The following is a 144,179-nucleotide window of genomic DNA, read 5'->3' on the forward strand; positions in this document are numbered from 1 at the left end:
TCGGACACACCACGGTAGCTGGACGACTTTAAAATTTAACTAACAAATGATTCTGGAATAAAAGAGAAGCTAACCATGAAACTACCATAGAAATAAATCTGCCGTCCTTACCCGATCTGATCTACATGCAACTCCAGGCCGACAGCAATGTGATTGACTGCAAACCACCCTCTTCAAGGGCCTAGCATTCGGTTATCTCAAAATCTCTGGCATTAACCGTGGACCTACACTAGGTGGACTGCAGCGGTTCAAGGTAGTGGCAGCTCATTGCTACCTTCTCTGGGGCAATTTGGGATGGGGAACAAATACTGGCCTTGCCAGTGGCACTCGTATACCCAAGAAAGGAGCCTTATAAAATAAATGTCACAATAATTACACTGACATTGCAACCTAGTTATCTTTACTTGGTATGTAATTCCATCAGTTGTTAGTACTTATAATTGTATATCATTTCAATAAATAATGCCATTGTGAATAAACAAGACATTAGTACTAATGAGTTTCAAAGCACATTAGCATACTACATTGCCTAACTATATGTTCGAAATTTGCCATTAGAATTATTATTTGGGTCGAAATATGAAGATTGAGAAATTACTGTCATTTCCCCACAACCGGTTTCTGGGCTGGTGGCTCTTTGTGATTAGAATTTCTGTTAGGTGCAATGGATGAAGTGTGAACAGGATTGGTGCGAGATAAAGCAACAGGGTTTTTGGCACCAACGTGGGGCTTAAGCAGGAGAGGACAGATTGTAAACCACCCTTCCTGGAATATGAATGGGGCAAATCCAAATGTACGGATTCACTTATTGAAACATGTCTGCATTAAAAATGCTGCGTGAGTGAGCATAATGATTATGGTGCTGGAAAGAACCAGGCTGGCTAAAATTTCTGTGTCTCCAGAATCGATTCCATTACCACACTTGCATAAAAATACTGGGCTTTCAGCAAGTGCTATTACACTGCAGCAGGCGACAAAGTGCCAGGTAAAAGATTGGCCATTTTGTTAATGGGAGTGTTTGTGTTTGCTATTCATTTTTTAAAAGCTTCTGAGGTCAAAGAACATTGGCAGATAGGACTCCCGGTGCTACAGGACTGACACTTCATTTCGAAAGCAATTTCTGCAAAAAGAAATGCCTCCAAATCAATTTCTTGATCATGTCTTCCTAAATACTGAGTAACTGGGCATGGGTGTACAGCAGTGCAAGGGCATTGTTGAGCTACTTTGAAAAACAGGCTTTTCAGCTAAACAAAACAATCATTGTCTAATTGTGATCAATGCCACAGCACATTGAAAAATAAAGCACTACAGTGAAAGCTTTGATGGTAATTCAAGGCAGAATGGAGGCACCGGCATGGTATTTATGAATAAAGCATTGCAATTTGCTGCTTACGGTGGAAATCTATTCACCAAATGCAGTTCAATATTCATGAGCACAGACTGCCGCCATCGCCATGGCCTTCATAATATACCAGAACTCTGGACTTTACAGCTAAACAAAATTACGAAGCGCTTTGAAATGCAGTGAAGCTGTTTCCTCTTGTGGAGGAGAGCAAATCTAACGATCACCAACATAATAGAGCCACAAATAAGGAATACAGGAGAAACCTTTACGCAGAGAACACTCAGAATGTGGAACTCATTGAGGCAAATAGCATAGATACATTGAAGAGGAAGGTGGTGGGAGTGTGTATGTATGTGCAGGTGGATAATAAAGAATAGAAGACAGGAGGAGGTTTCTGATGCACCTCAACACTGGCATTGATGGGAGGGCTTGAACAGCCTATTTGCGTCCGATACTTTCTATGTAATACAACCAAAGTTACACCCTGGTATCGTTACATAAAGGAATCAGTTCCTTTGTTACCAGTGAACCCTGTGCAAAGTTGAAATAACATTGTATTTTCAATTGCTTTTTAAAACAGAAGTTTCTATTTGTCACTTGCTCCCCTCTCATGTAAAATTCACTGCTCCACGCTCCTTACATGCGAGAGGATTTGATAAGAAACTAATTCCTGCCAGCACTGCTCTGTTGGAACTGACAAAGATGTTCAACAGCTTCGCTTCTTCACAGCCTCTGGTACATCCCAGAGGAAAGATTATACCTCCATACAGCTCCAGATGATTTGGGGAGCTTTAACATATGAAGAATCTGTAGCAATGCACCTTGTTCAACCCAGCCTCTGAAGCAACATGACAGTGTTGGACTGTTATTCTCATCAGCTGACCCGGCTGGGTCTCGACTCTTTTGCTTTTCAACTTGAGTTAATCACAAGTGCTAAGGCATCATTAATTACAAAATTGGTTAACCAGGAACTCAATTACTAATGTCACTAGCTTTCGGAGCGCTGCTCCTTCCTCAGGTGAATGAAGAGGTCTGTGGTTCTCAAGGTTCATTCACCTGAGGAAGGAGCGGCGCTCCGAAAGCTAGTGACATCGAAACAAACCTGTTGGACTTTAACCTGGTGTTGTAAGACTTCGTACTGTGCTCACCCCAGTCCAACGCCAGCATCTCCACATCAATTACTAATGACATGGCTATTTTGATAGTGTTAGTCAAACATAAATAGCCGACATTGGCTGATGCCTGATGACTGACTAAAACTTTAATTACAGACAGTCAATGACTTTGTTCAAAGATATTCTATATTTTGCAGAATAGAATGTCTGGGTGACTTCAGCAGCAGGATCCACAGTGAAAGGGTTTACCAGTAAACTGACGTTTCTCGGTGCTAATGCATCTTACAAATGGTTCAAGCATCTTACAAATGGAAATGCACGCAAAGTCCTCCTTACTCACAAATGCATTTCCCAGGATGTGAATCACAATTGTAATGGTTTGTTTTTTGTTAAACGTCTCCCATCCCACATCCCTTCTTTATCCCTCTTGTCCCAGTGTCTAATTTCACAATGTGATTTCATCATCACTTCCTGGAAGTTTACACCCTGGAACCAGTTAATCATGTTTATGCTGGCTCCTCAGCTGAGTTTCCCTCTGCACCAGCACACGGTAGAAATACACAGAAACATCTGCATTATTGCAGACGGTCCACTTTTACAAAATGATCGGAATCCAGCGATTCGAAGAGTTTTTGCATTTTCGGATCAACTAAAGTTCGGACACAATCATTAGAACAATCCTTACAGAGCCGGGGTTTTTATTTGGGGGGGGGGGGGTGGGAGGGGCAGTCCCAAGATACATAAAAAGGATACATTGACTCCATTACTATAGGCCTGTAGGGAACACACCATCAGATACATTTATACTTCAACTTCGGCAGCATAGGGGGCACATGTCCCTACTTCCCCGCTGGTTTTAACCTGTTTGGAGCACCGGCAAACACTGAGTAACACTACACAATGTGATAGACCACAGGAATCTCTCTCAAAACAGTCTGTAAAAGACAAAATCAGGTCACGCTTTTATCAAAGACGTCCTCCGGTGATCCTCTGTATAGAAATTCCTCGGTATAGAAAAAGGGGTTATAAATCATTTGCCATGCTGTTCTTAATGCAATACTGCATTAGATACTGAGTTAGTGAAGGGGGGAAAGGTCTGATAACCTCAGTTTACCCCCTCTCCCTCTGATGCGAAAATAATTTAGAACGGAAAGGTTGTTCCCTGGAATTTAAGGTTGTGTGTGTGAGAGAGACACACTGGCAACTATCGCAAGTCACTGCAACATGCCTCAATTTCCCAAAACGTTAGACGAATGCGTTAACCGCCTGCTGTGACTATTTTGGTCTGGACGCGGGTACATGTACATGTAAGGGGTTTGCTGCTGCAGATATGATCTAAGGAGAAAGCCTTTTGATGAAGACTTCATTGTGCTGTAAACGATGATTTAGAAAGTTCCATTCGCCCCTGTGTCATCCCCCCCCCCGGACCCACCGTCCCACGCATGGCCCTGGGCAGCAGAAGGGGGGGGGGGGGGCTGCAGAGAGAGCAAGTCTCTGGCACAGAATGACTGGAAGCAGAGTTTGTAGCCTGGACCCTGCTTGAAAGGCGAACTTTGCTGGAAGTCTGCCAAACTGCCGGATCTGCTGGCTGCTTTGAGCCATCTCCACGGCTGCCTTTGGGAATCACTCGCCAGCGAGCAAGCAGCAGTCAAAGTAATCCGCGCCTGGGCAAAAGGAGAGGGGAGCAAATCAAAGCATTTTCCTCCTTGTTTTACAACGATTTCTTTCCAGGAGAAGGGTTTGAATTTGGTGCTTTCACTTTGAAAGGAAATACTTGCTTTACAGAACCGGACTCTTTTGTGCTTGGGAAGGGGATGGGGACAATTTTTAAAAAAAAGTTATCTTATTAAACATTCTTAAATAATTGAGTGGGGAGAAGAGGGGGTTGTGATTTGATCCGATTCTAGGAGAACTGATCCTTTTGCACCATCACGTCATGTCACACATGAAATCGACTCCCTTGTTTAAATTGCAAATCCCTATTTACACAAACCTCTCATTTAAAAATAAATTAATCACATGCTTACACAATTATTCGTTTGCCTTCTTGTCCAAAATTTGCAACATGGGTCAGTTAAACGGCCACCCCATCCCGGCGCTCACACAATAGGGAAACAGTAAATGTTAACAATCTCACCTTTGACTTGTGTTTCATACTCGGTTATGATCTCTTTATCTTTTTTATACCTAGCAGAGGTTGACATCTTTTTTTTTTTGCTTTCTCCTCCAAGTCTTTCTTTTTTTCCCCCGTTTAAATGCCTGCTCACGCCGTCTTTACAATAATGTCCAAAGATTACGTGCCCAGGAGTAGCCCGAGTGTCGCTGGCATCCACTTGGATGGTGTGGGACGAGTGAGTGCCGAATACAATCGGAATCTGAGCCGTCACCCGGCCCCGACTGATCCCAGGGGTGGTGGTGGGTTGGAGAGAGAGGAAGGGATGTGTACAGGGATCGGCACCATTCGCTATTCAGCCTCGATACACTGATGTGCAAGTTGGCAAAGCAGTTTCCATTTGGTGGAAGCGGAGGCGAGACTTGTTTAGTTAAGGGTGGAAACTCTGCAATTTCAGAGCTGGTAACAAATGTATCAGCTCAGGCAGCACTGGATTCTCCCACTCTGCAGATCTGACACTCTTCAACCTCAGCAACCAGAGTTCATCTCACATGATCTACAACTTGTCTGCCTTTCACTGTTTCATTGGTGGGAGGAGGGGGGGGGGGGGGATGGAATCTGCATTGGAGAAACAAAAACACACTGAATGCACTTCTCAAATAGTCTGCACCACCTTGTACTGAGCACAAAAGTTTCCCTCTTGCAGCACCCCCCTCTGCTCCCGCTCCACACTTCAGGAGACTGACTCAGCTCGAACATAGCGGAAGTCGGCGGCGTCTCTTCTGCCCCCAACCCATCCACTCACGTCCGTGATTGACGTCCGAGCCGACCAATCCCCGTGCCCCCCACCCGGGCAACGTTCCAAATGGAACGCCTGCCACCCATGGCAGCGCGGAGAGGGCGGGGCTTGCGCCCTCTCCAAGTTTCAGGCAGCTTCGCGGCGATATGAGGACGGGGAGACATGGAACAAAAGGATTTCCCCCCCCCCCCCCCCCCCCCCCCCCCATTCCTGCTTTTTACAGGCGGAAATGCAACAGGGTGAATGTGAATTTGCTAACTTCTTTGTTGGGGACGCTGTTGCAGTTTGTGTCGAGATAATCAAAATGTATATTCAGCCAATGACTTTAAATGCAAGTTTAATATATACACAGAGAGAGAAACTGTCTAAATTATAAAACACGTTTGACTACTTAACTCTCCTGCACAAAGCTATCTTCTTAACCCGTATTTCAAACAGTGAATTATTCTCATCCAGAGATTTCTCTTAATTTACTGCATGATATCCTATTTCCTTTATTCTCTAATTTCATTGCCTGTCCAGGCAATCGGTTAAAGGCACCTATTTTTTTTTCGGGGGGGGGGGGGGGGGGGTGCAGAACACATTTAAATGTTCTCATTTCTGACTGCTCGTATTTACCAATTCTGTGGTTATTAAGCATTTGGCCTTCAGTTGAGTTCTGTGTTGCTCCGCCCTGTCACTGTTTTGTTTTCCTCGGTCCCAAATGAAATGAATTGTTTCCAAGGGTAGTTGTAGTAGGCGTTGGGAACATTGCCTCGTCCAAGAGGCGCTTTGTTTGCGGAAATGCCATAGAAACAAGCCTGACTCTTCTGTAATCCGTTCCGAGAAAATAAAAGCCACGTTATTGCAAAAAACACTTGCAGCTATTAAATAGGGGGGAATGTTTTCACTGAACAAGGCGGCCGATTTTAACCCCTCATTAATTTTTTGCTCAGGGATTATAGGCGCCTTTCTCTCCCTCTCTCCCCATTTTGTTGCAATGGTGAAATTTTGCAAAGCCTTTTTTTCAGTTGCCAGCAAGTGTTGCTGCGGCGCCAGGTACACTGTGCTGCCAGGATGTACTTAGCAGGATTTTGAAGAAAGTTGTTAAATCTGCAAAGGAAAGCGATAGTGGAGCAGGAGATAAAGGATGCGATTGGGAGGATGCAGTCGGGGAAGGTGGCAGGGCCGGATGGGTTTCCGGTGGAATATTATAAAAAATTCAAGGATAAGCTGGCACCCCTGATGGTGGGGGTGTTTGAAGAGGCGATAGGGAAGGGGTGTTACCACAAACTTCTGGGGCGGGCATCGATTTCCCTGTTAAAAAAAGATAAGGATCTGAGGGAGTGTGGGTCGTATAGGCCCATATCACTTCTGAAAGTGGACGCAAAAGTATTGGCGAAGGTACTGGCGGGTAGGCTGGAGGAGTGCCTCCCGAAGGCAATAGGTGAAGATCAGATGGGGTTTGTGAGAGGGAGGCAGCTCTTTTCAAACATTAGAATGGTATTGAACGTCGTTATGGCACCGGCAGAGGGGAAGGAAACAGACGTGGTGGTGGCATTGGACGCCGAGAAGGCGTTTGACCGGGTAGAATGGGGGTACTTGATGGCAGTTATGGAGCGGTTTGGGATTGGACCAAGATTTGTGAACTGGGTAAAGCTACTATATAAGTAGCCGAGGGCGAGTGTCCGCACAAACAACATCAACTCGAGATACTTTTCTCTCCACCGTGGGACTAGGCAGGGATGTCCTATGTCCCAACTGCTGTTTGCACTCGCGATTGAGCCGTTGGCCATCGCATTAAGAAGTTCGGGGGTATGGAAAGGAATAGTGCGGGGGGGGGGGGGATAGAGCATAGGGTGTCCTTATATGCCGATGATTTGCTGTTACACGTGTCGGAACCAAGTGTGTCAATAGGGGGAATATTGGAGCTGCTTCGAGTGTTTGGGTCTTTCTTGGGGTACAAACAAAATCTAGACAAGAGTGAGTATTTTGTGGTGTCTTGGCCGGGGGTGGGGGGGCTGCCATTCCGTAGGGCAGGGACTCACTTTAGGTACCTGGGGGTGCAGGTTGCCCGGAGTGGGGGGGGGGGGGGGGGGGTCCGCAGGTACAACATTTTTACTTTGGTGGGGAAAGTGAAAGCCTATCTGGCAAGGTGGGATGGTCTCCCTCTGTCGCTGGCGGGTCGAGTACAGGCGGTTAAAATGAACGTGCTGCCGTGATTTCTGTTTATTTTTCAATGCCTGCCGATTTTCCTGCCAAAGGCTTTTTTCAGAGAGATTGAGGGAAGGATTACTTTGTTCACATGGGGAGGGAAGGTGGTCAGAGTTAGAAAGGTGCTGCTACAGAGGGGAAGGCAGGGGGTTTGGGTCTTCCGAACCTGATGTATTACGACTGGGCGGCGAATGTGGAGACGGTGCGGAGCTGGGTCAGAGGGGTTGATTCCAGGGGGTCAGAATGGAGGAGAGTTTGTGCAGGGGGTCGGGATTGAAAGCACTATCAACAGCGCCACTCCCGATAGCCCCGGGGAAGTACTCAGGGAATCCGGTAATAATAGCTTCATTGAGAATTTGGAGGCAGTTTTGCCAACACTTTGGGTTGGGGGCAGGGTCAAGGGAAATGCCGATTCGGGGGAACCACAGATTTGAGCCAGGAAGGTGGGATGGAAATTTTCGGAAATGGGAGGAGAAGGGGATTAAGACACTGAAGGATTTGTTTCTTGGGGGTCGGTTTGCAGGATTGAAGGAGCTGGAAGCGAAGTATGGGCTGGAGCAGGGGGAAATGTTTAGATACATGAAGGTTCGAGATTTTGCCAGAAAGGAGATACAGAGCTTCCCGGTGGAGCCGGCCTCCACATTGCTGGAGAAGGTGCTGACAACAGGGGGTCTGGAGAAGGGGGTAGTGTCAGCGGTTTACGGAGCTATTTTGGAAGAGGAGAAGGCACCACTGGAAGGGATCAAAGCAAAGTGGCTGGAAGAGTTGTGAGAGGATATGGAGGAGGGGTTCTGGTGTGAGGTGCTCCGGAGAGTGAATCCCTCCACCTCATGCGTGAGGTTGGGGCTGATACAGCTGAAGGTGGTATACAGAGCACACCTCACGAGGACGAGGATGAGCCGATTCTTTGAAGGAGTAGAGGATGTTTGTGAACGTTGGGGGGGGGGGGGGGGGGGGGGGCGCTAATCACGTTCATATGTTTTGGTCCTGTCCAAAGCTAGAGGATTACTGAAGGAGGTTTTTAGGGTAATTTCTAAAGTGGTGCACGTGAAACTGGACCCGGGTGACCATATTTGGGGAGTCGGACCAGCCAGCGTTGGAAACGGGTGCGGAGGCAGATGTTGTAGCCGTCGCCTCGTTGATCGCCCAAAGGCGGATCCTGATGGGATGGAGGGCAGCCTCTCCACTCTGTGCCCTGGCGTGGCGGGGGGACTTGTTGGAATTCTTGACTCTTGAGAAGGTTAAGTTTGAACTGAGGGGAAGGATGGAGGAGTTCTACAATTCGTGGGCATTATTCATCATGCACTTTCAAGAACTGGATAACATCGAACATTAGTTGGGGGCGGGTAGGTGGGAGGGTTGGGGGGAGTGGGGCGGTGTGTGTTGATGGTGACTATGGGTGATTCCTGATTCCTTTTTGTAATTTGTTTATATGAACATGCGGGCTAATGTTTGGTGGGAGGATGGGATCGTTGTTATTGATATGGGGATTGACATATTTGTTACTGATTATTGTTTGTTGTTGGTGGGTTTAAATTTGGGAGAAAATGTGAAAAAGGAGGAGAATAAAAAATATTTTTTTACAAACTGCAAAGGAATATTCACTGCACTTGCTCCAGTAACTGGTTCTTATTCCGCAGTGTCCATTACAGACTGCAGCCGGAGTTCAGCGAGTAGAGTACCACTGGGAGTAAACTGCACATCGCCAATACTTGGGTTAGGTTCCAATTGCTGCTCGGTGTACATTAATTACTGCTTTTGGCTTCAGACCTCGTTTTTCATGTCAATTATAAGTTTTTCTTTATTAACCCATTTTCCCCCCTGGCCAAATTAATAGCTCAGAATCTCAACGATGACATTTCTGGTTTGAATATTTATCTTCTGGGGGCGAAATAACTGCAGAAATGGTTTCACAACTCCTTCCACCGGCTGCAGACCCTGTTCAACTCCTTTACCTATGGAATAAAATTCCACCAATATTGTTTCTAGCATAGGATATTCAGAGTTATTGTTTTAAGTCCAACTTCTCTTGTTCAGGACAGGGGCTGGTTTAGCACAGTGGGCTAAATAGCTGGCTTGCAATGCAGAACAATGCCAGCAGCGCGGGTTCAATTCCCGTACCAGCCTCCCCGAATAGGCGCCGGAATGTGGGGCTTTTCACAGTAACTTCATTGAAGCCTACTTGTGACAATAAGCGATTTTTAAAAAGGGGAGGGGAGAAGGGGAGACAAGTATTATTGTTGAGATCGGGGCGTTGGCCCATTCCTATGGAGAACCGAATTTATGGACCAGTGACACCACCGTGTAGAATGTTTAAAATCCAAGTCAAGTATTTCACTATTTGATGACATTTCTCATACAGTGTTGCTCAGATATTTCAGTTCCAGACTCAGCAGATTAGAAACCTGTATATAAAACAGAGGAGCGGAAGTTGGCCATTCAGCCCATTGAGTCTGCTTCACCATTTAATGAGGTCGTGACTGATCTGATGTGCTAATCCTCAACATCACTTTTCCGCCTTATCCCCATAACCCTGGATTCCCTTTCTGATTAGAAATCTGTGAATCTCAGCTTTGAACACACTTAACGACCCTGCCTCTGCAGTATAGAATTCCATAAATTCACTACCCTCTGAGAGAAGAAATTCCTCCTCATCTCTGTCTTAAATGGGCAGCCCCTTACTCTGAGATTATGCCCTCTGGTCTTGGACTCGCATGAGGGGAAACAATCTCTCATCATTCACCCTGTCAAGACCCCTGAGAATTCTATATGTCTCAATAAGGTCACCTCTCATTCTTCCAAACTCCAATGAGTACAGGCCCAACCTACTCAACCACTCCTCATAAGAATATCCGTCCATACCTGGGATCAACCTAATGAACTTTCCCTGGAGTACCTCCAATGCCAGTATATCTTTTCTTATACAAGGGGAGCAAAACTGCTCACAGTATTCTAGGTGTGGTCTAACTGGTGCATTGCATAGTTTTATCAAGACTTCCCTAATTTTAGCTAGCTTTTTGTGATTTATGCACAAGGATCCCCTCTATGCTGCAGTCTTTGTCTATTTAAATAATATTCAGCTCTATTATTCTTCCTGCAAAAGTGCATAACTTCACATTTTCCTACATTATACTTCATTTGCCAAGTTTTTGCACACTCACTTTACCTGTCTACATCCCTCTGTAGACTGTTTGTGACCATAGAATCTCTGCAGTGCTGAAAGAGGCCATTTTCCCCATTGAGTCTGCACCAACCTTCCAAAAGAGCACTCCACCTAGACCCACTCCCCTGCCCTATCCATGTAACCCCGTGTCCTACCTGCACACCTTTGAAGACAAAGAGGAAATTTAGTATTGCAAATCCACCTCAGCTGCTCATCACTGGACTGTGGGAAGAAACCGAAGTACCTAGAGGAAATCCACACAGACATGGGGAGAATGTGCAAACCACACAGTTACCCAAGGCTGGAACCATGCCATAAGTGTCGCCCTCACCACTTGCTTTTCCACCTATTTTGTGTCATCTGCAAACTTGGCAATAGTACATTCACTCATCCAAGTGATTAATATATATTGTAAATAATTGTAGCTCCAGCACTGATCGCTGTGGCACACCACCAGTTACAGGTTGCCATCCTGAAAATGCCCCTCTTATCCCAACTCTCTGTCTTCTATCAGTTAACCAATCCTCAATCCATGCTAATGTACTACCGAGAGCAACATGGACTCTTATCTTATTATGTAGCCTTTTGTACGGTAACTTTTGAGCACTTTTTTGGAAATCCAAGTATATTACATCTACTGATTCCCCTTTATCTACCCTGCTCGTTACTATCTCAAAGAATTCTAATAAATTTGTCAGGCATGATTTCCCCTTCCTGAATCCATGCTGACTGCTTAATTAGACTATGTATTTCTAAATGCTCCGCTATTTTTTTTATGCGGCAATTTAGTGTGGCCAATCCACCTAGCCTGCACATCTTTGGGTTGTGGGGGCGAAACCCACGCAAACACGGGGAGAAGGTGCAAACTCCACACGGACAGTGACCCAGAGCTGCGATCGAACCTGTGACCTCGGTGCCGTGAGGCAGTGGGCTAACCCACTGCGCCACCGTGCTGCCTTACTACATCCTTTATCATAGAATATACAATGCAGAAACGGCCATTTGGCCCATCGAGTCTGCACCAGCCCTTGGAAAGAGCACCCCAGTTAATCCTAAACCTCCACCCCATCCCCGTAACCCCACCTACCTAACCTTTTTTGGACACTAAGGGCAATTTAGCATAGCCAATCCACCTAACCTGCACATCTTTGGACTGTGGGAGGAAACCGGAGCACCTGGAGGAAACCCACGCAGACACAGGGAGAACGTGTAGACTCCGCACAGACAGTGACCCAAGCCGGGAATTGAACCTGGGACCCTGGAGCTGTGAAGCAACTGTGCTACCCACTGTGCTACTGTGCTGCCCTTATAATGGACTCAAACATTTTTCCATTGATAGATGTTACGCTAACTGGCCGACAGTTACCTGTTTGTTGTATCCCTCCCTTTTTGAATAAGGGTATTATTACATTGGCAGTTTTCCAATATTCTGGGATTTTTCCAGAGTTTAAGGATTCTTGTAAGATTACTACCACTGCATCCACTATTTCTCTAGCTACCTCCTTTAATATCCTAAGATTCAACCCATCTGGTCTGGGGACTTAATATAAATGCAAGATTTTTGTCTTCCTTGGATTACTCTAGCAAAGAGTCAGGATGCACAATGCACAAATAGACTCCTGTGCTATAAACCTATATAGCTTTACATACATAGTTAAATAATCATTTGATAAATTACCTTTCCTTTTTATGAAATATAAGTGTGATTAACTTGACATTTGTCACAGAGCTTTATCTAGTATAGGTCAAACTCATATTTAGACAACAACAGTAGTTTGCATTTGTATAGCCCCTTTAAAGTAGTAAAACATCCCCAAGGCACTTAGAAATGATATCACACAAAATAATTGACAGTAAAACAAACAAGTGATTAAATGCTTGGTCAAAGAGTTAGGTTTTATTGAGTGTCTTGCAGAAAAAGAGAAGTGGAGAAGTTTACAGGCGGGATTCCACAGCTTATACCTACACAGCTGGAAACATGGCCACAAATGCTGGAGTGAATAAAATGAGGAATGGTCAAGAGCGTAGAATTGGGGGTTCTGAAGTCCCCAGGGGAATAGAGAGTGGAGAGGAAAGGATGAGCCTATCAATGCATTTGACCATGAGGATGTGATTTATTGGAGTTGTTATTGGCCAGGGTTTAGAGAACCCCAAAGTGTATCATGGAGTTCACCTGACCCACAACTTTTAATAGATTGTGGTATGGGGAGCTCACGGCCCACTCTACAGGTGTGGTACAGCAGAAATGGAAAAGTATTTTTTAAACCAAAACAATGTTTATTCTATGAACTCAAGTTAACCTTTTTAAAACATACATTGAACATCCTAGCAACCATCAATTCAAATCCAACCCCCAAAGACTACAACACTAAGTAATCCTTTAAGCTTTCCTTTTAACATCCATACGACTTAAAAACAAAACCTTTAACAGAAGCACATCAGGTTAAAGTCACTACTGAAAACATTTATAATTCTGAATTCACCAAATGATCAAGAGATAGTCTTTTGCTGGAAGAGAGAACAGCAGTACACCTGCTTAGCCTGGCTTCAGCTCCAACACTCAAAACAAATCTAAAACACACCCTCCAGCAAACAGCCTAAAACGTAATGGCATAACTTTGAATTGGTATATACCATCTGGAATCACAAAAGCTGAAATCTCCTTCGCCCTTTCGGATAAATGTACCTGCCAGTAACCTTTTAAGTAAATCTAGTTTGGAAATAAAAGCTGATTGTCCCACTTTCTCAATACAATCCCCCAAACGTGGGATAGGATAAGAGTCCGTTCTTGTAACTGCATTAACCTTTCTATAGTCCACACATAACCATTGGGTACCGTCTGGTTTTGGTACCATCACTATGGGTGAGCTCCATTGGCTGCAACCCACTTCAATTATGCCATTTTTAAGCATACTCTCAAACTCTTTGTTAACCTGTGCCAATTTTAAAGGGTTAAGTCTGTATGGATGTTGTTTGATTGGAACAGCCTTTTCCACATCTACATCATGTATAGCCATTTTAGTACTTCCCAATTTATCTCCACAAACTTGCCCATGTGATATCAATAACTCTTTCAGGTCAGTTTGTTTTTCTTCTGGAAGGTAACTTAACAATTTATCCCAATTTTTAAGAACATCCTCGTTTTCAAATTTAATTTGAGGTATGTCAAATTCACAGTCATCTGGATTTGGTTCGTCACTTTGAGTTAGAATCATTAAAGCCTCCTTTTTCTCTCCTTCCCTTTCAAGGTACCTTTGAGGCATATTCACATGACACACTCGGTGAGTTTTCCTTCTATCTGGCGTTCTTACCACATAATTCACCTCACGTAATTTCCTTTCAATCTGATAAGGTCCACAAAACCTTGCTTTTAAAGGTTCACCAACCACTGGTAACAACTAAAACTTTATCTCCTCTGGCAAAACTACGAACTTTGGATTTCTTGTCCGCTACCCGTTTCATCACATTTTGTGCAACTTTTAAATGTTGTCTAGCCAATTCACCTGCTGGATTTAATCGTTCCCTAAAATTTGACAATAGTGTAACTTCCGATTTCTCACCCACCAATTTTTCCTTAATCAATTTAAGTGGTCCTCTTACCTCATGACCAAAAATTAGTTCAAAAGGACTAAATTTGGTTGACTCATTAGGTGCATCCCTAATTGCAAACAATACGAATGGAATTCCTTTATCCCAATCCTCTGGATAATCGTGACACTAAGCCCTCAACATAGTCTTTTCTTAAATTTAAAAAAAATATGTTTATTCAAATTTTCCAACAAAATTTTTAACAAACCCCCCTCCCAATTACAAAAAGAAACACAAACACAACAGTCGAGAATTATACAAAACTTTTACATTGGGTCTCCCCATGTACAGTAACCCCCCCATATGGCATTCCAAGCTACCCGCAGGGAAGCCCCCCCCCCCTTGGGTTGCTGCTGCTGCTGACCTCCTCCTAACGCTCCGCAAGATAGTCTAGGAATGGTTGCCACCGCCTGAAGAACCCCTGCACAGACCCTCGTAAGGCAAACTTTATCCTCTCCAGCTTAATGAACCCTGCCATGTCATTTATCCAGGCTTCCACACTGGGGGGGGCTTCACGTCCTTCCATAATAGCAAAATCCTCCGCCGGGCTACCAGGGACGCAAAGGCCAGGATACCGGCCTCTTTCGCCTCCTGCACTCCCGGCTCGTCCGTTACCCCAAACAGTGCCAACCCCCAACTCGGCTTGACCTGGACTTTCACCACCTTGGACATAGTCCTCTCGAAACCCGTCCAAAACCCATCCAGTGCCGGGCACGACCAGAACATGTGGACGTGATTCACCGGGCTTCCCGAGCACCTCCCACATCTGCCCTCCACCCCAAAGAACCAACTCAACCTCGCCCCTGTCATATGCGCTCTGTGAATAACCTTGAATTGTATTAGGCTGAGCCTGGCACAAGAGGAGGAAGAATTAACCCTACTCAGGGAATCAGCCCACAGACCCTCATCTATCTCCTCCCCAAGCTCCTCCTCCCACTTGCCCTTTAACTCCTCTACCGAGGCCTCCTCCTCCTCTTTCAGCTCCTGGTAGATCCCGAAACCCTGCCTTCTCCAACCCATACTCCCGAAATCACCCTGTCCTGAGTCCCCTGTGCGGGAGCAGCGGGATTTCCCTCACCTGCCGCCTCGCAAACGCCCTCACTTGCATGTACCTGAAAACATTTCCCGGGGGTAACCCAAACTTCTCCTCCAGCGCCCCCAGGTTCGCAAACGTCCCATCTATCAACAGGTCCCCCATTCTTCTAATCCCTGCCCGATGCCAGCTCTGAAATCCCCCATCCATCCTTCCCGGGACAAACCGATGGTTCTCCCGAATCGGGGACCAAACCGAGGCTCCCACCTCGCCCCTGTGTCGTCTCCACTGCCCCCAGATCTTCATCGTCACCGCCACCACCGGGCTCGTGGTGTACCTTGTTGGTGAGAGCGGCAGTGGTGCCGTCGCCAGCGCCCTCAGGCTCGTGCCCACACAGGACGCCATCTCCAACCTCTTCCACGCCGCCCCCTCTCCCTCCATTACCCACTTACGAACCATCGCCACATTGGCAGCCCAATAATAGTTGCACAAATTTGGCAGAGCCAGCCCTCCATGTCCCTACTTCGCTCCAGAAACACCCTCTTTACCCTCGGGGTCTTATTTGCCCACACAAATCCCATGATACTCCTACCTACCCGTTTAAAAAAGGCCTTGGGAATCATAATGGGAAGCGACTGGAACCCAAAGAGAAACCTCGGGAGGACCATCATTTTAACCGACTGCACCCTGCCCGCTAGCGAGAGTGGCAGCACATCCCATCTTTTGAAATCCTCCTCCATCTGCTCCACCAACCGCGTCAAATTGAGTTTGTGCAGGGCCCCCCAACTCCCAGCCACCTTGATCCCTAAGTACCGAAAGCTCCTTTCCGCCCTCTTCAACGGCAGGTCGTCTATCTCCCTTCCCTGGTCCCCTGGATACACCACAAAGAGATCACTTTTCCCTACATTATGCTTATACACCGAGAAGTCCCCAAACTCCCTTAAGATCCGCATGACCTCCGCCATCCCCTCCACTGGATCTGTCACATACAGCAACAGGTCATCCGCATACAGAGACACCTGGTGTTCCTCTCCGACTCGGACCAGTCCCCTCCATTTCCTGGACTCCCTTAATGTCATGGCCAGAGGCTCAATTGCCAATGCAAACAGCAAGGGGGACAGAGGGCACCCCTACCTCGTCCCTCGGTACAGCCGAAAGTACTCCGACCTCCGCCAATTCGTAGCCAAACTCGCCACCGGGGATCTATATAGCAATCTGACCCAGCTGATGAACCCCTCCCCGAACCCAAACCTCCGCAGCTCTTCCCAAAGATACTCCCACTCCACCCGGTCGAAGGCCTTCTCCGCGTCCACAGTTGCCACTACCTCCGCTTCTCCCTCCACCCAGGGCATCATAATCACATTGAGGAGCCTCCGCACATTAGTGTTTAGCTGCCTGCCCTTTACAAATCCCATCTGGTCCTCATGAATGACCCCCGGGACACAGTCCTCAATTCTCGGGGCCAGTAGTTTTGACAGCAACTTAGCATCCACATTGAGGAGCGAGATCGGTCTATACGACCCAAACTGCAGTGGGTCCTTGTCCCGCTTCAGGATCAGAGAGATCAGCGCCCTGGACATTGTCGGGGCAAGGTCCCCCCCTCCCTTGCCTTATTGAAAGTCCTCACTAGCAACGGGCCTAACAGCTCCACGTATTTCCTGTAAAACTCGACCGGGAACCCATCTGGCCCCGGGGCCTTCCCCGCCTGCATGCTCCCCAATCCTTTAACCAGCTCCTCCAGCCCAATTGGCGCCCCTAAACCAGCCACCTCCTGCTCCTCCACCCTCGGGAATCTCAGCTGATCAGATCTGTACAGATCCCCATAGAACTCACCGCACTCCGCACCATATTCCCCCCACTATCCTTAACTCCACCCATCTCCCTCGCTGCCTCCCTCTTACGAAGCTGGTGTGCCAGCATCCGACTCGCTTTCTCCCCATACTCATACGGCTCCCCCTGCGCTTTCCTCCACTGTGCCTCTGCTTTCCCTGTGGTCAACAGGTCGAACTCAGTCTGGAGGTTCCGCCGCTCCCTGAGTAGTCCCTCCTCGGTGGCCTCTACATATCTCCTGTCCACCCTTAAGATCTCCCCCACCAACCTCTCCCTCTCCCTGTTCTCTCTCTTCTCCCTGTGGGCCCTGATGGAGATTAACTCTCCCCTGACCACCGCCTTCAGCGCCTCCCAGACTACCCCCACCTGCACCTCTCCGTTGTCATTGGCCTCCAAATATCTTTCAATACACCCTGCACCCTCCCGCACACCTCCTCATCCGCCAGTAATCCCACATCCAGACGCCACAGCGGGCGCTGGTCCCTCTCCTCTCCTAGCTCCAGCTCCACCAAGTGTGGGGCGTGGTCTGAGATGGCTATGGCCGAATACTCCATTCCCTCCACTTTCGGGATTAGCGCCCTACTCAAAATTTAAAAATCTATCCGGGAGTAGGCTCTATGGACGTGGGAAAAGAATGAAAATTCCCTGGCCTGGGGCCTGACAAACCTCCATGGATCCACTCCCCCCATCTGGTCCATAAACCCCCTAAGCACCTTGGCCGCAGCCGGCCTCTTACCAGTCCTGGACCTAGAGCGATCCAGTGCTGGGTCCAGCACCGTGCTGAAATCCCCCCCCATTATCAAGCTTCCTACCACCAGGTCCGGAATCCGACCCAGCATGCGTTTCATAAATCCGGCATCATCCCAGTTTGGGGCATATACGTTTACCAGTACCACTTTGGCCAATGCAGCAGCAACCCTATACCCCCCCTCTTTCCCGCTCCCCCCTCCCCCCGCTAGATCCACATCTAGCCCTTTTGCTCCCCCCATAACACTCCCGTAAGTCAGCTGGCTTCTGCTGGCCCGGCCTCTCCCGCCATTCCATCGACCCCCTCCAGTGTGAGAATCCCCCCTCCCCCTCCCTGTCAGTCAGTGTGCGCTCCTCTCCAGCACCGCCCATCCCCCCCGGCCCCCACCCCCGTCCTTCCCTAGCGCGGGAAAAAGCCCGTGTTTTCCTGAGCCGGCCCCGCCCCCTCTGGCGCAGCTCCTTTTGCGGCCTTACTCCAATTCCCCATCCCCGGGCCTCCACTACCCCTCTTCCTTCATGGGGGTCTGCCCCTCCAACACCGACGCCCACACTCTCCCACAGTCTCCCCGTCCAATCCCTTCACCCATCCCCATCCAGCACCCAAACCAGAGGAACATTCCCTAAACGTAATAAACACCATATACGCAGTGAACATCCCCCCACAACAGACCCTCAGTTTGAGTCCAATTTTTCAGTTTGTATAAAGTTCCATGCCTCATCAGGCGTTTCGAAATAGTGGTGCCGATCCTGGAACGTGACCCACAATCGCGCTGGCTGCAGCATACCGAACTTCACCCCCTTTCGATGGAGCACCGCCTTAGCCCGATTGAAACCAGCTCTCTTCTTAACCACCTCTGCACTCCAGTCCTGGTAGATTCGGATCTCCGTGTTCTCCCACCTGCTGCTCCGCTCTTTCTTGGCCCATGTCAGGACACACTCTCTGTCCAAAAAGCGGTGAAACCTCACCACTACCGCCCTTGGCGGCTCGTTGGCCTTTGGTCTCCTTGCTAGGACCCGGTGAGCCCCATCTAGCTCCAGAGGTCTCGGGAAGGCTCCCGCGCCCATCAGCAAATTGAGCATCGTGCTCACATATGCCCCAGCATCAGGCCCCTCCACTCCTTCGGGGAGACCCAGAATCCGAAGATTCTTCCTCCTCGACCTATTCTCCAGGTCCTCAAATCTTTCCGCCCACCTCTTGTGCAGCGCCTCGTGCGTCTCCACCTTCACCGCCAGGCCCAAGATCTCGTCCTCGTTCTCCGAGGCTTTTTGCCGCACCTCCCGGATCGCCGCCCCTTGGGCCTTCTGGGACTCTACAAGCTTCTCAATCGCCACCTTCATTGGCGCCAGCATTTCGGTTTTCAGCTCCTCAAAGCAGCGTCTAAGAAACCCCTGCTGCTCCTGCGACCACTGCGCCCATGCTGCTTGGTCTCCACCCGCCGCCATTTTGTTCTTTCTCCCTCTCACATTTCGCTGCTCCAAGATCACTTTTTTCACCGCTCCACTCCTGGTCCAATCCATATAATGTCGGGGGGATCTTGCTGTCACCTTTCCACACTGGGAGCCGTTGAACAATTGCCGCTGGGGCCCCTCTAGAGAGCCCAAAAGTCCATTCCCGGCGGGAGCTGCCGAACGTGCAACCTACCTAGGCATAGCCGCAACCGGAAGTCCCTCAACATTGTCTTTAACGTCTGATGCCACCGTTCTAAAGCTCCCTGCGATTCTGGATGGTACGCAGTTAATTTAAATTGTTTTATTCCTAAGCTATCCATAACTTCTTTGTCACCTTGAGGTAAAATTTGATCCTTGATCCGATTGTATTTCTGTATGTAGTCCATATCCAGTAAAGAATTTAAGTAACTCCTCCACTATCTTTTCAGCTGCAATATTACGTACTGGAATGGCCTCTGGAAACCTAGTAGACACATCCATTATAGTCAAAAGATATTGATTCCCACTTTTCGTTTTAGGAAGTGGCCCGGAGCAATCATTATGACCCTTGTAAAAGGTTCCTCAAATGCTGGAATGGGTATTAAGGGCGCTGGTTTTATCACTGCTTGAGGTTTCCCTATCATTTGACATGCGTGACGTGATTGACAAAATTTAACTACATCTTTATGAAGTCCAGGCCAATAAAAATGTTTTTGTATTTTAGCTTGAGTTTTACTTATTCCCAAATGACCTCCCACTGGTACCTCATGTGCAACTTGCAACACCTCCTTTCTATACCCTACCGGCAATACTACTTGATGAACATCTGCCCACTTTTCATACGCCTGCATATGTAAAGGTCTCCATTTTCTCATCAAGACATCAATTTTACGGTAATAACACTCTGGTATACTGTTATCGGCGAGGCGTTTTCAGAACCCCAAAATGTATCATGGAGTTCAACCAACCTCCCCTTTAATGTATTTGTTGCTTTTCCTAGCACACGGCTTGTTCCCTAGGTGTGGGATTACAATTATGGACACGTGGGTTTTTAAACACAAAACAATGTTTATTCCATGAACTCAACTTAACATCTTAAATAAACATTGGATCTCTTAACACCCCTTACTTCAAAGATAACTCCGAAAATATTACAACAGTAAATAATTCCTCAAAATGTTGCTTCAAACTTCCAAGAGACTTAACACCTTTAAACAGAATCACATCAGGTTAAAGGCTTTACTATTATGAGTTTAAATCACCCAAATGATCCAGAGATAGTCTTTCATGGCAGAGATCACAGCAAATCCAGCTCACTGCAAAACACAGACACTCCCCAAGCTCTTTTCCTCAAAACTGCAGCTCTCTGGAAACACACAGAAACACACAAGCTGCTTTTTCAAACTGCAGCTCTCTGGAAACACACAGACACATACAAGCTGCTTTTTCAAACTGCAGCTCTCTGGAAACACACAGACACACACAAGCTCTTTTTCAAACTGAAACTTCAAAATGGCTGAACTACTCAGCTCCACCCACTCTCTGACATCACTGTTTTCTTAAAGGTACATTGCTTAAACATCCATGTCTTAAAGGTACTCTCACATGACAATAGACGCAGATTCCTCTTCCGTGTATGCTTTCTGATACATCTGGTTTATTTCTACATCTTTCTGTTGTAACTCCGCCAATTTTCCTGAACTGAAAATATCCGCCTCATACATCCCAGATACTTCCTCCGGTAGTGATGCAAACACTTCACTAGCCCTACCTATCAATTTTGTTTGAATCAGGATTACACAAATGTCCTGTGGCCATTTCATTTGTTTAGCTACATTCTCAAATGAAATGAAAAAGGCTTCCACCTCCTTCTCATAAAACCTTGGCAATGCTTGGACATATTTAAATAGATCCCCACCAAGCCTTCGACTAATATGCTCTTTCTCACAATCCTCATCACTATTCTCCAATTTTAAATTTCCCTTTACGTCTGCCAATTTTAACTGACTGTTATGTTTCATGGCCATTTTCTGAAGTTCAAACTCTTTCTCTTTATCTTTTTCCCTGATCTGTATCTCCCTTTCTCTTTCTTTTTGTTCTGCTAGGGCTATTCTTTCTTTACTCCTTTCTTCTCTCTCCTTTTATTTTTCTTCCCTCTCTCTTTCTTTTTCCTCTCTTTCGTATTCAAGCTGCTTGAATTCTTTCTCATGTTCCATTTGTATAATTTGTAACTGAATTCTTGCCAAATCCAATGAGTGAAACGGTATCTCAGGCAACTTTAAATGCTTAGCCACCGCCATAATTACCTCGTCTTTTCGCATTTTGTCAGGTAATGTTAACTGCAATGTTTTTGCCAAATCTAACTGTCTGCTTTTAGTCTCTGTCTGTAAGGTACTGCGTGTGACCGTCTCCACTCCCAAAAACTTCAGAGCCTCTGAAAGAGCCATTGGCCACAACACACACCCCACTTAAACTAGAATACCACACCTGATAAGCAACCACAATATGCTCACCCCTCACTGTCTTTAAGTTCACTAAGCCAGTCCAATAGATACGCTTTTATCGCGGACGAGCCCCCAATTTGTTATGGGCCAGGGTTTAGAGAACCCCAAAGTGTATCATGGAGTTCACCTGACCCACAATTTTTAATAGATTGTGGTATGGGGAGCACACAGCCCACTCTACAGGTGTGGTACAGCAGAAATGGAAAAGTATTTTTTTAAAGCAAAACAATGTTTATTCTATGAACTCAAGTTAACCTTTTTAAAACATACAGTGAACATCTTAGCAACCATCAATTCAAATACATCCCCAAATACATTACCTTACTAAGTAATCCGTTAAGCTTTCCTTTTAACATCGATGCAACTTAAAAACAAAATCTTTATCAGAAGCACATCAGGTTAAAGTCACTACTGAAAACATTTATAATTCTGAATTCACCAAATGATCAAGAGATAGTCTTTTGTTGGAAGAGAGAACAGCAGTACACCTGCTTGATCTGGCTTCAGCTCCAACACTGAAAACAAAACTAAAACACATCCTGCAGCAAACAGCCTAAAACAAAAGTAAAAAGCTGGCAGACAGACCAGCTCCACCCACACTCTGACATCACTGCAGTAATATGAGTAGCCAAACATTTCTTAAAGCGACATTCTCATGATAGAGTGAAGGCTAAAGTAAGTCAGTGAACGCAAGGGAGATGAATGAACAGGACTTGCCATGCGTTAGCATGTGGGTAACAGGGACCATTAGAAATCGCAAATATAGTGCAGCATGTGGTGCAGTGGATAGCACTGGGACTGCAGCGCTGAGGACCCACGTTCGAATCCCGGCCCTGGGTCACTGTCCGTGTGGAGTTTGCACATTCTCCCCATGTCAGTGTGGGTTTCACCCCCACAACCCAAAGATGTGCAGGTTTGGTGGATTGGCCAAGCTAAATTGCCCCCTAATTGGGAAAAAAAAAATTGGGTACGTTAAATTTATTAAAAAAAGAAATCCCAAATACCACAGAAATATTTTTATAATCTTTTCACCAGTATCTATATCCAGCTGCCAGATGATAACTACAAAGTGAATTTTGATTCTATTTTGACAATTTCAAATTCTGTCTTCATTAAAGTTGCATTCTGATATTTTAAAAATGATCTGTTTTGTGGTTTCTCCCGAACTTTGCGTGCCCGAGACAAAGCAATGTGGCCTGTGCCCATTAGAAAGTTCAAACTACACACCACGGTTATTTTTCTTCTCTCTGCGGCATTTGTGGTTTCAGAGAAATGTGCATTGTACCAAATATTAATCTTGCTGAGCAGTAAATAACAATTACTGGGGAGGTGCAGTCTGATGTTCCACTGCTTAAGTTGTCTGAACTCTGGAGCAAAACTACATCAGGAGGTTGGAATTAATTAAGAACAGAAAATTGAAATCAGTACAAAAACAAATATTTAAATCCTGAAACTAAAAGTAACATTTCGCTGCAGCTGCTCTTTAACTGAAAGGCTCAAAACACCACGTTGAAGAAGGAATGCTTTTCATACAGAGATTGTTTAGGGCAGCATGGTAGCACAGTGGATAGCACTGTGGCTTCACAGCGCCAGGGTCCCAGGTTCAATTCACGGCTTGGATCACTGTCTGTGCGGAGTCTGCACGTTCTCCCTGTGTGTGCGTGGGTTTCCTCCCACAGCCCAAAGACATGCAGGTTAGGTGGTTTGGCCATCCTAATTGCCGTAGTGTCCAAAAAAAAGGTTAGCTGTGGTTATTGGGTGACGGGGATAGGGTGGAAGTGAGGGCTTAAGTGGGTCGGTGCAGATTCGATGGGCTGAATGGCCTCCTTCTGCACTGTATGTTCTTTTTTCTTTAAATGTTTTTATTAATGCTTTTCCAACCAACGTTTTTACATTACAAAAATAAACAAGAATTATTAAACAAAACAAGGTGGGTGTTGTCTTCATACAAAACACAACTTACATTATATCAACAATTCCCCCCCCACCCCACCCCCCAGGATGCTGCTGCTGACACTTACTGCTCCCCTAGAAAGTCAAGGAAAGGTTGCCACCGCCGGGAGAACCCCATCAAGGACCCTCTCAAGGCAAATTTTATTCGCTCCAGACTGAGAAACCCAGCCATGTCACTAACCCAGGTCTCCACACTCGGGGGTTTCGAGTCCCTCCACATTAACAAGATCCGTCTCCGGGCTACCAGGCAGGCAAAGGCCAGTACCTCGGCCTCTTTCGCTTCCTGCACTCCCGGATCCTCCGACACCCCAAATATCGCTACTGTTGGACTCGCCTTCACCCGAGAGTCCAAAATCCTAGACATCACCCTCGCAAACCCCTGCCAGAATTCTTTAAGCGCCGGGCATGCCCAAAACATATGGGCATGGTTCGCTGGACTCCCTGCACATCTCGCGCCCCTGTCCTCCACCCCAAAAAACTTACTAATTCTTGCCGCCGTTATATGCGCCGTATGCACCACCTTAAATTGAATTAAGCCGAGCCTGGCTCATGATGAGAAGGAGTTCACCCTGCCCAGGGCGTCGGCCCACAGGCCCTCATCCAGCTCCTTGCCCAGCTCCTCCTCCCACTTGCCCTTCAACTCCTCCACTGAAACTCCCTCCGCCTCCTGCAGCTCCTGATATATGTCCAACACCTTCCCCTCCCCTACCCAGATGCCAGACACCACCCTGTCCTGGATCCTACGCGGGGGCAGCAGCGGAAATGTCCCCACCTGCTTTTTAAGAAAGTCCCAAACCTGGAGGTACCTGAACGCATTCCCCGGGGGCAGGCCGAACTTCTCCTCCAGCGCCTGCATGCTGGGGAAAGTCCCATCTATAAACAGGTCCCCCATTCTCCTAATACCTGCCCTAAACCAGCCTTGGAACCCCCTATCCATCCTACCCGGAGCAAATATGTGGTTATTCCGTATCGGGGTCCACACAGAGGCCCCTTCCTCCTGCCTGTGTCTCCTCCACTGCCCCCAAATCCTCAGTACCGCCGCCACCACCGGATTTGTGGTGTATCGCGCCGGTGAGAACGGCAGCGGAGCCGTGACTAGTGCCCCTAGGCTGGTGCCTTTGCATGACGCCGCCTCCAGCCGCCCCCATGCCGCTCCCTCCTCCGTCTACGCTCCAAAAATGCCCTTTTAACTCGCGGGGTTTTATTCGCCCACACAAATCCCGTAACAATCCTATTCACCCGCTTAAAAAAGGACTTGGGGATGAAAATAGGGAGCCACTGAAAGACGAACAAGAACCTGGGGAGAACCGTCATCTTCAGTCTGCACCCGTCCCGCCAGGGAAAGCGGGAACATATCCCACCTTTTAAAATCTCCCTCCATCTGCTCCACAAGCTGGGTTAAGTTGAGCCTGTGTAGGGCATCCCAGTTCCTGACCACTTGTATCCCCAAGTACCGAAAGCTCCTCTCCACTATCTTGAGCGGGAGCTCCCTCAGTCTCTCCTCCTGGCCCCTAGCGTGGACCACGAACAGCTCATTCTTCACCACGTTCAATTTATACCCGAAAAGCCCCCAAAGTCCCCCAGGGTCCGCATGACCTCCCCCATCCCCTCTAGCGGGTCCGAAATGTACAACAGGTCATCTGCGTAGAGGGAGACCCGGTGTTCCTCCCCCCCACGCACCAGCCCCCTCCAACCCCTTGAGGTCCTGAGCGCTATGGCCAACGGCTCAATTGCCAGGTCAAACAGCAACGGGGATAGGGGACACCCCTGCCTCGTCCCCCGGTGCAGCCTGAAATACTCCAACCTCAGCCGGTTCGTGGACACACTCGCTACAGGGGCCTGATCCAGCAGCTTGACCCACCCTATGAATCTCTCACCAAATCCAAACCTGCTTAATGCCTCCCACAAATACTCCCACTCCACCCTGTCAAAGGCCTTCTCCGCGTCCATTGCAGCCACCACTTTCGCATCTCCCCCCTCCGAGGGCATCATGATAATGTTCAGGGGCCTCCTCACATTCGTGTTCAGCTGCCTGCCCTTAACAAACCCCGTCTGGTCCTCCCCAATCACTCCCGGGACACAGTCCTCTATTCTGGTGGCCAGAATTTTTGCCAGCAGTTTGGCGTCTACATTCAGGAGCGATATCGGCCTGTAGGACCCACACTGAAGCGGATCCTTCTCCCTCTTCAAAATAAGCGAAATCAATGCCTGCGACATCATCTGAGGCCGGGTCCCTCTCTCCTTTGCCTCATTGAAGGTTCTTAGCAGGAGCGGGCTCAGTAGGTCCGAGAACGTCTTATAATATTCTGCCTGGAAGCCGTCCGGACCCGGGGCCTTGCCCCACTGCATGCTTGCCAGCCCCCTAACTACCTCCTCCAACTCAATCGGGGCCCCCAATCCCTTCACCAGCTCCACTTTCACCCTCGGAAACCTCAACCGGTCCATAAACTGCCTCATCCCTTCCCCTCTCCTCGAGGGTTCCGCGACTCGTATAACTTCCCGTAGAACTCCCTGAAGACTTCATTGACCCTCTCTGGGCTCAACACCATGTTGCCTTCCTTATCCCGCACTCCCCCCATCTCCCTAGCTGCCTCCCGCTTGCGCAGTTGGTGCGCCTTCTCCCCATACTCGTAGACTGCCCCTTTCACTTTCCTCAACGGACCTCCGCCTTCCCCGTGGTCAGAAAGTCGAACTCCGCCTGCAGTTTCCGGCGCTCGTTCTGCAGCCTCCTCTCCGGGGCCTCCGCATACCTCCTGTCTATCCTAAGTATCTCTCCCACCAGCCTCTCTCTCTCCGCCCACTCCTTCTCTCTGTGGGACCTAATAGAAATTAACTCTCCCCTAACGACTGCCTTCAAAGCCTCCCAAACCACTGCCACCATTAGCTCCCCTGTGTCATTCGCTCCCACATAGTTCTCAATGCTCCTCCTTATCCTCCCACACACCTCTTCATCCGCCAGCAGCCCCACATCCAGTCTCCAGAGAGGGCGCTGCCCACGCTCCGCCCCCAGTCGCAGGTCCACCCAGTGCGGGGCATGGTCCGCGACCGCAATGGCCGAGTATTCGACCCCCTCCACCCTCGGGATTAGCACCCTACTCAACACAAAGAAGTCTGTCCTTCACCCTCGGCCGTGCAAATTGGTCACGGGTCCACGCCCCCCATCTGGTCCATGAACTCCCACATGGCCCTGGCCGCTGCCGGCCTCTTTCCCGACCTGGACTTGGAACAGTTCAAGACCGGATCCAAAACCGTATTAAAGTCCCCCCCCATAATCAAGTTACTTGACTCCAAGTCCGGTATCCGACCTAGTACGCGCCTCATGAAGTCCGCATCGTCCCAGTTCGGGGCATACCCATTCACTAACACCACTCGGGCCCCCTATAGCTTGCCACTCACCATTATGTACCTGCCCCCCGACTCAAACGCCACTCGTTTGCTAACCAAAATTGCAACCCCTCTGGTCTTTGAGTCTAACCCCGAGTGAAACACCTGGCCCTCCCATCCTCTCCTTAACCTCGTCTGGTCAGCGAGCATTAAGTGCGTCTCTTGTAACATGGCCACGTCCGCCTTCAACCCCTTTAGATGCGAGAACTCGCAGGATCTCTTGACCGGCCCATTCAGGCCCCTCACGTTCCACATGATCAGCCTGGTCGGGGGGTTGACCACCCACCCCCTCCCCGCTGATTAGCCATCTCCCTTTTTTGGCCAGCCACGTGCCCCCGCCTCCCGCTTCCAGCCCCCCCTCCCCCCCTCGGCAGCCCCCCAGCCCTACTCTCAACTGACTCCCCTTCAGTCGGCAAAACAGCAACCCCCCCCACCTCTGCCAAGCATCCGCTTAGCTCTGATTTCCCCCCCAATGCGCTTCCATGAGTCAGCTCACCATTGCTGACCCCGGCCGCTCCCACCTCTATTCCCCGACCCTAATCTTGTTGCCTCCTTCGGGCCACCCAACCCCACCCGCCCCCCGCCCCCCGCAGGGTAGAGGGGCAAGCGCCACCCGGCACTCTCCCGTGCGCCGGACAACACGACCCGGGCGTTTCCCACCCCCTGAAACCTAACACCTGGAGAACAAAACAAAAAACAAAACCAACAAACAAACTGGAGCAGACAAGCAAATCAACTTATGCTTTACCCGCCATCTTACCCCCGGTCCACCCCCCAGTTACCCCTTCCCATCTGCAAGTTTCACCCCCATCCAACTGTCCCTCAGTTCAAGTCCACCTTCTCGTGCCTGATGAATGACCACGCCTCGTCCGGTGTATCAAAGTAATGGTGCCTGTCCTGGTATGTTACCCAGAGTGTCGCCGGATGCAGGAGCCCAAACTTCAACCCTCTGCTGTGGAGGACCACTTTAGCCTGGTTGAACCCCGCACGACTCCTCTCCAGCTCAGCTCCCAAGTCCTGATAAATGCGGATCTTGCCGTTCTCCCACTTACTGCTCCACTCTTTCTTTGCCCACCGCAGGACTCGCTACCAGTCTGCAAAACGATGGAACCTTATCACCTTCGCCCTCGGTGGTTCGTTCACCCTCGGCTTTCTGGCGAGGACCCTGTGCGCCCCATCCAACTCCACGGGCCGCGGGAATGGCGGGAATAGGTCATGCCTCACAAACCTTATCGAGTTCTTTGAGAAGGTGACTGAACAGGTAGACAAGGGTAGAGCAGTTGATGTGGTGTATATGGATTTCAGCAAAGCGTTTGATAAGGTTCCCCACGGTAGGCTATTGCAGAAAATACGGAGGCTGGGGATTGAGGGTGATTTAGAGATGTGGATCAGAAATTGGCGAGCTGAAAGAAGACAGAGGGTGGTGGTTGATGGGAAATGTTCAGAATGGAGCTCAGTCACAAGTGGTGTACCACAAGGATCTGTTCTGGGGCCGTTGCTGTTTGTCATTTTTATCAATGACCTAGAGGAAGGCGCAGAAGGGTGGGTGAGTAAATTTGCAGACGATACTAAAGTCGGTGGTGTTGTCGATAGTGTGGAAGGATGTAGCAGGTTACAGAGGGATATAGATAAGCTGCAGAGCTGGGCTGAGAGGTGGCAAATGGAGTTTAATGTAGAGAAGTGTGAGGTGATTCACTTTGGAAGGAATAACAGGAATGCGGAATATTTGGCTAATGGTAAAGTTCTTGAAAGTGTGGATGAGCAGAGGGATCTAGGTGTCTATGTACATAGATCCCTGAAAGTTGCCACCCAGGTTGATAGGGTTGTGAAGAAGGCCTATGGAGTGTTGGCCTTTATTGGTAGAGGGATTGAGTTCCGGAGTCAGGAAGTCATGTTGCAGGTGTACAGAGCTCTGGTACGGCCGCATTTGGAGTATTGCGTACAGTTCTGGTCACCGCATTATAGGAAGGACGTGGAGGCTTTGGAGCGGGTGCAGAGGAGATTTACCAGGATGTTGCCTGGTATGGAGGGAAAATCTTATGAGGAAAGGCTGATGGACTTGAGGTTGTTTTCGTTGGAGAGAAGAAGGTTAAGAGGAGACTTAATAGAGGCATAGAAATGATCAGGGGGTTGGATAGGGTGGACAGTGAGAGCCTTCTCCCGCGGATGGAAATGGCTGGCACGAGGGGACATAGCTTTAAACTGAGGGGTAATAGATATAGGACAGAGGTCAGAGGTAGGTTCTTTACGCAAAGAGTAGTGAGGCCGTGGAATACCCTACCTGCTACAGTAGTGAATTCGCCAACATTGAGGGCATTTAAAAGTTTATTGGATAAACATATGGATGATAATGGCATAGTTTAGGTTAGATGGCTTTTGTTTCGGTGCAACATCGTGGGCCGAAGGGCCTGTACTGCGCTGTATTGTTCTATGTCCTATGTTCTAAGGCTCCAGCGCCCATCAACATTGTGGTCACATACGTGCTCGCGTCTGCCCCCTCCGCTCCTTCGGGAAAGCCCAGGATCCGCAGATTATGGCTCCGAGACCTGTACTCGAGGTCATCCAGCCTCTCCTGCCATCTCTTATGTAGAGCCTCGTGCACCTCCACCTTCACCGCCAGGCCCAGGATCTCGTCCTCATTCCCCGCCACCTTCCTCCCCACCTCCTTGATCGCCTTCTCCTGCGCCTTCTGGACCTCCACAATCTTCTCCATAGAGGCCTTCATGGGGCCAACATCTCCATTTTTAGTTCTGTAAAAGTTTCTGAGAAATTCCTGTTGCTCTCTGGCCCACACTCCCCGATCCACTCCGGCTGCCATTTTGTTTTCCCGGACCTTCCCAGCCTTCTTTCCCGCGTTGGCACATCTGACGGCCCCGCTCCTGGTTCCCTCCATACAGCACCGGGGGGAACCTCTCCAGCATCCGTTCCCACACCGGTCTCAGCCTCCAAGTGCCGCCGCCGACTCGTTTAGTGGCCCGAAATCCCGATCTCGGCGGGAGATGCCGTGAACGTGACCTAGTTGGTCATGGCCGCCGCCGGAAGTCCCTGCACTGTATGTTCTATGTCTAATGGGCTGTTTTTTATCACATGTAACTCCTGAGGTAGAAAACAGTAGCAGCATTTATGGAGAATTGGATGAGTTTTGAAAAATAAAACTATATAAGACCACAGGAATAGGCAAGCACACAGGATTAAAGCAAGTGACTCCATTTGAGGAGCTGTGAGCATAATTAGCTTATAGGCCTCTGATTCTAATTCTCATTCCAACCTATTGCCTCAATGCACCAAAAACCAAGGAGAAAAACCTGATCCCAAACTGCACCTCAGTTAAATGATGAGTAACTTTTTTTTCCTATAAATTTAGAGTACCCAATTCATTTTTTCCAATTAAGGGGCAATTGAGTATGACCAATCCACCTAGCCTGCACATCTTTGGGTTTTGGGGCGAAACCCACGCAAACACGGGGAGAATGTGCAAACTCCACACGGACAGTGACCCAGAGCTGGGATCGAACATGGGACCTTGGTGCCGTGAGGCAGCAGTGTTAACCACTGTGCCACTGTGCTGCCCTATGATAAGAGTAACTTAATGTCCATGAGGCAACATGGGTTTCTATTTTTCACGACCAGATTACACGGCTTTCATTTGCCTGGCTGAATGCACTCCAATGCTCAAGAAGATCAACACTATCCAGGACAAAGAAGCCCGCTTGATTACTACCCCATCCACCACCATAAACATTCACTCCCTCCACTACTGACACAGTGGCAGCAGTGTACACCATCTACAAGATACACTGCAGCAACGCTTCAAGGTTTCTTTTGACTGCATTTTCCATACCCACGACGGTTACCACTTTGAAGCACAAGGGTGGCAAATGCATGGAAATACCACCACCAGCAAGTTGCCCTCCAAGCCACAAACCTTTCTGACTTGGAACTATATCATCATTCCGTCACTGTGGATAGGGAAAATTCTGGAATTCTCTTCCTAGTAGCACCGTGGGTGTACCTACACCACATGGCCTTCCGCGGTTCCAGAAGGCAGCTTACCACCATCTTTTCAAGGGCAATGACATTCATTGCTGAATCCCCCATTATCAACATTCTTCGGCGTTACCATTGATCAGAAACTGAACTGGACTAGTCATATAAGTACCTAACATAGCAGGTCAAAGGCTAGGAATCCTGCGACAAGTAACTCACCTCCTGACCACGTAAAGCATGTCCATTATCTACAAGGTACAAGTCAAGAGTGTGATGGAATACTCTCCACTTACCTGGATGAATGCAACTCCAATAACACTCAAGAATTGTCCAGGAAAAAGCAAGCTTGATTTCCGCATTCAATCGCTCCACCACCAATGAACAGCGGCAGCCGTGTGCACTGCAGGAATTCACCAAGGTTCCTTAGACAGCATCTTCCAAACCCACGATCACTACCATCTAGAAGGTCAAGAGCAGCAGACACCTCGGAGCACCACACCCGGAAGTTCCCCTCCAAGTCAGCACAGTAGCACTGTGGATAGCACAATTGCTTCACAGCTCCATGGTCCCAGGTTCGATTCCAGCTTGGGTCACTGTGTGGAGTCTGCACATCCTCCCCGTGTGTGCGTGGGTTTCCTCCGGGTGCTCCGGTTTCCTCCAACAGTCCAAAGATGTGCAGGTTAGGTGGATTGGCCATGATAAATTGCCCTTAGTGTCCAAAATTGCCCTTAGTGTTGTGTGGGGTTACTGGGGATAGGGTGGAGGTGTTAACCTTGGGTAGGGTGCTCTTTCCAAGAGCCGGTGCAGACTCGATGGGCTGAATGGCCTCCTTCTGCACTGTAAATTCTATGAAAAATCTATGAAAGTCACTCAACATCCTGACTTGTAAACATATTGCTGTTTCTTCACTGTCGCTGGGTCAATATCCTGGAATTCCCTCCCTAACTGCACTGTAGGTGTACCTACACCTCAGGGAATGTAGCGGTTCAAGAAGGCAACTCACCACCACCTTCTGAAGGGCAACTAGGGATGGGTAATAAGGGCAAAATCCTGGAATTCCATCCCTAACAGCACTGTGGGTGTATCTCCATTTCAGGGACAGCAGCGGTTCAAGGCAGCAGCTCACCACCACCTTCTAAAGGGAAACCAGGAATGGGCAATAAATGCTGCCTAGCCAGAAATTAACTTTAAAAATTAGGTATGTGTAATAAATGCTGCCTAACCAGCAGCACCCACAACCTGTGAAATAATAATTCATAAAGAACATGGCTTCCAGGTGGCATGGAGGGTGCAAATATAGTGATGCATAATCCATCATACTTGTGTTGGAGAGGCTAAATGGACCAATGGATCTTTCTCTGTCCATCATCACAAACCTTCGTAGGAGATAATGTTAACTTACAACGTACAGGAGTTTCCTTGGGAAATGGCTTAATATCCTACAGGGCTTGTGTCCATTTGTCATACATTTGGTAATGCTGGGGATTCCGAATTTGATATTTAGACAGACTTACTGTACTTTGCTGACATGATGGGGAGGGTGAGTATAAGTTAAATTGCAATAAACACACTTAGCAAATCAGTTGACAGTAACTAAAATAAAGCATAATGGATAAATTACAGGTTTATTCCAGCATATTCACAATGCAAATGAAACTACATTATTTATAAACACAGCAGTATTGGTTACAGCAAAATAAAATGGTACATGTAATTTTAATGGCTGAACAGGCATTTTTACAAATGCCAAATGGCACTTCAAATTTAATGCCCACTTAAAAACAAAACCTGTATAAGGCAGTGTGAATAAAACTATCCACTATAATAACTCAATTAAATATTAGTGAGTCCTTCACTATTGCAATACTGGTCAGTAGAAATGCAATATGTACAAATATGCTTACATTTGCAATCAGATTATAGGTTCTGATAGATTTCTGCAGATCATCTATGATGGTTTCTTTGAAATATTTAGTTTCTGGCTAATTAAAATTAAAATGTTCCCAATGGTTCAGAAAATTGGTCACACTGCTTTGGCAACAAGTCAGTGACATTTCAGATTTGTTAATGGTATTTCTAAGTCTTAGAGTCCTCTTGGTTTTGTCATTCACGTTTCCACATTTTGTGTAAGCTGAAACACAGTTGCTCCTCAGTAAGCTTCAAGGATTCAGAGAATGAGAGTGCCATCTGCAGATAGTTAAGAAATATGCCCAATAAACACAAGCAGAAAGAACATAATGCCAGTTCTTGCTTTGCAGCTTTTTTTAACAGTACATTGTTATTTTTTTTATAAAGTCTTCAAAATGTTGCTACAGAGTAAAGGTCATCTGAAAAAGGACATTATACACAAAGGATGCAAGAGTTAAGTATCAAAACAAAAGAGAATCAAGCATTTTTAGGAAGCAACTAGCAGATACTATAATCTTATTCATCTCGAGTGTGCTCTGGAAACGGTGGGAGGCATTTCTTGTTTCCAGTGGCCGAGGAGAGCTTGTTATGGTGAATCTGTGTGAATGTTAAGTGCGTTGCTTGATCAACCTCATCTGTTCACATTACTTTAATGGTCAGGATTGACTTTTTGTTGCTTTATTATGTACAATGCACGCTTCACAACATAATAGTTGAAAGCATCTTTATACTGATCACTGGTGGAATGTGACCATCAGCAATCCATACAACATTCTAATAACTGTAGTCATCTCACCCAAAATGTGGTCAGTAAGAAAATGCACACAATTTTTAATTTTTTTTAAAGGGGCAATTTTAGCGTGGCCAATCCACCTACCCTGCAAATCTTTTGGTTTGTGGTGGTGAGACCCACGCAGACACGGGGTGAATGTGCAAACTCCACATGGACAGTGACCCGGGGCCAGGATCCCCGACGCCATGAGGCATTAGTGCTAACCACAGCACCACCGTGCTGTCCACAATACACACAATTTAAGTTAAGTTTATTTTATCTCCTGGAAAAGTTAATTATTCTCTGTACATTTTCGATTATTCTCACAATAACCCAAAAAATAGAAACCTGCCCTCAAGAACAGAAATATACTTGACGACCCATTCAAAGCAGAACATATTTAAAAAAAATTTTAAGTACCCAATTATTTTTATTTCCAATTAAGGGGCAATTTAGCATGGCCAATCCACCTAACTGCACATCTTTGGGTTGTGGGGGTGAAACCCACGCAGACATGGGGAGAATGTGCAAACTCCACACAGACAGTGACCCAGAGCCGGGATCGAACCCGGGACCTCAACGCCTGTGCCACATGGCGCCCATCAAAGCAGAACATCTTGAGTAGAGTTAAATGAGTAGAGTTGTCAGGTTGTTAAACTTATTCTTGATTATTGTTCTCTCCTTAACAAAAAAAATAAACAATTTACCTGACCACAGACTCTCTGCCCTATACAATTGTCCTCGTCCTCTTCATGGTCTTTGTTAATCTACACTGTGGGAAGCAGAGCTCTCTGTGTTCTAAGTGTAAATGAAACCACATTGTCATTTTAATTGAAGACAAAAGGTTTTTGAATAAGGTGAAGTCAACCAATTGCCTAAGGACTGACAGAACAAATTAGGTCCAAAACCATGTGGCATGACAGGCCAATTTGGCGTTTAAGAACTTTTTTCCCCCTCCTGTAAGTTATCAAACGTATAAGGGTCCAACAAAATAAACATAATTTTTTTGAAATGTGAGATTACTCATTGTTGAATTGGTAATGCAACAATATGAAATAGGAAGAAAGTAATATGCTGCAGAAAGGATGTCACTTGATATATATAATGCAAATCTATTGTAAAAATGTCATAAAGAGGGTGGGGACATTGTTGGGGGACTTAGGATATTCAAATAGACAGAGGATAATTAACAAAGGTAAGTAATAAAAGGCAAATCTGTGATTACACGCACAAAAACCCAGTGTACAAACATAGTGCTATAAATGTGGAATATTTTCTCACATAAACAGTAGATCCTAGTTCAATAAATAATTTTAAATATAAGATTGATACATTTTTGCCAGTCAAAGGATATCAAGGAATATGGAGTCAAGGCAGGTAAACAGAGTTAGGGTACAGATAAGCCACAATCTCATTAAATGGCACAACAAGCTTGACGGGCCGAATGGTCTACTTCTGTTCCCATATGATGTTTTTCTCTCTTCACCTTTGGACAATTTTAGGGAACAGGAAGAAAACACATACAATGTATTAGGATGGTTTCAAACTGTTTTATGAAAATTTAATGATGAAAGAGTGCACAAAAATCGCTCAGTTCAATTATGAAGGAAGCATTTTACTCTGCATGCTCAGGTTAATATAAATATTAGATGCACAAGCCCAATTACCACAGGCAATACCAGCATACTGATCTAGCAAAGCCCATTTCACTCATACAACTAGACAGTTCTAACGACTCAATTGGATCCCGTCTGATATAATTCCCAAGACCACAATGGGCGTGTTTCCAGCATTTGCTCTTCAGAATCACAGAATTGTTAAGACTGAGTTAACTTTCTTACAAACTTCGATGTATAGCCAGGTAAACTGATGTAACACAATTGAAACTTAAACAAATTCTTCACGAGGGATGACAGTGTATCTGGTATTGAGTGCAGCACTCTATGTACCTGCCAGCACTCAAATCAAAGGGCTTTTAAATTACACACCCATTTCAAATAAATGTCTCAACTGCACGTCTGGGTGGGTGGCACGGTAACACAGTGGTTAGCACTGTTGCTTCACAGCACCAGGGAGCCGGGTTTGATTCCCGGTTTGGGTCACTGTCTGTATGGAGTCCACATGTTCTCCCAGTGTCCGCGTGGGTTTCTTTCGGGTGCTCCGGTTTCCTCCCACAAGTCCCGAAAGATGTGCTGTTAGGTGAATTGGACATTCTGAATTCTCCCTTAGTGTACCTGAACAGGCGGCGGAGTGTGGCGACTAGGGGATTTTCAGTCACTTCATTGCAGTGTTACTGTAAGCCTACTTGTGTCACTAATAAAGATTATCATACTTCAATATTTGTGTATTTACAAGGAAAGATGTTATTTGCTGAATTAAATTCTTTTTTTTCTTTTAAAAAAAATTTAGAGTACCCAATTCATTTTTTTCCAATTAAGGGGCAATTTAGCGTGGCCAATCAACCTATTCTGCACATCTTTTGGGTTGTGAGGGTGAAACCCATGCAAACACGGGGAGAATGTGCAAACTCAAGTCAGACAGTGACCCAGAGCCGGGATCGAACCTGGGACCTTGGCGCCGTGAGGCAGCAGGGCTAACCACTGCGCCACCATGCTGCCCTTTGCTGAATTAAATTCTGATCATAAAACCCACAATTTATGTATTTCCACGTGACAACATATTGTTACAGTAAATGCTGTGCTAATGTTGGAACGGTTGTTGAGCCTAAAGTGAAACGGTACTTTGATACCGCAGGATTAATTATATTATCAACCTAGACTTGAGTTATATTGGGCAACATTTCAAGGCTGGTGATGACATAAAATTAGTATTTCTAGGGCTGATTCTTGCTGAGGCATCGGGGGTCCGTAGAGCTGGGAAGAGACCTCCTTTTCCGGAATGCCTGCTGAACCAGATGCCAATCAGATAGTGGCAAGGCCAGAGGTGGGCTTCCACTAGAATTCCCAGCGGCAGAAGTCTCACCTAGCAAGAGTTGCCGGCCAATCAGAGGCTTGCGATTCTTGTGCTCAACATTGTCAAATGACCGAGGATAGGGCGAAGGTCAGTAATGTGGGGGGTTGGTTATGTGGGGCGGAGGTTGCAGGAAGGGAGCGGGGTGGGGGGAACAGGGCGTTAGGGAGCAAGAGTAGGAAGTGGCTCTCAGCAGCCTCATCCATCCTGTTGTAATTGAATCTCTTCAGTGCAGAAGGCCATTCAGCCCATCGAGTCTGCACCGACCCTTGAAAGAGCACTCCACTTTGTCTCACTGCCCCACCCTATCTCCACCTAACCTGCACATCCCTGGACACAAAGGGGCAATTTTAGCATGGTCAATCAACCTAACCTGCAGATCTTTGGTCTGTGGGAGGGGGGGAAACCGTAGCACCTGGAGGAAACCCACGCAGACACACAAAGAATGTGCAAACTCCACACAGTCACCCAAGGCCGGAATTGAATCCGGGTCTCTGGTGCTGAGACAGCAGTGCTAACCACTGTGCCACCCTGTTCAGTCCCTTGATCACAAATTGAGTGGCTTTGAGCGAGGGACCACCTGCCCCCTCTCAGAAGAAACAAGCTGTTCGCAGGGTAGCAGCTGTCATGTACGCTGCATGGCGACGGGCACACTGGCAGCTGAGGTAATCCCAGCAGCGGCAGGACAAAGGCCCCTAAGTAGTCTTTGATTAGTCATTAAGGTCCTCAATTAATGGCAGGGTGGGAGGTCCACCGTGGGTCTTTCTGTACAAAACTTAATTTGGACAGAGGCGAGAAGGGTTTGGGTCCACCACCTTCATGCTTAAGTAGTACCCTTCCCATCTCCAAAAGCTTGCTGCCAGTGGCAGCACAAAATTATACTTGTGGTAAAGAATCCACAAGTATTAAGTTATGGTATGAAGAATGAAGAGATATAATATAAACAAAATTATACAACTTTAAAGAAAGTCTGGAACAGAGTCCTGGGAGTATGTACACAAATCTTTGAAGGTGTCAGGAGAAGCTGAGGCTATTAAAAAAAAAAATCATTATGGGATGTGCGCATCGCTGGTTAGGCCAGTATTTATTGCCCATCCCTAGTTGCCCTTCAGAAGGTGGTGGTGAGCTGCCTTCTTGAGCCACTGCAGCTCTTTAGGTGTATGCACACCCACAGTGCTGTTAGGGAGGTAGTTCCAGGCTTTTTCCCCAGCGACACTGAAGGAACGGCAATATATTTCCATGTCAGGTTGATGACTTGGTGGGGAACCTCCAGGTGGTGGTGTTCCCAGGTACCTGCTGCTCTTTTCCTTCTAGCTGGTAGTGGTTGTGGGTTTGGAAGGTTCTGTCTAAGGAACCTTGGCGAGTTACTGCAGTGTATCATTTTTTCTTAAATTTAGAGTACCCAATTTTTTTTTTCCAATTAAGGGGCAATTTAGCATGCCCAATCCACCTATCCTGCACATAGATGGCAGCACGGTAGCACTGTGGATAGCACAATTGCTTCACAGCTCCAGGGTCCCAGGTTCGATTCCGGCTTGGGTCACTGTCTGTGCGGAGTCTGCACATCCTCCCCGTATCTGCGTGGGTTTCCTCCGGGTGCTCCGGTTTCCTCCCACAGCCCAAATATGTGCAGGTTAGGTGGATTGGCCATGATAAATTGCCCTTAGTGTCCAAAATTGCCCTTGGCGTTGGGTGGGGTTACTGGGTTATGGGGATAGGGTGAAGGTGTTGACCTTGGGTAGGGTGCTCTTTCCAAGAGCCGGTGCAGACCCGATGGGCCGAATGGCCGCCTTCTGCACTGTAAATTCTATGAATCTTTGGGTTGTGGCGGGTGAGACCCACGCAAACACGGGGAGAATGTGCAAACTCTGGACAGTGATCCGGAGCCGGGATCGAACCCGGGTTCTCTTACTGCAGTGCATCTTGTAGATGCTACACAAGGCTGCCATTGTTCATCAGTGGTAAAGGCTTTGAATGTTTGTGGAAGGGGCAGAAATCAAGCAGGCTGCTTTGTCCTGGATGGTGTTGAGCTTCTTGAGTGTTGTTGGAGCTGCACTCATTCAGGCAAATGGAGGGTATTCCATTACATTCCCGACTAGGACCTTGTAGATAGTGGATAGGCTTTGCGTCCAGGAGGTGAGTTACTCGCTGTATGATTCCTGGACTTTGACCTGCCCTGGTAGCCACTATTAATATGGCTAGTCCAATTCAGTTTCTGGTCAATGGTAACCCCCAGGATGCTGATTGTGGGGGATTCAGCAATGGTAATGCCATTGAATGTCAAGGGGCAATGGTTAGATCCCCTCTTGTAGGAGATGGTCTTTGCTTGGCACTTGGCAGCCCAAGTTTGGATATTGTCCAGGTCTTGCTGCATTTGGACATGGACTGCCTCATTATCTGAGGAGTCACAAATGGTGCTCAACATTGTGCAGTTATCTGCAAAAATCACCAGTTCCGACCTTATGATGGAGAAGGGAGGTCATTGATGAAGCATGTGAAGATGGTTGGGCCTAGGACACTACCCTGAGGAACTCTTGAAGTAATATCCTGGAGCTGAGGTGATTGACCTCCAACCACCTTTGTGCCAGGCATGATTCCAACCAGCAGAGTTTCCCCCCACATTCCCATTGACTCCAGTTTAGCTGGGGCTCCTGGATATCATACTCGGTCAAATGCTGCCTTGATGTCAAGGACAGTCACTCTCACCTTACCTCCGGCATTCAGCTCATTGTCCATGTTTGGCTGTAATGAGGTCAGGAGCTGAGTGACCCTGGCGGAACCCAAACTGAGCAGCTTATTGCTGAGTAAGTGCCTCTCGATAGCACTGTTGATGACTCCTTCCATCACTTTGCTGATGATGGATAGTAGACTGATAGGGCAGTGATTGGCTGGGTTGATTAGTCCTGTTTCTCGTGTACAGGACACAATTTTCCATATTGCCCGACAGATGCCAGTCTTGTAGCTCTACTGGAACAACTGGCTAGGGATGTGGCAAGTTCTGGAGCATGTCTTCAGTACTATTGCCAGAGTATTTTCAGGGCACATAGCCTTTGCAGTATTCAGTGCCGTCTGCCTTTTCTTGATATCACATGTAGTGAATAGTATTGGCTGAAGACTGACATCTGGGGACCTCCGAGGAGATCAAGATAGATCATCCTCTCGGCCCTTCTGGCTGAAGATTGTTGCAAATCTCTCAGCCTTTTCTTTTGCACACAAGTGCTGGGCTCCTCCATCATTGAGGATGGGGATATTTGTGGAGCCTCCTCCTCCAGTAAGTTGTTTAATTGTCCACCACCATTCACGGCTGGATGTGGCAGGCCTGAGAGCTTAGATCTGATATCTTTGTTGTGGAATCGCTAAGCTCCGTCTATTACTTGCTGCTTATGCTGTTTGGCACACAAGTAATCCTGTGTTGTAGCTTCACCAGGTTGACACCTCATTTTTCAGTATGCCTGGTGTTACTCCTGACATGTTCTCCTGCACTCTTAAAAAAAAAATTTAGAGTACCCGAATCATTTTTTCCAATTAAGAGGCAATTTAGCGTGGCCAATCCACCTACCCTGCACATCTTTAGGTTGTGGGGGGGCGAAACTCACGCAAACACGGGGAGAATGTGCAAACTCCACACGGACAGTGACCCAGAGCAAGGATCAAACCTGGGACTTTGGTGACACGAGGCAGCAATGTTATCCACTACACCACCGTGCTGCCCAGCTCTCCTGCACTCTTCATTGAACTAGGGTTGTTCCCCTGGCTTGGTAGTAATGGTAGGGTGGGGAATATGCTGGGCCATGAGGTTGCAGATTGTGGTTAAATACAATTCTGCTGCTGTCGATGGCTCACAGCGCCTCATGGATAACCAGTCTTGAGTTTCTAGATCTGTTCGAAGTCTCCTATTTAGCATGGTGGTAGTCCCACACAACACGATGGAGGGTATTCTCAGTGTGAAGACGGGACTTTGTCTCCACAAGGACTGTGAGGTGGTCACTTCTACCGATACTGTTGAAAAAGCATATACTGCACCTTTGGCTTTAAGAGTACAAGTATGGAGTACAATGATTAGGAAGTATTTAAGAAACAATATAGAGTACCCAATTATTTTTTTCCAATTAAGGGGCAATTTAGCGTGGTCAATTCCCCTAACCTGCGCAACGTTGGGTTGTGGGGGTGATACCCACGCAGAGAGGGGGAAGAACGTGCAAACTCTACACGGACAGTGACCCGGTCCTCAGTGCCGTAGGCCGCAGTGCTAACTACTGCGCCATCGTGCTGCCCAATAATTAGGAAGCATTGCTGAAGGTTTATAAACATAGATTCGACTTCAGCTGGAGTACGATGTTCAATTCTGGAAAAGATGTCAAGGTCTTGCAGATGGTGAAGAAGAAATTCATTAGAATGGTACCAAGGATGAGGGACAACATTTGAGGAGAAACTAGAGAAGCTAGGTTGTTTGCCTCAGGGCAGAGAAAGTTAAGAGATTTAGAGGTGATCAAAAGTCTAAACAGTCTTCATAGAGTAAATAAAAAGGAACAGTTTCAAATGGCAGAAATGTCAGAAAAGCAATGGACAGTGGTTAGCACTGCTACCTACACCGCTGAGGATCCGTGCCGATCCCGGCACCGGGTCACAGTCCGTGTGGAGTTTGCACATTCTTCCCGTGTTTGCATGTGTCTCACCCTCATAACCCAAAGATGTGCAGAGGAGGTGGATTGGCCACACTAAAGTGCCCCTTAATTGGGAAAAAAAAAAAATTGGGTCCTCTAAATTTGACAAAAAATGTTTTTTAAAAAAGCAATGGACACAGATTAAAGATGATTGGAAAATGAACCACAGGCAACAGAAATGGAACACTTTATTTGGTGAGATGTTATGATTGAACTATACTGCCTCAAAGGGGGTTTGAAGGTGAGTTGATAAGATACAAAAGAGAATTGGATAAATCATTGATGGAAGTGACTCCTGTGCATTTTCCCCTTGGGTTTTTATATTAACAGTAAGTCAATACAGGCTTATTTCAAAATGTTTAGGTGTCAATATGGTACATGCAAATCTCCTAAAACATGATAGTGTCAGTTGTGAATTGAAGAGCCAAATGAGGCTAACATTTCAGCTGTGGCTTCCTTGGTATTTATCTGATCACCCTTTTGAAACTTACTACATTTCATTTTTAAAATTTATTCATTTAGGTGATGGCAAAGTCAGCAATTACTGCCCACCCTAGTTGCCCTCAAGGTGATGGAGAGCTATCTTATTAAACTGCGGCAACTGGTGAGGTACAGGTGCTCACACAGTGTGGTTAGGTAGAGATTTCATAGAATTTACAGTGCAGAAGGAGGCCATTTGGGCCATCGAGTCTGCACCGGCCCCTGGGAAAGAGCACCCCACTTAAGCCCACGCCTCCACCCTATCCCCGCAACCCCACCCAACCTTTTTGGACACAGAGGGCAATTTATCAAGGCCAATCCACCTAACCTGCACATCTTTGGACTGTGGGAGGAAACCGGAGCACCTGGAGGAAACCCATGCAGACACGGGGAGAACGTGCAGACTCCGCACAGTGACCCAAGCCTGGAATCGAACCTGGGACCCTGGAGCTGTGAAGCAATTGTGCTGCCCACTTTGCAGAATTTTTAACAGCCAATGATGAAAGAATGACGATATGTTTCCAAGTTTGGATGGTGTGTGACTATTACTGTAAACCTGCCCTTGTCCTGGGTGGTTCAGGTGATGAGATTGGGTGGTGCTTTGATGAGTTAGTCCACTGCATCCTCCAGATGGTGGTGGAGGGAGTGAATGTTTAAATGGTAGATGAGGTGCCAATCAAGCAGGCAGTTTTGTACTGGATGACCTTGCAGTAGGTGAAGTGAAGATGAAAATCAGTTGAAAAGTTGGCCAATCACTTGTACGCAAAAAACTCTCGACTGCAAGCGGATACTGTTGCCTTCTCATTCTGGCTCCGTGTTCATTTCATCAGATTTGGACTAGTCTTCCCACACTGGCCCCATGTACTGTTCATATTGCAGAACAAAGTGGTACAGAACACTGCACCCAACTACAATGCCAAAAAAATCCCCCGTGAAATGGATGGCAGAGAGCTCTTGAGACCTGACCAGGCAGCAAAGCTAATGTTAGAGGAGCCCAAATGTGTGCTCTACACTGTCTCCGGTCATACCATGGTGGAAGTATATCTCCATAATACAAGCGATCATAAATTAAGTACAGTAGAGGTGCTATTTGCCATGTATGCCTATGTCTCCTAGCAGGCAGCATCTGAGGGGTGTACTGGTTTAAACAGAGGGTTGAAGAATGGTGAAGGTAGGACTTGTACATTATGAATGTATCAAAATAGTTGCCAGGCACAGACCTGCATGATTCAGTGGCAGTGATCATTCCCCAGCTGTACACTGATGGAGTGGTAACCTTCCCCACTGCCAAATCTGCTAGCTGACTTGGACGGTGCCTTAATGGTTACATATGCATGTAATTGATGACAGGCTGTACTTGTTAGAAAACTGCTATTGCAGCAAAGCCCTGTTCTGCGGAGTGCTGGCATCCATAGGGAATATAATTGAAACAAATCCTTGTCCCTGCTTGATGCTGGTATGAACTCCAGAATAAATAATGTGGCTGCTGTCACAGAATCATAGAATGGCTACAGCACCATAGGTGGTCATTTGGCTCATTGTGTCCTTGCTGGCTGTCTGAAAGAGCAATGCACCTACTCCAACTCACCCTTATTCCCCCACAGCTTTGCAGACTTTTTCTTTCCAGATAATTATCCAAATTCCCTTTAGAATGTTCAATTGAATGTACCCAGGCAGTGCAGTCCAGACCCTAACCACTCACAGGGCACAGATATTGTTCTTCATGTGGCTGTTACTTCTTTTGCCAATCACCTTAAATCGGTATACGCTGGTTCTCAACTCTATAGCCAATTGGAACAGTTACTCTCCATCTAGTCTGTCCCGATCCCTCATGATTTTGAAAACCTCCATCAGATTTATTTTTAATCTTCTCTTCTCCCAAGATAGCAGTTCCAGCTTCACTCACCTTCCATGTAGCTGAAAATCCTCATCGCTGGAACCATTCTCGTAAATCTTTCTGCAACCTGGCTAATGCCTTCACATCCTTCCTAAAGTGTGGTGCCAGAATTGGACACAGTACTCTAGTTGACGCCAAACCAATGTTTTATACAGGTTCAACATAACCTTCTTATTTTTATACTCAATGACTATAGATGTAAAGCCCAGAATCCTGTATGCTATATTAACTGCTTTCCCAACCTGCCCTACCACCTATAAGGATTTGTACATATGTGCCCTAGGTTCCTCTGTTCCTGCACCCCCTTCAGTATTGTACTGCTTATCTTATACTGCCTCGCCATGTTCTTCCGACCAAAATTAATTACTTCACTCTTTAATTGCATCTGCCATTTATCCGCCCATTCCACTAGCCTGTTTGCTTGAAGTTTATCAATATTGTAGAAATATAGAATATAAAACCTTTCGAGCCTGCTCTGCCTTTCAATATCATGATGGCTGATCCTCTCACCACCATACTCCTGTGCTTTCCCCCATGCCTCCCACCACCATACTCCTGCACTTTCCCCATGCCTCCCACCACCATACTCCTGCACTTTCCCCATGCCTCCCACCACCATACGACTGCACTTTCCCCATGCCTCCCACCATCATACTCTTACACTTTCCCCATGCCTCCCACCACCATAGTCTTGCACATGCCTGATGCTTCCCACCACCATACTCCTGCACTTTCCCCATGCCTCCCACCACCATACTCCTGCACTTTCCCCATGCCTCCCACCACCATACTCCTGCACTTTCCCCATGCCTCCCACCACCATAATCCTGCACTTTCCCCATGCCTCCCACCACCATACGACTGCACTTTCCCCATGCCTCCCACCACCATAGTCTTGCACATGCCTGATGCTTCCCACCACCATACTCCTGCACTTTCCCCATGCCTCCCACCACCATACTCCTGCACTTTCCCCATGCCTCCCACCACCATACTCCTGCACTTTCCCCATGCCTCCCACCACCATACTCCTGCACTTTCCCCATGCCTCCCACCATCATACTCTTACACTTTCCCCATGCCTCCCACCACATTCCTGCACTTTCCCCATGCCTCCCACCACCACATTCCTGCACTTTCCCCATGCCTCCCACCACCACATTCCTGCGCTTGCCCCATGCCTCCCACCACCATAGTCTTGCACATGCCCGATGCTTCCCACCACCATACTCCTGCGCTTCCCCCATGCCTCCCACCACCAGACTCTTGCACATTCCCCATGCCTCCCACCACTATACTCCTGCACTTTCCTCATGCCTCCCTCCACCATACTCTTACACTTTCCCCCTGCCTCCCACCACCATACTCTTACACTTTCTCCTTGCCTCCCACCACCATACTGCACATTCCCCATGCCTCCCACCACCATATTCCTGCGCTTTCCCCAAGGCTCGCTCCACCATACTCTTACACTTTCCCCATGCCTCCTACCACCATACTCTTGCACTTTCCCCATGCCTCCCACCACCATACTCTTACACTTTCCCCATGCCTCCCACCACCATAATCTTGCACATTCCCCATGTCTCCCACCACCATACTCCTGCACATTCCCCATGCCTCCCACCACCATACTCTTGCACATTCCCCATGCCGCCCACCACCATACTCTTTACCTCTGCAAAAATCTCAAGGAAGTTTACACGATTTGCCCATAATAAATTTGTGCTAGCTTTCTTTTATTAATCCATATTTGCTCAAGTGACTGTTAATTTTGTGCAGTTATTGTTTCTAACAACGTCCCCACCCTGAGTTCAAAATTATTGGCCTGCAGTTGCTTTTTGAACAAGGGTGTAACATTTGCCATTCCCCAGTCCTCTGGCATCACCCCTATATCCAAGGAGGATTTGAAGATTATGGCCAGTGCTTACACAATTCCCAACATTGCTTCCCACAGTCTCCTCAGATGCATTTTGTCTGGCTCTGGTGACTTACCAACTTCAAGCATAACCAGCTTATATAGTATCTCACCTTCATCAATGTTTAGCTTGTCCAGTGTTATAAGTACTACCTAATTTACTTTGACTTGGACAGCATTTTCTGGATTCGTAAAGATATGCAAAGTACTCATTTAGTACGTCAGCCACTCCTCCACTGCTATGCATGTATTCCTTTTGGTCCATAATTAGATCCACGGCTCTGTTTATCAACCTTTTATAAGGCTTTTGGATTCCATTTTAGGTTATCTGCCAGTCTCTGCTCATACTCTCTCTTGCTTTTCATTTCTTTTTCACTTCCATTTTTGAAGTTTCTATAGTCAGCCTAGTTTTCTCACTTGTATCGACTACCGGACATTTGTAATGTGATCTCTTTATTTGCTTTATCTTACTCTGTCACTTACATCATCTAGGAGCTCTGGATTTGTTTGGCCTACCTTTCCCCCTATTGCACTGTATCTTGTCTCCTCTATGAAGGTGGCCCATTGTTTTGTTACAATTTTGCCCTCCGATCTTTTTTTAAAAATAAAAATATATTTTATTCAAATTTTTTTTCGGCCAAACAAAACAGTACAAACATTTTTCCCTTTTTACAACAATAAAACAATATAAATAATAGTGACCGTTTTTTAACAAATAAATAAATAATATATAAACTAAATGGCAACTGCCATAACAAAATATTAACTCTCCCAAATAGTAAAGTCAAACAAGCCAATATACATATCCAAGTAAAATATCCATACAAAAACACCCGAGGACCCACCCGACCCCCCCCCCCCCCCCCCCCCCCCCTCCTGGGTTGCTGCTGCTACTTTCCCAGTTCCTTTATCGTTCTGCGAGATAGTCAATGAACGGTTGCCACCGCCTGGTGAACTCTTGAGCCGAACCTCTTAGTGCGAACTTTATCCGTTCCAGTTTTATAAACCCTGCCATGTCGTTTATCCAGGCCTCCACGCCCGGGGGTTTAAACTTCCTTCCACATTAACAATATCCTTCGCCGGGCTACTAGGGACGCAAAGGCCAAAACATCAGCCTCTCTTGCCTCCTGCACTCCCGGCTCTTCTGCAACCCCGAATATAGCCAACCCCCAGCTTGGCTCGACCCGGACCCCCACCACCTTCGAAAGCACATTTGCCACCCCCACCCTGAACCCATGCAGTGCCGAGCATGACCAAAACATGTGGGTGTGGTTCGCTGGGCTTCTCGCGCATCTCCCGCACCTATCCTCTACCCCGAAAAATTTACTGAGCCTTGCTCCGGTCATGTGCGCCCTGTGCAAGACCTTGAATTGTATCAGGCTAAGCCTGGCACACGAGGACGAAGAGTTTACCCTGCGTAGGGCATCTGCCCACAGCCCCTCTTCGATCTCTTCCCCCAGCTCTTCTTCCCATTTTCCCTTCAGCTCATCCACCATGATCTCCCCCTCATCTCTCATTTCCCTGTATATATCTGACACCCTACCCTCCCCCACCCACGTCCCCAAAATCACTCTATCCTGAATCTCCTGTGTCGGGAGCTGCGGAAATTCCCTCACCTGTTGCCTCGCAAAAGCCCTCAATTGCATATACCGAAATGCATTCCCCTGGGGCAACCCGTATTTTTCCGTCAGCGCTCCCAGACTCGCAAACGTCCCGTCAGGAACAGATCCCTCAGTTGCACAATCCCTGCTCTCTGCCATGCTCTAAATCCCCCATCTATTCTCCCCGGGACAAACCTATGATTATTCCTTATCGGGGACCGCACCGAGGCACCCGCCATTCCCTTATGCCGTCTCCACTGCCCCCAAATTTTCAGCGTTGCCACCACCACTGGACTTGTGGTGTATTTCTTTGGGGAGAACGCAACGGCGCCAATGCTTGTAGGCTGGTTCCTTTACAGGACGCCATTTCCAGTCTCTTCCACGCCGCTCCCTCCACTTCTCCCATCCACTTACACACCATTGAGATATTGGCGCCCAATAATAATCACTTAAGCTCGGCAGTGCCAGTCCCCCCCTATCCCTGCTACGCTGCAAAAAACCCCTCCTCACTCTCGGGGTCTTCCAAGCCCACACAAAGCTCATAACACTCTTCTCAATTTTTTTGAAAAAAGCCCTCGTAACCATCACCGGGAGGCACTGGAACACAAAAAGAAATCTCGGGAGGACTACCATTTTGACCGCCTGCACCCTACCCACCAGTGACAGGGACACCATGTCCCATCTCTTAAAATCCTTCTCCATCTGTTCCACCAATCGTGCTAAATTGAGCCTATGTATGGTTCCCCAGCTCCTGGCTATCTGGACCCCTAAGTACCGGAAATCTCTTATTACCCTCCTCAGCGGTAACTCATCTATTCCCCTGCTCTGCTCCCCCGGATGCACCACGAACAACTCACTCTTCCCCATATTCAATTTGTACTCCGAAAATTCCCCAAACTCCCTGAGTGTCCGCATTATCTCAGGCATCCCCTCCACTGGGTCCGCAACATACAGCAATAGATCATCTGCATATAATGATACCCGGTGTTCTTCTCCTCCCCTGAGTACTCCCCTCCACTTCCTAGAGCCCCTCAGTGCTATGGCCAGCGGCTCAATTGCCAATGCAAACAGTAACGGGGACAGGGGACACCCCTGTCTTGTCCCTCTATAAAGACGGAAGTAGTCGGACCTCTGCCTGTTCGTGATCACACTTGCCACCGGGGCCCTATATAGCAGCTGTACCCATCCAATAAACCCCTCTCCAAAACCAAATCTCCTCAACACTTCCCATAAGTAGTCCCACTCCACTCTGTCAAATGCTTTCTCAGTGTCCATCGCCACCACTATCTCCGCCTCCCCCTCCGGCGGGGGCATCATCATCACCCCTAGCAGCCTCCGTATATTTGTGTTCAGCTGTCTCCCCTTAACGAACCCAGTTTGATCCTCGTGGACCACCCCCGGGACACAATCCTCTATCCTTGTCGCCATCACCTTGACCAGGAGCTTAGCATCCATGTTCAGGAGGGAAATAGGCCTGTAAGACCCGCACTGCAGCGGGTCTTTTTCCTTCTTTAAGAGTAACGATATCGTCGCCTCCGACATAGTCGGGGGCAACTTCCCCCTTTCCCTGGCCTCATTAAAGGTTCTCGTCAAAAGCGGGGCCAGTAGGTCCATGTATTTCCTATAAAATTCCACCGGGAACCCATCCGGTCCCGGGGCCTTCCCCGTCTGCATGCTCCCAATCCCCTTTACCACCTCCTCCACCTCAATCCGTGCTCCCAGTCCCGCCCTCTCCTGCTCCTCCTTCGGGAATTCCAGCCGATCTAGGAAATGCATCATTCCCTCCTTCCCTTCCGGGGGCTGAACCTTATACAGCCTCTCGTAGAATGCCCTCTCCGCTCCCCGTTCCATCTCACCTTCCTCATCCCTCACCCCACCTATCTCCCTCCCACCTGGACCTCTCCGTTATCATTAAGCTCCAGGTACCTTTTGATACTCCCCCTCATCCTTAGACATACCCCCTCATCCGCCAACAACCCCATATCCAATCTCCAGAGTGGGTGCTGCTCCTTTTCCTCTCCTACCTCCAGATCTACCCAATGTGGAGTGTGGTCCGAAATGGCTATGGCCATGTACTCCGTCCCTGTCACCTTCGGAATCAGTGCCCTTCCCAGGACAAAAAAGTCTATCCGTGAATACACCTTGTGGACATGGGAGAAAAATGAAAACTCCTTACTCCTAGGCCTAATAAATCTCCAGGGGTCTACTCCTCCCATCTGCTCCATGAAGTCCTTAAGCACTTTGGCCGCTGCCGGCCTCCTCCCGGTCTTAGACCTAGACCGGTCCAGCCCTGGATCAAGCACTGTATTGGAGTCTCCCCCCATTACCAGTTTTCCCGCCTCCAGGTCCGGGATACGCCCCAGCATGCGCTTCATGAAGTTTGCATCATCCCAGTTCGGGGCGTATACGTTCACCAGAACCACCGCCTCCCCTTGCAATCTGCCACTCACCATCACATATCTACCCCCACTGTCCGCCACTATGGTCTTTGCCTCAAACTGTACCCATTTCCCCACTAAGATAGCCACCCCCCTATTCTTCGCATCTAAGCCCGAATGGAACACTTGCCCCACCCATCCTTTACGTAGTCTGACCTGATCTGCCAGTTTCAAGTGCGTCTCCTGCAACATGACCACATCTGCCTTTAAGTTCTTTAGGTGTGCAAGTACCCGTGCCCTTTTAATCGGCCCATTCAGCCCGCTCACGTTCCACGTGATCAATCGGGTTGGGGGGCTCATTACCCCCCCCCCCCCCCCCTCCCATGTCGACTAGCCATCCCCTTTTCTAACCCAGCTCCTCACCCGGTTCCCACGTACCCGTATATCCCACCGACGGTGCCCTCCCGTCCCGACCACCCCGCCCCATAACAGCTCCCCCTTCCCCTTAGCAGCAGCAACCCAGTTAACTCCCCCCCCCCCCCCTCCTTCCGCTAGATCCCTTTCTAGCGTAGTTGCACCCCCCATGTTGCTCCCAGAAGTCAGCAAACTCCGGCTGACCTCGGCTTCCCCCGTTTGTTGCCCTCCGATCTTTGATTCAAATTTATCTGGGTCAGACTCCACTGAAGTTTGGTCCCGCCCCCAACTGTATTTACTCTGGATTGCTCCTTTGCCATTACTAACCTAAACTTTTGGATGTGATAATCGTGTTCTTAACACTTGAACCACCTCATTCCTCAGAACCAGCAGTCACCGGTTGCAAGCTGGAATGACCCGGAGGCAAAATGATTAAGTGTTGTTGTCACTTTGACTGCCACAGGCAAAGCACGGCAATCCAGGAGAACGGACTGCCGATCTGGGACAGCCTCTTTGGAGAACTGCAATCTCTTGCTGCACTGCCAATCAAATAACTGCAGGCGTATAGACCCAGTGGACTGAGTAAGAAACACAGACTGACTTGCATTTCTAGATCACCTTTCACAACCTCCAATCATTCCAAAGCACCTTATAGCCAATTTGTACAGAGCAAGCTCTTACAATAGCAATGTGATGATGGCCAGATAATCTTTCTGTAAGGATGCTTTTCAGCAGCACTCCTCAAAGTGTATTGCAGAGTAGACCTTTACTAATTCCCACACCCTACTGGTACTGCTGTTCTCCCAACTCCTTACGAGTGCCCAGGATGACTCCCATTTTGAGCTGGGCTTTTTAAAAAGTGCAGAAGCAGAATCATTGTAAAATTAAGCAAACTCCAATGCAGAGACTCCTGAAGAACTCCAACCAGCTCTCTCTCATAGATACAAAGAACTAAGTGCTTGCAGTTAAGTGCCTCTGTAAATGCCACTTTCAAAAGCCCTTTCAAGCCAATACTGCATTCAAATTCTGCTCTGACAATTTAATGAAGACGCGTAGTACCCCTATTTAAATATATTCACAGGGCTCCTTCCTGCTTCAGGTTCACCTTTGAGAGGTGCCCAGTCTAAATGGTAGTGGGCAAGATCAAAGCGGGGACACAGATCTAAGTCCGGAGTATTTAGGCTCGCTGCTGCCCCATTTCCAAAAGGAATCCAGACAGATCAAGCCTCAGTCCTTGGGCGTCGAGGTTCACGACGGCGCGAAATGGCCCCGATCTCAAACGATTCAGGGCCTGAAAATGGGCTAGGATCGGGGCTGCGAGAAACTCGGGGGGGGGGGGGGGGGGGGGGGGGGGGGGGGGGGGGGGGGGGGGGGGGGGCGTGTCGCTAAAGCAGCGTCGTCAGCGCACGCTGGGCATTGGCGCCGCATAAAAGCGGCGCCGCGTCACCCGCCGCCTAACTGGCGTCACCCGCGCATGCGTGGGTTAGGCGGCGCCAGCCAGCGCCAACCCGCGAATGCATGGTTGGCGTCCTCCCAGAGGCCGCCCCGCAAGAAGATGTCGTATGGATCTTGCGGGGCGGCGGAGGAAATGAGGTCCTCCTTTAAAGAGGCTGGCCCGCCGATCGGTGGGCACCGATCGCGGGCCAGACCCCTTTTGAGTGCAACCCTGGTGAAAGAACGCCCCTCGCCCTCCCACAGGCCGCACCCCCCCCCCAGGTGTGGATGGCGCCGGCGGGAAGCCGTCGTTTTGGGCAGGCCGCTCGGCCCATCCGGGCCGGAGAATAGCGGGTGTAGTGGAGAATCGCCATTTTGGGTGTCCCGGGCGATTCTCCGGCCTGCGCCGCGCAGAACTCGATTTGCATTTTCAGTAACTTATTTGCTTCCCTACATGGCATACAGTCAACATGCCGCTTGGGTGCATCGTGGGAGGGCGTCAGACTGGCGTCGCGTGGAAAAATGGCGCACCAGGTGATTCTCCAAACCGGCGCGGGAGCGGAGAATCGTGCCCCTTATTTCTCAGTTTAAATCAGCATTGATCAAATTATTGTTTTTTTTGGAAGAGAAGGGATGCGTAATGAGTGAGAAGCCCGAACTGTAGAGTGAACATTCAAAAAAAAAATAAAAACCAACCTTGGTACGAATACAGGTTTCAGAATTGGAGTCCAACGTTCCAAATTCTCTCTTTTCAAGTGGAAAATGTCCAACGTTCTTCAGAGAACAGTACCTTTCTCACAATTTAAGGTACAGTTCCTTTACATAATATGTTTATGCCAAAATGCATTGGCATGCTCAACAAAAGCACATGTAGTTTACAATAGTAAACTGATGCTCAGAATTGTCTTGGGAAGGTGATCCAAGTGGTTAAAAAAACCTGCTTTCAAGGATATCAATGAACTTTTGTCTCAGCTGAGTTCTGAACTGCTTAAACCACTCGATGACAACTCTCCGTCTCTGATTCTTTTCTTGCAAGCTCATCACCTTCTCTTTTTCTAAAATAGCAGGCAACTCTTTCCAGTCTTTGACAAAAATAAACGGCGCTCCCATGTGCTTCAGGAGACGCAAAGGGGCGTTTTGGAAAACTGACGAGTTGCCACATTGTCCTGGCGTCATGATATCTTCAACAACTGGAACAGAACCATAAGAACAAGCTTCGTAAATTCTGTAACATTCAGTATTTATTCCCACTGGGCACAGCGTGAGGTCACTTTGCAACAAAGCATCTCGATATGTCTTTAAACTTTCACTTGTTTCCTGAGGTAACCACCTACAAAAGGAATAAAAACACAGATCAACATTCACCCAGAGCTTGTGCTTTCTTTCAGTTCTTTGTATGTTTATGTCAAAGGGTGTCATCAACGACTTGCCAAAATAAAACCAGCAGCACAGGTACCCAAAAACAAGCATTCCTGCATCAAATTACATCCAGCCAAGGCACAACAGTATCCAGTGTTAAAGTAAAAATTCTAACTAGTCAGTAATCATTGTGCTCAGTTTAAGATACTGTCCATATAAGAATAGTACATTTAGTTGAATTTAGTTTCCTTTGCAAGTGAGGGTACAGAGTCAAGGTTACTCTACCCTGATAGAATCGGCAGTGGTGAATATAGAAACAGGAATAGCCCATTCAGCCCCTCCAGCCTACTCTACCATTCTATTAAATCAAGGCTAATCTGTATCTCAATTCTATTTATCTGCCTTTGCTCCACACCCCTTGATATTTTACTCAACAAAACTCCCATCAATCTCTGTCTTAATGATTTCAATTGACACCTCAAAACAGAGAGAAACAAAAGAGAAGCATTTATATCGCATCTTTCACAACTTCAGGGTGTCCCAAAGCACCTTTCCTACTTTTAAGGTGCAGTCACTGTTCTAATTTAGTAAGTGCAGCAGCCAATTTGCACAGGGTGCCTCAAACAGGAATGAGATAAATGGCCTGATCATCTGTTCTGGGTGTTGGTTAAGGGATAAATATTGACCAGGACACACCAAAGAATTCCACTGCTCTAGTTCAATTAGGGTTGTGGGGTGAGGTAGAGCAAAACAAACTCTTCTTCAGAGACTTTCGGTAGGAATTCAACAATAATAATATTTAGAGAAGGCCATCTTCAGGTTTTTATTCTTGCATTATCAGTAACTTATTTGCTTCCCTACATGGCATACAGTCAAGTTTTTGGAACTTTTAAGTAGACCAATATTCTCTTTTGTTCTGGTAAGTGGGAGAAGTAATAGAGATTCACCGGTGCTGGACAAGAAACAAAATAGTAATGCTGTGTTAGGCATCTAGACAGTGCCCTCTTCTACCTGCACCACTAAAAATGACTTTTCTTGCATAATAATAAACACACAAATTCAAATAGTTCACAACCTAATAGGTATACAGAGCGTTCAAACACTCCTTCAATCTGCACCTTCTTCATCAGAGCTGTTCATATGACAACATATGAACACCCCGCGGGGCCACGGTGTCATGTCAGAGTATCTTTAAGAAATGGGTGTTTATAAATGGGTGTGTATATAAATATCTGTAGCGAGAGTACCTTTAAGAAATGGGTGTTTACTACTGCAGTGATGTCGGAGAGTGCTTGGAGCTGGGCTGTCAGCATTTTACTTTTGTTTTAGGCTGTTGCTGCAGGGTGTGTTTTAGTTTCGTTTTCAGTGTTGGAGCTGAAGCCAGACCAAGCAGGGGTACTGCTGTTCTCTCTGCCATTAAAAGACTATCTCTTGATCATTTGGTGAATTCAGAATTCTAAATGTTTTCAGTAGTGACTTTAACCTGATGTGCTTTTGATAAAGGTTTCGTTTTTAAGTCTTATGGATGTTAAAAGGAAAGCTTAAAGGATTACTTAGTGTTGTATTCTTTGGGCGTTGTATTTGAATTAATGGTTGCTAGGATGTTCAATGTATGTTTTAAAAAGGTTAACTTGAGTTCATAGAATAAACATTGTTTTGCTTTAAAAATACTTTCCCATTTCTGCTGTACCACACCTGTAGAGTGGGCCGTGTGCTCTCCATACCACAATCTATTAAAAGTTGTGCGTCAGGTGAACTCCATGATACACTTTGGGGTTCTCTAAACCCTGGCCCATAACAAATTGGAGGCTCGAGGGGGATAAAAGTCTATCTATTGGATTGGTTCAGTGAATTTAAAGGCAGTGAGGGGTGAGCATATTGTGGTTGCTTATCAAGTGTGGTATTCTAGTTTAAGTGGGGAGTGTGTTGTGGAGAATGGCTCTTTCAGAGGCTCAGAAGTTTTTGGGGGTGGAGACGGTCACACGCAATACCTTACGGACAGAGTCTAAAAGCAGACTGTTAGATTTGGCAAAAACATTGCAGTTAACATTACCTGACAAAATGCGAAAAGTTGAGGTAATTATGGCGGTGGCTAAGAATTTAAAGTTACCTGGGATACAGTTTGACTCATTGGAAATAGTAAAAATTCAGTTGCAAATTAAACAAATGGAACATGAGAAAGAATTAAAGCAGCCTGAATAAGAAAGAGGAAAAAGAAAGAGAACGAGGAAAAAGAGAGAGTAAGTGAGAGAGAGGGAAGAGAGAGAGAAGAAAGGAAAACAGAAAGAATAGCCCTATTGGAACAAAAAGAAAGAGAAAGGGAGATACAGATCAGGGATAAAGATAAGGAGAGAGTTTGAACTTCAGAAAATGGCCATGAAACATGACAGTCAGTTAAAATTGGCAGATATAAAGGGAAACATACAGTTGGTGGAGAGTGATGAGGATAGTGAGAAATGCGCAAAGTCGAAGGCTTGGTGGGAATCTATTTAAATATGTCCAAGCATTGCCAAGGTTTGATGAGAAGGAGGTAGAAGCCTTTTTCATTTCATTTGAGAAGGTGGCTAAACAAATGAAATGGCCACAGGACATGTGGGTATTACTGATTCAAACAAAGCTGAAAGGCAGTGCTAGTGAAGTGTTTGCATCACTACCGGAGGAGGTATCTGGAACGTATGAGGAGGTGAAGAAATCCATCTTAAGTGCATATGAGCTCGTGCTTGAAGCTTACAGACAAAGGTTTAGAAATTTAAGGAAAGAATTTGGTCAAACATACATGGAGTTTGAAAGGCTCAGACAGAATAATTTTGATAGGTGGATAAGGGCTTTGAAAATAGACCAAACATATGAAGCTCTCAGAGAAATTATATTTTTGGAGAAGTTTAAAAATTCAATTCCTGATGTAGGAAGAGCATGTGGAAGAGCAGAGGGTTAAAACGGCAAGATTAGCAGAAGAAATCGCAGATGATTATGAATTAGTTCATAAATCAAAGCTTGGTTTCCGACATCAGTTTCAGCCTGTGAGGAATAGAAACTGGGGACATGAGAAATACTCAAATGGTAAAGGTAAAGGTGATCTGATGAAAAATAATGAGAGTGTACCACAGATTTTTTTTTAAATCCAGGAGGGTGGAAAAGAAATGAAAAGTTTCAAATGTTTTCACTGTAATAAACTAGGCCATGGAAAGTCACAGTGTTGGTGGTTGAAGAAAAGCACTGGGAAGGCTGATGTGGTAAAACAGGATAAGACAGTGGGGTTTGTTAGTCGTAAAGGAAAGCCCAAGGGAAGAGAAGGAGGTGTAAACGATTGTACAGCCTGTTCAAGAAGTAATTGTTAAGAAGGTGCCAGATGTATTTAAATAATTTACTTGTGTGGATAAAGTTTACTCACGTGTATAAGGAGGAGCAGGTAAAGAAGTGAATTTTAAGAGATGCAGGGGCTAGTCAATCTTTAATGGTAAGAGATGAGGAATTATGTAGTTTGGGAAGTATGTTGCCAGAAAAGGTGGTGATATGTGGAATTCAGGGTGAGAGGAGTAGCTAAGGTTGGAAAGTCCAGTGAAGAGTGGTGAAGTGGTAGTAGGAGTAATAGATAAACTATCTTGTCCAGGAGTACAGTTTATCTTGGGTAATGATATAACTGGATCGCAGGTGGGAGTGATGCCTACTGTGGTTGATAAGCCAGTGGAAAATCAGTCAACTGAAGTGTTGAAGGACGAATATCCTGGGATTATTCCGGATTGTGTAGTAACAAGGTCGCAAAGTTACAGGTTAAGACAAGAGGAGAAATCAAAGAGTAAAGATGAAGTTGAAGTGAAATTATCAGAAACGATTTTTGATCAGATGGTTGAAAAAGAACAAGAAGAAGTGGAGGATGAGGCGGATATTTTTAGTTCAGGAAAATTGGCGGAGTTATAACAGAAAGATGTAGAAATAAAACGGATAGATCAGATAGCATATACGGAAGAGGAATCTGAGAGTATACCAGAGTGTTATTACCGTAAAAATTATGTCTTGATGAGAAAATGGAGACCTGTACATATGCAGGCGGATGAAAAGTGGGCAGAAGTTCATCAAGTAGTATTGCCGGTAGGGTATAGAAAGGAGGTGTTGCGAGTTGCACATAAGGTACCAGTGGGAGGTCATTTGGGAATAAGGAAAACTCAAGCTAAAATCCAGAAATATTTTTATTGGCCTGGACTACATAAAGATGTAGTTAGATTTTGGCAATCATGTCACACATGTCAAGTGATAGGGAAACCTCAAGCAGTGATAAAACCAGCGCCCTTAATACCCATTCCAGCATTTGAGGAACCTTTTACAAAGGTCCTAATTGATTGCGTAGGACCACTTCCTAAAACGAAAAGTGGGAATCAATATCTTTTGACGATAATGGATGTGTTTACTAGGTTTCCAGAGGTCATTCCAGTACATAATATTACAGCTAAAAAGATTGTGGAGGAGTTACTTAAATACTTTACTAGATATGGACTACCCACAGAAATACAATTGGATCAAGGATCAAATTTTACCTCAAGGTTATTCAAAGAAGTTATGGATAGCTTAGGAATAAAACAATTTAAATCAACTGCGTACCATCCAGAATCGCAGGGAGCGTTAGAAAGGTGGCATCAGACTTTAAAGACAATGTTGAGGGGTTATTGTCACGATTATCCAGAGGATTGGGATAAAGCGATTCCATTTGTACTGTTTGCAATTAGGGTTGCACCTAACTAGTCAACCAAATTCAGTCCTTTTGAACTAATGTTTGGTCATGAGATAAGAGGATGACTTAAATTGATTAAGAAAAATTGGTGAGTGAGAAATCGGAAATTACATTATTGGATTAAGTGTCAAATTGCAGGGATGATTAAATAGAGCAGGCGAACTGACTAGACAACATTTGAAAGTTGCACAAAATGTGATGAAACGGGTAGCGGACAAGAAATCCAAAGTTCGTAGTTTTGCCAGTGGAGATAAAGTTTTAGTACTGTTACCAGTGGTTGGTGAACCTTTAGAAGCAAGGTTTTGTGGACCGTATCAGATTGAAAGGAAATTAAGTGAGGTGAATTATGTGGTAAAAACACCGGATAGAAGGAAAACTCACCGAGTGTGTCATGTGAATATGCTTAAAAGGTACTTTCAAAGGGAAAGAGAGAAAAAGGAGGTTTGAATGATTTTAACTCAAAGTGACGAACCAAATCCAGATGACTGTGAATTTGACATACCTCAAATTAAATTGGAAAACGAGGATGATCTTAAAAATTGGGATAAATTGTTGAGTTACCTTCCAGAGGAAAAACAAACTGACTGAAAGAGTTATTGATATCACATGGGCAAGTTTGTACAGATAAATTGGGAAGTACTAAAATGGCTATACATGATGTAGATGTGGGAAATGCTGTTCCAACAAACAACATCCATACAGACATCCATACCCTTTAAAATTGGCACGGTTAACAAAGAGATTGAGAGTATGCTTAGAAATGGCATCATTGAAGTGGGTTGCAGCCAATGGAGCTCACCCATAGTGATGGTACCAAAACCAGATGGTACCCAACGGTTGTGTGTGGACTATAGAAAGGTTAATGCAGTTACAAGAACGGACGTTTATCCTATCCCACGTTTGGAGGATTGCATTGAGAAAGTGGGACAATCAGCTTTTATTTCCAAACTGGATTTAGTTAAAGATTACTGGCAGGTACCTTTATCCGAAAGGACAAAGGGGATTTCAGCTTTTGTGACTCCAGATGGTATATACCAATTCAGTTATGCCATTTGGCATGAAAAACGACCCAGACACATTTCAATGGTTAACTAACAAATTTGTTTCACGATTACCCAATTGTGCGGTATACATCGACGATCTGATAATTTTCAGCCAGACATGGAAAGAACATTTAAAACATCTGATGGAGTTATTTGATCGATTTCAGGAGGCGGGTTTGGTGATAAACCTAGCCAAAAGTGAATTTGGAAAAGCCCAAGTCACTTTCCTTGGCCATACAATCGGACAGTGTCGAATGGTCACACGGGATGTGAAACCAACAGTTATTGAGGAGTTTCCGATACCCTCAAGACGAAGGGAAATAATGCAACTTCTTGGCATGAGTGGATTTTATCGAACATTTGTGCAAAGGTTTTGTAGCGTGATTGCTCCACTGATGGACTTGCTGAGGAAATTTCTAAAATTTTGGCGGACAGCGTTGTTTCAACAGGCATTTGACTGCCTGAAAGCTGTGATAACCAATGCTCCTGTGTTGGAGAATTACAAGGGACTCTGTGATCAGATTGAATTAAAGTATCTGACTTTAAAGAGAAATGCCGAGGCGTAGAGAAATGGACGGATCTTGCGGAGACCTTCTTGTTCAAGGAGACTGTCAATCGAGAAGGATTTCAGTTGGAGGAAGAAAAACGGGGGAAAAAATGGACTATATTATTATACCAGTTTGCGTGTGGTGTTTTTTGAAATGAAAGTGTCTCTTTACTATGTGCATTTCTTAAAGGATGGTGAAAAGGCGCAAAATTAAACCATCTTGAAGTTGATGGTTAATTTTTTTTCGGGGGGGGGGGGGGGGAAAGAGGGTGGAGGTATCATGTGAGAGTACCTTTAAGAAGTGGGTGTGTATATAAATATCTGTAGTGAGAGTACCTTTAAGAAATGGGTGTTTACGACTGCAGTGATGTCAGAGAGTGGATGGAGCTGGGCTGTCAGCTTTTTACTTTTGTTTTAGGCTGTTTGCTGCAGGGTGTGTTTTAGTTTCGTTTTGAGTGTTGGAGCTGAAGCCAGACCAAGCAGGTGTACTGCTGCTCTCTCTGCCATCAAAAGACTATCTCTTGATCATTTGGTGAATTCAGAATTATAAATGTTTTCAGTCGTGACTTTAACCTGATGTGCTTCTGATAAAGGTTTCGTTTTTAAGTCTTCTGGGTGTTAAAAGGAAAGCTTAAAGGATTACTTAGTGTTGTATTCTTTGGGGGTTGTATTTGAATTAATGGTTGCTAAGATGTTCACTATGTTTTAAAAAGGTTAACTTGAGTTCATAGAATAAACATTGTTTTGCTTTAAAAAACTTTCCCATTTCTGCTGTACCACACCTGTAGAGTGGGCCGTGTGCTCTCCATACCACAATCTATTAAAAGTTGTGCGTCAGGTGAACTCCATGATACACTTTGGGGTTCTCTAAACCCTGGCCCATAACAACGGTAGCACAGTGGTCAGCACAGTTGCTTCACAGCTCCAGGATCCCAGGTTTGATTCCCGTCTTGAGTCACTGTCTGTGCGGAGTTTGCACTTTCTCCCCATGTCGGCGCGGGTTTCCTCCGGGTGCTCCAGTTTCCTCCCACAATCCAAAGATGTGCAGGTTAAGTGGACTGGCCATGCTAATCTGCCCAAAAGATTGGGTTGGGTTGGGTGGGGTTACTGGGTTAGGGTGGGGTGTGGACTTAGGTAGAGTGCTCTTTCTAAGGGCCAGTGCAGACTCGATGGGCCGAATGGCCTCCTTCGGCACTGTAAATTCTATAACAGGCTTACCATCTTTCTGGAAGCAGCTTCAGGCTCTGAATTTAGGAATAAAAAAGCAGTTTTCAACCCATTTAGCCTGTTCTATTAGACCACTGCTGATCTGCATTTCAAGACCATTTAACCTGCCTTTTGTCAATATCACTGGATACCCATGCTGACAACCTCAGTCTTGAAAGCTTCAACTGACCCAGAATCTACAGGCTGTAAGAGGAGACTGAGTTTAGGATTTAAACATGAAAGGTGAACTGAAGCTTAAACTCAATCTTTTCATATGCGCAGGCTATCGGTGTGAAGAAGAACTTGCTGATTTCATTCCTAAATAGCCTGGTTCAAATTTTAAGATTATGTCCTATTGTTCTGGATTCCCACACCAGAGGAAATAGTTTCCCTTTATATACCTACATGGACTACAATGGTTCAAGGCGGCCGCTCACCACCACCTTCTCAAGGGCAATTAGGGATAGGTGGTAAATGCTGGCCAAGAATGAATTAAAAAAAAATCTTTTCAGCATTTTAACCACCTCAATTTGACAGCCTCACATATCAAGCTCATTAGGGGCTAAGACTCGAACTCAGTGCTATTAATAAAAAGTGTTAATCTTCAAATATCTGTTTCCCAAAAGAGAAATCTGCTGGTAAAAAATAAACCATATGTCCTCATCTCACAACAGGAGTGCACACTCTAGCACCCAGCAGCATTATTCACTCTAGTCAGATCTTCGGAATGCAACCATTGTATTGCTTCGCCCGACATCAGTCAAGTGGCATTGGACATAACTGGTTAGAAGGGGAAATGAAAGTAGAGAAAGCGCTGTTGGAAACAGAAGGTATGACTCATCTCCAGTGGTGAGCAGATAACAGGTAAAGAACAAAGAAAAATGGCCTGGAGATATCAGGAAAAGATCAAAGCCATCTATAAAAATGTATTGTTCAAGGAGGTAGCTCTGAGGACAGAAAATGCAGAGGAATTGAGTATGTTTATTGTGGGGGTTTTAATATATTTAATATAATTCCTCTGGTTAAAGCTACATTATTATTGGAGAGGAGGTGGAAGAAGATATCGTTGAGTATTAATTTGTTCCATCTCCACTAAATTAATTTCACGAACCAAGCTGGCCAGGGCTTCTTCTCCTGGTTAACTGACCCCTAGTGCTGTAAAGTATGTGCCCAAATATCAGACAGTTTTTAAAGAGATATGGCTCTTGCTCCTGTCAACACCCAGCTGCACTATGCTCCGAAAGAGTCATATGGACTCAAAACATTAATTCTGTTTCCCTCTCCATAGATGTTGCCAGACCAGCAACATTTTCCGTTGTCATTATTCCGTTGTTTTTGCACTGAGTGCTGAATTTGGTGCATTTGAGTGCTATAGAGTTTGAAGGTGAATTTTCAATCAGCTTTAAACAAAACTTCTACTTGTAGGCACGTGCAGCTGGAGCTGGTTAATTAGTTAATTGGATTAGGCCAGTTTCCAGAGGCTAGATTTACAGTATAAAAGTGATCCCCGACAGTGCAGACTTTGTTTGCACTGAGTGCTGAATTTGGTGCATTTGAGTGCTACAGTGAGAGTTTGGTGACTGAGGGAGTGCTGAATTTGGTGCATTTGAGTGCTATAGTGATAGTTTGGTGACTGAGGGATTGCTGAATTTGGTGCATTTGAGTGCTATAGTGAGAGTTTGGTGACTGAGGGAGTGCTGAATTTGGTGCATTTGAGTGCTATAGTGAGAGTTTGGTGACTGAGGGAGTTAGGTGAGGAGGGAGTAAGGTGCTCCTTTCATTTTGTTTCCTACATTTCCGCAAAGAGTGAGAAGAGAGCCAGGGGTTTACAGAGAGTGCAGCTGACTGGGAGCAGAGTCGGAGGGCAGAGATCCAGTTGGTCCACAGGGCAGCTATATTCTGTAAGGTAATAGGGGATAGAGGCTAGGCCAGTTGCATGCTCCTCCTGTAGGATGTGGGTGGTGAGGGATACCACCGGTGTCCCCGCTGACTATACCTGCGGGAAGTGCACCCAACTCCAGCTCCTCAAAGACCGTGTTAGGGAACTGGAGCTGAAGCTGGATGAACTTTGGATCAGCTGGGAGGCAGAGGGGGTGATAGAGAAGAGTTACAGGGAGGTAACCACACCCAAGGTACAGGACAAGAATAGCTGGGTTACAGTCAGGGGAAAAAAAAAACAGGCAGACAGTGCAGGGATCCCTCGTGGCCGTTCCCCTTCAAAACAAGTATACCGTTTTGGATGCTGTTGGAGGGGGATGACCTACCGGGGGAAGGCCCTAGCGGCCAGGTCTCTGGCACTGAGTCTGGCTCTGGGGCTCAGAAGGGAAGGGGGGAAGAATAGAAAAGCAATAGTTGTAGGAGATTCAATGGTTAGGGGAATAGATAGGAGATTCTGTGGTCGCGAGCGAGACTCCCGGAAGGTATGTTGCCTCCCGGGTGCCAGGGCCAGGGATGTCTCGGATCGTGTCTTCAGGATCCTTAAGGGGGAGGGTGAGCAGCCAGAAGTCATGGTGCACATTGGTACCAACGACATAGGTAGGAAAAGGGGTGTGGAGGTAATAAATGAGTTTAGGGAGTTAGGCTGGAAGTTAAAAGCCAGGACAGCCAGAGTTGTCATCTCTGGTTTGTTGCTGGTGCCACGTGATAGCGAGGCTAGGAATAGGGAGAGAGTGCAGCTGAACACGTGGCTGCAGGAATGGTGTAGGAGGGAGGGCTTCAGGTATTTGGATAATTGGAGCGCATTCTGGGGAAGGTGGGACCTGTACAAGCAGAGCGGGTTGCATCTGAACCAGAGGGGCACCAATATCCTGGGAGGGAGATTTTCTAGTACTCTTTGGGAGGGTTTAAACTAATTTGGCAGGGGAATGGGAACCGGATTTGTAGTCCAGCAACTAAGGTAGCCAATATTCAGGTAGCCAAAGCGTGTAATGAGGCAGTGGGGAAGGGAACACTGACAAAGGAGAGTACTTGCAGGCACGGAGATGGGTTGAAGTGTGTATAGTTCAACGCAAGAAGCATCAGGAATAAGGTGGGAGAACTTAAGGCATGGATCGGTACTTCGGACTACGATGTGGTGGCCATCACGGAAACTTGGATAGAAGAGGGGCAGAAATGGTTGTTGGAGGTCCCTGGTTATAGATGTTTCAATAAGATTAGGGAGGATGGTAAAAGAGGTGGGAGGTGGCATTGTTAATTAGAGATAGTATAAAAGCTGCAGAAAGGCAGTTCAAGGAGTATCAGCCTACTGAGGTAGTATGGGTTGAAGTCAGAAATAGGAAAGGAGCAGTCACCTTGTTAGGAGTTTTCTATAGGCCCCCCAATAGTAGCAGAGATATGGAGCAACAGATTGGGAAACAGATTTTGGAAAGGTGCAGAAGTCACAGGGTAGTAATCATGGGTGACTTTAACTTCCCAAACATTGAATGGAAACTCTTCAGATCAAATAGTTTGGATGGGGTGGTGTTTGTGCAGTGTGTCCAGGAAGCTTTTCTAACACGGTATGTAGATTGTGCGACCAGAGGAGGGGCAATATCGGATTTAGTACTTGGTAATGAACCAGGGCAAGTGATAGATTTGTTAGCGGGGGAGCATTTTGGAGATAGTGACCACAATTCTGTGACTTTCACTTTAGTAATGGAGAGGGATAGGTGCGTGCAACAGGGCAAGGTTTACAATTGGGGGAAGGGTAAATACGATGTTGTCAGACAAGAATTGAAGTGCATAAGTTGGGAACATAGGCTGTCAGGGAAGGACACAAGTGAAATGTGGAACTTGTTCAAGGAACAGGTACTACGTGTCCTTGATATGTATGTCCCTGTCAGGCAGGGAAGAGATGGTCGAGTGAGGGAACCATGGTTGACAAGAGAGGTTGAATGTCTTGTTAAGAGGAAAAAGGAGACTTGTGTAAGGCTGAGGAAACAAGGTTCAGACAGGGCATTGGAGGGATACAAGATAGCCAGGAGGGAACTGAAGAAAGGGATTAGGAGAGCTAAGAGAGGGCATGAACAATCTTTGGCGGGTAGGATCAAGGAAAACCCCAAGGCCTTTTACACATATGTGAGAAATATGACAATGACTAGAGCGAGGGTAGGTCTGATCAAGGACAGTAGCGGGAGATTGTGTATTGAGTCTGAAGAGATAGGAGAGGTCTTGAACGAGTCCTTTTCTTCTGTATTTACAAATGAGAGGGGCCATATTGTTGGAGAGGACAGTGTGAAACAGATTGGTAAGCTCGAGGAAATACTTGTTAGGAAGGAAGATGTGTTGGGCATTTTGAAAAACTTGAGGATAGACAAGTCCCCCGGGCCTGACGGGATATATCCAAGGATTCTATGGGAAGCAAGAGATGAAATTGCAGAGCCGTTGGCAATGATCTTTTCGTCCTCACTGTCAACAGGGGTGGTACCAGGGGATTGGAGAGTGGCGAATGTCGTGCCCCTGTTCAAAAAAGGGAATAGGGATAACCATGGCAATTACAGGCCAGTTAGTCTTACTTCGGTGGTAGGCAAAGTCATGGAAAGGGTACTGAAGGATAGGATTTCTGAGCATCTGGAAAGACACTGCTTGATTAGGGATAGTCAGCACGAATTTGTGAGGGGTAAGACTTGCCTTACAAGTCTTATTGAATTCTTTGAGGAGGTGACCAAGCATGTGGATGAAGGTAAAGCAGTGGATGTAGTGTACATGGATTTTAGTAAGGCATTTGATAAGGTTCCCCATGGTAGGCTTCTGCAGAAAGTAAGGAGGTATGGGATAGTGGGAAATTTGGCCAGTTGGATAACGAACTGGCTAACCGATAGAAGTCAGAGAGTGGTGGTGGATGGCAAATATTCAGCCTGGATCCCAGTTACCAGTGGCGTACCGCAGGGATCAGTTCTGGGTCCTCTGCTGTTTGTGATTTTCATTAATGACTTGGATGAGGGAGTTGAAGGGTGGGTCAGTAATTTTGCAGACGATACGAAGATTGGTGGAGTTGTGGATAGTGAGGAGGGCTGTTGTCGGCTGCAAAGAGACATAGATAGGATGCAGAGCTGGGCTGAGAAGTGGCAGATGGAGTTTAACCCTGAAAAGTGTGAGGTTGTCCATTTTGGAAGGACAAATATGAATGCGCAATACAGGGTTAACGGTAGAGTTCTTGGCAATGTGGAGGAGCAGAGAGATCTTGGGGTCTATGTTCATACATCTTTGAAAGTTGCCACTCAAGTGGATAGAGCTGTGAAGAAGGCCTATGGTGTACTAGCGTTCATTAACAGAGGGATTGAATTTAAGAGCCGTGAAGTGATGATGCAGCTGTACAAAACTTTGGTAAGGCCACATTTGGGGTACGGTGTACAGTTCTGGTCGCCTCATTTTTGGAAGGATGTGGAAGCTTTGGAAAAGGTGCAAAGGAGATTTACCAGGATGTTGCCTGGAATGGAGATTAGGGGCGAAATTCTCCCCCAACGGCGGGATGCCCGCCGACTGGCGCCAAAGCCGGCGCCAATCAGACGGGCATCGCGCCGGCCCAAAGGTGCGGAAGTCTCCGCATCTTTAGCGGCCTAGCCCCAACATTGAGGGGCTAGGCCGACGCCAGAGGGATTTCCGCCCTGCCAGCTGGCGGAAATGGCGTTTGTAGCCCCGCCAGCTGGCGCGGAAATGCGGCGCATGCGCGGGAGCGTCAGCGGCCGCTGTCAGTTTCCCAGCGCATGCGCGGGAGCGTCAGCGGCTGCTGTCAGTTTCCCGCGCATGCGCAGTGGGGAGAGTCTCTTCCGCCTCCGCCATGGTGGAGGCCGTGGCGGAGGCGGAAGGGAAAGAGTGCCCCCACGGCACAGGCCCGCCCGCGGATCGGTGGGCCCCGATCGCGGGCCAGGCCACCGTGGGGGCACCCCCCGGGGTCAGATCGCCCTGCACCCCCCCCCAGGACCCCGGAGCCCGCCCACGCCGCCTGGTCCCGCCGGTAAATACCAGGTTTGATTTACGCCGGCGGGACAGGCAATTCCTGGGCGGGACTTAGGCCCATCCGGGCCGGAGAATCCAGCGGGGGGTCCCGCCAACCGGCGCGGCCGGATTCCCGCCCCCGCCCAATCTCCGGGAGCGGAGACTTCGGCGGGGGCGGGATTCACGGCGGCCAACGGTCATTCTCCGACCCGGCGGGGGGTCGGAGAATGACGCCCATGGTCTTACGAGGAAAGGTTGAGGTGCTAGGCCTTTTCTCATTAGAACGGAGAAGGATGAGGGGCGACTTGATAGAGGTTTATAAGATGATCAGGAGAATAGATAGAGTAGACAGTCAGAGACTTTTTCCCCTGGTGGAACAAACCATTACAAGGGGACATAAATTTAAGGTGAATGGTGGAAGATATAGGGGGGATGTCAGAGGTAGGTTCTTTACCCAGAGAGTAGTGGGGGCATGGAATGCACTGCCTGTGGAAGTAGTTGAGTCGGAAACATTAGGGACCTTCAAGCAGCTATTGGATAGGTACGTGGATTACGGTAAAATGATATAGTGTAGATTTATTTGTTCTTAAGGGCAGCACGGTAGCATTGTGGATAGCACAATTGCTTCACAGCTCCAGGGTCCCAGGTTCGATTCCGGCTTGGGTCACTGTCTGTGCGGAGTCTGCACATCCTCCCCGTGTCTGCGTGGGTTTCCTCTGGGTGCTCCGGTTTCCTCCCACAGTCCAAAGATGTGCAGGTTAGGTGGATTGGCCATGATAAATTGCCCTTAGTGTCCAAAATTGCCCTTAGTGTTGGGTGGAGGTGTTGACTTTGGGTAGGGCGCTCATTCCAAGAGCCGGTGCAGACTCAATGGGCCGAATGGCCTCCTTCTGCACTGTAAATGCAATGATAATCTATGATTAATCTAGGACAAAGGTTCGGCACAACATCGTGGGCCGAAGGGCCTGTTCTGTGCTGTATTTTTCTATGTTCTATGATTGTTATCGCTCTATGTTGGCTACCAGTCCCCTGTTTGCTCAATTCCTGGGTGGCCTCAGGAACCAGCCTACGTGCACCCACCTTCTTCCCAATACAGTGTCACACCCTAGTCAGAATGTTGTGTGTTCAAGATCCACTCGAGACACAAGCACAAAATCTAGGCTGATACTCCCAATGCAATAGTGAGGGAATGCTGCCCTGTCAAACAAGAGCTTAAACCAAGGTATGTCTCAGGTGGACACAGAACTTTCCATGGTACCATTCTGAAGTATATCCCTGGTTTCCTGGCCAACATATATCCCTCAGCAAACATTACTAATTAACTGATCATTACCACATTGCCGTTTGTTTTTGTTGTGTTGGTTGCTGCCTTTCCTAAATTACAACAGTAACTAGACTTTAAAGTACTTCATTGGCAGTAAACTGATTGGGAACATCCTGAAGTCATGAAAAATACCATAAGAATTGCAAATGTTCAGTGCTCCTCCTTGGGTAGCCTCAGCGTGGAGGTACATGAAGTGAAGATCAGGAATTAACAGCTGCCATTCATTTAACACCCAGCCCAATACATGCTGCCGATGATCTTTCCCCCGCCATGCACCTCTTGCAATACATTAATGAACAACCAAATAATCCACTGCTCCCTCCTTATTATAGAATGGCTTTCTTTACACTAACAATTTGCAAACTGGGGTCTATAGAGACTTTCCGAAGGTTCTGTGAAATAATCTCTCTGGAGGGTGAGAAAGTAAAAAAAGCACAAGGGAGGGTGGGGAAGAGATTAAGAGGAAGAAAAAAAGCTGTCTGCTTTGTATAAGGTAGTTAGTGTTCATGACACAAAAGTAGCCGACAAAACGTCCGTCCCCAAAGACTTCTTTGCAACGTCGAGCACCTTGGCTGCTGAGGCTTTCAGTTTTGAGTCATTTACTCTGGGCAGGGGAGGAGTAGAGATAGGAAGCCAGCTACTGCTGAGATACTAGAGTGCATTCTATTTGGACTCATGCGGCGAGCATGTGCCAGCTTTGACAAAGTCATCAGGCTCGAAACTTTTTGTGTGCTTCTAATATTGCTAGTCTAACAGGGCTTGGAAGCAACACATATCAAGCTCATTAGGGGCTAAGACTCGAACTTTAGCGCCCTTCTCCACATATGCTGTCAGACCTGCTGAGATTGTCCAGTTTTTCTTGTTTTTGTGCCATTATAATGCTGCCTGACCTACTGAGTATTGCATCATTTTCTGTTTAGATCATGCCTTGTTAAGTTTAGTTCTTAATATTGCAGAAAAGCTGTCAGTTTGACTTTCTTAAATCTTAACTGCTCCTGCATTGAATTTCTGGACAATTTCTCCCTCCAATTTGATTTGTTGTAACTTATCGTTGAAAATCGAGTCATCTGGTCAAAGCCACAGCGGGTGGCAATAATGCAATTTCCTTGTATGATTAAACAACAGGGAAATTAGGCTGGGCTAGCACAGATCTGTAAAATATTCCCGAGAATCTCACGGGAGGGAAGGAAGCTTGTATGCTCGGAGAATCTTTATTTTCAAATAAATTAATACCAGCTTTCAGCCAGTTGAACATTTAAATTGGGTAAGATTTCTGTAAATACAGACTTGGCCAATAGTTGTTTGCATTGGATATAATCTGCAAACTGATTGCGTATGTAATGCATTAACAGGTAATATTTAATCATACTTAAGGCAATTCAGTTGGCATGCACTTAAATGTTACTGGAGTTGCATTTATCCTTTATTTATAGTTTGTCGGGCCTGTCTCATAGAAGTTATAGTGCAGAAGGAGGCCATTCGATACATTTGAGTCTGCACCGGCCCTTGGAAAGAGCACCCTACTTAAGCTTAAGCTCACGCCGCCACCCTGTCCCCGTAACCCAGTAAGCCCACCAAACCTTTTGGACACTAGGGGGCAATTTAGAATGGCCAATCCACCTAACCGGCACATCTTTGGACAATGGGAGGGAACCGGAGCAACTGGAGGAAACTCAAGGAGACACGGGGAGAACATAGAAACTCCACACAGACAGTTATCCAAGGAATTGAACCTGGGTCCCTGGAGCTGTGAGGCAACAGTGGTAACCAATGTGCCATCCCATCTCATCACTATCTACATCACGGAAATGGTCCGCAAGCTGCTACTATAAGTAATTACCTGTTTTTAAAAAAATGATGTGGCAATGCCGGCATTGGACTGGGGTGGGCACAGTAAGAAGTCTTACAACACCAGGTTAAAGTCCAACAGGTTTGTTTCGAATCACTAGTTTTCGGAGCGCAGCTCCTTCATCAGGTAAATCACTAGTGACTCAAGATAGCAGTGATTCAAAACAAACCTGTTGGACTTTAACTTGGTGTTGTAAGACTTCTTACTGTTTTTTAAAAAAGCGTTATTACAACACTTTACATACAGCACTTTGTATTAGGGGTATTATAAAGTGTCATAATTTAGAAGCAGGGTTTTGTGATTGCAGATCGGGGGAGATTGTCATGCAGTGGGACTGTCACTGGACTAGTAATCCCGAGGCCCAGGCTAATGTCCTGGGGACACTATGGCAGCTGGTGGAATTTAAACCCAATTCATTAAATTTGTAATTAAAAGTTAATCTCAGTGATAGAAATTACAAAACCAATGTAGACTGTCATAAAAACCACTGGGGTTCACGGATGTCCTTCAGGGAAGGAAATCTGCCATCCTTACCTGGTCTGGTTTAAATGTGACTCCAGACCCACACCACTGTGGTTGGTTCTTAACTGCCCTCTGAATTGGCCTATCACACCACTCAGTTCAAGGGCAATTAGGGATGGGCAACAAATCCCAAATGACCCCCCTGCCCTCATTCCATAAAAGAATAAAGAAAAAGAAAAAATTTGAAAAGAAGTCCTTCAACCAAAACAGCTGAGAACAGAACATAAATCAACATAGTGCAGAAGGACGCCACTCGGCCCATCGAGCCGCACTGACCCACTTAAGCCCCCACTTCCAACCTATCCCCGTAATCCAATAATCCCTCCTAATCTTTTTGGTCACTAAGGGCAATTTATCATGGCCAATCCACCTAACCTGCACGTCTTTGGACTGTGGGAGGAAACCGGAGCACCCGGAAGAAACCCATGCAGACATAGGGAGAACGTGCAGACTCCGCACAGACAGTGACCTAGCGGGGAATCGAACCTGAGACCCTGGCGCTGTGAAGCCACAGTGCTATGAGCTTGATAGAACAATAGACATAGAGAAGAAGAATCTCATATTAGGGGCTATGAATGCAAAATAGTTAGTAATGAAATCCAACAAGGATTCCAGGAGAAAGTTCTTTGATTAACAGCGAGGATGGGGAATTTCTACAATGCGGCTGAGGCGAATAGCAAAAATGCATTTAAGGGGAAATTAGCGAAGTAGATGAGGAAACGAAAGAAAGAAATTATCTGGATAGGCTTAGATTAAGTAAGGTGGGAGTGGGGTTGCACGTGCAGAACATCAAGATTAGTATACACCTGTCAAGCCTAATGGCCTGTTTCTGCACTGTAAATGTCTGTCCCTGCCTCATGGTTGTTTGACACAAACCCATCAGCACAGTCCTTAACGTTCCAGGCTCAAGGCTTCTTCCCAGAAATCCTGCTGGCATACAGGACCTATCTTCTCCATATTACTGAATGTACCAGAAAAATAGTTACTACAAGATTGGTGGCTATGTAATTGTCATTTAAAAACAGATGAGGTACTCAAGGCAAAAGACCTACTGTTCTCTAACTGAGATAAGACACATTGTATTGAGTCTTTCCCGTTTCAACACATCCAGCAAGATTTCCCTGGAGGAGCCTTTGTAGACAGTTCCGAGGAAGTTACACAAGTACGGCCTTGAAGAATGCAACATTAGGTTGTTGAGATCCACAACGGGGAAGTTCCTGTAGCTGAAATAAGAATTACAGTGTAATTATTAGAGCTTCCTTTGAACAGATGGATTTTAAAAAAGCATTTGATCCTCAGTTCCTGTTTATTGCAAAGGTCAAGTGATAACATTTATAAAATGTGTTTAATTGGCGATCAGGCAGTCTATCTCATGGAGTGTTGGGACTACCAGAGCCTTTAAAGGTCAAATTCCAACCTCAATTAAAATTCAAGCCCATATTATCCTTCCCCACAGGTGTGTTTCATCCATTTTATCACTGGTGATTGAATAGTAGCAGAGTTCTCTCTGCAGTCAGTAACTACATTGGAGTCCAGACACACATCCCATATGGAAAATGAGACGAACACTGCTGGAGGCTAGGGGCCTGTGGTGGCCAAAAGTACCCCAGCTGAGAGAGCTGTCAGTAATACTTTGAGTTTTTTTAAAAAAAATCCCTTGATAACTGATCAGTTGTGTTCCACTGACTGGATTTTCATCAGTGAATGTCCCTCGATAATACTGCTTGAATTTAACTCTGTGCTAGGAATGCGAGGGAGAGTTACTGTTGGGCTTAACATTCCTATAACCATTTGACCCTTGGAAGAACCAGATAGAGGGCAGGGACCCTCAGAAACTCATTTCAAAATGAGTCGGAGATACCAGCCCATGACATCAGCATTACTGGAGTACCATAGTCTTGCACAATTACACCACCTATTATGCCAATTTACTGAGTTTTGTTTTTAAAGCCTGTAGTTAGATCACTTTTCCTCTTTTTGAGGTATCCTCTACAATTCACAAGTCACTCTCCAACAGTAGGATAAGCAATACAGGAAACTGCTCCAAAATTGCAAGAGCCAGAGGAGGGGAACTTGTTCTCCAGTGTCTGTACAGGTGCACAGCCTCCATTTGGAGCTTCCCATTTCAGAGGGTAGAGAGATCCAACTCCGGACAGTACACATATGAATTCTAGTACTCTAGGACAGAGTCTAACAAGACAGGGTAATCATATATTGAATGATACTAGAACCAAGAAGTTATACCACTCAGATTGAACAGGCTGGGGTTCTTTTCGCTAGAAAATGGAACGTTGAGGGGGTAACCTGATAGCGGGCTATAAGATTATGACAGCATAGGCGTAGAGAAGATGTTTCCACTTGCAGATGAGACCAAAACTCGGGGCTATGAGTATATAAGACAGCTATCAATAAATTGAATAGGCAATTCAGCAGAAACCCATATACCCAGAAAATGGTTGAGGTGAATAATATTGAATGGATGTATTCAAAGAGAAGTATATGAGGGAGTAAGCAATAAAATATGTTAATAGGACAAAATGAAATGGGGAGGGTGGACACTTGTGTGGAGTATAACCACCAGTATGGATATGTTGGGCTAAATGGCCTGTTTCTGTGATGTAAATACTCTGTAATATGTTAACTTGGAGACCATTTTAAAAATAAGCTACAGTACCACCTCATATGTGCCATCTGTGGCAGAAAGCAGTGAGTTTTCAAGCAATGAAATCTTTTCTGAAGGCCAGCTGTCAAGAATAGAAGAAAATGAGAGGTAAAGCAATTTATATTTACTCAATGCAATATGCCCATCATTTGGGCATTTTCTTTATGACTGATGAACTATAACTTGACTGCAACCAACATCAAAATTAAGCCTGTAGGCTATTTGGAGTACACAGCATCTGATAAGACTGAAAGTGGTCCTATATATTTAATCACTTGCTATGTCTCCAAAGTTCCTCTGCAGATGCCAGATGTAATGAACACAATCTTAGTCATCAGTTACTGGTATTCCATCACTTCAAGGTTAACTATAGGATACTGCACCAGTGATTATGAGTGAAGGGATATCAGCAATGCATCGTTACCCTTCCTGATATTCTATTTATTCATCAGCTGCTATGCAGTCAGGAATTGTAATCATTTTGCAATGTGGCAAGTGTTACAGAAAGTCAGCGAACCCTGTTTCATATGTGTGCTATTGCAGGTAATGCATTTTAAAATCTCACCAACAATTGTGAAAATGCCAGAATAAATGTGAAAGTTTATCTTGCTGCATCTCCACTTTAAAATTAATGAAAATGAACACAGTTGTGCAGCTTTGGACAATTTAAGCACCCAAATATTCAATTTTGGGAGCAAACAGTTTCAAACTATGTTCTGCACCTGGTCAAATTTCTCTAAAATTTCCAGGTTGTTTTTTTAGGCATTTCCTAAAGTCCGGATAGATATAACACGTTTATATAAAGCATTCATATAAACTTCTTGCTTCACAAGGAGAGTGGACACAGAGCAGAAATAGCATGAAAGGGATGGGTGAAACAGACTGAAGGCTGGTGCCACCGAATGCTGAAAAGGATGGCATTCAGATGTCTATAGTGTGCTGAAGGAAACTGACTGATCCAGGACTTAATAATGGAAAGACTGTTGGATAGTACAGTAAGAGGCTTGGTGTTGATGGCAGTGCCAGAGAGGTAGAGTTGGATGATATGAGAGGAGAACTAGATTTGGATGTTGTTGGGGGAAGAGGCAGATTTGGGTGTTGTTGGCAGAGAGGCAGGTTTGGGTGTTGTTGGCAGAGAGGTAGATTTGGGTGGTGTTGTGAGAGGGGTAGATTTGGGTGGTTTTGAGAGAGGGATAGATTTGGGTGGTTTTGGGAGATGGATAGATTTGGATGGTGTTGGAAGGGGGTCGATTTGGTGGTGTTGGAAGAGGGGTAGATTTGGGTGGTGTTGGAAGAGGGGTAGATTTGGGTGGTGATGGAAGAGGGGTAGATTTGGGTGGTGTTGGAAGAGGGGTAGATTTGGGTGGCGATGGGGGAAGAGGTAGATTTGAGTGGTGTTGGGGTAAAGGTAGAGTTGGGTGTTGTTGGCAGGGAGGTAGAGTTGGATGTTGTTGGCAGAGTGGTAATTTTTTTTTTTTTATAAGAGTACCCAATTATTATTATTATTTTTTTTTAAGGGGAAATTTAGCATGGTCAATCCACCTAACCGCACATCTTTGGGTTGTGGGGGTGAAACCCACGCAGACATGGGGAGAATGTGCAAACTCCACACGGACAGGGCCGGGATTCGAACCCATGTCCTCAGCGCTGCAGTCCCAGTGTTAACCACTGCGCCACATGCCGCCCTGCAGAGTGGAGAGATGAGTGTTGTTGGATACATGTCAAAACTGGCCCATGCTGGCTGATGTGACAAATACATATGTAAATTCGAAAAAGCGACTTTCCCCTCCCTCAGCCAGTCAATTTCTTGAGCACAATGAAAGGGTTAAAGAGAGCACCCATGAGAGAGCACACACGCGCAATGGACATATGGATGATTTTAAATTAAACCAGGATATCATTTTAGATTGAGCAGCTGCAATATCAGGAGCCAATGCAGGTCTCCGAGCACATGGTCGACAGGGCAGACAGGAGTACAGGACTTCACATTTGTATACATGCAACAGTTTGGGATGAGCTCGAATTCATGGAAAGTGGAAGTTGAGAGGCCGGCCAGTAGGGCATTCAAACAATCAATCTCGAGAAAGGCACAGTTGAGGGTTTAAGCAGCAGATAAGCTGGGGTGTGCAGAGATAGGAGTTTTGGCAATGGCACATATATGTGGTCAGAAGCTCATCTTGGCAACCGGTATATCAAGGATGCAAACTATTTGGTTCAGGGATGCTAGGGAATTTACTCTGTGCTGAGGACTGAAGACAATAGCTTTTGTCTATCAATATTTAGTTGGATGAAATTAAAGAGACAGTGAACTGGTTGAGAGGGGGTGTGCTGAGGTAGAGTTTTTCTTTTCTTTTTAAAAATAAATTTAGAGTATCCAATTATTTTTTTCCAATTAAGGGACAATTTAGCGTGGCCAATCCACCTACCCCACACATCTTTTTGGGTTGTGAGGGCGAGACCCACGCAAACACAGGGAGAATGTGCAAACTCCACACGGACATTGAACCCGGGTCCTCAGCGCTGTGAGGCAGCACTGCTAACCACTGCGCCACCGTCCCGTCCATGTGCTGAGGTAGAGTTGAATGTTGTCAGCATACATGTGAATGTTTTCAGATGATGTCACCAAGGGGCAGCATGCAACTAGATCAAGGTTACAAAATTGTAAATACGAAACAAAAACAGGTACACACAGGAGGTAGGTAACATGCCATAAGCTAACAATCCACTTACGTTGCCACTCCCAGTGGCCACTGGTAAATATCCTCTTCATTTACCCAACGGCTGTCATACACAAGAAAAATCAAATCGATAAATCCTCCATGCTTTTTGAGATAGGGTTCAATCCACTTATTATCACACTCCTCATTACCAAGCAGAACAACAGCTACATGTTGAAGCTTGTGTGTCTGGAAGAGTGTCTGTGCATAGTGCAGCCACTGGGTGGCAAACTTGATCTTTCCTTTTTCTCTGCCGTTTAGCACAAGCACCACATTCTCAGTATCTAGCGGGATGTGTCCAGGCACCACAGCAGGACCAGTGCAGAATCTGAAGAAAAATGAAGTATAGTTGAGTGACACTACATATCCCAACCTGCAGTGCATTCCAGAAACTCTTAGAGTAACTGAGTCATTTAATAACCAAGAAATGTACTCACATCTCATCATCAATCTCAGCCAATGTATTTATCAACCATCAAATTAATACAGCACTGGGAGCATTGAAAGAGCCATCCAAACAGTCTTATTCCCCGATTCTGTCCCATCGTCCTGCTTTCTTTCCTTTTCAAGTATACAAGCCCCTTTTGAAAGTTATTATTAAATCCATTTCCATCACCCTTCATACCAGCTCATGGGCGGCACGGTAGCACAGTGGTTAGCATTGCTGCTTCACAGCTCCAGCAGCCCGGGTTCGATTCCTGGCTTGGGTCACTGACTGTGCGGAGTCTGCACATTCTCCCCGTGTCTGCATGAGTTTCCTCCGAGTGCTCCGGTTTTCTCCCATAAGTCCCGAAAGACGTGCTTGTTAGGTGAATTGGACATTCTGAATTCTCCCTCAGTGTACCCGAGCAGGCGCCGGAGTGTGGCAACAAGGGGACTTTCACAATAACTTCATTTCAGTGTGTCATGTGAGAGTACCTTTACGAAATGGGTGTATAAATGGGTGTGTATATAAATATCTGCAGTGAGAGTACCTTTAAGAAGTGGGTGTTTACTACTGCAGAGAGTGGGTGGAGCTGGGCTGTCTGTCAGCTTCGTTTTTGAGCAGGCTGCAGGGTGTTTTATAGTTTTATTTTCAGTGTTGGAGCTGAAGCCAGACCAAGCAGGTGTACTGCTGTTCTCTCTGCCATCAAAAGACTATCTCTTGATCATTTGGGGAATTCAGAATTATAAATGTTCTCAGTAGTGAATGTAAACCTAATGTACTTTTGTTAAAATGTGTTTCTTTTGTTTGGATGTTGTTTGGGGAGTTATTAAGCATTACTTAGTGTTGTATTCTTTGGGGGTTGTATTTGAATTAATGGTTGCTAAGATGTTCACTGTATGTTTTAAAAAGGTTAACTTGAGTTCATAGAATAAACATTGTTTTGTTTTAAAAAATACTCTCTGTACCACACCTGTAGAGTGGGCCATGTGCTCCCCATACCACAATCTATTAAAAGTTGTGGGTCAGGTGAACTCCATGATACATTTTGGGGTTCTCTAAACCCTGGCCCATAACAAGTGTTAATGTAAGACGACTTGTGACACTAATGAAGATTATGATAACAAAACAAATCTCATCTCCCCTCTGGTTCTTTTGTCAATTATCTCAGATCTGCGGGCTCTAATTCAGGTTTTTTTTAAAGTGCGGGTTGCAAGACGCGTGGGTGAGTCGCAGAGCAATCAGTCATGGCATTCCCGCAATGGAGCCCATTGCAGAGCGCCCAACGATGATCGTGAAGAATGGCGGAGCAGGCTCGAAGGGCCAAAAGGCTTCTTCCTGCTCCTATCTTCTATGTATGTATCTTCCTGTTTAGATCCATTCCAATCTACATCACCAGGGCCTTTTTCAATTCACTCGAAAAACTGATCATGGCATTTGTATGGAGGGGGGAAATCCTAGGCCCTGCAGAGAACAAGAAGCGTGGGAGGTCTAGCCTTCCCAAACTTGCAATATTATCACTGGGCAGCTACAACAGAATGGGTAAAGGGGTGGATAAAGGAGCCGGAGGCCAAATGGGTAAAAATGGAGGAGGGCACCCGCACGCGGTCATCCCACTGGACCCTGGCCATGGCAGTGCTCCCATCCTCACCGACCAAGCGCTCAACGAGCCCAGTGGTGAAGCCACACTCTGCTCATGGAACCATCTACGACAGCACTTTGGTTTAACCGAAATGTCCATTAAGGCCCCTATCTGCAACAACCACAGGTTTGTGCCAGCCAAATTAGACGCCACCTTCAAAGGGTGGAGACAGGGCGGGGGAGGTTGAGTTAGGGACTCCTACACGGACAACAGACTGACAACACGAGAGGAACTGACAGAGAAGTTCCAACTGACCGGGGGAAACAAATTAAGATACATGCAAGTCAAAAACCTCTTACGTAGGGAAACAAAGACATACTCATGGCCACTGCAACAATCGCTATTAAAGGACCTACTGGACGCAGACTCCTCGGGAGGGGAAACTGTGGCGACCTGTATGGGTGACGACTGGGAAGGGCACGCATACCACTGGATGAGATAAGGGAAAAATAGGAAGACCGAGGGTTTGAAATATGGCAGGGACTCTGGAACGAAGCACTCACAGGGTCAAATCCACCTCCACATGCGCAAGAAGCATGGGGGGCCTAATGCAGCTGAAAGTGGTACACAGAGCACACTTAACCAGAATCCGAATGAGTAGGTTCTTCCCGGAGGTGGAGGACAAATATGAACAGTGCCAAAGAGCCCAGCCAACCACGCCCACATGTTCTTGTCATGCCCCAGACTTGTTGGGTTCTGGACAGCCTTCTTAGAGGCGATGTCCAAAGTTGTGGTGATGGGGGTGGGGGAAACTACGCCCGACACTGGCAGTCATAACAGCCATAACCCTTTATGGGGAGGAGGGCCGATACCCTTGCCTCCCTAATCGCCCGTCAAACAATCCTGCTTGGCTGGCGATCAGCAGCACCACCCAAAGCTGAGGACTGGCTGTCCAACCTGTTGGAATTTCTCCAAATCAAATTTGCCATCCGGGGATCAGAAGAGAGTTTGCACCATATGTGGGAGCCATTCACCAATTTGTTTCAAGACCTGTTTGTAGCCAAAAGTCAATAAGCCAGAGAGAGGGAGTGGGGAGTCATAGAAGAAGCACAGACACAAATGAAAAGTGGGGGGGGGGGGGAAAGAGGTGGGCAACAAAGAGGCATAGAACCCAACCATATCCAACACATAACAATATACATAGCACCATGCCACCCCAACAGGTATAGGTTGGAAGACCTGACGAAGGAAGAAGGCACGCCAGACAGCAAGAAGGGGATGGGGATCGGGAGGAAGAGGAAGGGAGGAAAGAGGGGAGCAGGATATCCAGCTAAAACTAAGTATCTGCTGAAAAACAAGAAATTGCAACTGATGTATAAAATAAACGCTAACCGATGTATATATTTTCTGTGTAGATGCACACTCATCTTTGCTCTGTATAAAATGAAAAACCCCTAATAAAAGCATTTTAAAAAATTCATTTGGTTACACAGAACAAGATGTAGTACACAGCAAATTTTACCTAAAATGCAAATTTCCAGCCTTTAGTTCCCCTTCTCTCCAGTGAGCTGTCACATCGCTTGGAGTAAGCTGGCCGCCAAGAATATGCTGCCAGAGGTAAAGTCCTATTTGAAAGAGGAAGGGATTAGAGCTGCAAAACTTAAAGCCAATCATTAGACAACAGTGTCAATATAGAAATCAAAACCTCAAAAAGGGGGTTTTAAATGGCATTATTTCAGTGGACACAAAATACATTTATGAAGGTTTTAAAAGTAGGACCCTTCATTATCCCATTCTTCAAGGAATGCATTCAGACTAAAGGAGTGGACTTCCAACATGTGAGTCCTTGTGGTGCTGGTTTTGAAAGCTAGTGGAATTAAGTGAATGCACTGGGGTTCATACGCATCAAGAACTACATTGTGAATCCCATCGATCTATCAGAATATAGGGAGCTTCTTGATCAGAATCCAGGAAGCTATGGATAGATCATTTGAATGTACTGTGGCAACTCCAAATCCTTCAAAGTAGGATTTGCTTTTCCAGACAATTCTTTCCTCGTATTCAGGTGGTGCCTGGATGCATCCTGTGGACGCTGGCCAGCTTCTACCTCCTTGCCCAGAAATCATTATTCTTATCCTTTAAATAAAAACAGAAAATGTTGGATAAGCTCAGCAGGTCTGGCAGCATTTGAGGAGAGGGAAACAAACTTTACGTTTCGAGTGTGATGGCTCATTATCTTTTTGTCAGCCTTCATGGTGAAGACTTCAAAGGCACAAAAGAGCATTATCATCATCAAGCTGATTTCAATTCCCACCGGACATTCTTCAGCCTGCATTTCCAGCATAGCCGGCAGCCAGAGTCGAGAGCAGAATTTGACCCATTTTCTTTTTCCTAAGTGAGGGATACTAAGGTCCCCATTGTAGTATCCCCATTGCTATTCCAGCTGAGATCAGTTCATTCAATGTGAACTGGGAATCTGACCAGATCAGTACAGCTCAGCAACTCATGAGATGACTTTGCGAGGGGAGCCTGGGATATATTTTTAAACACACATATACATAGGGCAGTATATCTATATTTCTAAACACAATCCTACTGCTGGTAATATGTGGAACCACGTTGCAAGTTTCCCACTGTGGTTTGTACATGTAATCAGCCAATTAGAGATTATCAGGCAGGGAGGGGTGAGGAGGACACAACAGTTCAACCCTACACCTCATACCCCAGCCAGTGCCTAGCAATCCCTCGTCTACCCACTCCTTCAGAAGCACCACACCTCTGAGAACAGCATCACGGCCCTCCACCCACCCCGACACACAAGATCAGTTTTACAGCCTTTCTTCATCAGAATCCAGGAAGCTATGGATAGATCATTTGAATGTACTGTGGCAACTCCAAATCCTTCAAAGTAGGATTTGCTTTTCCAGACAATTCTTTCCTCGTATTCAGAAGGTGCCTGGATGCATCCTGTGGACACTGGCCAGCTTCTACTTCCTTTCCCAGAAATCATTATCCATCAATGTCTCCCTTGTGTACAAGTGACCAGAACTGGATACAGTATTGAAGTTGCTCTAGACAGGGTCTGGAGTTTAGCGGAATGAGAAGTGATCTCATCGAAAATAATAAAGTCACGCAAGGAATTGACAGGGTGACGCTTAGAGACGGTTTCCTGTGGCTGTAGAGTCTTGAACTCGGTGATTCTCAGTCTCAGATTAAAGGGCTGGTCATTTGAGACTGAGATGAGGAGAAACCTCTTCACTCAAGGGAGCTGTGAATCTTTGGAGTGTTCTACTCCAGAAGGTTGTGGATGGTCAGTCGTTCAGTATAACCAAGGCTGTAATCAATAGATTATAGACACTAAGAGAATCAAAGAATATGATGATAGGATGGGAATATGGAACTGAGGTACAAGATCAGCAGACCCAAGGGGTTGTATGGTCTGTATAGATATAACTATATCTTGTGATGTAGTTTGACCAAGCACTATGTTTGGTAACAATTTCCTATGACATATTTTACGGTTTAGGCTCTGTACATTTTATTCTTTTATGGGTGTGGGTATCACTTGTTACTCATCTCTAATTGCCCTGAAGAAAGTGGTGATGAGCTGATTCTTGAACGGCTGCAGTCTATCTGATGAAAGTATACCTATAAAGCTGATCGGAAGGAAGTTCCAGCATTTTCATCCAGCGATAGCAAAGGAACTGCGATATACTTTCAAGTCAGGATGGTGTGATACGCGGATGATTTGCTCCTGTACATTTCGGATCCCGTGGAGGGGATGGGGGAGGTTCTGCGGATCCTGAGGGATTTTGGTAGTTTTTCAGGGTACAAACTGAACATGGGAAAGAGCGAGTTGTTTGTGATCCAGGCCAAGGGGCAGGAGGAGAGACTGAAAGAGCTGTCGCTCAGGATGGTAGAGAAAAGTTTTTGTTACCTGGGTATACAGGTGGCCAGGAAATGGGATGCCCTGCGCAGGTTCAACCTGACCCGGTTGGTGGAGCAAATGCAAAGGGACTTTAAAAGGTGGGACATGCTCCCGCTGTCACTAGCAGGGAGGGTGCAGACCGTTAAAATGACTGTCCTCCCCAGATTTTTGTCTTTCAGTGCCTCCCCATCTTCACCCCCAAGGCCTTGTTTAAGCGGGTGAGTAGGATCATTTTGGGCTTTGTGTGGGCGAATAAGACCCCGCGAGTAAGGCGATCGCTGTTGGCGCTGCCGAACTTTCGCAACTACTACTGGGCAGCCAATATCGCTATGATTTGGAGGGAGCTTTGGTCTGGACCCTGATATGTAACAACCACAGATTTGTCCCGGGTAAGATGGATGGTGGGTTCCAGAGCTGGCAGAGGGGCAGGCATCAGAAGGATGGGAGATCTGTTCATAGACGGAAGCTTTCCCAGTTTGAAGGCGCTAGAGGACAAACTTAATCTGCCGCCAGGAAACGCCTTTAAATATGTGCAAGTATGAGCCTTGCTGAAAAAACAGGTAGTGGCCTTTCCGACGCTGCCGCCACTGAGGATACAGGACAGGGTGGTCTCCGGCACCTGGGTGGGGGAAGGGAAGGTGTTGGATATCTACCAGGAACTACAGGAGGCGGAGGAAACCCCGGTGGAGGAGTTAAAGGGCAAGTGGGAGGAGCTAGGTGAGGAGCTGGAAGCGGGTCTGTGGGCAGAGGTCCTGGGCAGGGTTAATTCCTCATCATCATGTGCCAGGCTCAGTCTAATTCAATTTAAGGTGGTCCACCGGGCACACATGACGGCAGCGAGAATGAGCAAGTTTTTTTGGGTAGAAGTTGTATGAGGTGCAAGGGCAGCCCTGCAAACCATGTCCACAGTAGAGAGTTCTGGCAAGGGTTCGCGAGGGCAATGTCCAAGGTGCTTAACACACGGATGATGCCGAGTCCAGAGATAGCGATCTTTGGAGTGTCAGAAGACCCGGGAGTTCAAGGGCGAAAGAGGCCGTCGTCCTGGCCTTTGCCTCCCTTGTAGCCCGGAGACGGATTTTATTAATGTGGAGGGACTCGAAGCCCCGAGTGTAGAGACTTGGGTTAACAACATGGCTGGGTTTCTCAGCCTCGAGAAAATAAAGTTTGCCTTAAGAGGGTCTAAGCTAGGGTTCTCTCAGAGGTGGCAGCCGTTCGTCGACTTTCTCCAGGAAAATTAAAATTTAAAATGTCAACAGCAGCAGCAATCCGTAGGGGGGAGGGGGGTGAGCGCTTCATTGGGATGGTGTGGGAAGACTGAGTCGTGTGGGGTAATGTCTATTTAATTGTTATTGTATATTCTCATTTTGCACTATGTTAATGTTCACTCTAGTTTGTTTTGTTATTGTTACTACTGTTTTATTATGAAAAATTCTGCAAAACCTTAAAATACTTTTTTTTTTAAAGTCAGGATGGTGTGGCTTAGAAGGGAACTTGCAAGGTGGTGTCCCTCCAATGAATCTGGCAACCGTGCCCTTCTAGATGTCAGTGGTCGCAGATTTGGTATGAGCTGTTGAAGGAGCCTTGGTGAGTTGCTGCAGTGCCTCATGTAGATGGTACACACTGCTGCCACTGTGTACCGGGGATGAGAGGAAGTGAATGGATGAAGGGATGGGAGGGGTGAATGGGACTGGTGGTAGCTGAGGTGCCAATCGAGTGGGCTTTGTCTTGGAGTGTTGTCACAGTTGTACTCCTGCCAAATGGAGACTATTCCATTACATTCCTGATCGGTGCCTTTTAGATGGTGTACACATCTTGGGGTGACAAGGGGAGAGTTATTTGTTGCAGAATTCTCACCCTCTGATCTGTGTAACCACAATCCTTTTCAGTTTCTGGTCAATGCTTACCTCCAGAATGTTGAAATATTAAATAAAAGCAGAAAATACAGATTAAATAGGGAATATCTGGATAAAAGGGCTCTCGTCACCATTCTAATTTAAATTAAAGACTTGGGTTCAGAAACGCATTGCAAATTATTCTAAATTGTTGATAATACTAAACCGGAGAGGGAGGCGTGGGTGGGCAATAGGATGACGGATAGCTCAGAACTCACAGAATAAGTTACAGGATGAAAAGAAGGGTGAAGTATCGCTTACATATTTCAGGAAATACTACAGGTCCTGACTTTACAGGTAAAGACTCTTAGCATCTCAAATCAGATTAGTTAAATTGCCTCGAGTATTGCCTTCATGTGAGAGACATGTGTCATATATTCTGCAAAGCCAATGTTTGCTTTTGTAGCACAAAGTTACTTATTGATGCAAAGTTAATTCTGGGGACAACCTCAGTTGATTGCAGCAGCTGCAGAATGCTTCTGGCCTCAGCATTTCATCTCCAGCAATTGTATGACAGAGTGTGCTTCCTTCCCAAAATAATTCTTGTAATTAGGGAGCTAATATAAATAAGTGATTCATCTAAGGCCACTTTCATGCATCTGCTATAGCATGCTTAAAAATAGGAAAAGGGGAGAGAAAACGAGATACCGGAAAGAGAGAGAAGTGTGTGAGGAGAGATGAAGAGGCACATTAGGTGAGATTTAACGAGCTCCGTAATGGCATGAGAGCAAGTTTCCCGCCCATAGGATCAGTGGAAGAAACTACAAAATGATCAGCTCAGAAACTACAATACCACACAGCACAAAGATCTCAATTCACACTATTATAGAAGACAAATAAGTGACTTCCTTTCTGAAGGTTGAAAGAGATGCTTTGGTAACTTATTCAGAAAGCAGTTCAAACACAGCAAGTATACATACACCTGCAAAGTGGGAGATCATTAATGCAAAACATATTCTCCCAGTACCTGCAATTATTCAAAATATAAGCTTTATTAACAGTACGCCATACAGCATTGTATATTATAGAATATATAAATATTTCTGAATATGATTTACCAATCGCAGCTTTGCCCCAGATCTGCACCTTCTTCTGTCTGGATCGGTTTTGTAAAATTAGTTTCTGAAAACCCTGTAGCTGAGCTTTGTGCTGTAAAGCATTCTCCACTTTCTCATCCTCTTCCCATGGATTCCACTCATTGCCTTGTTCTGGCTGTTGAAAATCCCTTTGTTTATCAATCTTCTGCCATGGACGGGTACTGCCTGAAAATCCAAATTTAACACAATATAAATAAGGAAAGATTCTATAGCAGCACCGTAAGAAACAAGAACGGTTTTGTTCAAAAACTCAAATGTGCTTGCAGAGCACTAAAAACAGAATATCTGTTCCCAAAACAATTAAAAATTGTGTGCAGAAAACAATGTCCACATTTATCATAAATGTACTACCACCCGTTAAGGAAGTCAGTGCCTCCACAATTTCCACCCTTAGTATCCTCAGATGTACCTGATCCGGTCTGAGGACTTATCAACTTTAAGAACTGCCAACCTTTCTAATATCTTGTCTTTATCAATTTTTAGCCTATCCAGTGTCTCAACTACCTTTCTCACCGTGACTGTTGCAGCATCGTCCTCCTCGATAAAGACAGATATGTTGTAGTCATTTTGTAGTCTCAGCCACGACCACTGCCTCCACAAGTAAATCTCCTTGCTGAACCCTAACCAGCCCTCTTTTGCTTTCAACCATCCATTTATCTGCCTATAGAAGATTTTTGGATTTCATTTTCTGTTAGCTGCCAGTCTCTTCTCATACTTTCTCTTTGCTTCGTGGATCTTTTCTCAATTCCTTTCTGAACTTTCTATGTCCAGCCTGGTTCCCAATTGGAGTAACCTGACATCTGTCACATGCACCCTTTTACTGCTTCACCTTACCCTGAGCCAGATCCCTTCTCACCCCAATGAAATCAGCCTTCCTCCAACAAATTATTTTTAAGCTGATTGCTCCTTATCCTTTTCACTGCTTAACCTAAACCTTATACTTTAACCACCTCATTCCTGAGAACCAGATCTGGCAATGCTTCCCCCTCCTCTTTGGATTAGAAACATCCTGATCCTGAAAATTCTCCTGAACACACGTCAGAAAGTCTTCCCGCTCTCTGCCCTTTCCATTATTACTGTCCCAACCTATATTAGGATAATTAAAGTCACCCATTAGAATCGCAGTATAATTCAGAAAAGCTGAGGCCATTTACTGCCTCTAACTGCTCCCAACAACTGAGCAAAGAGCAAGTTTCCACAATTAACTTTGCATCAATAAGTAATCCTATGCTACAGAAGTGAACATTTCTTTCCTTGCAGGTGACAGGTGTCCAATGCAATGTTGGAGCAAATTCAACCAATCTCATTCGTAAGTCTTTACCTGTAACCTCAGAGCCTGGGGTATCCAAACATACAAGGGCTGGTTCAGCTCAGTGGGCTAGCCAGCTCGTTTGTGATGCAAAACAAGGCCAGCAATGCGGGTTCAATTCCCGTACCAGCTTATCCGAACAGGCGCCGGAATGTGGCGACTAGGGGCTTTTCACAGTAACTTCATACTTGTGACAATAAAAGGTTATTATTATACATGGGGAGGCAGTGGCATTTTCACTGAACTAGTAATCCAGAGGCCCAAGGTACTGTTCTGGGGACCCAAGTTCAAATCCCACCACAGTAGATGGTGAAATTTGAATTCAACAAAATCTCAAATTACAAGTTTAATGGTGACTATTAAACCATTGTTGATTATTGTTGAACCCATCTGGTTCACTAATGTCCTTTAGAGAAGGAAATTGGCCATCCTTACCCAGTCTGGCCTGCGCATGACTCCAGAGCCCCAGCAATGTGGCTCACTCGTAAATGCCCTTAAGGGCCAAACATGCGACCCAGTTCAAGGACATGCAGAAAAAAACCCGTCCCAACATTTACTGGTAATGGAGGAAGGTTCTTTGCAAGGTCAGTGAGATTAGCGATGAACCAAAGGAGGTCAGCTCTTTAGAAAAGACAGGCAAGAAGAACTGACAGAAATTGCACCCAAATTTGACAAGAAACCAGAGAAAAATGCCTGAGGCTGCAAGTCAGAAGCTGACACATCTTTAAACAGAGAGTATGAGCAGTGATAAATTTGGCTCTGAATGCTTCAGGCCGATCAGAATTCTAGGCACGATAAGGAGAATCGCCCCATTTCCCCATTCACCAGGCTGAAATTAACTCAAATATCCTCAGCACATTCTCAGCATAAACAGGGCAAAATATGTAAATTGAAGGAACAATTGAAAGTAAAAGTAAACCAATGCAGTGATTTTCCACTCCTGTCCGCACGGGCCGTGTTTAACAAAGCAACTAGAAAATATCACAAAAAAGCTGAAGACCTGTTTCTCGGTGACGTAACTGCAGGATGCGATCATCCCCCCCCCCCCCCCCCCCCCCCCCCTCCATCAATGGTGGGCTGCGGGACAATCGCCACCCAAAGTCAGGAACACCATCATTATAAATGTCCATCTCATTATAGTGGCTACACACCGGAATCATTCCCCCCCACCCTCCGTCAAATTTAAATCTCATGGCGGTGTGATCTCAGGACTGCGCCATGTACGACTGGTTTGTACCTGCGAGCTGAACTCGGAGGTTAAGGCAGAGGTGGGTGAAATCAACCTGGCACAGCACTGGAAAATTCCAATTCAAAAGAATTCAAAGGAGCGACTTCATGTATTTTGAGGAGGGGGGGGGGATGTCAGAGGCAAGTCTCCACTGCAGCCTCTGTGGTTTCCTTGGCATATCAGAGAATGGGGAATACTGCAAGGCTGAAGGGAGGGAAGAGAACCCTGGGACTCAGGCACAATGCACAGCACAGACTGACGGTTGCATGCAAATATATGCGTTGGGGGGGGAGGGGGGGAAGAAGAGAGAAGAGTGGCGATGGTTAGGATAAGTGGGAGGGTTGAAGGTAATGGCAAGGCTGATGGAAAAATATATCAAAAATAAGCACTCTGGTGGGCAGCACGGTGGTGCAGTGCTTAGCACTGCTGCCTCACGTGCTGAGTCTCAGGTTCGATCATGGCTCTGAGTGGCTTTCCGTGTGGAGTTTGCACATTCTCCCCGTGTTTGCATGGGTTTCGCAACCACAACCCAAAGATGTGCAGGGTAGGTGGATTGGCCACACTAAATTGCCCCTTGATTGGAAAAATAAAAAAATTTATGAAAAAAGATGAGCTCTCTGCCACAGCTTAAACCAATTAGCCAATTAAATTGATATGCTGGGAATCAGGCTAGTCACACAATTGTGCCCACTCAAGCAGCACTAATGCTCGAGTCTTCACTGTCTTCAGGTGATGTCCCAGAGGACTGGAGAATAGCCAATGTTGTTCCTTTGTTTAAGGAGAGTAGCAAGGATAATCCAGGGAACTACAGGCCGGTGAGCCTTACATCAGTGGTAGGGAAATTACTGAAGAGAATTCTTCGAGACAGGATCTACTTCCACTTGGAAGCAAATGGACGTATTAGCGAGAGGCAGCACGGTTTTGTGAAGGGGAGGTCGTGTCTCACTAACTTGATAAGAGTTTTTTGAGGCGGTCACAAAGATGATTGATGCAGGTAGGGCAGTGGATGTTGTCTACATGGACTTCAGTAAGGCCTTTGACAAGGTCCCTCATGGCAGACTGGTACAAAAGGTGAAGTCACACGGAATAAGGGGTGAGCTGGCAAGATGGATACAGAACTGGCTAGGTCATAAAAGGCAGAGAGTAGAAATGGAGAGCTGCTTTTCTGATTGGAGGGCTGTGACGAGTGGTGTTCCGCAGGGATCAGTGCTGGGACCTTTGCTGTTCGTAGTATATAAATGATTTGGAGGAAAATGTAACTGGTCTGATTAGTAAGTTTGCAGACGACACAAAGGTTGGTGGAATTGTGGATAGAGATGAGGACTGTCAGAGGATACAGCAGGATTTAGATCGTTTGGAGACTTGGGCAGAGAGATGGCAGACGGAGTTTAATCCGGTCAAATGTGAGGTAATGCATTTTGGAAAATCTAATGCAGGTAGGGAATATACAGTGAATGGTAGAATCCTCAAGAGTATTGACAGTCAGAGAGATCTAGGTGTACAGGTCCACAGGTCACTGAAAGGGGCAACACAGGTGGAGAAGGTAGTCAAGAAGGCATACGGCATACTTGCCTTCATTGGCCGAGGCATTGAGTATAAAAATTGGCAAGTCATGTTGCAGCTGTATAGAACCTTAGTTAGGCCACACTTGGGAGTATAGTGTTCAATTCTGGTCACCACACTACCAGAAGGATGTGGAGGCTTTAGAGAGGGTGAAGAAGAGATTTACCAGGATGTTTCCTGGTGTGGAGGGCATTAGCTATGAGGAGAGGTTGAATAAACTCGGTTTGTTCTCACTGGTGCGACGGAGGTTGAGGGGCGACCTGATAGAGGTCTACAAAATTATGAGACAGAGTGGATAGTCAGAGGCTTTTTCCCCAGAGTAGAGGGGTGAATTACTAGGGGGCATAAGTTTAAGGTGCGAGGGGCAAGGTTTAGAGGAGATGTACAAGCCAAGTTTTTTTTACACAGAGGGTAGTGGGTGCCTGGAACTCGCTGTCGGAGGAGGTGGTGGAAGCAGGGATGATAGTGACGTTTAAGGGATAGCTTGACAAATACATGAATAGGATGGAATAGAGGAATACGGACCCCGGAAGTGCAGACAATTTTAGTTTAGGCGGGCAGCATGGTCGGCACAGGCTTGGAGGGCCGAAGGGCTTGTTCCTTTGCTGTTCCAAGTTCTCCGTTCTTTGTTGAGTGTGCCAATGATTGCTGCTCTGCATTTAACCCCTCGTGCACAGACTCAGAAATTCACTGAATGCTATGGTTCGGCAGAACCATTGGGAGACTGGGTAAGCTTGAGGATCCCCTATGAAAGGTGGAAAACTGCCCTAGGGTGGTGTTTTGTGCTCCATATTAAAGTGCTTTGTGACAATTCCTCCTCATGGTCTAAGAAAAGTGCAAAGACATAGAGTGCAGGTTCAGAAAATGCCTGTACCTGAAATGAGAGCTCAGGATGCAGTTGAGTGGCTGGAGCTGTCACCGCTCGATAATGTGGTATGGGGCAGGGCGGGGTTGTGTGAGGCTTTGGCCAACCATCATGCGCACTAAATACTGGGCATCCATGTTGTGGCTAGGACTCTCTGGTATGCACCAACAGGCTTTGAGAGGCAACTCCAGGCGACGAATAGACAAAGTGAGCTAGTGTCGCTGAAGACTGGCTAGTCACATCTGTTACCTGCTGCAGGATTTTCATCATGGAGACTTGGGAGGGCATCCACTGCCACTGTTTGTAAAAGTGACCATAGCACCCAGTTTTTACACCAGTGATTCCTTCCAGGGCTTCACAGGTGACCTCTATGGGGTCTCACAAGCCTCCACACAAGACCTGGATAATATCCAGGCTTGGACTGACAAGTGGCAAATTACATTTGCGGCGCACAAGTGCCAGGCAGTGACCACCTCCTACAAGAGAGGTTCTAACCACAGCCCCTTGACATTCAGTGGCATTACCATCGCTGAATTCCCCATAAACAACATCCTGGAGGTTACCATTGATCAGAAACCGAACTGGACTAGCCATATTAATGCTGTGGCTACCAGGGCAGGTCAAAGGCTAGGAGTCCTACAGCCATGGTCCCTGACAAACAGGAGGCATCATTCACAGCATGGTTGACTGATGGTTGATGCAGTGCTGGATTCTCACTTAGTTGGTACCAGTGACCTCACTGTCAGCATTCAGATGCTCCACATCCTCGCTGGCCAGTTGAACTGCTCTTTCCTCAAAGTCTGTGAGGACCTTAAGTTCTGGCATCTCTCCATCAGCCTGGGACCTCTCCTTTTTGTTGTGTGCCAGCTTGCCCTGAATGAAGACAGATGGAGAGAGTGTAGGCAGAACATGTGCCAGGGCAAATAATAAGGATGCCTGGTGGGTATGGGTGGTGAGTGGGGACTTCCGGTTGCGGCTATGCAGAGCTAAGTCGCATGTTCGGCAGTTCCCGCTTGGAACGGACTTTTGGGCTCTTTACAGGGCCCCCAACAGAATTTTTTCGACATTTCCCGGTGTGGGAAGAAGACTGCAACATTCCCCCGACAATGTCCTCCAGGAATGGTATGTCTCTTGGTTACCAGACCCGGCACAAATAGTAAAAGATTTGGCTGGAGCAGCAGGAAATACAAAAGCCTCTTCCAGCATGCAAGCGGGGGAAGGGCAAGCTTAAAGGCTTCAAGCTGACTTGAGGGCCTTTATTAAAGGTAAATTCTAGCAGCAGAGGGAACGACTGTGAAAAGATCTCACCAAGGCCACTGAAGAAGCGGGGACGAGGCTTCCGGTGGCGGCCATGGAGGAGTAGGTCGCGCATTCGGCAGCTCCCGTCTGGAATGGACTCTCAGACCTTTTTCAGGAGTTTCCAGACTTTTTGGGGCAGATTGGTGAAGCGAACAGCCAAAAGGGTTCCCTCTCGAGACTTCCGGTTGCGGCTATGCGGAGCTAAGTCGCACATTCGGCGGCTCCCGCAAAAACGGACTTTTGGGCTCTTTTCAGGGCCCCTAACGGCACTTTTTCGACGTTTCCCAGTGTGGGAAGGAGTTTACAACAGCTCCCCGTCAGTATATGGCTTTAACAAGGAGCGGGGCGACAAAAAAGTTGGTGGTGGACCCGAAGAAGGGAGGCAAGAAGGACAAAATGGCGGCGGGCGGAGACCAGGCAGCGTGGAAGCAGTGGGCGGAGGAGCAACAGAAGGGTATCCAGCGCTGCCTCAGAGAGATTAAAACGGACCTGCTAGAGCCGATGAAGGCTTCTATTGATAAGCTGCTGGAGACACAGACGGCCCAGGGGGTGGCGATCCGAGAGCTTCGACAAAAGATCTCTGACAATGAGGACGAGATCTTAGGCCTCACGGTAAAGGTGGAGGCGCACCACATGAAATGGCAGGAGCGGTTCGAGGAAATGGAGAATCAGTCGAGGCGGAAGAATCTGCGGATTCTGGGCCTCCCGGAGGGGCAGGACATGGGGGCCTATGTGGTCACCATGTTGAACTCGCTGATGGGAGCGGGGTCCTTCCAGGAGCTGGAAGGGGCCCATAGAGTGTTGGCAAGGAGGCCTCCGCGGGCGGTGCTGGTGCGGTTCCATCGGTTCGTCGATCGGGAGTGTGTGTTCAGGTGGGCCAAGGAGAGAAGCAGCAGGTGGGAGAACGTGGAGGTTCGAATATACCAGGACTGGAGTGCGGAGGTGGCGAATGGGAGGGCCGGGTACAATCGAGTGAAGGCGGTGCTGCACAGGAAGGGGGTGAAGTTTGGCATGTTGCAGCCGGCGCGACTGTGGGTTACCTACAAGGACCGGCACCATTATTTTGAGTGAGGAGGCGTGGGCCTTTGTTCAGGCTGAGAAGCTGGACACAGACTGAGGGTCGGGATGGGTGACTGGGGACTGCAGTGGATATGTTATGCCTATTTTTTGTTTGGGGGGGGGCCTTTGCATTGTTTTGGGTTTCTTTTTCTCTGTGTTTTTCTCTTTCGGGTTGGGGAGGGTGGATGGGGCGGGTTGGGCACTGTTTTGGTTGGTGGCGGGGCCTGGTAGGTGGAGAGCGCGGGCTTTTTTCCAGCACCGAAGACTGGGGGGGGCGGGGAAGCGAGGATTGTTTCCCGCGCTTAGAACGGAGGGTGGAGGGGGAGAGCCTGTGGATGGGGAGCGGGAGAGGAGTGTGTGCCACACAATGGGAGGAGTCGAAGGGGAGGCGGGAGTGGCCGGGGTCAGCTGACTTGCGGAAGTGCAATGGGGGGAGTAAACCAGCTAGGATGGGTCCTAGCCGGGGGGGAGAAATCGAGTTGCTGCTGCTAAGGTCAAGGAGGAGCTGGAGTGAGTGTGGGGGGGGGGGGGGGGTCGAGACGGGGGTATGCCACCGCGGGGAACGTGCCGGGTGTGGGCGTGTGGCTGGCCGAGGACGGGGTCATGGCTAGTCGGCGGGGGAGGGAGGCGGGTAGTCCCCTGATCCGGCTGATAACCTGGAATGTAAGGGGACTGAATGGGCCGGTTAAGCGGGCCCACGTGTTCGCGCACCTGAAGGGGCTCAAGGCGGATGTGGTTATGCTCCAGGAGACACAACTGAAGGTGGCAGACCAGGTAAGACTGAGGAAAGGATGAGTAGGTCAGGTGTTTCACTCGGGGCTAGATGCCAAAAATCGTGGGGTGGCGATCTTGGTGGGAAGGTGTCATTCGAGGCGTCGAGCATTGTGGCAGATAATGGTGGTAGGTACATAATGGTAAGTGGTAAGTTGCAGGGGGAGAGGGTGGTACTGGTCAATGTGTATGCTCCGAACTGGGACGATGCAGGTTTTATGCGCCGTATGTTGGGTCGGATCCCAGACTTGGAAGTGGGGGTCTGATAATGGGGGGAGACTTTAACACGGTGTTGGATCCGGCACTGGATCGCTCCAGGTCTCGGATGGGTAGGCAGCCGGCGGCGGCTAGAGTGCTGAGGAGATTTATGGACCAAATGGAGGGGTGGACCCTTGGAGATTTGCAAGGCCGGGGGCTAGGGAATTTTAATTCTTCTTGCATGTCCATAAGGCTTATTCTCGAATCGACTTTTTCATTTTGAGTAGGGCGCTGATAGAGAGAGTAGAGGATACCGAGTATTCGGCAATAGCCATTTCGGACCACGCCCCGTATTGGGTGGACTTGGAGATGGGGGAGGAGAGGCACCAGCGCCCGCTGTGGCGCTTGGAGGTGGGGCTGTTAGCGGACGAGGAGGTGAGCGAGCGGGTCCGAGGAAGTATAAAGAGGTACTTGGAGACCAACGACAACGGGGAGGTCCGAGTGGGGATGGTATGGGAGGCACTGAAGGCGGTGGTGAGGGGAGAGCTGATCTCCATTAGGGCCCACAAGGAGCGGAGGGAGAGGGAGAGGCTGGTGGGGGGGATGGTGAGGGTAGACAGGAGGTATGCGGACGAGCCTGAGGAAGGATTGTTGAGGAAGAGGCGCAGCCTCCAGGCCGAACTGACCTGGTGACCACCAGGAAGGCGGAAGTGCAGTGGAGGAAGGCCCAGGGGGCGGTTTACGAGTATGGGGAAAAGGCAAGCCGGATGCTGGCGCATCAGCTTCGGAAGTGGGACGCAGCTAGGGAGATCGGGGGAGTTAAGGACAGGGGAGGGAGTGTGGTGCGGAGTGGGGTTGGCATCAATGGGGTCTTCAGGGACTTCTACGAGGAATTGTACCGATCCGAGCCCCCACGGGAGGAGGGAGGGATGGGCCGTTTCCTGGACCAATTGAGGTTTCCAAAGGTGGAAGAGGGACTGGTGGCAGGACTGGGGGCCCCGATTGGGCTAGAGGAGCTGATCAAAGGGATAGGAAGCATGCAGGCGGGGAAGGCACCGGGGCCGGACGGTTTCCCGGTCGAGTTCTATGAAAAATATATGGACCTGTTGGGCCTGCTGTTAGTTAGGACCTTTAATGAGGCAAGGGAGAGGGGGGGGGGGGGCTTTACCCCCGACGATGTCCAGGGCACTCATCTCCTTGATCCTGAAGCGGGACAAGGATCCCCTGCAATGTGGGTCTTACAGACCGATTTCCTTGCTAAATGTAGATGCCAAGGTGCTGGCGAAGGTCTTAGACACGAGGATTGAGGATTGTGTGCCGCAGATAACCATGAAGACCAGACGGGGTTTGTGAAGGGGAGACAGTTGGAACGCGAATGTGTGGAGGCTCCTGAACGTTATGATGCTGGCGAGGGAGGGGGAGGCGGAGATAGTGGTGGCGATGGATGCTGAGAAAGCCTTCGATAGGGTAGAGTGGGGGTACCTGTGGGAGGTGCTGAAGAGGTTTGGGTTTGGGGAGGGGTTTGTCAGGTGGGTTAGGCTGTTGTATGAGGTCCCGATGGCGAGTGTGGCCACAAATAGGAGGTCCGAGTACTTTTGGTTGCACCGAGGGACGAGACAGGGGTGTCCCCTGTCCCCCCTGCTCTTCGCACTGGCGATTGAACCCCTGGCTATGGCACTGAGAGAGTCGAGGAACTGGAGGGGGTTGGTGCGAGGTGGGGAAGAGCACAGGGTGTGGCTTTATGCAGACCACCTGCTGCTGTATGTGGCGGACCCGGTGGGAGGAATGGCAGAGGTAATGAGGATCCTTAGGGAATTCGGGGACTTTTCGGGGTACAAGCTCAATATGGGGAAGAGCGAGCTGTTCGTAGTTCAGCTAGGGGACCAGGAGAGGGGGATTGGCGAGCTCCCACTAAAATAGCCGGAGGGGAGCTTCAGATATTTGGGAGTCCAGGTGGCCAGGAGCTGGGGGGCCCTGCATAGGCTTAACTTTACAAGGCTGGTGGAGCAAATGGAGGAGTTTAAGAGGTGGGACGCGTTGCCGCTGTCCTTGGCGGGTAGGGTGCAGTCAATCAAAATGACGATGCTCCCAATGTTTTTGTTCCTGTTCCAGTGCCTCCCTGTGTTTATCCCGAAGGCTTTTTTCAGGCGGGTTAACAGGAGTATAATGGGGTTTGTGTGGGCGCGAGGGACTCCGAGGGTGAGAAGGGTGTTCCTGGAGATGAGTAGAGATAGGGGGGGCTGGCGCTGCCCAACCTCTGTGGGTACTACTGGGCCACCAATGCGACAATGGTGCGCAAGTGGGTGATGGAGGGGGCTGCATGGAAGAGGCTGGAGGCGGTGTCCTGTGTGGGTACGAGTCTGGGGGCGCAGGCAACGGCGCCGCTGCTGCTCCCTCCAAGGAGGTATACCACGAGCCCGGTGGTGGTGGCGGCCCTCAAAATCTGGGGGCAGATTTAGTGGAATTCCCGTGGCTACTGCCACACACAGTACAGGACAGGGTGCTCTCGGGGGGGTGGGTAGGAGTGGGGAAGATCTCGGAAACTTACCAGGTGATGCAGGAGGAGAAGAAGGCCTCGGTGGTGGAGTTGAAAGGTAAGTGGGAGGAGGAGATCGAAGAGGGGACGTGGGCAGATGCCCTAGGGAGGGTGAACTCTTCCTCTTCGTGCGCGAAGCTCAGCCTCATACAGTTTAAGGTGCTGCACAGGGCACACATGACCGCGACAAGGATGAGCCGGTTCTTTGGGGGTGCGCTGGAGGAATTTTGGAAGGGTGTAGCGAGGACGGTGTCGACGGTGGTAGGATCCAGGGTCAAACCGGGCTGGGGGCTCGCAATATTTGGGGTGGCAGAGGAGCTGGGAGTGCAGGAGGCGAAAGAGGTCGGAATTCTGGCCTTTGCGTCCCTGGTAGCCCGGCGAAGGATTCTCCTTCAGTGGTAAGATGCGAGGCCCCCAAGCGTGGAATCCTGGATCAGCGATATGGCAGGGTTCATTAAATTGGAGAGGGTGAAATTTGCCTTGAGAGGGTCGGTACAAGGGTTCTTTAGGCAGTGGCAACCGTTCTTAGACTTTCTGGCAGAACGATAGACATTGGTCAATGGCAGCAGCAGCTCGGGGGGGGGGGTTACTTTATTTTTGTTTATGTTATTTACACTGGAGGGTCTGAGGGGGTGTATACACCTGTTGTCTTAAGTTGGGGTGTTAATGTTAATTTATTATTTATGTACAGGGGGGGGGGGGGGGGGAGAAAGGGGTTTGGGGGGGGGGGTTGCTTTCTTTAGATTGTGTTTTGTACTTAACACTGTTGGGTTCTTTTTTCTTTCTCATTTTGTTATTGATATTTTATGAAAACCTTTAATAAAAATTATTTTTTTTAAAAATGGGTGGTGAGTGGGGCCATGGGTGTGATGAGGACACAGAGGAGATGAAAATGTGTGTGGGAGAGTGACTGTCCCTTTATCTGGCATTGAGCAAGATCCCTGTAGATGTATGATGGATGAGAGTTGAGACTGATGAGAAGGGCGAGTTACTCTTTCTGCACCGCTGTTTAAGGAGGAGTACCGGAAGGAGGTTTTTAGGGTGATTTCCAAGGTGGTGCGCGTGAAACTGGACCCGGGTCCCCAGGAGGCCATATTCGGGGTGTCGGACCAGCCAGGGTTGGAAACGGGTGCGGAGGCAGATATCATAGCCTTCGCCTCGTTGATCGCCCGAAGGCGGATCCTGCTGGGATGGAGAGCAGCCTCTCCACCCTGTGCCCTGGCGTGGTGGTGGACCTGTTGGAATACTTGACCCTTGAGATGGTTAAGTTCGAACTGAGGGGAAGCTCGGAGGGGTTCTACAAGTCATGGGCACTATTTATTATGCACTTTCAAGAACTGGATAACATCGAACATTAGTTGGGGGGGGTTGGGTGGGAGGGTTGTGTATATTAAGGATGACAATGGGTAATCCCTGATTGCTTTTTGTCATTTGTTTATGTAAACATGCGGGCTGATGTTGTTATTATTATGGGGATTGACATATCTGTTGCTGATTATTGTTTATGGGTGTAAATTCAGGAGAAAATTTGAAAAAGGAGAATAAAAATATTTTGTTTTTAAAAAGGGAGGGAGGCAGAAGACGGGGAATTATAGGCCAGTTAGCCTGACTTTGGTCACTGGTAAGATTTTAGTGTCCATTATTAAAGATGTGATTGCGGAATACTTGGAAGTGCATGATAAAATAGGACTGAGTCAACACGGCTTCATCAAGGGGAGGTGTGACAAATCTGTTAAAATTCTTTGAGGTGGTAGCAAGAAAGTTAGACAAAGGAGAACCAGTGGACGTGATTTAGTTAGATTTCCAGAAGGCCTTTGACAAGGTGCTACATAGGAGACGGTTAAATAGGTTAAGAGCCCATGGTGTTAAGGGTAAGATCTTGGCATGGATAGAGGATTGGCTGACTGGTAGAAGGCAGAGAGTGGGGATAAAGGGGTCTTTATTAGGATGGCAGCCGGTGGATAGTTGTGTGCCTCAGTGGTCGGTGCTGGGACAACAACTTTTCACAATATACATTAATGATCTGGAAGATGGAACTGAAGGCACTGTTGCTACGTTTGCAGATGATACAAAGATATGCAGAGGGACAGGTAGTATTGAAGAAGCAGGGGGGGGCTGCAGAAAGACTTGGACAGACTAGGAGAGTGGGTAAAGAAATGGCAGATGGAATACAATGAGGAAATGTGTGAGGTTATGCACATTGGAAGGAGGAATGGAGGCATCGACTATTTTCTTAATGGGGAAACGCTGAGGAAATCAGAAGCACATAGGGACTTGCTTTTAAAAAAATTTTTTTTTAAAGAGTGCCCAATTCATTTTTTCCAATTAAGTGGCAATTCAGAGTGGCCAATTCACCTACCCTGCATACCTTTTGGGTTGTGGGGGCGAAACCCACGCAAACACGGGGAGAATGTGTAAACTCCACACGGTCAATGACCCAGAGCCAGGATCGAAACTGGGACCTCGGTGTTGTGAGGCAACAGGGCTAACCCACTGCGCCACTGTGCTGCCCGCACAAAGGGACGTGGGAGTCCTTGGACGATTCTCTTAAGGTTAACGTGCAGGTTCAGTCAGCAGTTAGGAAGGCAAATGCAATGCTATCATTCATGTCGAGACGGCTAGAATACAAGACCAGGTATGTACTTCTGAGGCTGTAAAAGGCTCTGTTCAGGCCCCATTTGGAGTCTTGTGAGAAGGTTTGGGCCCGGTATCTAAGGAAGGATGTACTGGCCTTCGAAAGGATCCAGAGGAGGTTCACAAGAATGATCCCTGGAATGAAGAGCTTGTTGTATGAGAAATGGCTGAGGACTCAGTCTGTACTCGGGAGTTTAGAAGGATGAGGGGGGATCTTATTGAAACTTACAGGATACTGCGAGGCCTGGATAGTGGACGTGGAGAGGATGTTTCCACTTGTAGGAAAAACTAGAACCAGAGGATACAATCTCAGACTAAAGGGACGATCCTTGAAAAGAGAGATGGAGGAATTTCTTCAGCCAGAGGGTGGTGAATCTGTGGAACTCTTTGCCGCAGAAGGCTGTGGAGGCTAAATCACAGAGTCTTTAAGACAGAGATAGATAGTTCTTGAGGGGATCAGGGGTTATGGAGAGAAGGCAGGAGAATGGGGATGAGAAAAATATCAGCCATGATTGAATGACGGAGCAGACCCGAAGGGCCGAATGGCCTAATTCTGCTCCTTTTTCTTATGGTCTGATGCACTGGGTGGCTGTCCTCTTTTGGAGGGCTCTGGTGCTGACTACCGTTGCCTCCCATGCTGGATTAGTGTACTTGCTTGGTGGTCTTTGACCGGTGTGGGTAGAGGACATGGCAGCGGCCCTTCACTGTGTCCAGCAGACATAGCCCTGAATATTGGGGCAGCATGCTTCTTGATTTTGGCAGCCATCAATTACAGCAGTTTCCTATTCCTTGAGGAGTGCTAGTTGTGTGTATGGGTGGCCTTAAAATATGCCGCCAGCTGGTCCTGAAAAAGGACAAGGATCCGATGGAGTGCAGGTCTTATAGGCCCATTTTGTTGTTGAACGTGAAGGTGTTGGTGAAGCAGTTGGCGGGGCGTGTGCCAGACGTAGTCTTAGAGGATCAGACAGTTTCGTGAAGGGGTGGCAGCTCTGCAGCGATATTAGGAGGATATTAAAGGTGGTCATGACCCCTTGGGCGGGGGTGGGGGGTTACCAGAGATGATCGTCTCGATGGACACGGAGAAGGCCTTTGACCGGGTGGAGCTGCGGTACATGTTAAAGATCTTTGGAAGGTTTGGGTTGAAGTTCGTGGCTTGGGTACAGCTACTATATTCATCCCCTGTGGCGAGTGCGAGAACAAACAAGACAAATTCAGGCTACTTTGACTATATATGGGGACAAGGCAAGGATGCCTGTGGCCGCCATTGTTATACACGTTGGAGATTGAGCGTTTGCCAATTGCGCTCTGTGCTTTGAACGAGTGGCAGGGGATTGCGAGGGGGGGGGGGTAGAGAACATATTGTCTTTATACGTCAATGATTTATTGATGTATGGGGGGAATCCATTGGAAAGGAGAATCATGGACATGTTGGGGAAATGCGAGGCTTTTTCTGGGTATAAATTGAATGTTGGGAAAAGTGCAATCTTCCTGGTGAACGCTGAGGGTCAAAGTGCGAACTTGGGGGCCCTGCCGTTTAAGGCAGCTAGTGTTAGATTTCGGCATCTAGGGATTCAGGTGGCGCATGACTGGATTGGGGATTAAAAAGAGGGGAAAATGAACAAACTGTATTACTATGTTTATTTTATGCGATGTTAATGTGTTTGAGTGTGTTTGGAATGAAATATATATTTTTTTATAAGTGGTGCCCAGATTTTGAAGCTCAGATCATGGCATGACGGGTGAATCAGAGGTGTTCTGCCTGCCTCGGAAACGTGTGCCCGCTCAATTTTGGCACAAAGTGCCGCACATTGGCACCAGTAAAACCCGCCATTGGCATGATCAGGTTCAACACTGTTGTCCCCACCCGACATCAAACATTGCCGATTTCTGGGCCTCCCCAAGTGCAAAATAAGTAGAAATAGGTGACACATATTTCATGGACATTGTTAATTGTCACAAGAATGAATCTGAAAGATCCTTCACAGACTGAATTCTCAGCATATGTACAAAATATGTAGCAAGAATCACAAAAGGCAAAACAAAACCCAAACAGTAAAAGATAAAACAGAGGAAGGGGCGTCACTGCTGCCTCACGTGTCGAGGACCCGGATTCGATCTCGGCTCCGGGTCACTGTCCGTGTGGAGTTTGCATATTCTCCCCACGTCTGCGTGGGTCTCACCCCCACAACCCAAAGATGGGCAGGCTAGGCGAGTTGACCACACTAAATTGCCCCTTAAATTGGAAAAAAAGAATTGGGTACTCAAAATTTATATTAAAAAAAGATACATCAGAGGAAATTGTCATATTATTGACTTAGATAAAAGGACTGATCGTCAGCCAAATTTGCTGACGACACAAAAATATGTAGGAAAGCAAATTGTGCAGAAGAGTCTGCGAAGTGATAGCAAGTGGGCAAAAATGTGGCAGATAGAGAATTAAGTGGGAAAATGTAAGGCTATTCATTTTGACAGGAAGAATAAAAAAGCTAAATATTATTTAAGAGGAGAGAGATTGCAGAATGTTGCCTTATAGAAGGATCTGAGAGTTTATGTCCTTGAATCTCAAATAGTATACACGTGGAGCAAGTAAGAAGACAAATGGAGTATAGGCCTTAATTGCAAAGAGGATAGAGTATAAAAGTGCAAACGTCTCACTACATCTGTACAGGGTATTGGTGAGGCCACACTTGGAGTAGTGTGTGTAGTTGTTGTCTCTTTATTAGAGGACGGATATACCCGAATTGGAAGCAGTTCAGAAAATGTACACTGGGCTGATTCATGGGACGATGGAATTGTCTTGAGAGAAGGTTGAACCTATACTCATTGGCGCAAAGATTTTGAGGGGGGCATGATGGGGTAGGTGCTGAGAGGATGTGTTAAGGCTGATTCAGTTAGATTCTGGATTGACAAGGAAATCAATGGGTATGGATCAGCCATGATTGTATTAAAAGGACAGAGCAGGCCAGAGGGGCCGAATGGTACTCCTGCTCCTAATTTGTATGTTCAATGTTTCCCCTCATGGGGGCATCTAGAAGGAAGAGCCTCAGTTTAAAAATAGGCTGCATTTTCTGCCAACATGGTGCACGCGCAGTGGTACCAGGTGACATCATTGCAAACTAATACAGGGTTATTTTTCCTTGCACACTCCAGAATGCCTCATTTTCTTTCTTGTTAAACACGATACTAAGATAAGGTTGACAATAAGGTCACCGAAGCTGGTGATAATAGGAAAAATGGATAATTATGGAAACTGATGAAGCTCTGGCATAACTGGATTGTAAAGCAGTGCTCTGAGGTTCATGTGGCACTACAATGCTCTCACTGTGTTAGGTCTGCAATTCCATTGAGTTTATTTTTCTTCATTTGAAAGAAAAATAACGCATAAAATATGAGCTGGTCTGGTTTCCATGCATATGCAGCATTAAACATCCTCGTGAAAAATATGCAATAAATCAAAGTCTTTGGTATTCTCCAACGTGCAGTCCAGTGTGCATGCAGACTGATGTTGGTGGCCATACTGCACTGGCAGGAGACACTGCATTGAAAATAAGGGGGTCTCCTATTTACGCCTGTGATGAAGAGAAATGTCTTCTCTCATAGGATTGGGAGTGTTTGGAATTCTCCTTCCCAGAGAAAGGCGGAGGCTGGGTCACTGAATATATTCAAGGATGAGTTAGACAGATCATCTGTCCAAGTATTAACGGTGGCAAGCAGAAAGTGGAGAGGCCGCAATGAGATGAGCCCAGATCTTGTTGAATGGCAGCCCAGTTTAAGGAAACATATTCTACCAAACCTGAGATTTTTCAAGATCATTTCTACTTTTGCAACACATCAGAGAAAATAAGTCCATGCTACAGCAAATTTGCACAGTATCCAATGCTGGTCACCTGCACACAAGGAAGAAAGTTAAGCATAGGGTACGGGGGGGTGGGGGGTGTTATAATAAGATACAGTGAGGGGCTGGAGGGAAAGAGAGAGTGGGAGGAGTTGGAAGGAGGAAACGGACCAACAAGACGATTGTGTATGTGTGTGAAGAGAGGGGGGGGGGGGGGGGGGGGAAAGAGAACGGGTATTTTGGGGATTAATGGTTATTATGGGGGTATGGGGAGGAAAAGGGAATGTTGGGGTATTGGGTGTTAAGAGGGATTAAGGGGGCATTGAGATTAAAAGGGATTACAGGAAATGGGCCAGCATTTGTTGCCTATCCCCAAATGTCCTCGTGTAGGTGGTGGGGAGTTGCTTTCTTGAGCTGCTGCAGTCCACGTGGTGTAGATACACCCATAGCGCTGTTAGGGAGGGAATTCCAAGATTCTGACCCAGTGAGTGAAGGAACGGCAACATATGTCCAAGTCAGGATGGTGAGTGACTCTTTCCAGATGGTGTCAGGCTTGTTTTTTTTTAAATTTAGAGTACCCAATTATTTTTTTTTCCAATCAAGGGGCAATTTAGCATGGCCAATCCACCTAACCTGCACCTCTTTGGGTTGTGGGGGTGAAACCCATGCAGACAAGGGGAGAATGTACAAACTGCACACGGACAGTGACCCGGGACCAGGATCGAACCCGGGTACTCGGCACCTTGAGGCAGCAGTGCTAATCACTACGCCACCCCACCTCTGACTTGCTCTTGTAGCCACAGTATTTATATGGCTAATCTAGTTTAATTTCTGGTCAATGGTAACCCCCAGGATTCGGGGATTCAAGATAACGGGAGATTCAGTGATGGTAATGCCATTGAATGTCAAGGGGAGATGGATAGATTCTCTCTTATTGGAGATGTCATTGTCTGGCACTTGTGTGGTGCGAATGTTACTTACCACTTATCAGCCCAAGCCTGGATATTGCCCAGGTGTTGCTGTATTTGCACATGGTCTGCTTCAGTGTCTGAGGAGTTGTGAATGGTTCTGATTTGTGCAATCATCAGTGAACATCCCCACATCTGACCTTACGTTGGAAGGAAGGTCATTGATGAAACACTTGAAGATGGTTGGGCCTAGGAAATTACCCTGAGGAACTTGTGCAGTGATGTCCCAGGACTGAGATGACAGACCTCCAACAACAACCATTTTGCTTTGGGCTAGGTATGACTCCAACCTGTGGAAAGTCCCCCCCCCCCCCCCCCCCCCCACCCAGATTCCCTAGTTTTGCTAGGGTTCCTTGATGGCACTGTTGCTTCACAGCACCAGGTCCGATTCCCGGCTTGGGAATTCATTTTTTTCCAATTAAGGGGCAATTTAGTGTGGCCAATCCACCTTGCCTGCACATCTTTGGGTTGTGGGGGCGAAACCCACGTAAACACTGGGAGAATGTGCAAACTCCACACAGACAGTGACCCAGAGCCAAGATAGAACCTGGGACCTCGGCGCTGTGAGGCAGCAGGGCTAACCCTCTGCGCCACCCACCGTGCTGCCCTCCCATCAGCAATTTTTTGATATCTTGTGAAGTGAATCGAATTGGCTGAAGACTGGCATTTGTGATGCTGGAGGCTTCTGGAGGAGAGAGAGAGATTGATCATCCACTCGGCACTTCTGGCTGAAGATTATCGCAAATGCTTCAGCCTCGTCTTTTGCACTAATGTGCTGGGTTCCTCCATTGAGGATGGGGATATTTGTGGAGCCTCCCCCTCCAGTGAGTTGTATAATTACCCACTACCATTCACGACTGGATGTGGCAGGACTGCAGAGCTTAATCTGATCCACTGGTTGTAGGATCGCTATGCTCTGTTTATCACTTGCTGCTTATGTTGTAGTCATGCAAGTAGATGTGTGCTGTCGCTTAACCAGGTTGACAACTCATTTTCACTATGCCTGATGCTGCTTCTAGCATGCCCTCCTGCACTCTTCATTGAACCGGGGTTGATCGCCTGGCATAGTCTAATGGTAGAGTGGGGAATATGCCAGGCCATGAGGTTATGCCAGGCCATGAGGTTGCAGATTGTGGTCAAGTCACAATTCTGCTGCTGATGGCCCACAGTACCTCATGGGTGTCCAGTCTTAATTTTAAAATTTAGAGTACCCAATTATTTTTTTCCAATTAAGGGGCAATTTAGCATGGCCAATCCACCTACCCTGCACATCTTTGGGTTGTGGGGGTGAAACCCACGCAGACATGGGGAAGAGGGGTTTCCAGTTTTGATCGGTTAGTTTGGTTCTGAATCTTTCCCATTTAGCACGATGGCAGTGCCACACAACACAATGGATGGTATCCTTAATGTGAAGATGGTACTTCATCTCCACACGGACTGTGCGGTGGTCACTCCTACCAATATTGTCATGGACAGATGCATCTGCGACAGGCAGGTTGATGAGGATGAGGTCTGGTATGTTTTTCCCTCACCAGCTATCGCAGACCAAGTATAGCAGTTATGTCCTTTAGCTCCTGAGCTGCTCTTGGTGATGGACACTGAAGTCTCCCACCCAGAATACATTGTGTCCTTACCACCCTCAATGCTTCCTCCAAGTGGTGTTCAATATGGAGGAGTACTGATTCATCAGCTGAGGATAGACGCTACATGGTAATCAGCGGGAGATTTCCTTGTCCATGTTTGAACTGAAGCCATGAGAGACATCATGGGGTCTGGCACAGATGTTGAGAACTCCCAAGACAACTCCCTCCAGACTGTATACTACTGGAACATTTTCTGCAAGGTATGATTCTGTCAGTATGACTATGTCCGGCTGTTGCTTGACTGGTCTGTGAGACAGCTCTCCCAATTTTGGCACACAAGCCCCCAGATATTAGTAAAGAAGACTTTGTGGGGTCGACAGGGCTGGGTTTGCCGTTGCTCGTGCCTCAGTCGATGCTGTGGTCCTTCCAGTTTCTTTCCCTTTTTATTGACTTTGTAGCGGTTTTGATACAACTGAGTGGCTTGCTAGGCCATTTCAGAGGGCATTTACAAGTCACTGATATTGCTGTGGATCTGGAATCACATGTCGGGCAGGTCAGGTGAGGACTGCAGATTTTCTTCCAGAAGCCCCAATATTTTGTTTAAGTTGTAAGATTGTGAGGAAAGGGCACTCTGCTCCAGGAGTGATTTCATGCAAAAACAAACTTTATTATGAACTCAGAATTAAACTAAGGGCCCTTCCTATTGATTCCCTTATTTCCTATATTTTGCCATCATTTTTGATCCATGGATCTCTTTGGACATATGCCTTGAAGTCAAACATGGGAAATGAGGAACCAAAAGTTGCAAAATATTTCACTGTGCTATTAAGATTTTGATTCTGAACAGAAGAACTTAAGACTTTATGGCACCCAAGAGATTGGAGGAATTTGGTTCAATTTGTTGGCTAAGGAGTGTATCCTGCCCAGCAACAGGCAGTGATTGGGTTCTGTCAGGTGGGGGTTTTGAGAGGACCCAGCAGCAGAAAAGCTCTTGGATGCTGGGAGGAGATCTTGTGTGTTGCTCTCTTTCTTTCTTCCAAATGCTTCTTGTCTGTTGTTTCTGAATCTATAAAAAGTCTCAAATCCCTGATGAATCTGCAGCGAAAACCATTACAGACTGAAAGCAAAGACTGGAGACCTATACTGAAGGAATCTATCTGGAAGACATCCATCTGAAACAGAGACTTTTATCCTTTTACTTTTAGTATTTTTACAACCCTCTTTTCCGTCTGTTTATCTGTCTGTGTGTGTGTATATATATATATATATATCACACACACACACGGGTGGGGCAAGTTAAAAAGGGGCATTAGCAATGACTTCAGGTAGTTTTAATACGAAGAGTTAATTTCAATTGTGTTGCAACTCAGGTCAAGTGGGGCTGGAATTCACCGCACGCTGGCCCAGGGTGTAGTAACACCCTCTAAAGAAAATATGGCTTACAATTACCAATTAAACAATGCTAACAATAAAATGAAACATTTATCTCCTAACTGCTATCTTTATATCTCCAATTATCCCATCTCAGGACAAAATTCACTTTCAAATACAGTTCGTAGGAATACTTGGCTTTATAGAGATGTCTTTGACAAACTGCTTTGATATTCTTCAGGAACCAGCTTGCATATCCCAGTCGGTGTCAAACTGCTGGTTAACTTTCCAGCATTTGGCAAAATGCGCTGGTTCTGTTCACACAAATCTGTAACTCACTGCTAGTCTGTTCACAGACAGATCTAAACTAAACACCTGACTGTTTCAGTCCTGGCTCCTCCCATTAATCACATCATCTCTTTCCTACTTAACTTGTTTATGGCCATCTGACTAAGGCTAAACACATCTCTAATTATTTACTCGCCAGAGCCTTTGGTCTATAAACAAAATTCCATTAGCCAGCAAAGAATATCCATGACTGGAATGAATTATAATCTTACTTTTATGATATTTTAATTGCACCCCTATAGCCCCATCTAGCTGCCATTCTTTTTTAAAATATAAATTTAGAGTACCCAATTATTCTTTCCCTCCAATTAAGGGGCATTTTCTAGCGTGCCCAATCCACCTATCCTGTACATCTCTTTGGGTTATGGGGGTGGGACCCACACAGACGCAGGCGGAATGTACAAACTACTCACTGCCTACATTCATAATATTCCCTAATGGACATTAGTGAACCAGTTGTAGGTTTTTTTTATGACAATCAACATTGGTTTCAAGATCATCACTTTTAATTCCAGATATTTATTCAACTTCCACCACCATTATGGGGCTATTGGGGGTTAAAGGGAAGCATATGCAGGCATTGGGGGTTAAGGGGGATTTTGTGGGCATTGCGGGTTAAAGGGGGTTACAGGATAATTGGGGAGTTAAAGGGGATTATGGGTGTATCGGGGTTAAAGGAGATTATGTGGGCATTGGGGGCGGATAAAGGGGATACTTGGGGAGATAAAGGGAATTATGGGTCCATTGGCATTAAAGGGGCATTGGGGGGTTAAAAGCGATGGGCTTTGGGGGATCATAGGAATGGAGGGGTTAAGGGGATTTACGGGGTATTGGGGTTTTAGGGAGAGTATGGGGCATTAAAGGATATTGTGGGGTAATTGGGTGTTATAGAGTATTATGAGGGTTAAAGGATTGGGAGTTAAAGGGGATTATTGGAGGGGGGGGGGCTATCTAGGGTAAACGCGCAGTGGGGGTGGACGGAGGTGTGGCCCAGCTCCTACCTTTATTCCGCTCTCTGGGAGCGGACACGCGGCGGGATACCCGCTGCCCTTGGAAAAAGACGATGTAGGCCGCGTAAATGGAAAACAAGCAGTAAAGAAAAATCAGGGAGCCCGCCGCCCGCTTCCACAAAAACCTCATGATGCCGGTGTCTCGAGGCGGCCCTTCGCCGCCGGCAGCCCGCAGTCCTGAGCCTCCTCCCCGCAACAAGCGGCGGACAACCCGCCCTCCGCCAGCACCGCCACCTGGCGGAACCTGCCCGCTGCTGCCCGCCTGCAGCCACCACAACTCAAACTTCATTGACCCAGCAAACAAATAAAATCAACTGTTCTGCAGTTCGAGCAAAAAACATAACGTCCATAATCAATAACAGCAAATGAGGAAATATTATCTATAACGATTCCTCTATTGAGACCTATAACTTTTTTAAAAAAGAGGTGAATTTCTTCAAACCACCAACGGAAATAGACCACGGTGGAAAAGATTTCACTTTTACTGTACCAAACAAACTAAAATCAACAGAATAAGACCTTACCTAACAGGAGCTGATGCATTGAACTAAAGAAAATGTATTTTTGCATTTCCCAAAGCAAACAAGATACATCCCACCACACCTTTGGCTGTACAGCACTTTTCTAGCATATGAGGGCAGCACGGTGATGCGGTGGCTAGCATGGCTGTCTCACGGGCGCCAAGGTCCCAGGTTCGATCCCGGCTGTGGGTCACTGTCCGTGTGGAGTTTGCACATTCCCCCCATGTTTGCGTGGGTTTTGCCCCCACAACCCAAAGATGTGAAGGCTAGGTGGATTGGCCACGCTAAATTGCCCCTTAATTGGAAAAAAATAATTGTGTACTCTAAATTTATATTAAACTTTTTTTTTCTAGCATATACTAATAATAAAGCATTACAAGAACTATTCCAAAGTTTCTCGCAGCCTCACTTCTCTCTGCCACACTAAGTCAAAACTTCCAGTGTCCGAAATGTGCAGGATGGTCCAATCAGCCTGAATCATCCAGATCCGGCTTTCACCAGTGACTCCTTGACCCTTAAATCGCCACACCATCAGTTCTGTTACCCCTCCCCCCCCTCCCACATTTGAACAGAAAACCAACCCACACCAGCATTCTGCCTGGTAATTAACACAAAACTTTGCTGCTCCACACATCAGTATCTGCTTTCTCTGTGTGTATATCTCAAACAGCAGCTGTCCCAAGTGTGAAAACTATCACCAGATATTTTAATAGTTTATTTTCCCCAAGGCAAACAGGTTGCATGGGTCTATCTCTGAGCAGAGGTGTTTAATATTGCCTCACCATTCCCCTTCCTAGAACATAGTTCGACCTTCGAGTTTGAGGAAACATTTCAAAGCATAACCGTCTTGAAAGATCCAGTGCTTATAACAAATCATGAGATTCATCAGTTCAGAAGGGAAATTAGGAAATACATTCTGTGCACGAAGAGGATAATTGATGCTAGATTGGTTGTTAATTTTAACTCCAAAATTGTTTTTATTAAACAAAGGGACTAAAGGATAGGAACAAAGGAGGGTTTATCAAGTTAGGTCCCAGATTAGCCAAATTACAGAATAGATGGCACGGTAGTACACTGGTTAGCATTGGTGCCTCACAGCACTAGGGACCTGGGTTTGATTCCGGCCTTGGGTGACTATTTGTGTGGAGTTTACATGTTCTTCCCATGTCTGTGTGGGTTTCCTCTGGGTGTTCTGGTTTCCATCCACAGTCCAAAGATGTGCAGGTTAGATGGGGTTACGGAGAAAGGGCAAGGGTGTGGGGCCAAGGTCGGGTGTTCCTTCGTAGGGTTGGTGCTGTTATGGGCGAGGCATTTTCAGAATCCCAAAATCTATCATGGAGTTCAACCAACCTCTCCCTTTAATGGATTGTATGGCCAAGGATAGTGACTTGGGCTTTTCCAAATTCACTTTTGGCTAGGTTTATCACCAAACCCGCTTCCTGAAGTCGATCGAATAACCCCCTCAGCCTGAGTGAGACACATCCAGAGTGGGAATTTGGAACTTGGTAATTTGGTGCAGTGAGGTCATCAGGAAAGGTAAGTGGTAAGTCTAATTCTGCTGTTTTTCAGTCAAAACTGCAGTGTGTAGATTAGTGTCTGATTGGCTGTAGCTGTAGCTGCCCCCACCCTAATTGCTGAGAGGCACTTATCTGGCAGTCACCTGAGGCCTGTTTAGGGGCACAAAGGTACACATTGTATTCTTATTTTTGAAGTTTAAGTAGTGTGAGTCATCCTGGTCAGCTAAAGTCTATATAAAAGACAGACAGAAAGCGCACTCAGTAAGCATTGCGCAGGTCAAAGAGACACTGAGGATTGAAGTGACATCACAGAAAAGCTGTGACCTGGTTGGGAATCTAGACTAAATTTAAAAATTAAGCATTGGTAAACTAATTAAACATAATTTCTTAATTATAATTAAGAGGGGTATCTAAGACAGAGATCGGAGAGTACTGTATTTAGCTTTCACATTTATAGTAGAAATCTAGTGCGAGGAAACATATAGTTAACAGTAACATTTTAAAAAACTTTTATATTTTAATTTACTAATTAATTGACACAATGTCAATTAGAGGGGTGCAGTGCTCTGACTGTTAGATGTGGCAGGTCCGGGAGGCTTCCAGCGTCCCGGATGGCTTTATCTGCAGCAAGTGCACCGAACTGGAGCTCCTCACAGACCGCATAGTTCGGTTGGAGCGGCAGTTGGATGCACTTAGGAGCATGCAGGTGGCGAAAGCGTCATAGATAGCAGTTATATAAATGTGGTCACACCCAAGGTGCAGGCACAGAAATGGGCGACCACCAGAAAGGGCAGGCAGTCAGTGCAGGAATCCCCTGTGGTTGTCCCCCTCTCGAACAGATATACCCCTTTGGATACTGTCGGGGGGGATAGCCTATCAGGGGAAAACAGCAGCAGCCAGAGCAGTGGCACCACAGCTGGCTCTGATGTTCAGAAGGGAGGGTCAAAGCGCAGAAGAGCAATAATCATAGGGGACTCTATAGTCAGGGGCACAGATAGGCGCTTCTGTGGAAAGAGACTCCAGGATGGTATGTTGCCTCCCTGGTGCCAGGGTCCAGGATGTCTCCAAACGGGTAGAGGGCATCCTGAAGGGGGAGGGCAAACAGGCAGAGGTCATTGTACATATTGGTACTAACGACATAGGCAGGAAGGGGCATGAGGTCCTGCAGCAGGAGTTCAGGGAGCTAGGCAGAAAGTTAAAAGACAGGACCTCTACGGTTGTAATCTCGGGATTACTCTCTGTGCCACGTGCCAGTGAGGCTAGAAATAGGAAGATAGAGCAGCTAAACACGTGGCTAAACAGCTGGTGTAGGAGGGATGGTTTCCGTTATCTGGACCACTGGGAGCTCTTCCGGGGCAGGTGTGACCTATATAAGGACGGGTTGCATCTAAACTGGAGAGGCATAAATATCCTGGCTGCAAGGTTTGCTAGTGTCACACGGGAGGGTTTAAACTAGTATGGCAGGGGGGTGGGCATGGGAGCAATAGGTCAGAAGGTGAGAGCATTGAGGGAGAACTAGGGAATAGGGCCAGTATGGCTCTGAGGCAGAGCAGACAGGATGAAGTTGCTGAACGTAGCGGGTCTGGTGGCCTGAAGTGCATATGTTTTAATGCAAGAAGTATTACGGGTAAGGCAGATGAATTTAGAGCTTGGATTAGTACTTGGAACTATGATGTTGTTGCCATTCCAGAGACCTGGTTGAGGGAAGGGCAGGATTGGCAGCCAGGATTTAGATGTTTCAGGCGGGATAGAGGGGGATGTAAAAGGGGTGACGGAGTTGCGTTACTGATTAGGGAGAATATCACAGCTGTACTAAGGGAGGACACCTCAGAGGGCAGTGAGGCTATATGGGTAGAGATCAGGACTAAGAAGGGTGCAGTCACAATGTTGGGGGTTTACTACAGGCCTCCAAACAGCCAGCGGGAGATAGAGGAGCAGATAGGTAGACAGATTTTGGAAAAGTAAAAACAACAGGGTTGTTGTGATGGGAGACTTCAATTCCCCCAATATTGACTGGGACTCACTTAGTGCCAGGGGCTTAGACGGGGCAGAGTTTGTAAGGAGCATGCAGGAGGGCTTCTTAAAACAATATGTAGACAGTCCAACTAGGGAAGGGGCTGTACTGGACCTGGTATTGGGGAATGAGCCCGGCCAGCTGGTAGAAGTTTCAGAATGTTGCCTGGTATTAGCTATGAGGAGCTATGAGGGCATTAGCTATGAGGAGCGGTTGAGTAAACTCGATTTGTTCTCACTGGAACGACGGAGGTTGAGGGGCGACATGATAGAGGTCTACAAAATTATGAGGGGCATAGACAGAGTGCATAGTCAGAGGCTTTTCCCCAGGGTAGAGGGGTCAATTACTAGGGGGCATAGGTTTAAGGTGCGAGGGGCAAGGTTTAGAGTAGATGTACGAGGCAAGTTTTTTACGCAGAGGGTAGTGGGTGCCTGGAACTCACTACCGGAGGAGGTGGTGGAAGCAGGGACGATAGTGACATTTAAGGGGCATCTTGACAAATACATGAATAGAGGGATACAGACCCAGGAAGTGTAGAAGATTGTTGTTTAGTCGGGCAGCATGGTCGGCGCAGGCTTGGAGGGCCGAAGGGCCTGTTCCTGTGCTGTACTTTTCTTTGTTCTTTGTTCTTTGTAACACTCTGGTATACTCTCAGATTCCTCTTCCGTATATGCTTTCTGATATATCCGTTTTATTTCTACATCTTTCTGTTTTAACTCCGCCAATTTTCCTGAAATAAAAATACCCGCCTCATCCTCCACCTGTTCTTGTTCTTTTTCAACCATCTGATCAAAAATCGTTTCTGATAATTGCACTTCAACTTCATCTTCACTCTTTGATTTCTCCTCTTGTTTTAACCTGTGACTTTGCGAACTTGTTACTACACAATCCGGAAAAATCCCAGGATATTCGTCCTTCAGCACTTCAGTTGACTGATTTTCCACTGGCTTATCAACCACAGTAAGCATCACTCCCACCTGAGATCCAGCTATATCATTACCTAAGATAAACTGTATTCCTGGACAAGATAGTTCATCTATTACTCCTACTTCCACTTCACCACTCTTCACTGGACTTTCCAACCTTACCTCATAGAACATAAAACGATACAGCGCAGTACAGGCCCTTCGGCCCACGATGTTGCACCGAAACAAAAGCCATCTAACCGACACTATGCCATTATCATCCATATGCTTATCCAATAAACTTTTAAATGCCCTCAATATTGGCGAGTTCACTACTGTTGCAGGTAGGGCATTCCACAGCCTCACCACTCTTTGCGTAAAGAACCTACCTCTGACCTCTGTCCTATATCTATTACCCCTCAGTTTAAAGCTATGTCCCCTCGTGCCAGCCATTTCCATCCGCGGGAGAAGGCTCTCACTGTCCACCCTATCTAACCCCCTGATCATTTTGTATGCCTCTATTAAGTCTCCTGTTAACCTTCTTCTCTCCAACGAAAACAACCTCAAGTATATCAGCCTTTCCTCATAAGATTTTCCCTCCATACCAGGCAACATCCTGGTAAATCTCCTCTGCACCCGCTCCAAAGCTCCAAAGACTCCATTATATAATGGAACACTACTCCTCTCACCTTGAATTCCACATATCACCACCTTTTCTGGCAACATTCTTCCCAAACTACATAATTCCTCATCTCTTACCATTAAAGATTGACTAGCCCCTGTATCTCTTAAAATTGTGACTTCTTTACCTGTTCCTCATGATACACATGAGTAAACTTTACCCACACAAGTAAATTCTTAAAAGACATCTGGCACCTTCTTAACAATTACTTCTTGAACAGGCTGTACAATCATTTGCACCTCCTTCGCTTCCCTTGGGCTTTCCTTTACCATTCTAACAAATCCCACTGTCTTATCAGCCTTCCCAGTGCTTTTCTTCAACCACCAACACTGTGACTTTACATGGCCTAGTTTATTACAGTGAAAACATCTGAAACTTTTCATTTCTTTTCCACCCTCCTGGATTTCTTTTTTAATCTGAGGTACACTCTCTTTATTGTCTCCCATCAGATTTAACCCTTTACCACTTGAGTATTTCTCATGTCCCCAGTTTCTATCCCTCACCGGCTGAAATTGATGTCAGAAACCAATCTTTGATTTATGAACTAATTCATAATCATCTGCCATTTCCGCTGCTAATCTCGCAGTTTTAAGCCTCTGTTCTTCCCCATGAGTTCACACTACATCAGGAATTGAATTTTTAAACTCCTCCAAAAGTATAATTTCTCTGAGAGCTTCATACGTTTGGTCTATTTTCAAAGCTCTTATCCACCTATCAAAATTACTCTGAGCCTTTCAAACTCCATGTATATTTGACCAAATTCTTTCCTTAAATTTCTAAACCTTTGTCTGTAAGCTTCAAGCACGAGCTCATATGCACTTAAGATGGATTTCTTCACCTCCTCATACGTTCCAGATACCTCCTCCGGTAGTGATGCAAACACTTCACTAGCTCTACCTACCAGCTTTGTTTGAATCAGTAACACCCACATGTCCTGTGGCCATTTCATTTATTTAGCTACCTTCTCAAATGAAATGAAAAAGGCTTACACTTCCTTCTCATCAAACCTTGGCAATGCTTGGACACATTTAAATAGATCCCCACCAAGCCTTCGACTATGACACTCTTTCTCACTATCCTCATCACTATCATCCAACTGTATGTTTCCCTTTATGTCTGCCAATTTTAACTGATTGTCACGTTTCATGGCCATTTTCTGAAGTTCAAACTCCCTCTCTTTATCTTTTTCCCTGATCTGTATCTCCATTTCTTTTTCTTTTTGTTCTGCTAGGGCTATTCTTTCTTTTCTCCTTTCTTCTCTCTCCTTTTCTTTATTCTCTCTCTCTCTTTCTCTTTCTTTTTCATCTCTCTCTCTTTCTCTTTCCTCTCTCTCACTCTCGTATGCCAGCTGCTTTAATTCTTTCTCATGTTCCATTTGTTTAATTTGCAACTGAATTTTTGCCATTTCCAATGAGTCAAACTCTATCTCAGGCAACTTTAAATGCTTAACAACCGCCATAATTACCTCACCTTTTCGCATTTTGTTAGGTAATGTTAACTGCAATGTTCTTGCCAAATCTAACAGTCTGCTTTTTGCTTCTGTCCGTAAGGTACTATGTGTAACATTCTCCACCCCCAAAAACATCTGAGCCTCTGAAAGAGCCATTGTTCACAACACACTCCCCACTTAAACTAAAATACCACACCGGAAAAGTAACAATCCTTCACTGTCTTTAAGTTCACAAAAGCCAATCCAATAGATAGTCTTTTATCCCGGACGAGCCCCCAATTGTTATGGGTGAGGCATTTTCAGAACCCCAAAATGTATCATGGAGTTCAACCAACCTCTCCCTTTAATGGATTTGTTGCTTTTCCTAACACACGGCTTTTTCCCTAGGTGTGGAATTACAATTATGGACATGTGAGTTTTTAAACACAAAACAATGTTTATTCCATGAACTCAACTTAACATCTTAAATAAACATTGGATCTCTTAACACCCCTTACTTCAAAGATAACTCAGAAAATATTGCAACAGTAAATAACTCCTTAAAATGTTCCTTCAAACTTCCAAGAGACTTAACACCTTTAAACAGTATCATATCAGGTTAAAGATTTTACTATTATGAGTTTAAATCACCCAAACGATCCAGAGATGGTCTTTTATGACAGACATCACAGCTAACTGCAAACACAGACACATACAAGCTGTTTTTAAAACTGCAAAACTAAACTGCAAAATGGCTGACCTGACCTCAGCTCCACCCACTCTCTGACATCACTGTTTTCTTAAAGGTACATTGCTTAAACATCCATGTCTTAAAGGTACCCTCACATGACAGTGCAGACTTGATTGGTCAAATGGCCTCCTTCTGCACTATAGGGATTCTGTTCTATGAAGGCTCAAGGCCCTAAATGGCCTACTCCAGTCCATGTGTTTTATTTGAATTTAATAAAGAATTAAAATCCTGTTGCTTTGGACTGCAATTGTGCTTTAAGAAAGGTTATTTATTTTCTTTTAAATGAGTTAATTGATCTCTGCCAGAAAGGCAACAAGGGCACAACAATTGACCTTGTTGCCTCTCAGTTTGGTCAGGGATCACACTCCTTTTTATTTGTTTTAGATTTAGAGTACCCAATTTTTTTTTTTCAAATTTTAGGGGCAATTTAATGTGGCCAATCCACCTAACCTGCACATCTTTGGGTTGTGGGGGTGAAACCCACGTAGACATGGGGAGAATGTGCAAACTCCACACGGACAGTGATCCAGGGCCGGGATGGGGATCACACTCCTGGTTGTTGCATTGCGACTCTTTTGTTTGTGATCATTTACCTCATTGTTGAGAGCTTATTGTGTATAAACTGGTTGTCACATTTCCCTACAATGCAATAGCCCTGTATATCAAAAGTGATTAATTGGCCGCAAAACACTTCTGGGACATTTGAAAGCTGGGACAAATTTACCAGAAATGGAAATCTTTGTTCTGAGTTTTTTTCCTCTTGATTTGAATTATGAGCAGGGAATCAAAAAAGCTGCTACTGTTGATGAATGCAATAAATGGTGGCAGACATCCAAATAAGATGATTTTTTTGCACCATGCTGGTCAACTCTGTTTTAAGCATCACCTGGTGTGGCTCAGACCCATACTCCGACACGGCAGTCTTTTTGCTTTATAGGAAGACAGTGGGCTGAGAATGTGCATAATTCGCTGGCCTCTGTTTTCTCTGGGCTGTCTTGTAGGCCCGGCTCAGCTTTTAGTTTCTGCTCTTCCAATGCCCTTCCAAACAATCAGCCTCCAGAGGTCACACCATCAGTGGCTGTCTCCCAGTTGTCAATGTCAATGTCAGCCATCTTCATTCCTCACTTGCATGTGGCTGAGGTATGGACACCTTACCAGGTCATGACCCAAAGGGCAGTTACAGAATAATAATAATCTTTATTATTGCCACAAATAACCTCACATTAACACTGCAATGAAGTTACTGTGAAAATCCCCAAGTCGTCACACTCCGGCGCCAGTTCGGGTACCCCGAGGGAGAATTCCGATTGTCCAATTCACCTAACAGCACATCTTTCGGGACTTGTGGGAGGAAACCAGAGCACCCGGAGGAAACACACGCAGACACGGAGGGAACATGCACAGACACTGACCCAAGCCGGGAATCGAACGTGGGACCCTGGCACTGTGAAACAACACTGCTAACCACTGTGCTACTATGCCGCCCCTGTGCGACCGTGCAATACAAAATATGACAGATCTTTGGGTGTACGGCCATCTGATGAACATGACGGAGCCAGGGCAAACGTCGTTGGCTTAGCAATGATTGTATGCTGATGGAATTAACACACTTCCAAACCTCTGTGTTGGTGACCTTGTTCTGTAAAGGAATGCCGACAATCCATACTCACTGCATACGATGAGCTTTGATTTTAAATTGGCATTTCCACCTTTACTATAGTGACTACATTTCACAATTACTTGATTGGCATGTCCTGAGGCCATTGAATATGCTACATAAATTCAACTTTGTTCCCTTTATTTGCTGTACCTAAACTCTGTGAGCTTAATTAAGTGGATGTTCAGCGCCATTCGCATCTACACAGATACTGAATGACTCCAAGACCTGGACAATATCCAGGTTTGAGCTGGCAAGTAGCAAATAATATTCACACACACAAGTGCCAAGCAATGGCCATCTCCAACAAGACAAAATCAAACCATCGCCCCATGGCATTAGCATTACAATCACTGAATCCCCCACTTTTAAAACAACCTGGGTAAAACATCACTGACCAGAAACTGAACTGAATTAGCTGTATACATATTGCAGTTACAAGAGCAGGTCAGAAGCTAGGAATCCTGTGGAAAATAATTCACCTCCTGAATTCCCAAAGCCTGTCAACCATCTACAAAGCACAAGTTATGAATGTGTTTGAAGACTGTCCACTTGCTTGGATGCGTGCAGCTCCAACAACACTCAAGAAGCTTGACATCGTCCAGGACAAAGCAGCCTGATGGATTGGCATTCCACCCACTAACACTCACTCCCTCCATCACTGACGCACAGTGGCAGCAGTGTGCACCATCTAGAAGATGCATTGCAAGAACTCACTAAGGCTACCTCATCCAAACCCATGACTGCTAGCTGGACAAAGGAAGCAGATACATGGGAGTATTATCACCTGGAAGTTCCCCTCCAAGCCATACATCACGCTGACTTGGAAATACATCACCATTCCTTTACTGTTGCTGGGTCAAAATCTTGGAACTCCCTCTCTAACAGCACTGTGGGTATATCTACACCACATGGACTGCCGCAGTTCAAGAAGGCAGCTCACCACCACCTTCTCAAGAGCAAGAATGCTGGCCTTGCCAGTGTAGCTCACACCCCATGAACAAATATTTTTAAACAATTGTATGTTGTATGTTCTGTTGGTCTTACAAAGAAGTTCTGAATCTTGTACGGTTGAGCATTAGCTGTTTATTGATAACACATAACTATGTACATATATACAGGGTATAGTCCAAGCTGAGCAACTCCATGCTTGCCCCTACACAAGTCTCTGTCCAGTACACAATTGACTCTAGTTTCTCTACATCTCTACCTCTTATTGTGGGCAGTACCTTTTCCCAGTTCTAATTTAACATTTGCTATGCCAGATACCCTTAGATGTATGCTATTGGTAGAGTATCTACAATTCGTATTAGAAAACAGACGCACCAGAATGTTCTCAATCATTTGATTGGTAACTTTGAAACATGGAGATAGGTTTCCATGTTGGCAGACGATATTGTAACATGAAAGGAAGTACAGCGATCGGAGAATAATTTGAAAGGAGGAAAGAAAGAATTACTTGAAAGTGGAAATATCCTTTCCACTTAGTCAGGACACTCGGCATTAAAATGTACAAGTCTTTAGTACCTGAATATACACTTTCTTTTTGAGTATTATTGCGAATATTTTTGTTGCGAAGAGTAGTGAACTGAGAATATCTTCAACAATATTCTTTTTCTTTGTTCCAATTCAGTTGATTTCTCTTCATCACTTCCATGATTTCAGAAGTTGTTATGACAAGTCCACAAAGGCCGACATCATTTTCCTGATGATCAATTTTCACTGATTTGGCATCTCTAAGTAATTTGTATAAGTTTACAAAGAGAAAGGGCTTCAACATTCAAATAAATATTTCAGTTTCAACCTTGGTGTGATGATTTTATGACTATCAATAAAGGCTAAGACATAATTACAATGCTTAATTGTTAGAAAATTGTGACAAATTATCGTTAGAAGTGGAGACAGTAGAGGTAATGAATGAAGTGAAAATTAATAGGCACAATGTACTGGAAAGGCTGTCTGTGCTGAGAGTGGACAAGTCACCTGATCCAGTTGGCTTGAATTGCAGGTTGCTGAAGGATGTCGGGGTGGAGATAGAGGAAGATCTTGCCATAATCTTTCAATATTTCCTAAGTATGGGGGAGGTGCCCAAAGATTGGAGAATTAGCAAATGTGTCACCCTTTTGCAACTTCAAATGTTCTAAAGAAGTGTCATATTGGACTTTAGGCATTAACTCTGTTTCTCTCCCCATAGATGCTGCCAGACTTGCTGTTGCAGGCAGAGCATTCCACGCCCTTACTACTCTCTGAGTAAAGAACCTACCTCTGACATCTGTCTTATATCTATCTCCCCTCAATTTAAAGCTATCCCCCCTCGTGCTAGACATCACCATCCGAGGAAAAAGGCTCTCACTGTCCACCCTATCCAATCCTCTGATCATCTTGTATGCCTCAATTAAGTCACCTCTTAACCGTCTCAGCCCCTCAGCTGGGGGGGGGGGGGCATCCATCGAACATTGCGGGGATGAACGACTGTGCCAGAATGTAGGCGTCATGCACACTCCCGGGGTACCTTGCACACACGTGCATGATCTTCATGTGGGGGTCGCATACCACCTGAATGTTTATGGAGTATGCGCCCTCCCTGTTCATGAACACTTCCCTGTTGTCTCCAGGTGGGTGCATGGGGACGTGCACATCATCGATGACACCCTGGACCATCGGTATCCTGTCCACCTTGGCGAATCCACGTGCCCGTGCTTCCTGCTGTGCTCGGTCCTCGGGGAATTTAATGTACCTGTCCGCAATGGCGTACAAGGCGTCAGTCACGGCCCTGATGTACCTGTGGACCGATGCCTGTGAGATCCCGGATAGGTCCCCGCTCGGCGCCTAGAAGGAACCGATAGCGTAAATGTTTAGGGCCACCGTCACCTTGACGGAGACTGGTATCGCGTGTCCTCCACCAGTTCCAAGTGGTGCGAGGTGTGCCACGAGGTGGCATATATGTGCGACCGTCTCCCTGCTGAACCGTAGTCTCCTCCTGCATGTGATGTCCAGTAGGGCCTCGAACGACATTCTGTCACGGCACACCCTAGGCCTTGCTGGACACCTGTGGTGCCCTGGCACCACCATCAGTGGCTCCTCCTCCTCTGATGATGATGAAGCTTTGGAGGAATATGGGAAAAGTAGGACAAATCTCAAACGCGCAATAAAGAGGACTAAAAGGGGTCATGAAATATCTTTGGCTAACAGGGTTAAGGAAAATCCCAAAGCCTTTTATTCATATATAAGGAGCAAGAGGGTAACTAGAGAAAGGATTGGCCCACTCAAAGACAAAGGAGGGAATTTATGCGTGGAGTCAGAGGAAATGGGTGAGATTCTTAATGAGTACTTTGCATCGGTATTCACCAAAGAGAGGGACATTTCGGATGTTGAGGCTAAGGATGGATGTTTAAATACTCTAGGTCAAGTTGGCATAACGAAGGGGGAAGTTTTGGGTATTCTAAAAGGCATTAAGGTGGACAAGTCCCCAGGTCCGGATGGGGTCTATCCCAGGTTACTGAGGGAAGCGAGGGAAGAAATAGCTGGGGCGTTAACAGATATCTTTGCAGCATCCTTGAGCATGGGTGAGGTCCCGGATGACTGGAGAATTGCTAATGTTGTCCCTTTGTTTAAGAAGGGTAGCAGGGATAATCCAGGGAATTATAGACCTGTGAGTTTGATGTCAGTGGTAGGCAAACTGTTGGAGAAGATACTGAGGGATAGGATCTATTCACATTTGGAAGAAAATAGACTTATCAGCGATAGGCAGCATGGTTTTATGCAGGGAAGGTCATGTCTTATAAACCTAATAGAATTCTTTGAGGAAGTGACAAAGATAAGTGATGAGGGAAGGGCTGTAGATGTCATATACATGGACTTCAGTAAGGCGTTTGATAAAGTTTCCCATGGCAGGTTGATGGAAAAAGTGAAGTCGTATGGGGTTCAGCGTGTACTAGCTAGATGGATAAAGAACTGGCTGGGCAACAGGAGACGGAGAGTAGTGGTGGAAGGGAGTGTCTCAAAATGGAGAAAGGTGACTAGTGGTGTTCCACAGGGATCCGTGCTCGGACCACTGTTGTTTGTGATATACATAAATGATCTGGACGAAGGTATAGGTGGTCTGATTAGCAAATTTGCAGATGATACTAAGATTGGTGGAGTTGCAGATAGCGAGGAGGACTGTCAGAGAATACAGCAAAATATAAACATATTGGAGAGTTGGGCAGAGACATGGCAGATGAAGTTCAATCCAGGCAAATGCGAGGTGATGCATTTTGGAAGATCTAATTCAAGAGCGGACTATACGGTCAATGGAAGAGTCCTGGGGAAAATTGATGTACAAAGAGATCTGGGAGTTCAGGTCCATTGTACCCTGAAGATGGCAACGCAGGTTGATTGCGTGGTCAAGAAGGCATACAGCATGCTTACCTTCATCGGACGGGGTATTGAGTACAAGAGTCAGCAGGTCATGTTACAGTTGTATAGGACTTTGGTTAGGCCAGATTTGGACTACTGCGTGCAGTTCTAGTCGCCACATTACCAGAAGGATGTGGATGCTTTAGAGAGGGTGCAGAGGAGGTTCACCAGGATGTTGCCTGGTATGGGGGGTGCTAGCTGTGAAGAAAGGTTGAGTAGATTAGGATTGTTTTCGTTGGAAAGATGGAGGTTGAGGGGGGACCTGATTGAGGTCTACAAAATTATGAGAGGTATGGACAGGGTGGATAGCAACAAGCTTTTTCCAAGAGTGGGGGTGTCAATTACAAGGGGTCACGATTTCAAGGTGAGAGGGGGAAAGTTTAAGGGAGATGTGCGTGGAAAGTTTTTTACGCAGAGGGTGGTGGGTGCCTGGAATGCTTTGCCAGCGGAGGTGGTAGAGGCGGGCACAATAGCATCATTTAAGATGCATCTAGACAGATATATGAACGGGCGGGGAACAGAGGGAAGTAGATCCTTGGAAAATAGAAGACAGGTTTAGATAAAGGATCTGGATCGACGCAGGCTGGGAGGGCCGAAGGGCCTGATCCTGTGCTGTAATTTTCTTTGTTCTTTGTTCTTTGTTTCCCTAGAAGCTGAAAATTGAGTGCCCATGATGTGCTTTGAGCCTTACTCCCACACTCTCTGGTCCAAAACGGCACACAATATTCCAGGTGCGGTCTCACAAAGGCTCTGTATAATTACAGCATGACATCATTCCTCCTTTACTCAAGTCCTCTCACTATGAAGACCAACATACCATTCGCCTTCTTTCCAGCTGCGCCTGAATGCTTACCTTCAGTGACAGGTGTACAAGGACACCCAGGTCTCTTTGCACATTCCCCTCACTTACAGAAACTCAGCACCCATGGACCAGTTGAACCATGAACATTCCTCGTCACAATGGACGTCTCGGCACTCTACACCAGCATTCCCCATGACGACGTCATTGCTGCAACAGCCTCAGTACTCAAAACCAACAACTGCCAATCTCCAGATTGCAATCCTGCAACTCATCCGCTTCATTCTGGATCACAACGTCTTCACCTTCGACAAGTTTTTCATCCAGACGCACGGAACAGCCATGGGGACCAAATTTGCACCTCAATATGCCAACATATTATGCACAAGTTTGAACTTTGTTCACCAGGACTCCTCACCGCACAGGACCTTCAACCGATGTTATACACTAGATACATCGATGACATTTTTTTCCCTTGGACCCACGACAAAGAATCACTGGAACGATTACACAATGACATCAATACGTTCCATCCCACCATCAGACTCACCATGGACTACTCTCCAAAATCGGTTGCGTTCTTGGACACACTCATCTCCATCAAGGACGGTCACCTCAGCACTTCGCTTTACTGATGTTTTAAGATCTCACTGCATCTGTTGAAAAAAAAAAGGTTTGTCCTGACGACTTCCGGGTGCGCCGATGACCAGCTGAGTCGCACGTTTCGGCAGCTCCCAGTGAAACGGACTTTTGGGCTCTTGATAGGAGCCCCAACGGCAATTTTGACGGCTAAAAACACTGTGCGGTAAACCAGAAGGGAATCCCCCTGGATACGGATGAAAAAAGGAGGAGAAAGTGACCGGATTGCAGTGGATCCTTTAGAACAGCGGCAAGGAAGGCAAGCAAAAACCAAGATGGCGTCAGAAGGTGGCAGTTTAACATGGGGCCCTGAACAACAAGAGTTCTTGAAATGCTGTGTGGAAGAGCTCAAAAAGGAAATGAAGAAAGAGGTGTTGGCCCCGATACTACAGGCGATCGAAGGGCTAAAGGAGGAACAAAAGACCCAGGAGCGGGAGCTTCGGGTCGTGAAGGCAAAGGCTGCCGAGAATGAGGACGACATACAGGGCCTGGTGGTGAAGACGGAGATGCATGAGGCACATCAGAAACGATGTGTGGAAAGGTTGGAGGCACTGGAGAACAATGCAAGGAGGAACAACCTGAGGATTCTTGGTCTTCCTGAAGGTGCGGAGGGAGCGGACGTCGAGGCATATGTGAGCACGATGCTGCACTCGTTAATGGGAGCGGAGGCCCCGGCGGGTCCGTTGGAGGTGGAGGGAGCATACCGAGTGATGGCGCGAGGACCGAGAGCAGGAGAAATTCCCAGAGCCATAGTGGTGAGATTCCTCCATTTTAAGGATAGAGAAATGGTCCTTAGATGGGCAAAGAAAACTCGGAGCAGTAAATGGGAGAACGCGGTGATCCGCGTTTATCAAGACTGGAGTGCGGAGGTGGCGAGAAGGAGGGCGAGCTTTAATCGGGCCAAGGCGGTGCTTCATAAAAAGAAGATAAAATTTGGAATGCTGCAACCGGCAAGACTGTGGGTCACATATCGAGGAAGGCACCACTACTTTGAGACGGCGGATGAAGCGTGGACTTTTATTGTGGAAGAAAAACTGGAATGAGCGGGTTATTAAAAAGAACGTTTGAACAAAGTGGTGGGGCGAATGTGGGGGGCGAAGAGGGGGGTTAAAAAGGGGGGAAAGAGGAGTTTTATGTACTAATCCTGCGATGTGGTAACTTTTCTTTCTTCTACAGGTGGTGATGGGGGGAGGAGGGGAGGTGGAGGAGATGGGGCGTTGGCCATTGGGGGCGGGGCCAAGGGAGAAGCGCGGGCTTGGTTCCCGCGCTATGATAATCATGGCGGGAATAGAGAAGCAGGAAGGAGGGGGCGTCGCACGGTGCGAGCTGAGGTCACGGGGGGAAGCCGAGGTCGGCCAGAGTTTGCTGACTTCTGGGAGCAACATGGGGGGAGTAATTACGCTAGCGGGGGATCTAGCGGGGGGGGTGGGAGGGGGGAATTACTGGGTTGCTGCTGCTGGGGAGAGGGGGGAGCTGGTATGGGAGGGGATGGGCGGGGGGGCACCGCCTGGGGGAGATACAGCTGCGTGGGAACCGGGTGAGGAGCTGGAAAAAGGGGATGGCTAATCGGCAAGGGGGCGGAGGGGTAGGAAGCCCCCCAACCCGGCTGATCATGTGGAACGTGAGAGGGCTGAACGGGCCGATAAAGAGGGCACGGGTACTCGCACACCTTAAGAAACTTAAGGCAGATGTGGTTATGTTACAGGAAACGCACCTGAAACTGATAGACCAGGTTAGGCTACGCAAAGGATGGGTGGGGCAGGTGTTCCATTCGGGGCTAGATGCGAAAAACAGGGGGGTGGCTATATTAGTGGGGAAGCGGGTAATGTTCGAGGCAAAGACTATAGTGGCGGATAACGGGGGCAGATACGTGATGGTGAGTGGCAAACTACAGGGGGAGACGGTGGTTTTGGTAAACGTATATGCCCCGAACTGGGATGATGCCAATTTTATGAGGCGGATGCTAGGACGCATTCCGGACCTAGAGATGGGAAAGCTGATAATGGGGGGAGATTTTAATACGGTATTGGAACCAGGGCTGGATAGGTCGAAGTCCAGGACTGGAAGGAGGCCGGCAGCAGCCAAGGTACTTAAAGATTTTATGGAGCAGATGGGAGGTGTAGACCCGTGGAGATTTAGCAGACCTAGGAGTAAGGAGTACTCGTTTTTCTCCTATGTCCATAAAGTCTACTCGCGAATAGACTTTTTTGTGCTGGGAAGGGCGTTGATCCCGAAGGTGAGGGGAACGGAGTATACGGCTATCGCCATTTCGGATCACGCTCCACACTGGGTGGACTTGGAGATAGGGGAGGAAACAGGAGGGCGCCCACCCTGGAGAATGGACATGGGACTAATGGCAGATGAGGGTGTGTGTCTAAGGGTGAGGGGGTGCATTGAAAAGTACTTGGAACTCAATGATAATGGGGAGGTCCAGGTGGGAGTGGTCTGGGAGGCGCTGAAGGCGGTGGTTAGAGGGGAGCTGATATCAATAAGGGCACATAAAGGGAAGCAGGAGAGTAAGGAACGGGAGCGGTTGCTGCAAGAACTTTTGAGGGTGGACAGACAATATGCGGAAGCACCGGAGGAGGGACTGTACAGGGAAAGGCAAAGGCTACATGTAGAATTTGACTTGCTGACTACGGGCACTGCAGAGGCACAATGGAGGAAGGCACAGGGTGTACAGTACGAATATGGGGAGAAGGCGAGCAGGTTGCTGGCACACCAATTGAGGAAAAGGGGAGCAGCGAGGGAAATAGGGGGAGTGAGGGATGAGGAAGGAGAGATGGAGCGGGGAGTGGAGAGAGTGAATGGAGTGTTCAAGACATTTTATAATAAATTATATGAAGCTCAACCCCCGGATGGCAGGGAGAGAATGATGGGCTTTTTGGATCGGCTGGAATTTCCCAAGGTGGAAGAGCAGGAAAGGGTGGGACTGGGAGCACAGATCGAGGTAGAAGAAGTGGTGAAAGGAATTAGGAGCATGCAGGTGGGAAAGGCCCCGGGACCGGATGGATTCCCAGTCGAATTCTATAGAAAATATGTGGACTTGCTCGCCCCGGTATTGACGAGGACCTTTAATGAGGCAAAGGAAAGGGGACTATGTCTGAAGCAACGATATCGCTTCTCTTAAAGAAGGAAAAGGACCCGCTACAATGCAGGTCCTATAGACCTATTTCCCTCCTAAATGTAGATGCCAAGATCCTGGCCAAGGTAATGGCAATGAGAATAGAGGAATGTGTCCCGGGGGTGGTCCACGAGGACCAAACTGGGTTTGTGAAGGGGAGACAGCTGAACACGAATATACGGAGGCTGTTAGGGGTAATGATGATGCCCCCACCAGAGGGGGAAACGGAGATAGTAGTGGCGATGGATGCCGAGAAAGCATTTGATAGAGTGGAGTGGGATTATTTGTGGGAGGTGTTGAGGAGATTTGGTTTTGGAGAGGGGTATGTTAGATGGGTGCAGCTGTTGTATAGGGCCCCGATGGCGAGTGTGGTCACGAATGGACGGGGATCTGCATATTTTCGGCTCCATAGAGGGACAAGGCAGGGATGCCCTCTGTCCCCATTATTGTTTGCACTGGCGATTGAGCCCCTGGCTATAGCGTTGAGGGGTTCCAAGAAGTGGAGGGGAGTACTCAGAGGAGGAGAAGAACACCGGGTATCTTTGTATGCGGACGATTTGTTACTATATGTGGCAGACCCGGCGGAGGGGATGCCAGAAATAATGCGGATACTTGGGGAGTTTGGGGAGTTTTCAGGGTATAAATTGAACATGGGGAAAAGTGAGTTGTTTGTGGTGCATCCAGGGGAGCAGAGTAGAGAAATAGAGGACCTACCGTTGAGGAAGGTAACAAGGGGCTTTCGTTACCTGGGGATCCAGATAGCCAAGAATTGGGGCACATTGCATAGGTTAAATTTAACGCGGTTGGTGGAACAAATGGAGGAGGATTTCAAGAGTTGGGATATGGTATCCCTGTCACTGGCAGGGAGGGTGCAGGCGGTTAAGATGGTGGTCCTCCCGAGATTCCTCTTTGTGTTTCAGTGCCTCCCGGTGGTGATCACGAAGGCTTTTTCAAAAAGGATCGAAAAGAGCATCATGTGTTTTGTGTGGGCCGGGAAGACCCCGAGAGTGAGGAAGGGATTCTTAGAGCGTAGCAGGGATAGGGGGGGGCTGGCGCTACCGAGCCTAAGTGAGTATTATTGTGCCGCTAATATTTCAATGGTGAGTAAGTGGATGGGAGAGGAGGAGGGAGTGGCGTGGAAGAGATTAGAGAGGGCGTCCTGTAGGGGGACTAGCCTACAGGCTATGGTGACAGCCCCATTGCCGTTCTCACCGAGGAACTACACCACAAGCCCGGTGGTGGTGGCTACCCTGAAGATTTGGGGACAGTGGAGACGGCATAGGGGAAAGACTGGAGCCTTGGGGGGGTCCCCGATAAGAAACAACCATAGGTTTGCCCCGGGGGAGATGGTTGGGGGATATGGAATGTGGCAAAGAGCAGGAATAACGCAACTGAAAGATCTGTTTGTGGATGGGAAGTTCGCGAGTCTGGGAGCGCTGACCGAGAAATATGGGTTGCCCCAAGGGAATGCATTCAGGTATATGCAACTGAGGGCTTTTGCGAGGCAACAGGTGAGGGAATTCCCGCAGCTCCCGACACAAGAGGTGCAGGACAGAGTGATCTCAAAGACATGGGTGGGGGATGGTAAGGTGTCAGATATATATAGGGAAATGAGGGACGAAGGGGAGACTATGGTAGATGAACTAAAAGGGAAATGGGAAGAAGAGCTGGGGGAGGAGATCGAGGAGGGGCTGTGGGCAGATGCCCTAAGCAGGGTAAACTCGTCGTCCTCGTGTGCCAGGCTAAGCCTGATTCAGTTTAAGGTATTACACAGGGCGCATATGACTGGAGCACGGCTCAGTAAATTTTTTGGGGTGGAGGATAGGTGTGCGAGGTGCTCGAGAAGCCCAGCGAATCATACCCATATGTTTTGGTCATGCCCGGCACTACAGGGGTTTTGGATGGGGGTGACAAAGGTGCTTTCAAAAGTAGTGGGGGTCCGGGTCGAACCAAGCTGGGGGTTGGCTATATTTGGGGTTGCACAAGAGCCGGGAGTGCAGGAGGCGAGAGAGGCCGATGTTTTGGCCTTTGCGTCCCTAGTAGCCCGGCGTAGGATATTGCTAATGTGGAAAGAAGCCAAGCCCCCGGGGGTGGAGACCTGGATAAATGACATGGCAGTGTTTATAAAGCTAGAGCGGATTAAGTTCGTCCTAAGGGGGTCGGCTCAAGGGTTCACCAGGCGGTGGCAACCGTTCGTCGAATACCTCGCAGAACGATAGATGGAATGGAAAAAAGAACGCAGCAGCAGCAGCCCAGGATCGGGGGGTGGGGGGGAAGGGGGGGGGGAGTGGGGGGAGGGGGGGGGAGGAGGAACCAGAAGGACTCTCAGGGTTGTTAATATATACTGTATAATATGTATAGGTCGTTGCTACAGATAATTATGTATTGGACTGTTAAATTATATTTTTGGAGAGTGTTACTTGTGACAAGGCAGTTGCCAATTAGGGTTAGTTTTCATTTTTGTTATTTATTATTTATTCATTTTCTGTTTATAAAATAGGTCATTGTTATTTGTGTTGTTATAATATTGTGTAAAGGATGCACAATGTACTGTGTTGGTTGACCAAAAATTTTCAATAAAATATATAATAAAAAAAAGGTTTGTCCTCAAACTCGCCATGCCTAGTCTTCAGATGCCTTTGAAGTTTTGAGGGTTTTAATCTTTCATTTACCAGTATTTCCCTACATATAACACAAATGAGCTTTGCATCCTGATTTGCAGTGGCACGATTAATAAACCCATACCTAAAGAAATCATCTTTATGCTGTTTTGTTCCTGTTTTCAGCTTCTGCTTCATGGGTTGTTCACCAGAGGCCCTGGAGCTCACACCAGCACTACTAGCAGCTATAAATTGGAGGAATCTTTCGCGGCCAGAGCTTGTGACGTCCGTGTTTCGGCTGTGTGAACTGCTCTCTGCCGCCCCTTCTGGAGAAAAGACTCCATCAATTTTTTAAAGCTCCTGGGCTCGCAGGAGGCTGACATCAGGATGAAGCGATCTGCCTCGCTGGGCTCCGGGCCTGCGCACTGCTGAGAGGGCACACATGCACGGGACGGCCGACAGTCTGAAGCCGGTCGTGGCCATTGAGCACTTATTCCCGCGATTGGGAACAATTGGAGGTAGATTGAAATGGCCCCGTGATCCTCCAGACACCCGCTCATGACCTAACTGCCGGTCGTGACCCTGAGTTTGAAAATGAGTGTTCTAGATGGTAGTGGTCATGGATGTGGAAGGTGCTGCCTAAGGAGCCTTGGTGAGTTTGTGCCGTGCATTTTGTACATGGTACACAGTGCTGCCGATGTGCGGCGTGGTGGAGAAAGCTAATATTTGTGGAAGGGGTAGCAATCAAACGGGCTGCTATGTCGGATAATGTCAAGCTTCTTTTTAAAAATAAATTTAGAGTACCCAATTTATTTTTTCCAATTAAGGGGCAATTTAGCGTGGCCAATCCACCTACCCTGGATCGAACCAGGGACCTTGGCGCCATGAGGCAGCAGTGCTAACCACTGTGCCACCATGCTTTCCTGGTGTCAAGCTTCTTGAGTGTTGTTGGAGCTGCACTCATCCAGGCAAGTGCACAGGATTCCTAGCCTTTGACCTGCTCTAGTAGCCACAATATTTATGTGGCTAGGTCAGTTCAGTTTCTAGCCAATGGTAACCCTCGGGATGTTGATTGTGGGGGATTCAGCGATGGTAATGCCACTGAATGTCAAAAGGCGATGGTTAGGTTCTCTCTTGTTGGAGATGGCCATTGCCTGGCACTTGTGTGACGCGAATGTTATTCGCCACTTGTCAGCCCAAGCCTGGATATTTTCTAGGTCTTGCTGCATTTGGACATAGACGACTTCAGTATCTGAGGAAATAAGTGCTGGCCTAAATAGCGACATCCACATCCCGCAAAATGAATTTTTAAAAAAGGATATTGGGCGGATCTAACCCCTAAGCATTGAGCAATCTCTGAAGTCAAAGATTTAGGGCTGCTTACAGCGATACCACAATTTCCAAGCAAAATGGAGATGACGGGTTAATTCCCTTGTTTATTACACACGGAAGCCGCATATTTAAGTGACAGTGTGTCCATAACTTGCATGCAACTATCTTCCACTCACTGCATTGTTCTGCAGCAATTAATCACCCAACTACAATCAAGAGATGTTGCTGTCATTTTGATCACGAGTTCTTGGTTTGCTCTAGTTCATAGAGATTCTTTAAAATATAAAGTTTGCTGTGGTACGCTGTTTAAATAGGCCGTGTCTGCTGAACAAATAGACTTTTCTGTTGCTCGTGAATCCTGCTGTAAGTTTTGCCCTGTCTCCAGCTAATTGGCTGATGCAGTAGCGTCTACAAACATCTGACTATTTGCCCCATTGTACAATTGTATAAATAGAGCAGACACATTGGGGGCTGGTAATTTCTGCAATAATATACCACTGAGTGGCACTCCATGCATGAATTAAATAAACCAGTGGCCTTTCTTCCATATTTTGTCCATTAAATATGTGAAGCAGGAAATTTTGTGTGTGCAAGGTGCATATAATTCAAAGTTTACCAATGATTGATGAGATTTCTCAGTGCCAGTGCGATTAGTGACTGCGTTATGAGACACATTACAATATTGAGGGTATCTCTGAAACTATCAGTTTGAAATTGGATCGAGGAGAACAAAGTTGTACAGTCTACCAATAATGCAAAGTCATTTTGTGTGTAAGATTGGACATTATTCAATAATTTGATACGAAATAATGCAGCAAAATGGCAAATTTAGTAATAGTAATCAGGGCATAATAAAAACGCACCTAAATCGGGAGTATTCTCCATATCAGGAGATGTATTATTGGGCGCGATGATGTCGGGTGGGGCTCCCACTGTCAGCGCACCAGTTTAGCACAATCCGACATGTAGGTGGCCTTAATAATTATTATTTAAATTTAATTTAATTGGGTGTTTAAGGTCATTAGTAACCCAATTTACTGGCATAACATGGTGTGCCAGCACTAATGTACCCTCACAGTCAGATCCACACATCAGCGAGGGGCGGGGAAAATCGGAAACAAGATTTCGTCGGCGACAATCTCATTTTCTGATTTGTGCGAGATTTTGCACCCACAATGCCTTTTGAGCGCATGGCACATGGTGAAAGTGGGTGCCAAAATTGCCCCACCCCCATGTATGGTTCCCATTTTTAAAAATGGGTGAGCTTTTTTGGGCGGATTTAAAAGATTCAGCTGAGCCCTGAGTCTCAGCTTAGCTGTTTGGAGGAATGTAGCTGCTGGGAGTGCTTAATTCATCAAAAGAGATTTCAAAATCATGTGCCTTTTCTTTGGTTGCTGAGATCTCAGCTAAGCAGTCCATTTAGTTCCTGGCCATCATCCAGGGTTATCAAGTACCCAAGAGAAATGGGCATAGTGGTCTCGGTGGGAGACATAACGTCCAGTGAGGATGAGAGGAAGATGAGGAGGAAGAGAGTGAGGGGAAGAAGGCAGAGTGGGAGGCCCAAGATGCACTGGTGGTGTATGAAGTGGCCAGAGCTACATCAGATCCTGAGGACCTTGAAGATATCAGACATCTGTGATGAATGTAGTAATTTCAGATATTGTATTATATGTATTGGTGCAGTAGGATTAAAATTCCTGGGTTAGTGTATGTATGACTGCTGCAGTAGTGCTTTTAAAAATCCTGGTTTGCAAGGCAGCCTGGCTTTGTGCAATTAAAGCATTGTAAAAGTTTGGGCTAATGGACTTTTGTTTATATAAGAGGGTTCCCTGGGGAGTAGATAATTAGAGGCATTGTGTTCAGCTCAGTAAGATGATGTAATTAATGGGAGTAGCCAGGGCTGAAGCAATCTCTGGAGCTTGAGTTTAGTTTTAGATTGTGATGTGAACAGAAGACAAGCAGCTGCTCTCAATACAGTTCAGTTAAAGATCTGTCTGTGGACAGACTAGCAGTTTCTTTACAAACAGTTCAGTTAGCAATTTGACTGGGGACTGACAAGAACTCAATGAGTTAAAGATTTTCCTGTGAACAGGATCGGAGCAATTTTAAAGGCTGGCAGGTTAGACCATAAGACCATAAGATGCAGGAGCAGAGTTAGTCCATTTGGCCCATCCAGTCTTCTCCACCATTCGGTCATGGCTGTCATGTTCCTCATCCCCATTCTCCTCCCTTCTCCCATAACCCCTGATCTCCATATTAATCAAGAAAGGCTATTTTCTCAGCAGACACGGTCTATTTAAACAGTGTACTATAGCAAACTTTATTTTAAATAGTAAATTGAGACAGGCAAGAATCTGCAGCTGTTTCTGAAATATATAATTTTCTCAAAGTGGTTTATCCAAGACAACTCTTTATAGCAAGCCTTTGCTGAGTCTGCTAACTGTATTTAAGAGTGGATTTTGGCTTGAGATGGGTGTTGTTTGAGTGGATATAAAGCTCGCAGTTAAGGGTTATTGTGTCATTGTATTGATATGCATTGTTTAATTGGTAATTGAAAGCTATCTGTATTTATAACAGTATGTGAATTCACTCCAGGAGCGGAGTATCCTTTCCTCACTGTCTTACAAATGAAACAAACTATTGGGGTTTCTTTCCGGTATCCTAGCAACTGTTGGGATCTGGACAGGATTGTGGTACATCATCAGCAGAGGCACAGAAGGTCTTGTGCAGTCCCTCGGGTCTACCGACAGAGATTGAGCTTAGTGCAGCTGTCAGAGACTCAATGCAAGAGAAGGTTCAGGCTATTAGGAGCCGCATCACATCACTCTGTGTCATACTCATAGGGGAGATCTCTGACTGGGGGCGGGGGTGGGGGGCACCCATTGTCTCAATATCTGTGGCTCTGAAGGTTACTGTATTGCTCAACGTTTTCATGATATGGTCCTTTCAGGCAGCCTGCAGTGACCACGGTGACGGAACACAACATGTTGCACACCGCTGCAAAAAGCTCTTCACTGATGCAATGTTTTGAAGGGCAGGGAATTACATCTCATTCACATTGGTTGAGAAGAATCGCTGATTAGAGCCCGACGTTTTGTGGCAATTACCGGCTTCTCCGAGGACATTGGCTGTACTCACATCACCAGAAACACTCCTGTCGAACAGCCCCTCACCCTGCACCTGTGTGATCTTTGATTATCATTGGTGGATCATGCAGATTTGTACCTGGTACCTGGGCAGTAATTACAACTCTTTCACCCTTTGAAACTCACAAGGACCAGGCCTATTCTGCAGCCCTGAAGCCCTGGATGGATGACGCATTGGTGATGAGGGGAATCCATTGAAGAGATGGTTAATGATGGCTGTGGGGGTGTTCAGAGGCGGTGGGGAGGTCCAATGAGAGCCACCAGAAGCACCAGGGTCATCGATGAGCAGACCATTGACCTTGTGAAGATGAGGTTCAGGTCACTGAATAGATCTGGAGGGGCATTGAGTACCCACCATGCCTGTGTGTCCCTCATAGATGTGGTGTGCCTCCTGCCCTTTATATCTTCACTATCCAAAGAGGGAGTTCCCTGGAGGCTGAGGACACAGCAGATCGGAATCAATCCTCAGAGGACGAGGTGAGGGAACACGGCGACACACACACACACACACACCTTTGTTCATGTGAACTGAGTGAATCCTGTCATTGTCATGTCAACACACTAAACCTTTTCCAACATAACACACAAGGCCTCCTGCCCTCTGTCAATATTACCAAGCTTTCCTCTACCTCCTACAGCCGCTGTATTAAAACATCAGCATGAGGGTGTGTGAGATGTGTGTTTATATACAAATGTGCAATGAATACTAACATGCACGACAATGAGCTACTCGCTCATTTGGCCTACTTGGTGACTGCTGTGGAATTTTATTGATGTGTCCACGGTGCTCCAGTTCAGTGCTCCCCATCGCTTGCTGTTGCATTGGAGAGAAGCAGCTGATCTGACACCTCTCTTGTCCTGAATGACTTTGGCCTGCATCCTCTGTGCAGCTGTGGACTCCAGCGGTTCGCCACTTTCAAAGATACTGCTGAGAGGCAGGAGAATTAGCAGTCGCCGCAGCACGACACGATGCCTGTGTCAATGGTTGATGTACGGTAGAGATACATTTCAATCAGAAGAGCCCTGAGAGGTGCTTCCAGATGGGAGAAGCTGCTGCTCATCCTCTGGCATTAGGCCCGTTTGGTTCCCCATGTCAACTGGTGAGGTCCCAGGAGTTGGATCTTCACCCTGTCCTCTTATCTCTGGACCCCTGAGCTCAGAGCCTGGGCAACGGTGTGCAGGTTGAAGCACACATCAATGACTGAGTCTCTAATACACTCAATTTTCCCCTCCAGGGAGTTGCCAATCTATCCATAGAGGAGGCTTGGAGCTCTGCAGAGTGCATGATCACACTGCACAAGACCTGGATTGATGCCTCTATAGTCTGGAACAGAGCGGGTACACCCGCCAAATCATCACGGACCTCACACTGGACTGCCTGAATCTGCCACCTTATGACTCCAGAATATCATCATCAAACTCAGAATCAGTCTCTGGATCGCCCTAGATACCCTGCGGCCTGCTCTACCACACTCTCCAGCAGCTGCACATGTGAGGTGCCCTCACCAGTCAGTGCATGCCCCTGCTTGAAGTGCTAATCCTTGCCCAGGTGCCAGTATCAGTAATAGTGCTTTGACAGAGGGAATAAGTGATGCTGCATCCTCCAAGGGTTCTTCTTCTTCCTCCTTGGTGGGTAGAAGTGGCATGGCATCTAGAGGAGGGCCCGCGGAAGTGGCTTCACCTGTGACAGAGAGTTAGAAGTAAGAGGGTTATCGGGCATCATAGACTGTGTCATAGGTTCCGCAACATTTCTGTCATCCAACATGAGAGATGAGATTGCAGACGCAAAACGCACTCGAACAATCATCTGAAGCTTCAGATAATGAAGCTTGACAGGGTTTCAATGTCTGCACTTTATTAAAGAGATTCATTAAATCATGTCAACCGTCCGTTAACCTCTCACTTGCCATCCCCCCTTTTCTATCTGAGTCTTGTGTCCATCCAGACCCAGGCCTTCTTCTATTTTTGCCTCCTGTAGGGCTCTCTGCCCATTCTCCCCAGCATCTCCTCTTCAAAAAAACTCTGGGCAACCAAGTTTGGAACATCCCCGCCCCTCCCTGTCGGTCTCGCTTGTGGGCCTTGTGGGCTCACTTTTCCTGAAAAGCTGTGTGCCTCCAATATTGTTACTTTTATGTCATTGCCCATGAGAACCCGTTTGATAGCACAGGGTGCAATAGTATTATTCCACCGGTGTGGCGATGCACTACAGGTTATTTAATGGCATGCCGATAAGCATTTAGCAGCAAAGCTCACGGCAGCCTGGATGCTGCGCTCATCCTTCATCAGAACAGTTTGCAAACCTCTCCACCCTGCAACTTTACCAAAGCTTTAAGAGCACATTGACATTGTCACTGACAGCTGTCCCTGTTGCATCATGCTGTCTTGGAGCTCCAGACAAACTCACTTTCCTCCTGTATTTGCAAGTACACCCTGTAGCACACTAGCACAGCATTGCAGATACTCAGGCCTTACTCACTCCAACTACCCTCACAAGGTCATTGGGCCTCTTCAGGCACTGATTCTCCTGATGACCCCAACACGGCTGACCACCTGCTCCAGGCAGCACCTACTCGGCTCGGCCTCCTCCTCTTCCCCCCAGTAGGCTTCAGCTGCTCACGTTGGTCGGATACTGCACGTAGGAGAGTTCTGAGGGAATCCTCATTGTATCAGTTTTGGTTTTGCCCTTCTTCCCTGCCTCTCCCCTTGCTCGCAAGGAGCAGGTATCTCTGGAGGGAAGTGTGCAACAATTAGACCATTCCTCCATGCTAGGATATGGAAATACTGTTCAGTCTGGAGACCGAAGAAATCAAATATACACTCACCGTAAAAGCTTTGGAATGGCAAAAGTCCAGATGATCCTGCAAAATGTGAACAAAGTTGGCATTTGCTGTGTCACCTGATACTGTCCTGTTGCAGGCCATGACCTCGTTCCAGGTCACAGCCAACAACCTTGGCCGTGTAGTGATATGCACCACTGTATATACACAAGGGGATAATGTAAATACACTACAATTAAGTAACCACTAGAGGGAGCACCAGAGATGTCATGACATGTAGACACGCAACCAATGAATGGGTCATTAGAGCAGGACACGACCAATGGGTAATCAGGGCATCCAGAGGTGCATTACCACAAGGGGGCACTACACGACCCATATGAAAAGGACAAGGCACTCAGGCTCTGCCCCTTCCACCGGCAGAAACCAAGAGAGCAGGACAGGGTTGATTATCAGCAACATCACACCCTAGCACATGGTCGAGAGCAAGCTTGCACAGTTAGCAGAATAGACTGAGTTACTAGAGGCAGATTAGTAGAGTGTCAAACTCATTTAAGACCATTGTTAATCGTTCAATAAATACGTTAAACTTATCTCCGAGTCTGTGGAGCATCTTTCAGTAGAGCCTACATCAAGTGGCAGCTTATGTTACCAGCAATAACATAAAACAACATGGTACAGGAGTGACTGATCAATCTCCCTAGTTCAACTCAGCAAGGTTAGAGGCAACCAGCAACCGAATCCAGGCACGATGAACAAGAGTCAGGCTCCTCATCAACTCAGAACCACCAGTAATCTTAGTGCTAGCTGGCGTTCGTTCAAACAAAAATTCCAACTATGCATGGAAGCATCCGACCTGAATGGCGCGACCATTGCTCGGAAGATAGCTCTTCTACTCACCATCGTGGGTGAACATGCGATAGAGATCTTCAACTCGTTTCAATACTCAGAAGGGCAGGACAAAATGAAATACCAGACCATCTTGGACAAATTCGACAGCCACTGCGTGGTGGACACGAACAAACTCGGTAAAAATGGCACGAATACTCACCAAGAGGCAGAGGTAGGGTTGCAACAGAAGACGGCAGTTTTGAATGGTAGCCATCTTGCGCGTGTGCAGTCTGACCAGTCTGCACATGCGCACTTCCCGAAAAGATGCAAACCGGTGTTTTGCGCATGCGCGGGAATCAGCGCATGCGCAGTTGTGAAAAGAGCGCACAGTAAAGGAACCTCGGTGTGCGCATGCGCAATTGAGTCCTACGCATGACGTCACGAGCGTCATGACGTCAGAGGACCCGGACCATGCCCACTTAAAGGGGAAATATCCGAAAATTTTAAAAAAGAGTTTTAAAGCCACAAAACACAATTCTTTCACCTCAAAAGATAGAACAATGCCTGACCTTCTACCAGACGTTGAAAATAACCTCCGCAGCACCCTGGAACAAGCAGTTTGCACACCCGAAGTGAAGAGCACAATGACAAATCCGAAACCAAAGAAGGGGATTTGTTCATTGAACAAGAAGAAAACGATGTCACACAGCGAGTACTGAATGACTCTGTTGGCATCAGGAGTGTGCAACACCAAACACGTGACTCTGATCAAGGCAGTGCCACAGATCCAGACGATGACTACTTGGATAACGCATACCGAGTAGGCATCATCACGAAGTGCGAATATGCCACACCAGGCACATTGCAAGTCCCGTCAATCCTTGCCGTGGATTTCGAGGATGAATGGAATGCAGTGATGGATGTCAACCAATGCCCCATCCAGTTCAAACTGCACACAGGGCCTCTGCCAACCTGATCTCGCAGTCGGACTTCACGAGAATCAAGAAGGCTCCCAAGCTCCTTCCAGCTGCCTGCAAACTCCAGGACTACACTGGCAACGCAATTAAGGCACTGAGGTCCTGCCACCTGACAGTGTCCAACCGACACATACAGACAAGCCTACACTTCAAGATTGTTCAGCCAAACAGGGTGTCCCTGCTAGGTGCGCATGCCTGCAAGCAACTGAACCTCTTCCGACGGGTCTACACCATGGCGCCGTCTCATTATAATCCTCAGGCCTGCATCGACGACATCCTGACCCAGTACCCAGATGTCTTCAGCGGGATGAGCACACTTCCGTACGAGTACAGGATTCTACTGCGGCCTGACGCCAAACCAGTGGTCCACGCACCACTAAGAGTCCCCGACTCCACACAGAGAGCAATGAAAGACTCCACAGCGAGAACACTGCACGACTCCACACAGAGAGCAATGAAAGATTCCACAGAGAGCGCGATACAAGCTCGATGTGGAGCTCGTTGACAGACTCCACAATGGAAGCAACTCAAGACTCCATAGCGAAGTCCATGCATGAACAAGACCATGAAGGCCTATCAACCTTATTTGAGCAACCAGCAGCAGACTATGAAAGTCTACCCAGCTCATTTAACCAACAAGAAGACACTGAATGTCTACCCACTGTATGTGAGACAAGAGACGAAGAAATCACAATTCCCATACAAGATGTGCAAGATCACAGCGAGACTGACAGATCTCAGCTCGTATGTACAGAGGCACTCAACAATCAAAGTGAAACTACTCTTGAGTCAAGTGAGACCACGTCAGTTAAAATCTCATCCACTCGAGCCTATCCACAAGAAAATTAAATCTTGAAGATTTTGACTCCAGACGAGGAGCATCAAGAAACCAACGATGATTCAAGTGAACCAGAAGTGACTCCAGAAGAGGAGCACCAAGGAATCAAAGAGGAATCACATAAACCACAAAGGAGTGATGTCACCAAGATCAATGCAACATCCGGTCATTCTCACAATCCTGAAGAAGAAACGCTCAATGAAGCATCAGATACCACAAAGGACACAGAAACAAGTAACTTTGAGAATAACTCGAATTATCCACATGGAACAGTCATTGAGCGCAACAAGAACAACAAAAACAACAACAATAAAACAACTGTACGACATGGTACATCTCTGCACTTGAAGGACAATGTAACAGCACAGCTCAAAACAATGACAAGAGTACAAACATACCATGGCATGACAACGAATCTCACCAATTCGCGTTTGCTCCATTACAAACAAGCAAACCAGCTTTCAAGAAAAATGACATATAGAATCGCTACCACAAGGAGAGAAAAAAAAGTCTAAATCAGACAACAAAGTGATTGGACCATTCGAACACCTCATGATGACTTCTTGGTTACTTAAACACAAGAACACTGACGACGTTCACAAAAAAATAACAACATCACCACTTCAACAACAGAAGAAGAAAGCAACTCAACCGTACAAATTCAGAAGATTGAACTCATAGATATTAATTGGTATTGTATAATCATCAATATCATCACAACTTGTACATGTCATCATTCATCTACCTGTTTTATACAATTTTCTTTAATAAAGTACAGAAAATATGTAACACGAAAAAAGGGGGATGTAATGATATGCATCACTGTATATACACAAGGGGTTAATGTAAATACACTACAACTAAGTAACCACTAGAGGGAGCACCAGAGATGTCATGACATGTAGACACGCAACCAATGGGTCATTAGAACAGGACACGACCAATGAGTAATCAGGACACCCAGAGGTGGCATTACCACAAGGGGGCACTACACGACCCATATAAAAAGGACACAGGCTCTGCCCCTTCCACCGGCAGAAACTAAGAGAGCAGGACAGGGTTGATTATCAGCAACATCACGCATTAGCACATGGTCGAGAGCAAGCTTGTATAGTTAGCAGAATAGACTGAGTTACTAGAGGCAGATTAGTAGAGTGTCGAACTCATTTAAGACCATTGTTAATCGTTCAATAAATACGTTAAACTTATCTCCGAGTCTGGAGCATCTTTCAGTAGAGCCTACATCAAATGGCAGCTTATGTTACCAGCAATAACATAAAACAACAGGCCGGACATCCCTTATTGACGGCCTCAAACCCGCCCTGGAAATTAGGGGGACCCAATTAACATGTTAGCGGGCACAATTCAAAGGTGTGTCCTAAAGGCGGAAGGATGCTTGCTTCTGGGCGCCCTTGTGTTTTGAATCAAAAAGAGCAGCCAATGTAGAAAATCTGATAAAATCTGCTTGTCGTGAGTCCATCTTCCTTGACCTCTGAGACAAATCATAAAGAAATTGATGTGTTGGGTACTCTGCTACACAGACGAACCAACACGGTTGCGAATGGTACAGCTCAGTTTTATTACTAACATTTATTTACAGTGGTAAACTGGTTACTGAGGTTCGATCATAACCCTAGGGTCTGTGGACCTATTCCTAATACTATCTTGGAGTGGCACTCAGCACATGGTGGATGTCTGAGTGGCTTGCTGTGAGCTCTGTGCCCTGAGCTGTCTCCTGCTGGAATCCCCGGGAATTGTCGTGTTCCCTGTTTTGTACTGTGTATGCTCTTGCCTGTGATTGGCTGTGGTGTTGTGTGTGTGTTGATTGGTCCGTTGATCTGTCCACCAGTATGTATGTATGTTTGTACCATGATGTTTACCTGAATATCATGACATCCCCCTTTTTTACAAGAACATGTGCCTATGTGGTTATAAATAGAGATGTGTACTGAGTGCAGCTGGATGTGTGTGTGTGCAATATCTACAGCATGTACATGGGGCTAAACTATATTCAAGGGGCGATGTTGGGTGCGACATAGCAACGAGGTTGTACCATAAACAAAGAACGGGGAAATGTTGAACGACAAAACAAACTCCCGTAACGACAAGGAAGAACAGAAACATATTAACACAGTGGTATTATGAGTTCAATGTACAAACAGGCTCATAAGTCCAGTCTAGTAGGTGGGCGATGAATTCGGGTTGACCGCCTCAAGGGTGGGTCTGGATCCACCGGCTGAGGAATGAGCCTGGCCACGGGCGACGACGGAAGGGGCATGGTGGCAGGAAGCTCCACAAACTCGATATCAGGAACAACAGGAGGGCGCGGTGCCGGTGTAAGTTTCCGTAGCGAACGTGGAAGTAGGCGAAGAGCCCGGCGATTGCGCCTATGAATGGATCCATCAGGCATGCGAACCAGGAACGAGCGGGGAGCCACGCGTCGGAGAACTTCGGCAGGTGCTGACCAGCCACCTTCTGGTAGGTGGAGGCGGACGTCGTCTCCAGGCGCCAGGGTGGGAAGATCAGTTGCCCGTGTGTCAGATGCCCTCTTCTGGCGAACGCGCTGCTGTTGCATTCTGTGTAATACCGGAGCATGGTTGGTTGTGGGTGTCAGAATGGATGGCACAGTGGTCCTGAGGGCATGACCCATCAACAGCTGGGCTGGTGAGAGGCCAGTGGCTAGTGTGGCCGAGCGATAGGCCAGCAGGGCTAAGCAGAAATCCGATCCAGCAGCAGCAGCCTTGCAGAGGAGCCGCTTGATGATGTGAACGCCGTTCTCAGCCTTTCCATTGGACTGGGGATGCAGAGGGCTGGACGTCACGTGTGTGAAGCCATACGAAGCAGCAAAAGACGACCATTCCTGGCTGGCAAAACAGGGCCCATTGTCCGACATGACAGTAATCGGAATGCCGTGGCGAGCGAAGGTGTCTTTGCATGCCCTGATGACAGCGGACGATGTCAAATCGTGCAGGCGTATGAAATCTGGATAGTTTGAAAAGTAATCAATGACGATTACATAGTCCCTGCCGAGCGCGTGAAAAAGGTCCACACCCACCTTCACCCAGGGGGACGTCACCAGCTCATGGGGCTGAAGTGTCTCAGGAGGTTGCGCCGGTTGAAACCTTTGGCAGGTGGGGCAGTTGAGCACCATATTGGCAATGTCATCTCTGCTGCCTGGCCAGTATACCGCCTCTCGGGCCCTCCGTCTGCACTTCTCGACCCCCAGATGGCCTTCGTGTAGTTGGTCGAGGACCAGCTTGTGCATGCTGTGCGGAATCACAATTCGGTCCAGCTTTAGGAGGACACCATCAATGACGGCCAAGTCGTCTCGGACATTGTAGAACTACGGGCACTGTCCTTTGAGCCACCCTCCTGTCATGTGGCACATCACCCGTTGCAGAAAGGGGTCAGCCGCAGTCTCCTGGCGAACACGGGCCAGACTGGAGTCTGGCAGATTTGCCGATGTGAAGGCCACTTGCATCGTCGACCTGACAGACGAACCCCTCCGAATCGGGCGGTGTGCTCACTGCTCTAGATAGGGCATCCGCAATGATAAGGTCCTTTCCCGTCGTGTAGACCAGTTGGAAGTCATACCTCCTGAGTTTAAGTCGGATGCGCTGGAGGCGAGGGGTCATCTCGTCCAGGTCCTTATGTATGATGCTGACCAGGGGGCGATGGTCAATCTCAACGGTAAACTGGGGGAGACCATACACATAGTCATGGAACTTGTCTATTCCGGTCAGCAAACCCAGACACTCCTTTTCGATCTGCGCACAGCGCTGTTCCGTGGGGGTCATGGCCCGCGAGGCATAGGCCACCGGAGCCCATGACGCAGTGTCATCCCGCTGTAGGAGTACCGCCCCAATGCCGGACTGGCTGGCATCAGTCAAAATTTTAGTGTCACGAGATGTGTCGAAAAACGCCAATACCGGGGCTGTGATGAGCTTAATTTTGAGCTCCTCCCATTCCTTCTTGTGTGCGCGCAGCCACTGGAACTCCGTGGACTTCTTGACTAGGTGGCGCAGAGCCGTTGTGTGGGAGGCAAGGTTGGGAATGAACTTCCCCAGGAAGTTGACCATGCCTAGGAAGCGTAGCACTGCTTTCGTGTCTGCCGGCCGCGGCATGCCTGTAATGGCGCTCACCTTGTCTGCATCCGGACAGACCCCTGACCGGGATATGTGGTCCCCCAGAAACTTCAGCTCGGTTTGGCTGAAAGAACACTTGGCTTGGTTGAGGCGCAGGCCGTTTTCCCGTATGCGCGCAAAGACGCGCTGGAGACGATTGATGTGCTACTGTGGTGTGGTGGACCAGATGATGACGTCGTCCACGTAGACGCGCACCCCTTCGATGCCCTCCATCATCTGCTCCATGATCCTGTGGAAGATCTCGGATGCCGAGATGATGCCAAATGACATTCTGTTATAGCAGATCCTGCCGAAAGGGGTGTTGAAGGTGCACAGCTTTTGGCTGGACTGATCTAGTTGGATCTGCCAAAAACCCTTCGAGACATACAGTTTTGTGAAGATTTTAGCCCGGGCCATTTCGCTCGTGATCTCTTCCCGTTTGGGTATGGGGTAGTGTTCCCTCATTATGTTGTTGTTGAGGTCTTTTGGATCAATGCAAATCCGGAGCTCGCCGGAGGGCTTCTTAACACACACCATGGAGCTGACCCATGGCGTGGGCTCCGTGACCCGGGACAGCACCCCTTGGTCCTGGAGATCCTGCAGCTGCTGCTTGAGGCGGTCTTTGAGTGGCGCTGGGACTCTGCGAGGTGCGTGAATGACTGGGGTGGTGTCCTGTTTGAGCCGTATTCTGTAGGTGTAGGGCAGTGTTCCCATGCCCTCGAATGCCTCCTGGTTGTGGGTGAGAAGCGATTGAAGCTGAGCCCTGAATTCTGCATCCGGGAAGTCAGATGTGCCTTCGGGAGACAGAGCGTGGATTTGTTGCACGAGGTGGAGAACCTTGCATGCCTGTGCGCCTAACAGGGAGTCCTTTGATGATCCAACTATTTCGAATGAGAGTGTGGCCGTGTGTGTGTTGTGTGTCACCTGGAGCTGGCAGGATCCCAGAGCCGGGATAACGTTCCTTTGTAGTCGACCATCTTGCAACGGGATGGCCGAATTGTTGGTCTGACGTTCATGGCGTAGAAGGCTGACCATGCTATTAGGTTGGCAGAGGCACCAGTGTCCAGACGGAATGTTATCGGTGATCGGTTGACCATTAGGGTGGCACACCATTCATCACCCGGATTGACAGTGTTCACTTGCAACGGCTGGTGGGTCCTGGTTGAGACATCCGGTTCCCATCAATGACCGCAACACGGAAGGCGTCCAGGTCGTGTGTGTCACTGGTCTGGATATCGTCTGGGCACGACTCGTAGTACGGAGGCTGAATGGTCCGCACGTCCCTGCAAGGTTGTCGGAATTGGGGAACATTGGCAGGTTGAGCTGCTCGACAGCAGGCAGCGTAGTGGCCCATCTTGCCACAGCGGAGGCATTGTCGGTTTCTTGCCGGACATTGCCGCTTTAAATGTGTGGCTCCGCAGTTGCCGCACGTCGTGACGTCATGGCGTTCATTGCGCCACCGCGCATGCGCAGTTTGGTCTTGCGTCGAGCGCGCCTGCTCATCATGTCCCACTGTGTCGGCGTCTTTTTTGGCACGCGCAAACGCAGGAGGCCCCGGAAAGCGCGCAAAATGGCCACCCTCGTCCGGGCCGCGGGCCGGGAGGAACTCGATCGCCTGGACCCGTTCGGCCTCGTAGGACACCTGCCGCGCCGATTCGGGCGCGTAGGACCCCTGCCGCGCCGATTCGGCCGCTTGAAATTGGGAGTAGCGGCTAGTCGCGTTTTCATGCAGGACACAGGCTTCAATTGCGGAGGCTAGGGTGAGGTCTTTAATTTTTAATAGATGCTGGCGTAGGGTGCCCGAGGTGACCCCAAAAACAATCTGGTCCCAAATCATGGAATCGGAGGTGGTGTCGTAACCGCAGGACTGCGCGAGGATACGGAGGTGTGTAAGGAAAGATTGAAAGGGCTCATCCTTACCCTGCAGGCACTGCTGGAAGAGATACCTCTCGAAACTCTCGTCGACCTCGACATTGAAGTGTTGGTCGAGTTTGAGAAGGACCGTCTTGTACTTGGTCTTGTCCTCACCTTCCGCGAACACCAGGGAGTTGTAGACATGGATGGCGTGTTGACCTGCCGTGGAGAGGAGGATGGCGATCTTTCTGGTTTCCGAAGCGCTCTCTTTTTCG

The 144,179-nt window shown here is 47.0% G+C and overlaps 2 protein-coding genes across 10 annotated transcripts in view; both read right to left on the bottom strand.

Moving 5' to 3' along the window:
* The window catches only part of LOC140396409 (SLIT-ROBO Rho GTPase-activating protein 1), a 312,310-nt gene extending 306,980 nt beyond the window's left edge, over positions 1 to 5,330 (bottom strand). For all 5 annotated transcript variants that reach the window (XM_072485012.1, XM_072485011.1, XM_072485013.1 and 2 more), the window contains exon 1: positions 4,598 to 5,330. In XM_072485012.1, the coding sequence (XP_072341113.1) occupies positions 4,598 to 4,664 (67 nt within the window). In that variant the 5' untranslated portion in view covers positions 4,665 to 5,330. The remainder of the gene's footprint in view (positions 1 to 4,597) is intronic.
* Positions 5,331 to 32,790: 27,460 nt separating this feature from the next.
* On the bottom strand, positions 32,791 to 107,183 carry rxylt1 (ribitol xylosyltransferase 1). Of its 5 annotated transcripts, none has more exons than XM_072485015.1 (8): positions 106,981 to 107,183; positions 84,374 to 84,577; positions 79,018 to 79,120; positions 75,503 to 75,817; positions 71,163 to 71,333; positions 52,315 to 52,948; positions 34,570 to 35,348; positions 32,791 to 33,369 (listed from the first exon to the last, which is right to left on the bottom strand). In XM_072485015.1, exons 1-6 carry the CDS (start codon positions 107,117 to 107,119, stop codon positions 52,546 to 52,548), a joined length of 1,335 nt encoding a protein of 444 aa, XP_072341116.1. In that variant the 5' UTR covers positions 107,120 to 107,183; the 3' UTR covers positions 32,791 to 33,369; positions 34,570 to 35,348; positions 52,315 to 52,545. The 5 variants fall into 5 exon arrangements, with proteins under 5 accessions (XP_072341116.1, XP_072341117.1, XP_072341118.1 ...); XM_072485016.1 differs by adding an exon at positions 41,419 to 41,561 and having other exon boundaries at positions 32,791 to 35,348; XM_072485017.1 differs by lacking the exon at positions 34,570 to 35,348.
* Positions 107,184 to 144,179: the final 36,996 nt, after the last annotated feature.

Source organism: Scyliorhinus torazame, chromosome 19 (assembly GCF_047496885.1).
Source record: "Scyliorhinus torazame isolate Kashiwa2021f chromosome 19, sScyTor2.1, whole genome shotgun sequence".
NCBI lineage: Eukaryota > Metazoa > Chordata > Chondrichthyes > Carcharhiniformes > Scyliorhinidae > Scyliorhinus > Scyliorhinus torazame.

What these genes read in the sequence shown, in the direction of transcription:
- rxylt1 (XM_072485017.1), bottom strand. Translation starts at nt 107,119, where the DNA reads ATGAGGTTTTTGTGGAAGCGGGCGGCGGGCTCCCTGATTTTTCTTTAC. An exon ending in CTGGGGCAAAGCTGCGATTG is followed by an intron (nt 79,121 to 84,373) that starts GTAAATCATATT and finishes TCTTTCAAATAG; the next exon opens with GACTTTACCTCTGGCAGCAT. An exon ending in CTTATCTCAGTTAGAGAACA is followed by an intron (nt 52,949 to 71,162) that starts GTAGGTCTTTTG and finishes TTCCTTTTGTAG; the next exon opens with GTGGTTACCTCAGGAAACAA.